Source organism: Telopea speciosissima, chromosome 4 (genome assembly GCF_018873765.1).
Source record: "Telopea speciosissima isolate NSW1024214 ecotype Mountain lineage chromosome 4, Tspe_v1, whole genome shotgun sequence".
Lineage (NCBI taxonomy): Eukaryota > Viridiplantae > Streptophyta > Magnoliopsida > Proteales > Proteaceae > Telopea > Telopea speciosissima.
The window spans coordinates 1,376,380-1,520,067 of NC_057919.1; the positions used below are offsets into that span (position 1 = coordinate 1,376,380).

At 39.4% G+C, this 143,688-nt stretch overlaps 11 protein-coding genes, 2 long non-coding RNA genes and 1 pseudogene across 14 annotated transcripts; 4 read left to right on the plus strand and 10 right to left on the minus strand.

Moving 5' to 3' along the window:
• Nucleotides 1-206: 206 nt before the first annotated feature.
• LOC122658141 (serine carboxypeptidase-like 18) lies at nt 207-6,911 on the minus strand. The gene is made up of 15 exons (XM_043853048.1): nt 6,881-6,911; nt 6,395-6,581; nt 6,142-6,296; nt 5,846-5,922; nt 4,095-4,217; nt 2,436-2,538; nt 2,295-2,332; nt 2,037-2,138; nt 1,736-1,822; nt 1,401-1,568; nt 1,189-1,260; nt 940-1,058; nt 705-818; nt 496-541; nt 207-309 (listed from the first exon to the last, which is right to left on the minus strand). The coding sequence occupies exons 1-15, from the start codon at nt 6,909-6,911 to the stop codon at nt 226-228; spliced, it is 1,506 nt and encodes a 501-aa protein (XP_043708983.1). The 3' UTR covers nt 207-225.
• A 6,258-nt stretch (nt 6,912-13,169) lies between these two features.
• LOC122658142 lies at nt 13,170-13,616 on the minus strand. Its single transcript, XM_043853049.1, has one exon. The coding sequence runs from the start codon at nt 13,614-13,616 to the stop codon at nt 13,170-13,172; it is 447 nt and encodes a 148-aa protein (XP_043708984.1).
• Nucleotides 13,617-26,610: 12,994 nt separating this feature from the next.
• On the minus strand, nt 26,611-27,491 carry LOC122658143 (annotated as a pseudogene).
• Nucleotides 27,492-30,575: 3,084 nt separating this feature from the next.
• Nucleotides 30,576-32,650, plus strand: LOC122658327 (U-box domain-containing protein 30-like). The gene has a single exon (XM_043853248.1). It carries the CDS (start codon nt 31,022-31,024, stop codon nt 32,369-32,371), a length of 1,350 nt encoding a protein of 449 aa, XP_043709183.1. The 5' UTR covers nt 30,576-31,021; the 3' UTR covers nt 32,372-32,650.
• A 4,504-nt stretch (nt 32,651-37,154) lies between these two features.
• On the minus strand, nt 37,155-47,908 carry LOC122658328 (GTP-binding protein At2g22870). The gene is made up of 4 exons (XM_043853249.1): nt 47,347-47,908; nt 47,144-47,213; nt 37,563-37,725; nt 37,155-37,420 (listed from the first exon to the last, which is right to left on the minus strand). The coding sequence occupies exons 1-4, from the start codon at nt 47,855-47,857 to the stop codon at nt 37,211-37,213; spliced, it is 954 nt and encodes a 317-aa protein (XP_043709184.1). The 5' UTR covers nt 47,858-47,908; the 3' UTR covers nt 37,155-37,210.
• A 262-nt stretch (nt 47,909-48,170) lies between these two features.
• Nucleotides 48,171-56,509, plus strand: LOC122658911. Its single transcript, XM_043854063.1, has 3 exons — nt 48,171-48,962; nt 52,523-52,710; nt 55,704-56,509. The coding sequence occupies exons 1-3, from the start codon at nt 48,251-48,253 to the stop codon at nt 56,397-56,399; spliced, it is 1,596 nt and encodes a 531-aa protein (XP_043709998.1). The 5' UTR covers nt 48,171-48,250; the 3' UTR covers nt 56,400-56,509.
• A 2,306-nt stretch (nt 56,510-58,815) lies between these two features.
• LOC122658144 (GDSL esterase/lipase At5g03610-like) lies at nt 58,816-59,269 on the minus strand. Its single transcript, XM_043853050.1, has 2 exons — nt 59,033-59,269; nt 58,816-58,943 (listed from the first exon to the last, which is right to left on the minus strand). Exons 1-2 carry the CDS (start codon nt 59,267-59,269, stop codon nt 58,821-58,823), a joined length of 360 nt encoding a protein of 119 aa, XP_043708985.1. The 3' UTR covers nt 58,816-58,820.
• A 3,855-nt stretch (nt 59,270-63,124) lies between these two features.
• Nucleotides 63,125-63,361, minus strand: LOC122660487. The gene has a single exon (XM_043855812.1). The coding sequence runs from the start codon at nt 63,325-63,327 to the stop codon at nt 63,133-63,135; it is 195 nt and encodes a 64-aa protein (XP_043711747.1). The 5' UTR covers nt 63,328-63,361; the 3' UTR covers nt 63,125-63,132.
• Nucleotides 63,362-68,579: 5,218 nt separating this feature from the next.
• LOC122657374 (ribosomal RNA small subunit methyltransferase E) lies at nt 68,580-75,843 on the minus strand. Of its 2 annotated transcripts, none has more exons than XM_043852060.1 (8): nt 75,605-75,843; nt 71,874-71,947; nt 70,672-70,814; nt 70,529-70,575; nt 70,331-70,439; nt 70,086-70,147; nt 69,459-69,573; nt 68,580-68,826 (listed from the first exon to the last, which is right to left on the minus strand). In XM_043852060.1, the coding sequence occupies exons 1-8, from the start codon at nt 75,752-75,754 to the stop codon at nt 68,675-68,677; spliced, it is 852 nt and encodes a 283-aa protein (XP_043707995.1). In that variant the 5' UTR covers nt 75,755-75,843; the 3' UTR covers nt 68,580-68,674. The 2 variants fall into 2 exon arrangements, with proteins under 2 accessions (XP_043707995.1, XP_043707996.1); XM_043852061.1 differs by having other exon boundaries at nt 70,672-70,809; nt 75,605-75,679.
• Nucleotides 75,844-78,787: 2,944 nt separating this feature from the next.
• Nucleotides 78,788-80,510, plus strand: LOC122658647 (protein PHLOEM PROTEIN 2-LIKE A10). The gene has a single exon (XM_043853690.1). It carries the CDS (start codon nt 78,992-78,994, stop codon nt 80,267-80,269), a length of 1,278 nt encoding a protein of 425 aa, XP_043709625.1. The 5' UTR covers nt 78,788-78,991; the 3' UTR covers nt 80,270-80,510.
• A 4,389-nt stretch (nt 80,511-84,899) lies between these two features.
• Nucleotides 84,900-120,886, minus strand: LOC122658649. The gene is made up of 2 exons (XR_006332473.1): nt 120,719-120,886; nt 84,900-85,212 (listed from the first exon to the last, which is right to left on the minus strand). It is a non-coding gene; the product is annotated as an uncharacterized LOC122658649 (long non-coding RNA).
• On the plus strand, nt 115,373-128,159 carry LOC122658650. Its single transcript, XR_006332474.1, has 4 exons — nt 115,373-115,383; nt 117,777-117,784; nt 118,098-118,100; nt 127,754-128,159. It is a non-coding gene; the product is annotated as an uncharacterized LOC122658650 (long non-coding RNA).
• On the minus strand, nt 125,483-126,104 carry LOC122658648 (thymocyte nuclear protein 1). Its single transcript, XM_043853691.1, has one exon. The coding sequence runs from the start codon at nt 126,055-126,057 to the stop codon at nt 125,557-125,559; it is 501 nt and encodes a 166-aa protein (XP_043709626.1). The 5' UTR covers nt 126,058-126,104; the 3' UTR covers nt 125,483-125,556.
• A 10,631-nt stretch (nt 128,160-138,790) lies between the features above and the next one.
• On the minus strand, nt 138,791-139,290 carry LOC122658145 (phytosulfokines-like). Its single transcript, XM_043853051.1, has 2 exons — nt 139,162-139,290; nt 138,791-138,920 (listed from the first exon to the last, which is right to left on the minus strand). Exons 1-2 carry the CDS (start codon nt 139,288-139,290, stop codon nt 138,810-138,812), a joined length of 240 nt encoding a protein of 79 aa, XP_043708986.1. The 3' UTR covers nt 138,791-138,809.
• Nucleotides 139,291-143,688: the final 4,398 nt, after the last annotated feature.

A 143,688-nucleotide genomic window follows, 5' to 3' on the forward strand; every position in this document is an offset into this window, starting at 1 on the left:
TAAAACTTAATTGGTTGTTCTATAGTATCAAAATTAAGCACTTAATTAATTAATGGGTATACAACAGAACAGACATGAAGTGAGAGGGATGCCCCGGCCTGGCCTCTCTCTCTCTCTCTCCCAGCTTTAATTATTTGGGTAATTAGCAGCAGCAGATGGAGCTGTACGTGTACGTACGTACGTAGTAGATTAATTAATTTGTTGGAGCTCTGAGAGTTAATGCAGTTACAGAGGTTCCTCGGAAATCCACCGCTTGAACATAGCAAAGCATTCCTTGGGCTTGTACTCTGGAGCTGTGTGCCCTCCTCCCTGATCGAAATAGATAAACAACAACACGTACTAAATTTTAAGATTAGCGTATCCTATCTTTTGTCATTCTCAAAGTATTTAATTTCCTAATTCATTTCTACAATATTGATCGAATAACTAATACTGTCTCAATTGAGTTGGATAAAAGAAGATAGATAGGTATATATATATATATATATATCTTGCCTTTACTGTCGCAAATGTCATTCTGTTGGAATAGGTCCTCGTATATCTAAAACCAAGAAAATGCAAATAAATGCTGTGTTAGGGTTAGCCTAGAAATTATTAACTTGTCAAAATTAATCAAAGTAAGTAAAATTAAGTAGGGAAATGAAAGTAAATAATGCAAGAATTAATAAAGAAAGATAGAGACGACGGACGGACGAGCCACGTACCCGGCTATTTCAGCATCAACAATCCATGACCTCCATTCATCAAGGATAGAGTAGTTGAGAGATTTGATCCATGCTTCAGTGCCCAAGAATGGGACTATCATGTCATGATCACCACTAGTACGTGTTCATGTCAATTTTTGAAAGAAATTAAAGATCATCATCATCAATAATAACAAGTCGTACTACTTAATTGGGATGTTACTTTGGATATGTAAATTAAATTAAAACAATATACCTGTATATTAAAGATCGGAAACCTTTCTCACTGAGATTTGCATGATATTGAATGCTGCTTTGGATGTCAACTGAATAACGTAGGCCATAGCTACACCTTTCCCATTTCCCAATAGATCCCTGTACAAGTACAACAACAACCGTATATACAACCAACATCTTCAATATAATATTCATTAATTAATTAATTAAAATTCACAGAATTAATGAAATAAATATATATATATATATATATATATATATGGAATACCTTTCTGATGTGGAGAGCATTACGGACTCTATTGTCATTCACCCAGTTCGGTGCTAAAGAGTAAGCATAAGACTATATATAATAAAAATGATACAATTAGATCCAAATTAATTAATAAACAAACATTTAAAATTACCTTGTACGTACGTGTGAGTAAGTAGTAGTAGTAGTAATAATACATAAATTAATTAAGAAATGGACAGACGACTTACCCTACACTCAACTAGAGGAATAGGGAGTAGTGGAGTGAAGAAATCGCTAGATTTCTGTCTAATAAGAGATCTTCTTCCATCCGCTCCAACCACCATCTCTTTGGGTTTTGGGGATGCAAAAAAACATAAAGGTTCCAAAATTTGTCCAGGGTTTAATCCCAAAGTACACTGCGCGCAATAATTGCAAAAGAATTCGATCATCATCGATTTAATTAATTAATTTCCTTCTTTATATATGAAAATTAAAGATAGGAGGAGATTTAGAAAGCTAGCTCTGAATCTGATCGAGTATTATTAATCTAACTACGTACTAATTAATTAGTCTCAAAACCCACCTTATAAAATGACAGCATATCCATCCAGCAATGTACGTTGGTGGGATCTATTTGTACATAGTTCCCTCCACAACTTTTCTTCACAGACTGCAGCCAGCATGTGATCAAAACAAAATGCAATTAAGTGAGCAGGGAATTAATTAAGAAGAAGGGAAAATTATCGCCCCCAGTGTGCATCATGCTGCACCACACGATGCGCACAGGACCGCCCCCCACTACTAGGGGCGATAAAGATCCAAAGAAGAAGACCGAGCTAGCAGCTTGCGAGGAATTCATATGGATGGATCGATCAGTTTATCACCTCATAAAGTTCATCTGGTATAAGACCCATCCCATGAGCATATTGCACTTGCTTGTTGTTGTCAAAAACTTGATCTGTTACTGGGTTCCCCAGTATATATCCCTGAAATATATTTATATCTTTTAATAATTTTATGAACCAACCAACCAACAATTAATTACTACTACTCATGCATACTCCACATCTATCAACTATGAACACAACAACAATATAATTAATGCCAAACAGCTTTAAAAAAAAAAAAAAAAAACAACTTACTTTAATATTGATAAATGGTTCATTACCAGCTTCATTACCTGCAAGCAACCCCCCCCCCCCCCCCAACCAAAAAACAAAAAGCTCAATAACAATAAACAAGGGGAGGGGGCCGGTGGCCGAGGGGAGAAAAAAGAGAATTACCATCTGCTATTCCTTTAATAACAAGTGGCACGATCTTGCCAGAATATGAATCTCCAGCGACATATAATGGATTATTGAGAAACTCTGGGTGGTTAATCATCCACTGCAAATGTATAAAATGTAATGAACCCTTGATCGATCGATCCAAGAGGAGACACAATTAAGTTACATTAAAGGAGAAAATTTTTAAAATTAATTAGGCTATTCTATTAATGGCACTACTGTTATCTCATATTAGGAAAACAACGTTGTCTGGTTACGTAGATCCTACTCCCAAACACAAGAGCGAGTAAAATTAATTACTACCCATTCCCCTGCGAATTGAAAATTCTTATCCATATTAATGACCCAAAAAAAATATGCCCAAGTGCTCTCATTGACCCCCCCCCCCCCCTCCCCTTCCACCCCTTTCACATACACACATTGCTGCAAGAGCCACGCAACGATCACTTTTTCAGGCTTTTGACAAGTCAAAAATATAAATATAATAAATGAAGAAAAAAATGTTGCCAGGCTGCGTAGCATGTTCTAATGTCTCCCTATGTCTATCTCTTTTTTCTCTCTTATGAAATGACATATTTGCCCATTTATTGTTCAAGTAGAGAGATAAAACACATAGAAGTGCTAGCAAACTTAGTCACATAATACATTAGGGAAGAAGAACGTTGCCCAATCGCATGGCCCCTACCTGCACAAACGCAGGGGCCAACAAGGGGACGCAGGGCAACATTGATCAGAGGGGATTTTCATTTTGTAAGGGGTCAAGCAAACATTTCTAAGGGTTGTGCTTGGGTGTAGAGTCCAGGCGACCAGACAACGTTCTTTTCCCATAAATTTATGAATGATAGTTTGGAACCCAAGTCCCGCTTTCTTAAAGAGATGAACTTTCTTTTAATCGCCCCATGGCTTATCTCTAAAGGATGCGTCTGTTTGTAACCAAACAAATGTTGTAACCGGAATTTTTTTGCCCTCCATATGACAACATGGCAACATAATAAGAAAGGTAATGATATAATTTCACTGCATGTTCCTTTCTTTCGAATTTTTTTCCTCTCAATTACATTGCCCGTACTTGACGTCAAGTATATCTAATAGAGGGAGGTGGACCCCACGGACCCCACCTTGGGCAGTGTATTCGGGCAGGGGGTAGGATAGTCATTTCTGCCTCTTCCATTAGATGTACTTGACGTCTTGAGAGGATAAAGATCCCTTCTTTTTCCTCTCGTCTGGATTCTCTCTTTTTTTATAAACATGGAAACCCCTAATCTGTCCAATTTTACGGTTCAAGCCAGAGGTAAACCCCGGTTACACGAATCCACCCCCAAAAACTCATGTAACAGGAGATCGCCATGGTTCGATCTGGGGACCTCATGACATTGCATTCCGTCCTTTACCAGCCGAGCTAACCCCATGGGTTCTCGTCCGTATTCTCCCCTCCCCCTCCCCAACAACCCTTCTCAACGCCTCCTCCCACCTGCAACTCGCAGCTCTGCCCCCATCCCTGCTCTCTGCACCTCATGACATTGCACTGCGTCTCTCTCTCTCTCTCTCTCTAAAGCGAGAACATGCATATTCGATCTTCTTGCTTGTTCACTCAGCCTACATTTTTGTTTTTAGTTTAGGTAAGAAGGGGGTATTAATTCTATTCTTTTGACATACCTTTGTAAGGAATTGGTATAGATGTTCCGATGATTTGAGGTCGCCTGTCTCATAACCTTGGGAGGTTGTAGAGTAGGAGAATCCAGTTCCAACAGGCGAGTCTATAAAGATTATGCTTGCCACCTGAAATTAATAACAATAATTAATTAGGGTTAATTATTGGAATCAGTGCCAATCGATTCAGAGTTGAAATGTTCAGAAAAGTAAATAAATTTTACAAGCAGCTCAAGTTTCTGGTGGTCGATGTATCCATGGAAATCTCCATATATGCGCTCATCACCTAATTAATGTGTTACATGGAAGGATGATTTGATAAATCCAATTGATTGTGAATAGGAAGCGTATGGCCTAGATTAGTCTCTTATCAATTTTTACAATATAACCCAAATCATTTACCCTCATGTATTGATATTTTCTATTGTATTTTTAATCATATATTCGTTTATTTTTTAAAATATAATAAATTTTCAAAGCTTTATACTGTCACATGACCAACTCTGATTAAATTCAAATTTGACAACTAATCAACGTACCATGAGACCTAATTGTACATAAAGTTTCAGCCCTATGCGATCTACCATGTGTCAAATTATGGGTAACAATTAACATTCTATTGTCAAACCGACCACTAGACCAGCTCTCAAGAAAGAATTAAAAGATATTTCATAGAGGAAAAAATAATGAGAAATAAGTACACACTATCGGCAAGAATTGAATAGGTGAAAATTGCTACTATTTAGAAGAAAATTATCTCTTCCATTTCCTGCCTAGTCTAGTTCCCAAGTCCCTCTAATAGATGGGACCACCCCACCCTTGCCCATGTGAGGTCCACCCCCTATTAGAGTGACTGGAGGAATTAGACCGGACAGAAAAATGGAGCAAATAATGATCCTTGTTCAGAAGGCTCGATCTACTCCTAGCCATCTATCATGGCATAAAAAACCTCTACATTGAGAGTGATAACCTTATGAGGATCTCGAGCTACTTGTTAGTCTGACTTTGTTTGTGGAGACTCTTCTCTGAATTTTATTTCTCATGAGCTGTATTAATTATGGCTTTTGCAATGTTCCTTTTCCTAGAGATTTTCATGAATAAATTTTGAATTTACCCAAAATAAACACACTCACTCTCTTTCTCTCTTTTCATTAAATATGTGAATCTCGTTTCTTTCATCAATAAATATATTGTTTCCTTCTTTTCTCTCTCTCTCTCTCTCTCTCTCCATTAAATATGTAGAGCCCTTTTCTTTCATTAATGAATATATTGTTTGGATATGTGGATCTCTTTTTCATTCATTAATAAATATATTGTTTGGATATGTGGAGTCCTTTTTCTTTCATCAATAAATATATTGTTCAATTGTTTGCTATTGACTTGGTACATAAGATGTCAATGTTCTTTTACAAACAAAAAAAATGCCAATATGAACTAACAATATGTATAAAAAAAAATTAATAATAATAATAAATTAAGCATGAAATTAATATGAAAAACAATGCTGCCCTATTGTGTGGCCTCTATGCCCAGACACAAGAGCATGTGACATTATCACCCCATCCTTGTGAAATAAAAAAATCTCATCCATATTGATATCCATGAGATGTGGTCTCAATTTGCTTTGTGGTGGTGTAGGGGCCACACGACTAGAAAGTGATCTGTTGGTGTGTAAAGAAATATGAGTTGTACAAGTTGGTTGGTCAGTTCCGCCTGTGTGGTGAGTGGTAGAGGTAGGATAGTGTTTACGAACGAACCTGGGTCCATGAGTGTGGTTTCAGAACGAGTTTGGGTAGGGTTCCATTGTACTCCTCAACCACGAAAAAAAATGGACCTACAACAACATTCCATGCATTCTCAATTTATCATTAACATACATACATACAATTATGCGTCTATCTATTTATCTATCTATAATAGAGGAGGAGATCGATTTTGATTTTAGGAAAAGAAATGAATAACTAATTAATTAATTAAAGAGATGGATGGAGTAATTAATTGAGGATGGATTGAGTAAAGGTTAGAAGAATTAAGAATGAATTGAAGTAGTAACCAATCTCAAATAGAAGGCCAGACAAAGCGGAGCAACCAGGGCCACCCGTGAGCCAAAGCATAAGAGGGTCCTTCTCTGGATTCTTCTCCGACTTAATGAAATAGTAAAACAGCTGCACATCCTCCGACGACTCCCCGCCGCCCACACCCACGTACCTGAAAAATATATATGATGGATATAGCTAGAATTCAAAAGCCAAACAATAAATCCCTAATATATAGTAGACTAGCTAGCTATAAATGTATAAGAATACCCAGTTTCCAAGTGAAAGGGAAGAGGCCCTGGAAAGCCAGGAAGATGTGTGACGATTGCAGCTGAGTAGGAGATGGGTAGCAATGATGACCAAATTAGATGTAGCTCTAAAACCAACGTCATCATCACATTAATAATGAAATACAACCAATTACACTGCTTATTCCCTGCTCCTCCTCCTCCTCCTCCTCCTCCCATTCTTTAATTTCTTCGATCGAGAGAGAGAGAGAGAGAGAGAGAGAGAGAGACAAAGACGACAGAGAAAGAAAAGTGTTTTTAAGATTGACGACGGAGGAACTGGGTTTCCATAGACTGATCGATGATGCAACGACGAACACACGGATTGAAAATAGTAGATCAATATTGTAAATTGTTCAGTACGTACTACTGCAGCTATCTAGCTAGGCATTTTATGCAACTGGAGAACTGTGGTTGCTGAGAGAAGAGGGAGAGAGAGAGCGAGAGAATCATTTATATCAATTTGTACGTGTGGTGTTTGTTGTGTTCAGGAGGTCCATCCCTGATCTCAGGAGGAGGGAGTGATGATTGATTATAACCTAAATTGTTTCCATTCCAAGCCCCCAGCTGGGACCATTACTATTAATATTCGATCTGAAGCAAGAAGACCCCTATCTCCATACGTTTCTCTACCAAACTTCCTGAATTCCTTCTTCTGGCTAGCTAATAAGACTTTTATATATATATATATCTTTGTCTTTCTGTGGATTATTAATATGAGAAGGAGAATGATCCAATTTCAACACTAAGGAAGGAGCCTTCCATTCATTTCTTTCCATTCCTTTGGCGTCATTCTCTTAATTACAGCTTCTTTTTTGTTCCAAGGGAATAACGAATAAGAAGTAACCACATTCCATTCCATTAGTGGTACAATACAATACGTCCTATTTCATGGGACCCACCAAAGGAAAAAAAACACGAAACGGAGACCCACTCATCTGTTCTTTTTCATTTGGCTTGGGCCTTACTGGGGGATTGATCATTCATCATCTCCACCCCCCCCCCCCCTGCATATTGAGTAATACCCCTCCCCTCCCCTCGATTATGCCCGAATGACAAGCCCCACCCCTACATATATATTGAGTAATACCTCTCTCCTCCCTGAAATCAAAAGATTCTATCAACCTTATCTATTCCGTTATAAAACGTTGTTAAGTGATGTCATATTAGTCTTAATATATTCATTTAAATTTCAAAATGCCCTTATGTAATTTGATATTCGTCCAATATTTTTTTTACAGTAGTAATGTGATATTTTAATATTACCCTTAATAACAAGAGATTAAAATAAAATAAAATAAACAATAATACCCTCTTCTCTAACTTCATACCCTTCTTTCCTCTTTCTTCCTTCCTTTCTTTCTTTCTTTCTTCATCTTCTTCCTCCAGTAATCCCACCCAACCACCCCCGCCCTCTGCACCTCTTAATAAGACTAGAAATCACTTGCAATGGCGGTAGCAAAATGTACCCCTTTCGAACAGATAATTAACTAAGTAGTTTGGCACTTGTACTTCCATACTAAACTCATTGGCTAGAGTTTGAATGTTTACAAACCGATTCAAGGGGGTTTTGCTACCGCCATTGCAAGTGATTTCATGGTCTGGTTAAGAGGGGTGGGGGTGGGGGTGGGGGTGGGGGTGGGGTTGCAGGAGGAAGAAGAAAAAAAGAAAGAAAGAAACAGGGGTATGAAATAAGAGATGAGGGTATTATTGATTTTTTCATTTTAGTCTTTTGTTATTAGGGGATAATATTGGAATATCACATTATATAAAGGCATTTTGGGGTTTAAACGAATATATTAAGGTGTGTTTTAACGAAATGGATACGTTTGATAAAATCTTTTGATTTCAAAGGAGGAAAAAGTTATTACTCAACATACAGGGGTGGGGCTTATCATTCGGGCATAATTGGAGGAGGGGGGTGGAGTAATTTATTCAACGTTAATTAATAATGTAAAAAGTATGTAACGTTTTGGCTTGGAAGAGGATTCACATGTGTGGGAGGGGGGAGGGGCTTCTACAATTCTACTACTGCCCAATTATCTATCTTCAATTCCCATGTCTAATATATACTTAAATAGGATTGGAGGATACACCTGTAGGCTGTAGCTGCTCTCAATTCGAAATCAGAAGAAGATAACGTGATATCAACGATACATACGTACCCAACAGTGGAAGCTTAATTAATAAGGCATAGGAGGAACTCAAAACTCACCACGTACAACCAAAAGCTTAAAAGTGAAAAAGGTTCCTTTCTAACCCACCCCCTAAACGAAAAAAGGAGTTTGATCCCGTTCCCATGTGGGTGCAGATGGGGACAGATCTTACACTTTCCATGGGGTGTGGGATCCAACCCCCGTGAAGGATGTAAGATCTATACATCCTTGATGGTCACATCGCCTTCACATAGGGATGTAAATGAATAGTTAAAATTCATTTTCGTATCTGTTTAGCATTATTTGAATTCGTTCAAAAGCATCCGTTATTTGAATTCGTTCAAAAACTAAACAGATGAAGATATAGATACGGATAGATTATAACTATCCAAAAAACTATATGTACGTGTAAACGGATAAAATATCCGTTCCGTATCCATTTAGCACTATCCAAGCCGAATCCAATCCGTTTACATCCCTACCTCCATACCCCCATTGATCACCGCCTCCACTCCACCATCACCACCATCCTCATACTCTACCAAAATTGGTTATAACGTGTGTATGTTGAAACAAAAATACAACAAAGGTGTCAATAAAAACATTTTCAATTTTTCTTCTTGGAAACTCCCACCTAGCTCCTTCTTATTTAGCCAAATCCTCTCATTTAGATCATTTCTTTCTCTATGACTAAAACCTTTCAAATCAGAAAAAATAAAAAAATAAATAAACTCCTTGTATTCGAATAATTTACATTAAAAAATGAGAAGGGTTCTTTGAACCAACATCGGTTCTTACGTTATCTCACATGAGTTTTTTATTCATAAGAGGAAAGGTGGAACTTGTATTTATTGGGGGAATCTAATATGTGTAAGGATAATCTAAAAAATAAAAAATAAAGAAAGAAAGAGAGAGAATAAGATACGAGAAAAAAATTTGTTGCTACATTTATAGAAGGAATGTTCCAATTTCAAGGCTAGCAGCTAAGGAGATCGAATAATTCACTTTCCGGTTTCATAAATACACTCTTAGGTTTTAGTATTTTTTAAAATACCTTTTAAGATTCCATTTTCTTAACTGCCAACTTTCCTACTATAACTGTTGTAGCAAAATTTTGTATCCATCAATTTCTATTAAATAGGATAACAATTAGTTACATTCACCCTCTCCTCCACGACTCTATCACACTTCCCTTACTCTACTTAACTTTTATTAACTTCTACTCTTACATCATTCATAATTATATAAGCAAACTCAAACGAAAATACTCGGGCGTATGACAGATAACGAAATCAAGGGGGAAAAATTAAAAATAGGAGACTTTAGTAAATACTGATTGAGTATCCCTAAAACAAATGTTGAGAGAGAGATAATGACGTGGATGAATAAGGACTGGCCGTGATCATAGACTTAAAGATTGGAAAATATTGATTTCATAATAACAAAGAAGATAAGAATAGAAGAACGAATCTTTTTTTTTTTGGTAAAATAGAAGAACGAATCTATTACTTCGACTTTGATCGGAATATTGACTCTGACCTTGGCAGAGAGCCACCATCACAAGAGATTGACGCAACCTCGAGGAAGCTTGAATTAGGACCTATTTTGTCTTCACCCACGGTGAACAGAGAATTTTTACAGCGTGGATGGATGGATGGATGGATGGATGGATGGCGAGAGATGAAGCAGGTTATTCCAATTCAAACTGAAAATCCTAGATATATTTTTCCCATTTCATCTACTCTCTTTTTTTGTGCCATAGAAGGATTTCACCTAAATTTAATCCAGTGCCATAAAGATTCTGTCTCATACATTATAGTTTTTGTCCCTTTTGAAATTTGGATCTCTAGAAGGTAAAAACGTTCACGAAGCAGGCTCCGAGCTATTGCTTTAATATAGCATCTTTCTAAATTTTTTATTTATTTATTTTTTGGTTTCAGACCCATAATGGGCAATGCAAGGAACCCAAAAGGGGCCAGAAGGGGTCTAATAGACCCATTTATTATTATATTACTATTATTACCAACAACTATTACTTTGAGAAGTATCCTCTTAATTGGTCATATGTCAAAATTTATCATCATATTTAATCATATGACTCATTATATATTAGACTACTTCTATATATTTTGACCCAATTAAATTATTATATTATCATTTTGGCTATTATTTTGACTTTTCAGTTCAAATTTTTTTAGCCCATGTAAGGAATTCATTTGATCTTCAATCTTATACATGGATAAGGACTGATGGCGCTATCTAAGTTAAAATATGATTGCCACATGATAGTTATAACCTGCCCTTATTGTCTATCCGATAGGTCTACTATTCCGCAATCACACAAAAAAACTATTATTTTGATTTATTGAAAGAAAAAGGGGAAAAAACATTTTTTTTTTTAAATGTGATTTTCAATTAGAGATCAATATTTATTTTTTTAAATTCAAAAGGAAAAATACCAAAAAAAAAAAATTCTGTTTGAGAATTGAAGATGAAAAACTTGTGTGAAGCATCGCTTTCGTTTTAATAGAGTAATAGATTTCTCAATCTAATTTATTCAAGAGAACCATGCAGTTTAAGTTGTTTTTTTTTTTTTTTTGTGTGTCGGGGGGTAGGGTGAGGTGGGTGATAGGAATTACAAATTAGAAGTGACAAAATCTGGAGACCTATTGGCACATCTCAACAAATTAAGAATAGACGAAGACATAAAACAAAATATCTCTTATTTGTAGATTCTATACCACACGATTTCCCACTACATATATTCTTTAATCTTTACCCCAAAAAAAATGCATAAAAGGGCAAACTCCCAAAAGATATGGTTTTTTTCTACATCTAGAAATAAAAATGTGGTTTGCTCTTTCTCTTTCTTTTATGAATAAAGAAATATGTACCCTCTTAATTGATCCTATGTCAATTTTTTTACGATCATATTCAATCATATGGCTTATCATTTATTAGACTATTTCTATATATTTTGATCCAATTGAACTATTATATTATCAATTTTATTATTACTTTGACTTTTCAGCTCAAAAATTTGTATCCCACATAAGAATTTCATTTCAACTTCAATCTTACACATTGGTTGGGACTGATGGTGCTATCTAAATTTAAAATTGAGGACCAAGTATGATGACACATGATAGTTATAACCTTCCCTTATTGTTTATCCGACAGATCTACCATTCTGCAATCACACACAAAAAAAACTATTATTTTGATCTATTGAAAGGAAAAGGACAAAATCATTTTTTTTTAAAAAAATTGTGATTAGCAATTAAAGATCAATATTTATTTTTTTATATTCAAAAGAAAAAACACATATATATATAAATATGTTTTTTTGTTAGAAGTTAGAAGTGACATAATCTGTAGACCCATTCGCACATCTCAACAAATTAAGAATAGACAAGACCGGACAATAAAAATCTCTTATTTGTAGAATCTATACCACCGTTTCCCATCACATCCCTATATTCTTTACCAAATAAAAATGCGCAAAAGAGAGAATCCCCAAAAGATATGGATTTTTTTTATACATCTAGAAGTAAAAAATTCGTTTGCTTTTTTCTTTATCTTTTATGGGTAAAATTTTTCACAATGGTTGTCTTGATAAGCTTATCAACACAATTCCAAATATCTATCACATGATAGGGTCAGATGGAACCCAAAAACAAATATATTCCATGGTGTCGATCCTACTCATATGTAAAATTTAAGCCAAAATAAAAAAATTTCAATCAACACAATTCCAAATATCTATCGCATGATAGGATCAGATGGAACCCAAAAACAAATATATTCCATGGTGTCGATCCTACTCATATGTAAAATTTAAGTCAAAATAAAAAAATTTCAATCAACACAATTCCAAATATCTATCGCATGATAGGATCAGATGGAACCCAAAAACAAATATATTCCATGGTGTCGATCCTACTCATATGTAAAATTTAAGCCAAAATAAAAAAATTTCAAATGACAATATAGAGATCTAAATTTTGGAAGCATGGGAGAGTGCATAATAGTAGCCCGGTGTAAACGTAACCACAAACCTGATTTTCCAACTTTCCTAGTGATCGAAAAGGATTAGCAACCTAGGATGTGGACCCTCATTCACATCATACAAGCCCTAATATTCATTAATTTCCATTATTTCAGAAAACTTTCTCTGAAAAATGAGCAAATATACATTCATTACGATATAGCTAGGAACGTAGTTCGTCTCGATCTGTTGATTTACATTTGAACATATTCTCAGCAACTTTCAGAAGAAGATGATGATGATGATGATACTTGAAAAGCAGGACATTAATCCAATTAACAATCAAAACCAACCTTGACAGTACTCATTCAATGTCAAAAAAAAAATTCAAAAGAAACCATTTGTCACGTCTCTTTACAGAGCAAGGCTTGCAGATTTTGGAAGAAAAGTAAAAAAAAAAAAAGCACAAAAAACAGGAAAAGGGCGCCGATCGATAGGATGGATCAAATATATGAACAGTTATTTGCTCTGAGCTGATCGAGCTTAGTCGAAGCTGGGCGGGCTTTTTCTCAACATTCCAAATTTATTTTAAGTAATAATGGGGTTCAATCGATCTAGTAGTGGCGGGAGAGAACAGGTCTCTTTGTGACAGTAGCGCAGCTTCTGCTTCTTGGGTAGAAGAGATTGGTAGTAGTGTTGAGGCTGTTGTTATCTTCGGCGAAGTCGCAAGGCTTGTCCTCGTCAATCCTGGCGATGCCGACGGTATGAGACCGACTCCTCGGTACCATTCCCATTCCGTTGGACGGCGCTGCTCCGACCATGCCGGCGGGAGAGAACCGCTGCTGTGGTGACTCTATCCCAAAATTATCCTCGAGGGTCCTTTTAGAGGCAGCTCGCATCAGCTCCCGGAAGTCGTCGTTGGTGATCATCATGGAGGACCTTGAGGAGGAGGAGGAGGTGGAGCTAAAGTTCCTAGGCAAGGTGGAGTTGAGTGGCATGGGCAGACCCGTGGCGTCGGTGTAACCTCCTCCGTAGCTCATATTCCCGGCGCACGACGTCATTCTTTGGACGTACAAGTCCCTCGCCCTGCACAGAAATCTAATGGGTGCCCTGACATACCTGCTCAGCCTGCTTTCGCTGCTGTTTCTCTTGCTTTTGCTCATCTTATCTACAATTTTTGTATTAGTATTACTCTGATCACCACTTAACATATAAGAGTTGAATGGCTTATCGGAAAATTAATCCAAATTAAAGAAGAAGAAGAAGATTAGGATTAAGTTAGAGCAGGAAGAAATGGCCGGATAAGTCAGCCAAGCAGGAATTGATGATGATGATGATGATGATGAATAGCAGAGATGGAAAGAAATTAAGAAAGAGCTGGCAAAAAGCTTTGAAAATTGGGAATTGGTTGATTTGGCTTCCTGGGGTTCCTATAAATGTGTGTGTGTGTGTCTGTGAAAGGGCGAGGAATTAAAGAATATAATAATATGAGAGGGTAGGCTGAAATGTGAAAATATGCAAGAAATTATTTGTTGTGGGTGGCGTAATAAACCAGGCGGGGGGCGGTTGGGGCTGTTTTAAAAGGAGGTGAGACCGTGAGCCCGTGAGGGTATGGGATGTTCAAATTTGCAGACTTAGTCAGATCGAGGCCTCTGGTCTTGGGGTTTTTTTTTTTTTTTTTTTTTTTTTCATTTTTTTTGGAATATATTGCCTTAAAATTTTTGAACATTCTCTCGACCAACAAAATAATTTTGAACATCCTAGAAACAAAGAAAGAAAGAAAGATAAATAAAAGGAAGGTCGAAGGCAGAAGCAAAGTAGGCCAAAATTGAAATGCAATATTGTAAGAGGCGACCGCCTGAAATTCCGCACTGAGTTTTTAAAATCGTTAAGTCTTTGGTCATTTGACTGTGACGGCTGTCATCATTGATAGGATGGCCATTTCAGACTCCTCAGTCTCCCTTGCTTTAGTTGCTTGTTCTTTGTCCCATTTTTATACTATCAGTCAAGGTCAATCCATTGCTGTATTACTATTCTACAGTTGATTCTTAGACTTACGAAAAAGTGTTTGATTCTTGATTAATTGGGGTTTTAGGAGAAAAAAGAAAGGCTGTTAGGCTGTGTGCAGCCCATGGTTTGAGAAATCGGTATTAGATCGGTTAGACGATTTTTGATCGATCCCGTATCAGTGAATTGGTACGGATAAGGGTAATATATGTAAACCTGACTGATCCAAATCAATACGAACCATTTGACGTAGGAAGAGAGATACCAATACCAAAAACTATACCTTTGTGCAACCTGCACCCAGACGTACTGAGAGCGAAATGACCACCCCTCCCATATGAAATTAAAATTTTTACCCTTATTAAAGAATCTATGCACTTTCTTATTGATAACCCTAAAGTGAGAAGAGAATGAGGTTCTCTTTTCTACATAGAGATTTTATGCTCTCAACTTCACTAAATCTGTCTCTGTATAAGTGTGAAACAAAATGACAATCAAGGTTCGTAATCTTGAATTGGATCAGTATTGGTATCGATTAAGGTCGATTCCGAGATTAGATCGATACGGCAAGGTTTGATTGTATTATTGATTGGATCGATCGATCCGATCCGATTCTTCACCTATTTGATTGGATTTTTTGGATTTTTTGCAAAGTTTTTAAGTTTTTTTTAAAAAAAATTTATATTATTTTAATCGATACTGACCGATACCAATCAATATTGATTGATCTGATCTGGATAATATCGATTGATTCGATCTCGAGATCATAATACCCATCAACTCTGACTAATACATGATCCGATCCATAAAAAAAATGATTTAAGGGTTTTTTAACCGATCCAAATAGGTTTCCACTATGACCGATACCGAGTACCTGGATTTTGAACCTTGATGACAATATTTAGGGAAAAGAACAACACGTATGTAATACGTGTTAAAATAAATGTTCTCTCACATCTGTCATCATTAATATCATGACTCCCGTCTCCCGCCCTCGGTACGTTTGGGATCCATTGAAAATGCTTTTACTAGCCTCAAGCCAACCGGGTTAGAAACTGTCAACCACAAGGTTGAAAATGATCTCTCTCTCTCTGAAACGTTTACGAAGTCAATAGATACGAGATTAGGTAACTAGCTAGGATGTTATAAAAAAAAAAAAACAAAACTAGGTAACTAGGTAGGGTATAGATTCCTCTCCCAAAAATTCAGAATGCAAGACTTCTCTACTAATTACAACAAACCTTTGATTGATTTGAAATTTTTTGGGTTTTTGTCAAATGTTTCTTTCAAAATGTCCATTTGTCCAAATGCCTCTTTACAATTTTTCTAATTATAAACTTTTCCTTATTTTCAATAAATTATAGCATTTTGATCCTGTCCATTAATTTGAAATGTTAAACGTTAGTTTTAGAAGATTTAATGATTAAAATGTCCTTGTAACAAAAATTAAAATAAAAAATGACCAAATTACCCTCATTTTCTCGAAATGGTTTAGGATTTAAAACTGAAAATCAAACCCTAAACCATTTGAAAAAGATGAACCCTAAAATCAAACTTTCAAAATTAAATTCTATTTACATTCTTAGGATTGTGAAATGACATGGGTTTGTCTTCTCCATATCAGATGGACTCAGAAACCTGTTGTTCAGGAACTATAAGAAAAATACCCATTTCTCAGCTCTTAGATCCTGTTCTTTGATTCTCCGCCATCTGAGAAAACGCTTTGGTCGCAAGCAAGTTATCATCATCGAAGTAACGAGCATATCGGTGCTCCTTTGGGACGAGTCGTCGATTCTTCTGGAACTGTTTCTCGGCCTCATCTTTCTTCTGCAGCAAAGTGTAGATTATCCCCTGACAGAGATACGGCCGGAAGTTCTGTTGAAAGATTACGTTGTTAGGATTCCGAACGAAACGGATATGGTTTTGAGCACTGGAATCATCAAGTTGAAGGCTCCAAAGGGTTCGGAAGCAGTTGTAGTGAAGAATCTTTACTTTTCTTGCGATCCATACATGAGATCCATACATGAGATCCTTATTGAAGAAGCACGATAGGTTCAGATTTTTTCCTTCCTTCTTATACGCCTGGCTCTGTAAGATTCAAAATCTGCCTTTCTTGGCTCTTTTGATGTATTGTGCCTTTGAATACTGTTTTGTGGAATTTTTTGGTTCTGAGTTCTGCTAATATAAAATTAAATAATTGACTCTGTTATTTGTTTACTTAATTCACGAGGGGAAAAGGGCAAGTGTGGGGTTCTTGATCCAATCCTGCAAGGACAAAAAAACACAGAAATTTAAAGCAGATCCTTTGAATTTGGGTAAAACTTCTCTACTTAGTTGCTGTAATTTCATGCCGTAGAACAATTCACGGAGTCAACTCAGCCACGGAATCGATATTTATGGATTTGGATTTCGATTCAGCCGGAATCAACCTGAACCCTAAAAATTCATTACAAATTGATCAATTTCAAACTTAAACTATTTGAGGAAGATGAGGACAATTTGGTCACTTTATTTTTTATTTTTTTTATTGGTTTTAACAGAAGGGCATTTTGATCATTAAATCCTCTAAAACTAATCTCTAACTTCTCAAACTAACCGCTTAGACCAAAGTCCTACACTATTTTGAAAGTAAAGGAGATTTTACAATTAGAAAAATTGTAAGGGGGCATTTTGAGGGTGGCATTTGACAAAAACCCAAATTTTTTTATAGAAAATACATGGCCAATTGACCTGGTTGAATAAAAGGTACTTTTGGTTGGGGCTCTTTCGAGTTTCTACTTTCTTCACTCTGTTTTTTTTGTGGGTAAAGTACTCTCTTCACTCTTCATGTTACGGTTTAGGAGGTAAAAGTAAATAAGACATTATAATTCAGATAGGCTCATACATTAATGGAAAAGGATTTTGCCCAGCCGTGGCGGGACTTAGAGCATTCAGCCCCGCTAAACGATAGCAAAATCAAGGGTAGGGTGGTCATTTCACAGGTGGACCCCTACATGTGAAATGACCATCCCCCTGTTTTTGGAGTGGTTTCCAAACATTGGATCATTCAATTCCCATCATGATTGGACAAGACGTACCCAGGTCCTTCATTAATCGCTTGGTATATAGTCTTTATCAAAAATATATTATATAGATATACATAGTACGACATTTACCCCTTACGAAATACCTAACAGAGGAAGCCAGAGTTTACCAAAAAAATAAAAAAAACCTTTTGGATCTGATTTTTTAAATTAATTAATTCAGGGCATAAGACACAACTTGGTCGCATGGTTTCTACACCAACATGTGGGTCAATGGGTAGGGGCATCATTTCATGGCACCTTGTGAGAGAATGTAGGGGGTATCACCAAGTAAAGATCTTTTTTCCATTAATTAATATGAATCCATTTTCAAGTATTTATTCATACATTCTTACATGATGTCATTCTAAGTGGACTATAGCAACAAGCATAAACTTAGAAAATAATTTTAGGAGTTAAAGAACTATTAAAATATTAGGAGAATGAAAGACTCTTATGTCCCTCATAATACTCTTTCAATTTTAATAGTTCGTAATAGGTAATCCCACACGCCACCAAGGACTATATTGGCTATAAAAAATAAGAAGAGAGGGAATGGAATTCCATAAATAAGCTTTATACAAAGTTGGATTTGTATTGGTCAACATAAAAAATTGCGTATATGGTATGGCAACTAATGTATATGTGGTTACTATTAGGATTATTGTGCACATATAGTAGTAGTCTCCGTCCACCCTTAAACCTGTTCCTACCAAAAAGAAAAAAAGGAAGTCCCACCTTAGATGTGAACCCTTTTTCTTTTTCCTATTTAAAACTTAATACCACTTAATACTGATTATTATTGAATGGTAATCGGATAACCTAAAAATCCAATGAATGTTTTTTCTCCACTCAAGACTCTAATTGGCTAGGAGGAAAAGTCACAGTATTACTGTATTAGGCTTCCTTCTTATTTTCTTTGTTCATCCGATTGGAAAATTTGATGCCCTTAGAAGATCATAGTGTGAGTTCATTATCTTTCGTTTTTTGGACAATCTAGTTTAAATTCTCCATTAATACTGATACGTCATAAAATCGACACCCAATAGGGTTCTGATACGTGAAACTCCATGTGGGCGAGGACGGTGCATGTTCGCGATCAGGTCATCCCAACGAGGACGAGGCAAGGTAGAACCGACATGGAGTATATAGCGACCCGACCCTGAGAGGGGCCGACCTCACCCGACGCCAAATCTAGATAGGACAATGGAATCATACCTCGAAAATAGCGCAGAATGGTCCTAACGGCCCTAAATCACCGCACTAGTCTAGCCTGACGTGGTGTGATGGGCCGGAAAGCTTATCCTCAGCCCTGAAAAGGCTCCAAACTACCTAAACTCACGCTAGGAGGATTTCCTTTCCTATTAAGTCATGTCATTTCTTGTAGGACTCTCTCAACCACCTGCTGTAATAAATGGGTAACCTCCTCTTATGATCATCTGATTTCAATTACTATCTTTTGGTACTAGAGAGTTCTGATTTAGGCATCGGAGCGACCAAACCGGCTCAGCCCGGTCCTCTATTGCTATCTTCTTCTTTACAGGAACGGCATGCTCCCCCCAATTCTTGACGCAACAAATACTATACTTGGGGGTTTTTTTATTCTTAATGTTTTCTCTATGTTTGTTCAGGACCCAGTGCCTCTTAGTGGCACCTTTGCATTGTTATTTTTTTTATTTTTTTTATTTTTTTTTGGTCTCTTTGAAGTTTAATATATTTATTTACTATCCCAAAAAAAATTTGGGGAGGAGAGATCATCCTAAAATGTCTGTTTTGAAAACCCTTCTTAAATAGCCCTAAGAATTTGCCACATGATTTGTAAGTTGGATCTCAAAATTTGCAGCCATATTTTTCACATGACTTTTTAACTCATGTGGTAAGTTTCAGCTGGAATGAATTACATCTCATGTCTCAATCGACAAGTCAATCTTAGCCAATAATTGGACGTTGGGAAAAAGATCCATTACATGATGCACTCTATGCGTGGTACACCACCATATGATTGATTTGAATCTTGAAACTTGATAGATGGACAAGCTGGATGGTCCTATCAGTCCATCTACCCGATGGATCAGATAAATTAACCACATCAGCGATGTATTGTATTGATTTAATCCTGAATGATTGTCATGGCGCTTATAACGCATGAAAGATGACAAAACTAGATTGTCATCTTAATGTATTGATACTTGGAATCTATCTTAATGTATTGATGATTTAATCCGATTGAAGGAGGTGAGGATGGAGGCCCCGAGAAGCGAAGGACACACAATTATTGAAAAACTGGAATGAGTACGTTCACACTTCGTAGTGACAGCTAACAGAGGTGTTGCCTTTATAGATGCTTTTTTTTTTTTTTTTTTTGTGGTAAATAACCTTTTTAGATGCCGCAAGGGAACTTGATCCACTGACCAAGTCCTGACCAATCTGCCAATCTATCTCTCTCTCTAAGGGAGCAGTACGTGCCAACCATGGATTGACCTGTCAGTCATATTATTGTAGGGAGTGCCCAAATAGGAAAGAAAATATAAGAATTGCCCATACAAATTAAACAAATTGCGGAAGACTCCATTCAAATATATATTATTTTTTATTTTTATAATGAAAAACATATTTTTTAATTAATTAGTTTCATCTAGGTAGTTGTAGTTGTTGGCAGTTTGCTATGACTTATGAATGGAGTTGTGTAATGATATATTATCGATGACAGGATCGGAGGATCACAGCTGGGGCATGTATTGTAAATTTGTAAGGGGATCGATATATCGATGATGAGCGCGCGTCCATTATATTGTCCCCCCGCGGCCCCTTTAATTAAATTTTGTCAATACCTACATTCATCCCGGATCCACATCCTCTACTTCTATAGATGGTACTTGTATCCTACTTCCATGATTTCTCAGCATGCTATGCGACGTGTTTTTTTGACCATCTAACAGCCTGTATTGAATTCAAAATTTTGTTGAAAAAATCTAATGAGACCTGTTTGAACCACTTTAAACCCCAAAACAAATCCACCTGATCGGTTTAAACACATCCTTAACCCAATCCCTACCCTAATCTAACCCATTCTCTCTCCTCTATCACTCCTCCCCATCCCTCCCTGCCTGTTTTCTCTTTCTTTCTTTTTCTCTGTAGAACACGTCACACCTGCAACTCCGGAAAGACTCTTCGTCTTCAACCTTGGGAACCCTCTTGGCCGAAAACTCAAAATTAATTTCGAGAGAAGAAATCACTTGATTTTATCTCCTACGGATTCGAACCTTCAGGATAAGGCTTTTGACCCATAGCCCTATGGATTCCAGCAAGAAATCAATTGATTCAATAGCTTGAAGACTAATAGAACTTTTATGAAACATGAACCAACGGGAGTTGCAGGTTCAGATATGGATCTAGATGGATATCTCACAGCAGGGATGAAACTAAGGGAAGGAAACCTAAGGTTCAGATCGCCCTAGGATGTGGATCTTATGCCCAAAATAGGAGGGAGAATGAATAAGATGCGAGGGAGAACAACCACCAAATTGAGAGTGCAAGTACCACAAGACCCACCATCATTTTTCAAGGTTCACATTCTATGAGATTATCTGTGATTTTGTCTTATGTCTTATGTCATCATTTTTCCTTCTCATAATATGTGATATACAAGCTATGTATAGAAGTATAAAAGAGAGATATTCAACTACTCTGAAATCAATTAAAAAAATGGAAAAGGAAAACTAATACAAATCTCCCTCTTCGTCTCCCCCTGTCAAAACATAAATCCAGAACATGAGACAAATTCTTTCTAGTTTCTACTCCTCTCAAATTCTTTCTTTTCCCTTTTTAAACATTCTCATTTTTTTGGTCTTTTTTTACAACTCTGAGTGGTTACTGACTTAGCCATGGTTTTCGTAGCTTTAAACTTAGATTTAAGACAATTTTGGTAATTGGTTCTCGTTTGTTTGTTTTGTGTGTTTCAACTCTATCTTTGCCGTTGGAGTAGAACACCACCGTCACACCTTCAACTCCGGGTGGAATACCAAATGAATTTTTCTTTATCTAAGCCATCAGTTGACATCTAACCAAACACCTTATGCCCATCCTAAAACCCGACAGTGCTGCTCTGAGTTTCTGGAAGAAAAGAAGAAGAGAGTAGCAGAGCAGATGGCGTTAGATCGCCATGGCCTTGAACGATTGTAAGAAGGCTCTAAGTTTTTCAGAGGAAGAGGAGATCTTCATTCGATGGAGTTGCTTTGAGTTTTTCGAAAGAAGAAGAGGATAAATTCTGATTTGAGGGAAGATGGGTTTGGGGTTTGGGGTTTGGTTTGGGTGAGTTTGAGCCGGTTGGGTTGGGTTGTTTAGGGGTTTAAGGTTTGATTCAAAGGTCTCATCAGGTTTTGAAAAGCATTTTGAATTTTTTTGAATTGTTTCACTTCTAGACGTTGGATGGCTGTCAGGCCACGTGGCGTGATGTGAAGGCTTGGAAGTAGGATGGAAGTAGAGGATGTGGATCACATCCATCCCTTGATCCAGGTTGTGTGTGACTGTGAGACACGTACATGTTATTATCTAACTATACGTGACACATACATATATGTATGGGACTATGGATAGGTGATCATCATATGTAAGTATCATTAATCCGGCCCCATCACTCAAAAAGTCCCACCTGGCCGGCCAATCCAAACCACGAGCAGCCTCCTTAGAATTAATTAATGAATCCTCCTCTCTAAGTACTAATCCCTTCTAGCTAGCTCTCGATCATAATGATGCTTAATTATCCTACCACCACCGTATAAATATTTATATGTATATATATATTATATTAATCCAAAATTTTGTATTATGGAAATTTATTTAAGATACTTATTATTATCTGAGTACGTACATGTAGTAGATAATTCATAGAGGCTGTACGTACATACAGAAACATGAATATCACGAACCTATGGAGTACGTATTGCTAATAGCTAGCTAGCTGCCTGCATGCAGCAGGACCAACAACAATAATAATTCATTTTGACACAGTAAGAGTAAGAGTAAGAGATAACTACAGTCACTTTCACCAACTTTTACAGAAACTATGAATTATTAATTATACATGCACAAGAGATCTTACCAAAAAAAATTTATACACAAGAGATAACATGATCTCGAGTTTGGGAAAGAAAAAAAAAAAAAAAAAATCTCTTAATATTGGGCGTGCCTCGTGGATCATGAAATTTGATATTTGGATAATCCCATGCATGAGGTCACCTAAATCTACTCGATCAATGCTCATAATTCTTACATCACTGCACCTCCTTTATTGATCAGATCAAGGGCCCATGTAACTACATCATCCTTCATTTAAAAACTGGATTCTTTTCTTATTGACATCTCTCAAATGTGTCAATAAGAAAATCCCCTCATTTAGACACTCTCTTTAAATATTTATTTATTTGTAGTTACATACATCCATTTTCTCACCATAGAGAGAGAGAGAGAGAGAGAGAAAGAGAGGGTCTAATGACTTTTTATTTTGGGGTAAAAGGTCTAATGACTGTTCATCATATATATATAAGGTAAACATAAAGACTATTAAGCATAAATAAATATCCAAGCCCAGCAAATCAATATGTGGGTTCATATTTATGATCCATATTCTAAAATATCCACAACATGGAGAGCCCAGTAAACGTCCGACGAACTTGCTGCTACTACACTTGTTGGCTTGAATGGCAGCCAAACAGCCTCTTAGACTGGCCTAGGCTCAGGCCCAGGCCCACATCTAGGTTACCTAGCCTTGAAATCCTTTTGGACCATGGACTGGACTGACCCAAGCTGAAAATGCTCATACCCTAGCCCATTGAGTGCTCTACCTCGGGCCATCGACATCATAAGCTCTACTGAAATAGATTTCGTGAAAAAAAACCAGCTATATCCGATCTTGGTTGGCCTTTCACCCCTTGCCACAAGTCATCCCTGTATTTTGCCATGTATGTGGGTTTGGTCCTCCAAGGCCTATTACAGGCATCTTCAACCAGCTCATGGCAGGATTCGGGTCAAATTGGAAGAACAAAAAGATTCCATCTCTGGAAAGAGGCTATCAAAAAAAGAAACTGATACGACGATCTTTGTCAATCATATAATTATCACCAACATACACACTTAATCATTCTTGCATGCCCTTCCTCAATAACTATCATGTCACAATTCAATAGTCACTAGTTCAAAAGTAGATCCATCAGAAGCATCCCATAAGTAGACTGTGTTCCCAAGGGCAATCGCTAGACCATTGCCACTACCCCAGTCAACCAAATTCAAGTAGTAATCTTCTACAAGTTCAGGGGCATTTCATGTTCTCTCTGAAGACTGTAATCAGAAAACAAACCAGAACTGTAACATCGAAGGAAAGGCAACATGAGAACTGAACAAAGAAGATAAATGAGAACTCACTTGGGGAATATGTCTTCTCGTCTTTAGAGGTTTCAATTGTTGAACACATGAGATGGATTCTGATGGAGAGAGAGAGCGAGAGCTTTCACCTTCACTAACGCGAGAGAAAGACACATGTTTGAGAGGTTAAAATTCCCGATAAACTTAAAAATCAAAATTAATGATTTGTGGTGACAAATTATAAATAGCTCTCGAGCTATTTGTGATTTTTAATTTTTTCTAATTTGTCATAAATAGAAATAAGCATTATAATTATACTAAATATCTACAAAAATAAAAATTAATCAGATAAATACAAATACAAATCATACCAAAGAGACCCTAAGTAAACATGTGTACATTATCATCTATATATGGGTTCCATACAGAACAGGTTCCACGATACTTCATTTGATGTTGCATTATGGGTACAACTCTACCCCCCCCCCCCCCCCACCCTCCCTCCCAACCTTCGAAAACCAAAAATATAAAAAAAGAAATCCTCTAGGCCAGTAAAATGAGGTGGGCTCAATGAAATGGGCTTGCACTAGGAATAATGGGTTTGGTAAAAATAGTGGGTGGCCCACATCTCTAGATTTTGGCATGGTTGGGCCTCATATGGAATCCATGCATCTCCTATATACTGACATTTATTGACTAAAGGAGAATCCTCAGTATATATATATTATTAAAGGAATTGGATTGTTGGTCACATTATAAATAGGTATAAATTCCTTTAAAAAAAGTGAAACATTGAATAACACTGCTTCATAGTCTACACAGTCAATGGCTTACAACCCTGGCAAACATCTCATGCTTAATAATGGAGATCGACACCCCATGGATGGTGGGAGATCGACTCCAGAGGTTAAATGTCATTAGAGAAGATCTGGATTCAAAATCCTATATGGTGTGCATGTTTGCATTTAGAGATGGTATTGACGCAGGGTAAAAGCCGGAACCCACCTTGGCTCATCCTAAATGGGTCAGCAATGGTATGGTCGTTTTCGCAAGGTTATAGGTATAAGTTTGGCACCATACCCTGTACGTGCTCTCATTGGCCGATCTCGTGTTGATGCAGAGGTTATGCGATTAGGCAGCAATCTCTTACCCATAAAAAAAAATTAGCCATTAACCGAGTCATAAAGTTTACTCAAGGAGCATGGGGTTTCTTCATCGATCCTTTCCAAGGGATATCTTCCAGCTGCAAAAGCTCTGGTTGCAGCCTTTTAGGTTGGTTGGCGTAGCAGTCCACAACAGGAGAAGAGACCGTACCCGTCAATTCAGACTAGATAAGCCTTAAAAATAATACCATGTGGCATGTCCAATATTGGGGCCCAGAGATTATGTAGCTAGATAGGTAGACCACGTACATGATCAAGTTTTTTCACCCAATTGGAATTGATCAAATGGCAAAATAAAAACTCTTAAAATCTAAGTATATATGAGGACTACGAGAGGGTGTTACGCCAATACATAGATGAGTAAAGACCAACCCAGATATTATTGCCCATTGCCATATCATCAAACTACATGCCGGCTTCATTATATAGGGCCAACTAAATAAGTTATGAAGTGAAGTGCTTTTTGGGATTGGTGTGTGATTTGTATAATTACATTTTCATCAAAAAATTATGAAGTGAAGTCGCAATTTTTTTATTACAAAAAAAAAAAAAAATTAATAGAAGTAATTCACACATTTGGGATCATGCTATACATGTGAATTATTAAGTTCATTCAAACTTCCAAAAAGAGATGGCCTCACCTATATATGTCAAATGACAAATCTACCATCCCAATCTGAGCATCCATCCATTTATTTATTTATTTTAATAACTCTAGATATTCCGGATTAGGATGATGCAAGCCATTTGAAAGTCAAATAAGTAATTCAAACAAAATAGGGGAGAAAAAAAATCCCGAGGGGGGTTTGATTTTTGAATCCATGGGATACTGTGGTCCCAAGTCATAAAGGCAATCTAAAAAAATGGAGTTTTTTTAGGGTTTTTTATCTTCCCTTTATTACTAATTTGTATTTAATTATGAGATTGCTTAGTTGTTAGACTTAGACCACGAGACACATAAAAAGATCAACTAACCTACCTGTATTGGTACGCCCTGCATCATAGATTCATATCATGGTTTTGAAAAAAATGATATCGGACTCGCGTGTATATCGTTCGAATTGTACCGATATCAGAATTGTCTCATATTGATACCTACTCAATCCTGTATCAATGGAATGATTCCAACTAAAAGTAAATCTATCAAACAAATAATTTGTAATTGAAATTGAGGTAAATCCATCTAATACGACCTAATAAGGCCAGGGGTTTCGATATCTAGATATCGGTATCGGCCAAGACCCACCATCATAATCCGGATAGCCTTTTTTAAAAGGGTAATTTCTACGGACCTCCCCTGAAGAATGGCCAAATGCCAGACACCTCCCCTGGCGCTTGAATTTGGACTCCCGCACCCCCTGCTGTTAACGGTGTCAAACGTCTAATACCACTCTGTTATTATAATGATATTAAATGGTGACATATGCAATTTAATAGACGAAACTACCCTTAAACAAAGTGTTTTAATAGATCACCGAAGCAGAAACCTGCAACTGTATATGCCGACGACGGACGAGCTCATTCACCATCACCGAAGTAGAAACCTGCAACTGTGCACGCACAGAAACTTGCAATTGTGCACGTCGACGACGGACGAGCTCATTCACTGGATATAGAGTTTGTAAAAAAGAACAGAAATCAAAGCCCACCGTATTCGCCAGTGAGTGAAATTAAACTTGTAACTAGACTGGATTATTCTATTTGGGTCTCAGTGTTCAAAGAAAATTATTCTTTTTAACGTGTGAAGCATTGTGTCCTTCAATTTGGGACTAATTGATGGAAACAGAAGTTATAATTTAAATTCAAACCGGTAAAGTTCTTCCCATTGACTTACCAAGACCTGGAACGATTGCGAGAACTCGAGCCAAAGGAAGGACATGCAGAAGAGAATGGATTGGTTGAAGAGCTGAAAGAATGTGAGCTTACGGCGACGGAGGATCGTGAAGAAGGTGTGAAGCAAGTGGAGGAAGCGTGAGAGGTAGAAGACGTAAGACCAGAAGAAGACACGGCCGCTGGGGCGAGTCCCAAGAGGAAGCAGAGGAGCCACTGGAAAGGGGTTTTGGAACGCTGCCAGAACCAATGGGTGTCGTGTATCTCAGAGGATCCCGACGAAGATGACGACGGAGAAAAGGGGCATGGCGAGGCTGTGGATTGCAAGGATGGGGCCAAGAGGCACCGGACGGTGGCTGCGGCGGAAGAGAGCCAAGATGAGGTGGAGGAAGATGGAGAGGGTGATGTAGGCGGCTATGGAGGAGAATAGGAAGGACCATGTGGAACCCCACGCTTGGGAGTGACTCCATCGAAACCCCACGGTCGACGGGTGGTTCGACAGCCAATAAGAGAGTGGTTTTCATTGAATTGTGGTGGTTTGCATCTTCAAATTGGGAACAAATCGACCACGTTAAGGATTTGCGGAAATCTCAGGCGAAGGAAAAGAAATGCTTTGATTAGCTTTGATTTTTTGATTCCGGTTTTTCACATAAACAAACCAGGGTCTTTGTTTATTTGGAAAAGAAATGCTTTGATTAGCTTGAAACATTTTACCAGTTAGATTTTTGGATTTTTACTCTAGAGTTTCTTCACTTGAGCTCTCTCTGCTAACAGGTTTTTTTCGTTAGCAAAAGAGAATGTATTTTCTTTTATTTTATATACGAGGGTAATATGATCATTTTATTTTTTTATTTGACATTGTTAACAGTAGGGGGTGTGGAAGTCCAAATTCAAAGGCCAAAGGAGGTGCCTAGTATTTGACCATTCTTCAGGGGAGGTCCATGGAAATTATCCTTTTTAAAACAATGCCCTTGTTTCTTTTTTTTGGGTAATAAAAAACCATGCCTTGCATTAGAGAATATAATACTTAAAAAGTTATCAAAGTCTCTAACTCTATCAAAAAAAAAAAAAACTCTCTCTCTCTCTCACAGAGTCTATCTTCGTCAGTTTCCACCATTTATTAATTTTCTGTCAAACAATCTTTAAGAATTCCGTTTTATTTTACTAATTTTAGTGGACAGAAAGAGAGAGAGAGAGAGAGAGACGCACATTAAAATGACACAACTGTACTTTTAATTAATTTAAAAAAATTAAAAAACAGAATTAAAGGAAAGAGAAAAGACTAAAAAAGAGGGGTCCCCCAGTACTAGGAATAGGAATAGGAATGGCACGGTTACGAGCGCCATGTGTCATCGTCTTATTAGTTGGAGTCGGGGAACTACGAAGAAACAAAGCATTGCAGCTGCAGCCGAGCAGAGGGAACTCACTCGGGAGACGGGATTGGAATCCCAATTTCATTTCCCCCTCCTCTCCAGTCTCCAGTCTCCCCCCACCCCCCAATGCGCCCCCAATGCCCCATGCAATGCAAAAAAGCAGTCAAACACGAGGACCGGATAAGGCCCCCCGAGGGCCGAGGCGTACAGTCAAATCAAAAACCGTGACGGTCAAATGCTCGAGCTGGCACTTTAACAAAGGCCCCCCGGTTGTGTGGGTCCCATTCTCTTCTAGTTTTTTTTTTTTTTAAATAAGAATCCTCCTCCAGTCAATCCTCTCCGTTGGTCTTTCCTCCTCTTTCCCGGTTCCCAACCCTCCCTTTCCCGGTTCCACCATATCTTATTAATCCTTTTCTATTTGTCTCCTTCCTACCTCTTTTTCTTTGGCCTTTTCTTTATTCCACTTTTGGCCTTCCCTCCCTCTCTCTCTCGATGAGAGATGGTAGACCGCAAACCCGGTGGTCCACCAACACACCAGCCGGTCCGCCTTTTCGAAGGGCATGACTCGACTGGAAAATGGACCGGCTTTATGCATCGTGCGGAGTCTTTCACCCTTTATCAGTTTATCTATCAAAATATATTTACTAGGTATTGTGAAAGACTGATTTAACCTTCTCTCGTTTGCCTTTTTTTTATGTGACAACTGAACAAGGGTGATTACAATCCAAAAAACAAAGAAAAAACTGAACAAGGATGAATTGTTTGATACTTTAGTCTTTGGTCCCCCCTTAATTTCCCTTCCGTTCAACTTATTTATCAGCTCAACTGCCCTAGTATATAAAGATTATTAACTGATTCGATTGATAATCCTCTTCAGCCACCGACCAACTTGATGGCTTTAGCAAGGAAGCACTGCAACATTTGTATGCAGTTTCGAACGAAGGAGGGAGCTGGAAAAGATTATACTATCCAATAGCCTAGGACAATTCCTAAGGGGCAAGCTACATCATTTTGTGTGGTTCTATGTTTAGGCGTAAGAGTCGTGTGCTGCACACAACCAAATAGTTTTCTTTCCTCCATAATTATATATATTGGATAAAAGATCGTTGCTTGTTCGAATAGCTCTTGCACCAGTGCATGAACCAATGCGAGCGCATATAGGTGTCTCAAGTATCAATATGGCTTTTTTTTATTATTTCACAAATTTGTGTACTCATGTGCCTAGATATAGAAACCACTCAACCAAGCAACATTCATTTTCCCTTATATCTATCTATCTCTCTCTATATATATAGGGAATCAGTTTTCTGTACGGGAGTGTGGCCTACGCTAGTACTCTCATATGTCTATCTCTCTCCTCTTTAAAACAAGGGGGTAAAGGTGTCTTTTCACATAGAGAGGAGAGAGATAGACTCATGGGAGTGTTGACGTAGGCCACACTCCCGAACAGATAACTTTTTCCCATATATATCTATCTCGTATATTTATATACATAGTGTTAGGTTAGATTCTACCTGAAGCCTTAGCCTTAGCCTATGCATGCCCTGACCCTATCCCGAGTTTGGAAATCTCAACCCTAGTTCAGCGGACAAGACATAAAAGCCCAGTCCATGCCTTAATAGCGCTCAAATCAGGCTGGGCTTGGACTCACCGGGTCAAATTTTTACTTTTTTAACTTCAGGTCTTTAGCCTTTAACATTTTGTATAATGAGGTTAAAAATGTCATGTGAGGACAAAATAGTCATTGTGGATTTTTTATTTGTTGGTATTTTAAATTCCTTGATATTGTAAATAAGGGAAACCGGGAGACTATGGCAACAGCCGACAGGTGATATGACTGCACGTGTGGTTCGCGGGTCGAGGGAGTCAATGACCGGATGTAACCCTTTTGCCCCGGTAATCGTAATTTCCTCTCTCTTCCTCTCGTGGGGTTTGCCCTTCTTTTTTGTTTTAATTTATTTCTTATCATTATTTTTTGAAGGGTTTTCAGCAATTGTCCTAAAAGAAAAGAACAGAAGGGGAACGTTGCAGGCGTAACTTTTTTCTGCCCTAGTGCCCTCTTCTCCTCCTCTACTCCAGTCTCGTCTTTTTTGTCGAATCTTCTCCTTCTCTTCCCTCCCATACCTGCTCCTTCTCTTCTCTCCATTGGGAAGTTTAGGTTTTGATCTACTCGGTTCTCATTTTTATTTTTGAGGACATTTGAGTTCTGGTTACTGTTGGGTCTGGAGAAGCCTCCTCGCTTCCACGGTCTTTGGGCTTTGATGATTTCACCCTTTTTGAGCTTGAAGAGGAAGGGAACTTTGTTTTTAGGGAAGACGATTATATGTTGATGATGTGTGTGATGATGGTGATGAGTCTTTTGACTGGAGAAAGCGATCCAGTAAAGCAAAAAGAGAAAGAAGAAAAGATGTCACCATTAGGGGCCGTTGTTGCTTGCGATTGTCAATGAGAGAAAAAACTTGGGTTTTTATGCTTCTTCCCTTCTTTTCTTTTGTTTTCTCTCTTTTCACGCATCTCATGAGCAGGGGATTTGATTTGCCTTGAGGACTGGTTGTTGTCTTAGTGGTTACAGAATTTTTAAGGAAGGGGGTGGGGAGGTCTAAGGTTTTTGTTTTTTCATAAACATCTTCTTCTTCTTCTTTTTCCTTCCTTCTTGAAAAGGTCTGCAATAATGCCAATGTTACAACTTCCTGCTTGGATAAGAGATGGGGATGTGACATTGGAGGTGGGTGGCGGTGTTCATGTTCTAGATCTGGACACTGCAGTCAAAGATGGGATTTTGGGTGGGGGAGGTGGGGTTTGTGGTGGTGGTGGTGAGAAATTGGATTTGAAGAAGATGATTGAAGAGCTGGATTTGTCCGACGTCCCCTCGGTCTTCATCTGCCCCATCTCTCTTGAGCCTATGCAGGACCCTGTGACCCTTTGCACCGGTCAGACTTATGAGAGATCCAACATTCTCAAATGGTTCTCCTTGGGACACTTCACCTGTCCCACTACGATGCAAGAGCTTTGGGACGACTCTGTCACTCCCAACAAGACACTCCACCATCTTATCTATTGCTGGTTCTCTCAGAAGTACTTGCTTATGAAGAAGAGATCTGAGGATGTTCAGGGCCGGGCGTCGGAGCTCTTGGAGACTCTGAAGAAGGTGAAGGGTCAGGCCAGGGTTCAAGCCCTTAGGGAGCTCCAACAGGTTGTGTCAGCCCATGCCTCCGCCAAGAAGACTGTGGTGGACAAAGGTGGTGTCAACCTGATCTCCTCTCTGCTTGGTCCTTTCACTTCCCACGCCGTTGGGTCTGAAGCCATTGGGATTCTGGTGAACTTGAATCTGGATTCTGAGTCGAAGACGAATCTGATGCAACCGGCGAAGATCTCCTTGATGGTGGACATGTTGAATGAGGGTTCCATTGAGACCAAGATAAATTGTACCAGGCTGATTGGGATGTTGATGGACGACAAGGATTTCCGATCCGAAATTGTCTCCAGCTTTAGCCTCTTGGTTGGATTGTTAAGGCTGGTCAGGGACAAGAGATACCCAAATGGGATCTCAGCTGGGCTTAGCCTCCTCAGAACGATATGTTCGCATAAACAAGTCAGGCACTTGGTAGTGAGTGTTGGGTCAGTTCCTCAATTGGTTGAGCTATTACCCGCATTAAATCCCGATTGCCTGGAATCAGCCCTTTCCATCTTGGATGTTCTAGCCACTCTACCAGAGGGAAAGTTGGCCTTGAAGGATTGCCCATGTACAATCCCGAATGTGGTGAAGCTCTTGATGAGGGTCTCTGAGAGTTGTACGCAGTATGCATTATCAATCTTGTGGACAGTCTGCAAGCTTGCCCCCGAGGAGTGTGGTTCACTTGCTGTGGAGGCTGGTCTGGCGGCAAAGCTTCTTCTGGTCATCCAAAGTGGTTGCAATCCTGCCCTGAAGCAACGTTCAGCAGAGCTATTGAAGCTGTGTAGTCTAAATTACACAGCTACCGTCTTCATTTCCAAGTGCAAACTTACCAGGACGATACATTGAAGAAAAAATGTTACTGGGTTACATACATTCGGTGGTCTCCTGTGCTTTTGGGCTGTTAAGAAGGTGGAGAACTTGTCTGATTTGAGGGGAGTGATAGCCCAGAAAGGAAACGAGATAACCCGAACTTGGCAGTGGTCAATGATCAAGGAGGGGAGGCTCCGAGCCTGAGGTACTTCACTTTGGCTTTGCTCCCTGTGTATAGTAAAGATCCTGTAAATTGTAATTCTCTCAAGTTGATTTCACATATGTGAAGAAACATCATAATGCGGTTTACGGGCCCAACTTGCTTGCTGTAGTGGATTCTAATCCACCGCCCAATAGAGCTAGCTTCTGGCTTCCACCCAAGTTTCTCTAATAAACCCCAGCAAGGTCCTGTTTCAGATTGGGCCATTTTTGATCTTTAGGAGTCTTATGGGTTTGTGGTTTGTAAAATCTTCCCTGCGTTATGTAGTTGGGAAGGGGTTGAATGGATGTGAAAATAGGGGATGGGAGTGGAGGTTTATTGATGGAGCAAGAGCTATCAGTTATGGGTGAGGGAAGTGGTTTGTTGCTTGCATTTTCTGCTCGCAATGTTTATACGTTTAACCCCTTAATTTTTCCTTCAATTCTGTTTTTGAGTTCAGGGGAGACCCTGTTTCTTTTTCTTTTGGGGGTGGGGGGGGTTTGTGTTCCATGGATGGGAGACGCTTGGTTTTCACTCCCTGCATTGTAGAGATTGTCAGAGCTTTTGACCTCAGAATATGGATTCCAAGTGCAATTAAATTTTCCTCATTCCTTTCTTCCATTTTGCTCAAACAATGAAAGATTTCTCAGCCTTTATGAATGTGGTATTGAAATTTTTGTTCATCATTACGATGATGTCTATATTCAAATGAAAAATTGGTTTGCTTTCGTTAATTTATTGAGTTCCTTTCTGTTTTTGGTCCGAAAGGGGGGGGGGGGTGGTGGCCTGAGGGTTGGGTTGTGAACTGAAGCATGTGGAATGTAGAGATCTCTACAGGCTACTGGCAGAGTGGTGTGGGGCTGGAGGTGCAAGTCACTGAGGTGGTTCCATTTTGGGAATGAACAGTGAAAAAAATAAAAAATAGGGGCCATGGTGGTTATCCATTACGGAGGAAGGAGCTCTGAGTCAACAAGAGCTCGCGTCGTCTTCCTTCTCTCATTTGAGTGGATACTGCGGTGAAAGCTGAGGAGACATTCACAGAACAGTAGGAGCATTTTGAATCGAAATGATCGATTCTTGACTCCTCTCTTCATGGAAATACACTACAAGCATGGTAATTTGCCTTCTTCCATCGAGAGTCGAGACCTGGTAGATATTCAGGTTCAGGGAAGCTTTTCCATCGACCCAAAACAATTAGACAAAGCACTTGGCTGGACCTTCAGGCAAATGCGAAATTTTAGCTTAATTAATGGGCGTGTCATGAACCCCGAACATATATACACGTTCATAAGGCTATGAAAGTTAATGTGCAGTTTCGTTGGCTCGTGAGTATTGGATGTCCATTTAATACTAACCAAAGGTAAGGCTTTCTTCATTAAAAGAAAACCAACTGAAGACGCGCTTTCACAGAGTTAAGTAAGGCTTTCTTCATGAAAATGTATATCTGGAGATGCGCATTCATGCACAGTTACTGTTTTAAGTCACAACAAAGATTAAAAGAAAGTGGCCACGCTAATGAAACTGACAAATAAAGGGAAAACCACTGGATATATCCAAACATATCCATTTAAAGCATTAGAAGATAATCGAAATCTAAGGCTGAAAATCTATCTAGGAAGCTCAAACCCTCTCGGTCAAGGTTTTATGTTGTTTTTTGAAGGACCGTGTTTTCCTTTAGCCATGGTGAATGAGAATTCATTCACTGAGACAGATTCGAGTGGGGGGTTATCAAGAGGGTATTGTCAAAACCCAATAGGGGTTTGTGAACCCTAGGATGAGGAGTGTCTAACTCTTTCTTTCCTTTTCTTTCGACCTCTTACTTGAACTAAGTATGAACAAGATTCATAGTTAGAAAACAGGGAAAGGTTGATTGGGTGCTAGGGGTGCTCATCCCGCTGGTCTAGTTTCCCCCATTCTAGACTTTGCACAATTGTTTGTACACACAATCTTAAAGTCGGACAATACTTCCCCTCCCTTTTTTTGAATTCCAATGTTTTCCTCTCTCAATCGAACCATAACTTTTTTTGTTCCCCTATGGTTAATGCACTTCTTATAACCCCACTCACCCTGGCACCCAAAAGAAATGCTATTCCTGAGATAGTTTCACAATAATTGGTTTCAAGCACATAGTGTTGAGTAGGAGGAAAAACCCCACCTCCCATGGTTCATTATGCATTGCTTGATTTATTATTTCTATGTACTTGACATTCACCCCTACACACGGTTTATAATTTCTTAATTTTTGGAATCACAATGTACTCATTTTGTAAAAAGGGTTCAAATATTTCCTTAGTTTCTGTTTTATGTTGCTCATCCAACTAGATTACTAGAACATCAATAGGCTCCATATATGGAGCAAGAGAGAGATTTTAAATTGTGGAAGTTTTCTTAAGAGAAACAATTCATTAAGTCAAATTTAAATTCTGTCCCAACATATTGGATGTCTTGTTTCTTGTTCCTTAGGAAGGTAGGCAGTACTTTGAATTCTATGTTGTCAACCACGGAGTTGGCGGCGATTTAAGTTTTAGAAATGCTATGGTCAATATAAAGCATTATAATTGGTTAAATTTGGATGGAGATTGTTTACTTCACCATCAGCATTGTGCGCACAAGTTCTTAAGACTAATTAGTATTTTGGAAACAGATTTATTGAACCTTTATGTTTGGCGGAAGAGAGGATCAATGAATATGTAAGAGTGTTGTTATTGAACACAAGTTCTTAAAGAAGTTATTGTGTTGACGTGTTCGTGTTAAGGGTGGTGGGGTTCGTTAATAATTCCATCTGGTTAGATCCTTGGATTCCAAAATATTGAAAGTTATACTTTGCCACATGGATTAGTTCATCATCTTGCTTATTTTAGAGTGAGTGAGTTAACCATACATGATGGTACATAGAATTGTTAATTTAGTTAATTTTCTTTTCCCATCCTATAATGCTCAAGCGATTTGTCAGATTCCTTTATCGCAGAATTTTTCCCAAGATATTTGGATATGCCCTCAGGTTAGGAATGGAGTTCTCTTTACTAAGATTGTTGCTCAATATTTAGTGAGGTCAACTCGTGGTGCTACATGCCTACATATACTTTTAGCAAAGCTTGGAGTTATTTATTGTCTATCTCTATTCACCCAAAGTTTAAAAATTAAAAGATTGAGTCAAATTGGCTTTTTTTTTGTTTTGTTTTTTGTCTTGTGATTTTAGTAAACATATTTGGGCATTTGATCCATTGGACCTTCGAACAGAGCATCTTCATGCTTCATGTTTGCTTCACTTTATTTCTATACCACAGTTCTCCAAACCTGAGAATAAAACACTTTTCTTTCGGTAGTAGCTATTATGTGCTATTTTTATGGTATTTAGGAATGAGATGATCCTTCGACAATTTGGATCCTCTACTACTGAGCTGCCCGGCAGGACCATGCTGCCCAAACACAGTACTGCACGCAATGACCGCCTTACCCCCATTTGGGCAAGGAATTTGGGCAGGGGTAAGGGCGGACATTGCATGCCCAAGTGGGAGTAAGGCGGTCATTGCGTGCAGCACTGTGTCTGGGCAGCACGGTCCTACCGGGCAGCTCGACAGTAGAGGATTTCGATCCATCTTTCGATCTAAGAAGCAAAATCCCTATCATTTGATTTAGTTAATCTCACAATATGTCCATGAGTCAAATGTTTTCTTGTCTCTACCTATCCCATCTATCCCCTATCATTTGTGATTACCTATTCCATCTATCCCCTTATCATTTGTGATGACAGCTATGATCAACGGACTACGGAGTCAAGTTGGGCTTCAATGTTTCTGTCTAACACTCTTAACTCCTGTTTGCGTGTGGCTTTTATTATGAATCATAGACTTTTTAAGGTGCGCTTAGGACGCGAAAATCAAAAGACTCCTTCAAAGCCTACTAGCAGCACAGAAACAGGGATGGAATGAAAGAAGACAAATATTTGGACAGATTGCCAAAAAAGTGGAGTGGCTTTCACGGAGGACCAAGGAAGGATATGCAAGCTTTAACTTCCTTTTAAGCCTGTGAACTTTTTCATGAAGTAAAACAGATCTGTAGTGGTTGTTCTTGCTAGGAGGGCTTAATTTACAAAAAATTGAAATGTTATGTACTTTTTGGCTATTTTAATGGTTAATGGTTATTCTTTTTGGTTCTTTTTGTCATTAAAAAAAAATATATACTAGGAAGAGTTGTGAGAAATTGTCAAGTCTGTTTAAGAATTTGGTTGTAGTTATGATAAAAAGTACTTCTCAGAGGAGTATCAATATAGACAGGTAGACTAGAAGGGAGATATAGTCACTTGGTCTCCTGTTTAAATGGTAGATCGGGACAGTTTATTTAGGTCAGGTTAGGGTTTGACACCATACCCGAAAATAAGATTGTGGAGCTGTTACCATCTAAAATATGGAGGCTGGCCTTGGTAAATCCTTCTGTGTGTTTCTGGATATCAAGTTCTTTAACTTCTTATCATAGATGTGACTAGCTTTATTTGTTCCTATGTACTCTCTACTCAACTCAGCCTTATCTCTACTGAATGGAGTCGGCCTTTGTTCCTTTGTACTCTCAACTTCTTAACTTCCTCTGTTCCTTTGTACACCCCCACCCAATAAAATGTAAAGTGTTGATTCAAACCCACATTTTTAATTATACATTTAACTGTCGAAGACCACACCTTAATTATCCCAGTAGTTCCTTAGTTGTGACATATGAAGAAGAAGGTCATCCCTCCCCAGGCCTGTGACACTGCTCGTCATGATCCATGGTGGTGGTTCCGGATAATTTTTTACAATAAGCTCCTGGAAATCCTTGATGTTCTCATCAGGCCGCTTTCCCTTGCCCCCCTTCATTTTATCACACTTGGTGAATACAAAGGTCAGTGGTATCTGAAATGTCAAAATGAAGCAAACAAATCATCAGGAAAAAGGACTTTGGCTGCATCTTTTGCCCCATTGCAGCCAGCATACTAAATTGAAAGCTTCATATATGCAACCAGAGAATCAAATAGGAAATGGGAGAGAACAGTACATTATTGCGGCCAAGCCAATTAGCACAGTCTAGGTCAATCTTCTGAGTTGGAATACTGGCATCTATGAGAAGTAAGACAGCAACGAGAGTTTCTCTGTTCAAAAAGTACCCTTTTGTGAAAGAAGACCAATCCGTTCGTGCAGATTCGGGAGCTTTAGCAAACCTGCAACCAAGAAAGTGAGATCAATGATGTACCTATGCTGCATCCTCCAAGCTCACTGGGAAAAATCAAATGCCAACTGGAAAACATAAAAATATCTGCAAGCATTAAACAGTCTCTAATATAACCTACTTCTAACTGAAAAGAGATGTTTTCTACACTTCATACCCTTAATTAATGTCAGGCCAACTAAATAAAGATGAAAATTACTATCACATCATAGGCAATTCACCGGACTTCGCTTTCCCACCTTGCCTTTATTGATGACCTTATGCTTTTCTCCAAGGCTGACCCTCTTTCAGTTGAGTCTTCTATGTCCTGTTTGAGGCAGTTTGAGCGTATGTCAGGGCTTTGCATAAACCTCTCTAAGTCCCTCCTGTTCTTATCTGGAGTTTTTGAAGAGGTTAAGACATGTCTAAAGGATTTGACTGGATTCTCTCTTGGTTTTCTTCTGGTTAAATATCTTGGGCTGCCATTGATTCCCTCCAGATTGACCGCTCATCACCATACCCCCATGCTTGACCTTATGCGTAAGAGACTCCAGCTTTGGAAGGTTAAGTTACTATCCTATGTGGGCCATCTTGAGCTGATCAGATCGGTCCTTCAGTCCACCTATATTTCTTGGTCTGACATCTTTGGTCTTCCTCAGGCAGTTATTATGAAGTTTGAAGCTCTTATGCGCTCATGTCTCTAGAAAATATCATATTGCTCTAGATTCCTTCATCTAATCCCTCGGGCCTCTGTTTGTCCCCCTAAAGGCTTGGGGTTAAGGCACATTAAAGATATCAACTCGGCTAGTATCCTCAAGTTGATTTGGAAGTTAGCAGCTAAGAAGAAAAGCATTTGGCTTGACTGGGTCTACTCTAAACATCTCCGTAAAGACTCTATTTGGACGGCTCTCCTTATCTCAGATGCTTCTTAAGTCTGGAGAAAGATCTTGAAGCTTAGGCCCCTTGCTAATGGTATTATCACCTCTTTGATTGATGGCGGTGCTTCTACTAGGCTTTGGCTGGACTACTGGCACCCTCTTGCATCCTCCTTCATTTGATGGGCGACAAAGCCATCTATAGTTGGGATAAGACACTAGCCATGGTCTCTGACATTATTCAGGATGATGATTGGGCTCCTATCTCCACCACCCAATTGGGTTCTATATGGTCTACCCTCTCGGTCTCGGGTATGCCTAGGAGGCCTGTTGGAAGGGGAGATCTGGTTACTTGGACTGCCTCTCCTTCGGGTATATTCAGCTTGAAGTCGGCTGGGGATCTTCTTAGAACTCATGGCTCGGTCGTTCCTCGGCTCAATTTGGTTTGGTCAAATCCCATATTCTGCACCACAGCTTCACAGTTTGGCAGGGCCTTACCTATTACCTTCCAACGCAGTCCTTCCTTATTCAGAGGCACATCATTGTCCCTCCTTGCAACCTTTGTTGATATGCCTAAAAAGATGTTGATTACATCTTCAGTTTCCCTTTCTCCTCAAGGATCTGATCTTGGCTTCTTGCTCGATGTTGGCCCTGTAGAAGATGAATCTTGCCTTTTCAACGTGAGTAGATATGACCTTTGGAGGCTTCTCAGTTTGTGACCGAGTGGGTAAACTAGCTCTTGGCACTGCCATTCATCATATTTGGTTGTAATGTCAAAAGATGGTCTCCCAACTCTAGATCATTTCAGCAGATTTGGGACTCCATCTTTTCTGATGTCGTAAGCAAATTGTCTGTGGCCCCCTTTAGATGTGCTGACTCTCCCAAAAATAGGCTAATTGTCGCCTCTTGGAATCTCCCCCGCTCTTTCTAGTGTGGGTGTGATTTTGTATTTTGTTTTCTCCAGTCTCGTTCCTTGTATATTCTCTTCCCCTTTGAGGGCCCCTGTTTCTCCTCTGCTTTGGTAATGAATTTTTATTCACCCAAAAAAAATTCACCGGACTTGCTAGACAAACCATCGAACCACATGCACGTCTTATAACTGATTCTCCATGATCAATATTGCATGGTTTGAGGGGAAGTTTTGGAACTCAGTATATGTCCTAGTTATGATATAAAATGCCCTTGCTTACATACTTACTTGTAAGCACTAGTTATGGTATGTAAGAACTATATACAGTTGATATCCTTCTTACTTGAATGAGGCTACTCAGTAACATGAATATCTTTCTAAACCACCAGTACTATTAATGAGGCTACTCAGTAACATGAATATCTTTTTTCAATGAACAAATAAATACAACCACTGAATACCATTCCTAATAAGTAACATCAAAATTACCAATACTCACAGGAAAATAAAACAAAACAAATGACAAACCTTAAATAAACAAATGAAAAGAACTCAAAAAAGCTGTTGAATCATGGTTGATACTGGTGAAGGATAAATTGGATTTAAAAAAGTTTGTAAATGTCAAATCACTACTTCTAATTGACAGTCAACTGAGGAGGGGGTATATGATGTAAATAAGTCACTTAGAGGGTTTATTTTATTGAAAATAAGCTTTGGGTTGGGTTATATTTGTGTTGGGTTTTTTATCCCAAGGGTTTATTTTTGTAATTGGCCAATTTAATGGGTCTAAAATATGGGTAGAAATTAGGAAAACGGGATTTACTTCCTTAGTTTAGTTAGAGTCCTATTTTGAGTCTGTTTTCTTTATTATTTCACTTTCTTAGTCAATTTAGGTTACCTTATTCGTTAAGGATATGGTTAGGCCTTTCTTTTTTAGTGTCTAAGTCTATTTTTGAGTCTTCTGTATAAGTTTGTAAGGGAGGCCAGCATTGAACACGAATTTGATTAATGAAATATTGGCTTTAACCTTTCCAAAAATCCTGAGATAGGTTGGGTGAGATGCCCATGCTGAGATAGCCATTCCCTTCCCCCATCCCCTTCCATCGGTTCTTGATTCCAAATTCTAATTGAGTTTAAAAGTGCTACAAGCTGCTGGGATTTCTTTCAACTGATTGTCACATCAATTTCTTGAAGATTAATACATCAAGATCATTGTTGCTTCAACAGGTTACAAATTTGTGGTTTTTTTTTTTATTTGTTACTTTAACCAAGGAAATTGTTCCCTCATTTATGTTTCCATTGTTCTCTTGTTTCCCTTATTCTTACTTCCCATTGTCCTCTTGGTTCCCTCATATGTTTTTTGTTTCCATTGCTCTCTTTCTTGTTCTTTGGAGATTTTCTTTTTGATCCTGCCTGGGATTAGACATGTTCTGGTCTAGTCTTACATTAGTATATATTACTAAACTAGGGAGTTGGATGTGACCACGTCAAATAAGAGGGAGTGCATGTCATTTTAAAAAAAAAAAAAAAACTAGGGGGCTTAAGTGTAATTTACCCTTAACCGAATACTTAAGTGGGGACCCTCAGAGGCCCCCTATTGTGCTAGGATTTCTTAAAATAACTTTACAGAAGAAATTTGGGTATTTATTGTTCCACATCATGGCGTGCAAGGATCTGTTGATTTCCAAACATGCTCTGGGGGCCAAACTAATGGCACGTCGTATGCTTGTCCTGGGAGGCGACCCAAGAGAATTCATCAAGAATACATCCCACTATGCTTCCTATTACTTCAGCAACAGCACACACCACCTCAAATTCCTTACTGCATTCTCCATATTGATGCGTAGAAAGAAGAATGTAGTCTACCACCCTTCAAAGAATTTGTAGCTTATTCCTCCAAAAGGGAGCATGACAAAGGAACAAGAAAGATAGATAAATCTTTGTTTAACCATGTGAGACCCCCACAGTTTTACACTCACTAAAAGAAATCGAGTTCAGTCTTTTTCTTTTTTGAGCCACTTTAATGTTTATGATGTAGCTTTCATTTGGGTTCGTAGGACTGCAGTTACTTATAAAAGTTCAGTGGAATAGCATTTATTCAATTTTGTTTTTCATGCTGATAAGAATTTTTGTTCCATTCAAAGTCTAATTATTCAAGGCTGGGTAACACCCCTCTTTGGTGTCTTGGATTGGACATACGATAGATATTTTTGTTAGTGATGTTAAACTCCTTTGATTTAGGGTAGGATCCAGGATCTAAATTCCTGTGCACATCCTTCTCTGATATAATTCATCCATTATCTTTTGGATCTTAGAATCCAAGTTATGAGTCTTATGAGTTCACTAGAAACTTGCATTCAGTGTGAGTTGATTATATTTTAGTTTTGTACCATACAAGATGCATTTTTTCTTGGGAAATTTACACGTACCTCCCCTTTACAGATCCACCTGTGAGTTTTGGATATTTACACATACCTCCCCTGCTTTCCAAAATAATTAATAAGTAAACCCACTCCGTTAACCTGGGACTGAAAATGTCAGAATTGTTCATTTGTTGACCAAATTGCCCTTCATGCTAAAATAAACCTATTTCTTCCATTACGGACCTCCCTGGTTCTCACTCTCCTCTTCTGATCCAGCACTGCCATCATGGGATCTGTTAGAACTCTTGGTGGTGCTGTGGCGGTGTGTTCTGATTGGTTCTTATCACCCCACCTCCACCTCTGCCCAGCAGCCTTTGGTTTCACTAACTGCCACAGCACCACCGCCTCCACCTGAATGAATGAGTTCTTCTGTCATACGGTCATACCCTGTGCTGTTCTAGACTCACTGGTTAGATCTAATACTTTGTTACATTAAAAAAGTTTTTAATGTGATAAAATTTCCTGAATCTGCATTTAGATGGAGGGGAAGAAGAAAAAGAAAGAAAACCAAAAAATACTACCACACAGATGAATTACGAGAAGTGGGTTCTTGAGAGTCTTCTTGAACTTAACCCGGAAATCGTGATTTTTGTCACGGATTGAAGAATTATCAGTTTGATTCATATCTGTGTTTTATGATATGGAAAATGTGGAAATGGATGAAAAGATGGAAGGCAGAGATCTTTTGATTGGATTTTTGAGAATTTCTTGGTGTCAATAACGAGAGATTTTGAGGAAATTGTGATTTTGGTCGTGGAGAGAAGATAAGAATCACGAGGTTATAGAAATTGTGATTTAGTGTCACGAACTGCTCTTGCTTGGACTGCTTACAGATTTTGCTAAGGTTTAAGCCTTTCTTAAAGTGAATTCTTAATTGATCGCTTGTGGTAAGACTAGTATAACAGATGATGATGTGAGAATTCTCTGTGATTCAACCAAATTGCTTGGGTTTTTGGTGGATTACTGGATTTCTGAGATGGTTTGATCTGAAACTTCATTTTACGGAATGACAGAACCAGTGACGTGAGCTCTCCTTCTTGCTATCAATGGATCTTGGGTCAGGGATTGGATGATGCTCTTCCTTATCATCAATCTTCTGGGCAGTAGAGTATCTCAATTTAGGCGGTGATATGTTCTGGTTGACCTGAAAATGCTTCTATAAGCATGATTTTATGGGACGATTCTATCACTCCCAACAAGACACTGATTGAGCATGAATCATTCAACCAAACAGGATGAGAGTGTAGAGATAGAATTTCAAGAGAAGATAAGAAGAAGAATCTCAAAAGAGAACAACATATGAGCAACCAAAATCGTCAGAATTGGCAATGGAATGACGGGGCCACAATTCTCTGAGAAGCTTGAGCAGCAACTGTGCCTTGTGCTTGGTTCGCCCTGTGCAATCGCTCTGCACCAGCAGCAAGAGCTGCGTCACCATCCCGCACACCACTGCATCCCTCTGCAACTGCTCTGACAACGAGCACAGCAACAGCAGAGCACCCACCGCGTACTCCGTCGCTCTATCTGATATCTTCAGTATGACATTCAAGGTTTGGATTCATCTTTACCCCAGTTCCTTCTATTCTTCTTCTTCTTCTTCTTCCCCTCCTCTCATTTTTTCTTCTTTATTTTCTTTTCTATCTGAAATTACCGACCAAACCCTTTTCTCCTTTTGATTATTTTCTTCCAAAACCCCAAACAAAAACCCACTTCTACATTCATCTCTCCCTCTTCCCCATTTACCCTAATCGAATCTACCCAACCTTGAAACGCACCATCCATCCTCCCCTTCTCATCTCTCCATTTCTGAAACCCATCAACAATCCCACTATCATCGGTCTCAAAACCCCTTTTGCTCCCATCGTTTCCATTCTCTAATACCTAAAATCCACAACCCTCCTGCTGATATACAATCAAACCCTTTTCCCCTCCATTTCCTTCCATCTCCCTTTTCTGTGACCGCGCTCCCTTCCATTTCCTTCCATCATCACTCCTCCAGGAACGGGTTTGCATTCGAAGAGGGTAAATCAGTGTACAATCTTACCGCAAGCGCGAGAGGATGCTTATCTTCTCAAGGACAAGCTCACTGCGAGGTCATCGTTGGCGGGGAAGATGAGTTGCAGGTGTTCTTGCACAGGGAAGATGAATGGCAGGTGTTCTTGCGCAAAGATTTTTAGGGTCTTCAAACCCTAAACGATGGATTGTGGGTGAAGGACATAGATCATTGGGTTAAGGGCATATCTTTACCCTATTAAGGGTATATTGGTCATAAAATGATTAAAACACTCTTTCCATTCGCTACTAACTGGGACAACTAACAGAGTGGGTTTACTTATTAATTAGTTTGGAAAGCAGGGGAGGTATGCGGAAATATCCAAAACTCACGGTGGATCTGTAATTAGGCCTTACCTCAGGGGAGGAACGTGTAAATTTCCCTTTTTCTTTTAAAATTCCCTTAAAGGGATCTATTTTGTTTTGTTTTTATTAATCCCTTTATATAATGTTCCTCACTAACCTAGACATATTTGGGTTCTGTAAGCATGATTTCGAGCGATTGAAGGGATTTTAAGTTTTGAAGACCAAAAGTCTTTCTTCCAGAAACTCACAATATGTTCTCTACTCTTTAATGGAGATTCAGAATATAGGGGATGTTGAATAGATAAAAAATATCAAGCTTGCCTATGTTTTTGCACCTCTAGTCCCCACCCACTTCCCCCAATCCTCTCCCCCCTCCCGCCAAAAGAAAAAAGAAAGAAAGAATTGGAGCTTTCTTTTTTTAAAGAAAATTTAAAAGTTTCCATCCTTCCAATGACAAGTGTATTTGTAAATTAAGGTTAGAGCAAAAGTATGAATATTGGATTACACTGATAACTTTCATCCCCCAACCCCCACCCTCAAAAAAAAAATTCCATACCTCAGCAGCTCAAGCTAGAGTTAAGGGAAGGAAAAGGTAGAGTTAGCATGCAGCTTACCTTTTACTAATTAGTAAAGATTCAGTCAGTCAACTTGTGGGTCAGCTTGAGTCAGATTCCCCACCACCCTCTTTATGTTTGGAGCTGCTTGTGTCAAGTCCAAGTGTAAAAAGGAATTTCTAGTTGTTTTCAAGGCTATGAATCCATGTCGTTAGGAATTGCCAATTGTCGTGGCGTCAAGTCTGTTTTTGAGTTTTCTTAGTTGCTTTTGGTTTTCCAAGTTGGAGTAGGCTAAGATTTTATGCAATACAAGTTTCGGTTTCTTCAATTCTTTGCTGTGTGGACTCTCAAGTTTCCTTATTGGACTCCAAGGGGCAATCTAGCCGGTGGTCTCCTGTTCTTCTATCCTGTTTTTCTTTTTAGTTTCAGCTAATTTTTTAACTTCAGGTCATTTTTCTAATTCTTCAAGCAACCTGCAGCTCCCCCGCTTCTAGTTGGTTTTCAGAGTTCTTATTCTGTTCATATCTGTTAAAGCAGGGATCCGTTTGCTACCAACCTTTACATCTGAACATCTGAAATCATTATTTCTTCTTTTTAGTTTCAGCTAATTTTTCTATCTTCAGGTCAGTTTTCTAATTCTTCAAGCAACCTGTCCCCCCCCCCCCCCGGGGGATTTCAAGTTGGTTTTCTGAGTTCTTATTCTGTTAATATCTGTTAGGGAGAAAGTTCTCTGTCCAGGAGGGTGGCCTACGCCAGCACTTCCATGAGTCTATCTCTCTCCTCCCCGTATAAAAAGACACCTCTGCCCCCTTGTTTTGAGGAGGAGAGAGATAGACACATGGGAGTGCTGGCGTAGGCCACACTCCCGAACAGAAAACTACTTCCCTATCTGTTAAAGCAGTGATCAGTTTGCTACCAACCCTTACATCTGAAATCATTATTTCAAAAGTCTTATAACTTAAGCCTTCTGCTAGAGTGTATTATTTTATAGGGAAAGAGAACGCTACATGGGTGCGTGCAGTGCGCTGCCCCTGCGTCCAGACACTGGCATGCGAAATGACGGCCGCGCCCTCAGGAAATTCAGCCTTTTCATGGGTGTGTGGCAATCATTCTGCATGCCGCTGTGTCTGGGTGCAGGGGGCAGCGCACCATACACACCAGGTAGCATTCTTTCTCCCTAATTTATTACCCTGCCCAGTTCTTGCTAATTTTCTCTAATTGTCCAATCGCATTCCTTCATTCGTTGTAGAATTCCTAGTTTTTATGCTTAGCTGATAGATCTTAGATAGCAGAACTGTCAGCCTGAATTTTGTGAATATCTGATCATTCTTTTTAGACTTATTCAATTTCTCCTACTCTCATTCCATTATGTCCATTCGATGTTCCTGTTTTATTTCTAATTTCCAGTGTATATCTTTATTATCTAGATCTGTCTCAACAGTCTAAAATTCATATCTTATTTCCGTCCTTTAATTGCATACAATTACTCTTCCAAGTTCTTGTTCCTTTGCTCCTGGAAGTCCACCTTGCAGATTGAGTCTTTAAAATCCTATTTCTAGGGCGTTAAGGTTGCTGATTTGCTTTAACCTCAAAAGAAAAAGGGAAAAAATAAAAATGCTGTGGAGAATAGTACGTTTGAATCACATGTCAACTGAAGGTGACAGCTAGTGCAGCCAGTAAGGCCTCAGCTGTTTGTAGCAAGGTCTTGGAATCAAATTAAACCCCCCCCTCCCTTCAACTGGGGAGGAGAGATGGAGGGCTAAGAGCCTAAGATATAACATATCTTTCCTATCCACCCCATCCCCCCAAAAAAAGAATTGCATGTCAACCATTGAAAAGGACCTATGTGATCGTAACAAATCCCATATAGCAACCACTGCCATGGTAAAGCAGGATGGTAACCAAAAGGCTCAATTTCAGAACCCAGAACTGCATCATCAAGATAGATTTACAAGGTATACGAGACCCTACACAAATCCAGTAGAACTACATACATTTCAAAGTAGCTACTCATTCAAAAGTTGGAGTTTAGGAACTTCTAAAATTCATCACATTCAGGAAAAATGCATATACAAATAATGCCTGTGAGTCATCACAAATGCCAGAAGCCTTAGATACTTGAGAGTATCTTCTTTGCTTAAACACTAAATAATGAAAGCATGGATGCACCCCACAAGCTTTACAACGGGCAGTTTCACTCGTGTTAAACAACACTGAGTTTGACAACAGTATATGGGATAGTTTCGTCTAGCTCAATTTAATGAGAAAAAATAAATGGCATGCTTTACTCAGGGAAGGTGATAAGGCTTACCCGTAACCAGGTAAATCCACAATATACCAACTTCGGTTGACTAGGAAATGATTAATAAGTTGAGTCTTCCCTGCAAAATTCACAAACGGATGCGAAAAACACAATGAAATCCGGCAAAAGAAAACACACTTCTTGTCAGCTCAAACTAGTGTTCGACAAAAGAAACATAAAGAATCAGAAGCAGAGTTCCTAGGAAACCAGACCCGGTTTCTTAGAGGTGAGGGCGACTTCTTTCTTACGAACAAGAGCGTTAATGAGCGAAGATTTCCCAACATTGGATCGACCAAGGATCGCAAACTCGGGACGATCATCTTTGGGACAATCCTTGGGCTTACTGCTGCTCTTCACGAATTCCACTTGCTTAATTTGGGCGTGGCCGGCGTAGGGCCCCAGAACAATGTTGGAACCGGGAAGAATCATGTCTTCTCTCACCTCTTCCGGTTCGACACCGGGAGCAACAAAGAGGGCTCTCTTGACGAACTTGACGGTTTCCGGGACCGGTGCTTTGGCGCACTTTGGTGCAGTGACGACATGAATACTGGGGTCTTGCTCGACTGAACTCGATGAACACGACAAAGGTCTCCGGCGAGAGAGGTTAAAGAAATATGGAGGCTTTCGATGGAGAGTCAGAGAAGAGGAATAGGAGGAAGAAGATGATGAGAAGAGAGACGCAGTTGCTTGGACACCAAAGACGCGAATCCGCAGTGCCAGCATTTCTTTGATTCTCTCTTTTGTATGTTCGTTCACTGTCGGAGCTTTGAGGCCCGGGGGAGAGCTCCGCTCACCGATAGGCTCTGTATTTTGGCAGCATTTTCTGGTGGAATAAAAACTAAAAACCCTCGAAGCGTTGGCTGTTTGACCTCATAGCAGTAGCTACCATCGGATTAGAATCTTTCTCCCACCCTTATAGTGTCCATGCTCTATACCTTCTTCCTGGATTATAGTCCTTTTTTTTATTATGTCGCAGTAGGGGTATTTTAGTAAATTCCTGTCTGTGCTAAAACTGTAATTAACGTTCTTCCTGCTTTTTATAGCCAAACTTTTATTTTCTCTCCCGCGATCTCTCTCTCGCTCGCTGGCTCAGGGGTCAGAAAAATCGAAATCGAAATGTCATGGTTGGCGAGATCTTTCGTGAACTCACTGAAAGTCGACGATCATAGTGACGATGACAAAAACGGCGTCGAGGGTAGGAAAAGTGATTCACCACCGAATCCAAAACAGGGAGCAGGAGAAGGGGAAGAAGTAGAAGAATATGACGAGCAGCAATACCACCAGGCCCAACTCGACTCGTCAGAAGGTCAGGGAAGAGGCGTCAAGGATGACATCTCGGAGCTTACCAAAACCCTAACTCGCCAGCTATGGGGCGTGGCCTCATTCCTCGCTCCCCCACCTTCGTCGGATCTCTCACCACGTTCTCCTTCATCTCGGCCACGTCAAGTGTCGTCGGCCGACGCCACGATCTCCGACTGGAATCGCTGGGGATCATCGGATCAGTCCATCTCGGCTGAAGATTCCGATATGGAGAATCCAGATGCGGCCAGGATTGCAGGACTACGCAGCGATTTTGCCGAAATCGGGGGAAAGTTCAGGACCGGAATCACTAAATTGTCCAGTAATAAGGCAGTTTCTGAGATTTCGAAGATCGCTTCTACCTTCCTCCCTCCGTTTGGATTGGAGGATGAATCCGGATCAGACGAAAAGCGTCTGTCAGGTGGTGCTGTTGGTGTTACCGAAGAGGTGTTGACTTTCGCTAGGAATATCGCCATGCATCCGGAGACGTGGTTGGATTTCCCTCTAGCTGACGATGAAGATGCAGATGGTATGTCGTCTTCTCCAAATTTTCTTTCACATGTTAATGTTGCCCTTTGCAATCCTTCTTTTGGTTTATTTATTGGTTTCTTTTCGTATAGAAAGTAAATTACACCTTCCTATATACATGAAAAAATATTCGCATTACGCTGATTAAAATTTTACCACTGCGTACAAGCAGAGCGGACCAAAGTGTGGTAGTCTGGAGACCAGTCGATCCTTGTGCCACTTCGTATCCTTATGGTTAATGGAATTTTTGTATGTCCTGATTCAGTTTTATTTCTGGAATCACACAGTTCTCTATGGACATAGAATGCAGCTAGGAATCCTCCTCCCCCCGGCTGAGAAATGCAGTTCTATAGGAACTCATTTGTGACTTCTATCTTCACCGAAACATCTGTGATTTCTATTATATGTAATTCTAAACGATATTATATGTGATTCCACCTTTTACCATCACGAGTACTCAGGACTGGAAATTTGTGGGAGGCCATAGTTTGTTTCGGAACTCTTGCACTGCCGTTGCCCGGCTTCAGCTAGACATCTGGGACAAACAGGACAAAGGCGTTTCATTGTTTACCTTTTCTCATTCATGGATAAGTGGAACAGACGACTTGCCAATTGCTGTGAATCCTCTGAAACTGTATTTGCTTCTTGATGCTTATGGGGAGCAAACAGGCATCAGCTTAATCCCTCTTTCTTGCATCTTCTTACTCTTCGTGGAACTTTGCCTTTTGTCTCTCTTCTTTATTGGATCCAGGATTCACAGCTTCTTTTTGGTGCATAAGCTTGGATGATTTTGTAAGTGCATGGCTTCAAGTCAGTGTATTCACCATCATAAATTGTTAAATTTGCTTATATTGTCATTTCTAGACATCTATACATTGCAATTAACAATAACTTAAATTCTCCTCCACTTTCTTACTAATGCCATCATCTTCTTTTGAATTTTTCTTGTATTTCATGATAGCATTTATTTCGTTATTTCTTCGAGAAATAAATGCAGTTGTACTCAATCTGGTGTATTTAATAGGATGCTCATGGAGTTAATTCTTTGTTGGGGACCATTACCTAATCCCAGCCAATGCTAGGGGGTTAGTTAATTCTTTGTTGGGGACCATTACCTAATCCCAGCCAATGCTAGGGGGTTTGATTTGGTGTCATACGTTTATTTGATCTTGTGGTGGACTCCCCTCCTAGGGTGCAATTGGCAACTAAGTCGTAGATACAATGTCCCCAACTTCCTAGATACTAGGTTGACTTCTGTGGAAATTGTCGTTGTAGTGGATCTGCTCTGCTGTAGCATGAACACACCACCCAACCTCAGACCAGTCTGGTGTGTTTAAAAGTTGATTTCTTCCATTCATATACATCCTTATTCTGCTGAACCCAAATCATGCTCTTTGCAGCCACACCCCTACAACTTTAAACATATCCCAGAGGGGGTTTAGAATTTCTTTATGTTCTTATCAAATTATCATGTCCTCTGGAGTCCGGATTCATGCCAACAAGTCAAATGAATTAAACTAAGCTTTGTCCCAAGTAATTGGCCGACACTGTCCAATGTCATAAACTGTTAACTCATGAGCACTTATGTCCTTTCACACCATTTCAACTCTTGTCATCTTTGGCTACACCTCAGCTCTAACTTGTGTCATACAACTTCTTACTTGTGCATATGTTGTTCTTCATTGGGTATAGTCAAACCATGTAATCAACCTTCCTTCATCTTGTCTAATGTTAATTCAACCCTTCTTACTCTTGACTCTTGCCATTCATCCATTTCTCAACTTAGCTTCAAAGAAGAATATGGCAACTCAACTAAGATGTATCCTAACTATTTCTAGTATGGACTACATGAATCTTTTTCAACCATTCCTCCTAAGGCTGTCTGGTCTTCTCTTCAACCCTGGACTTCATAATGCCCCCTTGTCCTTTTACAGCCTCTTGTTTGCATAAAGCTGCGGCATTTCACTCCTCACAAGCTCTCACAATGCATTAAATATTGATCTGGTTCCAGGGCCACATAGAAACTAATAGGGCTTCTAGGCTGTCACACAATGTTACTGCAGGCAATAACTGAACAGAGAGTCAATGTTGAATCAGATCACCCCAGATAGTGTTTGAAATATGATAGACAGGCTACGGCTTACATTTGGAATGTAACAAGTGCTGAAAATGTTGTTTCTCATATATCTGATATGAACTTATCTGATTCATGAATAGCATGAGTAAATGTTTAAGTTGTCATTGAATGTTGGTTCTGTATCCCTCTCAGTTGAGCATTTTCGGTTTCTGGGAGGAAGCAAGTCTGAGAAGCAGATTTATTTCATAGTGGGAAAGAAAAGGTAATAAAAAACCAATGAGAAATAATCTCTAGGAAGTTCTGACTATTCTTTCCAAAAGAACTAGTGGTCTATAAAAGCAATTTGTGAACTCATTGCACTTCAGTTCTGGTTATGGAATAAAATTACTGGTTGCCTGCACTATACCTTGGGTTGGCCGCAGTAGTTATCTTTTATATTAGTTGTAGTAAATAGGGTTGTTGCTGATATTTTGTTTCCATTTTATTGCTACTATTTACACTTCTTTGGAAATTTTGGTTTTTTTTTTTTATCATTTCTGTAGGTAAAAGTCAGTTTATGGGATCTGGTTGGGTTTCTTTACCTCATGTATTATTCCATTATTTCTTTATCAGATTCTTGAAATTGGAGAAGAAATTATTTAATCATGTTACTTTCAGGATTTCCAATTATTTCTGTATATTATACAACTGATTGGGTCAATGGGATTGGGTTGTTTGCTGGATGGTTTTATTAAATCTTGAGAAATCCTACTCCATCTGGCCCTCTCACTTTATGAGAGGAATCAAACTCTCACAACCGGCCTGTATTTTTCGTCATAATATTCTTTATGTTTTTAGTATTGATTGGATTTGATTTGATTCTGTTGTTTGACTTCTCCCTTTCAACCACACAGTCACACATCCACTTTCTCAGTCCTAGACTTCTTAATTTGAAGGGTTCAAAGTTTGCTAACCTCTCCCTAGATCAATTATTACTTCTTTTCCAGACTTCTGGTTATCTTTTTGGTTCCCATTCTTTTTTTTTTTTCTTCATCCCTTTGCATTGATCTTGGTGTCGATTAATGTTTACCCATTTTATATCCTGCACACAAAGGTAATTACAAATTCACCTCAATTGTTATGTTATTCTTTGTCATCCATATGTGATCATCTTCCTAATTGAGCATTGTAGAAAGCTCATTATGGTTTTACAGGTTTATGTATTCTTCATGTATTAGTAGCTCGGTTGAGGTTTTCCCCTAGAATGACATATATCTCTATAATCTAGAATTAAGAATTCCCTAATATTGTTATGGGAATGAGAATTTATGCCAGTGGGATGATATAATGTGACATTATGGAGAATACATTTGGTGTAAATTTGGATATAAATTTTCTTTTTTGGTTAATTCTGCTTGTTTTGATAAACATGCCTGTTATTTGTGACTACTCTACATAGTTGCTGTGGACATTGTACAACTTATAATCATTTTCCTTTCTTCCAGATTATGATATGTCTGATGCACAACAGGAGCATGCTTTGGCAGTTGAGCGTCTTGTTCCTAGATTAGCAGCTCTAAGGATTGAACTCTGCCCAGGTTATATGAGTGAGGGATGCTTTTGGAAGATTTATTTTGTTCTTCTGCATTCCAGACTCAGTAAACATGATGCTGAACTTTTGTCATCACCACAGGTAATATAGTAACAATTAGTTCAACTATCATTTGGCTAATTATGCAATCTGATTTCTAAGATTACTCCGCATAAACAGATTGCTGAAGTTTCTAACCATATTATGAAGTGAATTGATGTTAATACCCACTTTGTTCTAGAGTTTTCTACATTTTCCTAGGAAGATGTTTAATAAACATTAGTGGAATTGTGTAGGCTTTTTAGATAAATTAGTTTCGGATGCAATTAAAGTTTTGTTGGTGCAAATAGTGGTCCAGAAGAACGAAATTCTAGAAATATATTATTTGTCCTTGTTCTAACCAAGGTTCAAGGTCTCGGTATCTCAGCTGGTTTCAGTCAGCCAAAAAACCGAGTTGTCTCGGTAACTCATCGAGATCTTGGCCGAGTTGGTGCATTTTTTATGTTAAATCTAGGCCCTTGGTTTCGGTGGCCATACAACCTAATTAGGTCATGAAACTTGCAGGACAACCTATTTTAGGCCCTATAAACATGGTGGAACCCTTAGTTTTTACTAATATGACCTATTCCTCACAATCTTTAGTAGTAGAACATATATAATTCAAGCAGAAGTGTAGAACAACTTCAATAAGCAATAAGAATGAAAAGACATTAAATTATGAACCATTTCATAAATCATACATCTAACATTGTTTGTTATATATTTTGAGTCAACATTTAACAATACAAGCCAACAACTACCAAGTACCAAGTCACCCCTATCCCTATATGCTCATTCTAATATTGAACAAGTGCCAGGCCTTCAAGTTCAAATCTCCTCTAAGGAAGGTTGTTGGACTGCAAATCTCCTCCAAATGTTGTTCTTGAGCATCAAATCCTAGTGTTCCAAGCTTTTTTTGGTAAGATTTGGAGCTGTTTTCTTCACAAACTGGCGAAACCAGTCGAGTTTACTGAGAATAGGTCAAAATTTTGACGGAGAAAAGTCGAAACATGGTATTTATATAACTGACTTTGTGACATTTCAACGAGATACCAAAATTTCAGCCGAGAAAATGTATTCTTCTTATTTTGCACCTTATCTCGACTCGACCCGAGTTGAAACCAAGAAAATTGCTGAGATCTCACTGAGACCTTGAACACTGGTTCTAACTCATAAAGTAATTGCTTATTCCATTTTCTAATACAGCCTTACAGATTGGCTAGTGATTCTCCTTAGCTGATGCATCTTATGTGATGACTATTTTCTTTAGTTGATTCCCCCTAGGAGGTGCTCTCAACAGATTGGGGTAAGAATTTGTTGCACTACTGGTAAGGATAAAAGAAATGTGCAGGTGATCATGTCATAATGTCTTACACAAGACAGTTTGTATAAGCCGTGAAGTCAAGTGCTTTCTGAAACACTGTTTCTGAACTTCCATTTATCACCCCCTCCCCCACCCCCACCCCCTGATGCAGATAAAAGAGCACCCCACTGCACGAGGCTCCCACTACCGCAGGGTCTGGGAGGGGCAAATGTACGCAGCCTTACCCTCTGCTTCACAGGAGAAGCTGTTTTCAAGTTTTGAACCCACAACCAACAGGTTGCAATAGTGCAACTTAACTGTTGCAACTCACCCCCTGATGCAGATAAATCACCTAGATGGGTTTATTTTATTTAAAATAAGCTTTGGTTGGCTTTTGATCCCATGTGTTTTCATTGTAATGGGCCTATAATATATGCAGAGGCTAGGCGTATGGGATTAGTTAGTTAAGTGTCTTTATTTCTTTATTTTTATTGTTATTAACTGTTTTAGTTAGGTTGGATTAGGATTCTTTAAGTCTAGCCATGTTTTGTGTGTGTGTGTGTGTGAACCACCTTAAACGACTCTCTCGGAGCTTGTCATTGATCGGGGCGACTCCAAAGTCCGCTCTAATGTGTTTGTGTTTAAACCACCATAAACAACTCTTTCGGAGCTTGTCATTGATCGAGGCAACTCCGAAGTCCGCTCTAATATGTTTATTCCGTACTTTATTCTTGTTTTTCCACACATCCATCTTAACATCCTCATCTTTGCTACACTGTAAACCACTTTAAACGACTTTCTCGGAGCTTGTCATTGATCGGGGCGACTCCGAAGTCCATTCTAATACGTTCATTCCGTACTTTATTCTTGTTTTTCCACGCATCCATCTTAACATCCTCATCTCTGCTACACATAGGTTATCAATATGACATTTCTTAACTGCCCAGCATTCTGCCCCATACATCATAGCCGGTCGTACAATAATCCTATAGAACTTTCTTTTAAACTTTAAAGGAATACGACAGTCACACAGCACTCCGTACGCACCTCTCCACTTCATCCATCCAACTTTAATTCTCTGTGAGACATTGAGACATCATCCTCTATGTCACATTCTTTACTTATGATCAACCCCAGATATCTAAAATGGTCACTTTGCGGGGTCTCTCTTCCCTCAATTCGCACCATATCAATATCCGTTATAGTGTGATTGAAATTACACATCATACAGCCTCTTGATTCCAAGGTAGATCTCCATAGCTCTAACTTATCAATCTGAACTTTGTTTCTCTGAGAAAATATTATGTTTGTACTGTTTTGATTCTTTAATTACAGAACTACATCCCCCCCCCCCCCCAACAAAAAAAAAAACTGGGTGAGCACCAAAATGTAAGAATAATTGAAGCAAATGGATAAGAGAGATGAATTTACAAACTTGTGCGCTTTAAAATGGATCAATGATTCAATAAATTCACTGTGAAGTTACAGAAATACAGATCAGTGGGCCAAACAGCTGCATTATCTGCTCTCTTTGTGTATCTATCTGCAAGATTTGACAAAATTTCAACCATTGCTGGATTTCTTTTTTCCTGTAATAAAATTATGTTCAGGAGTTACTTTTGGAACTCAGCAATATAGTTTCGGCAATTATTTTGATTCTTAGTGCACACTCGGGTATATTTTAATCATGATATACTGTGTTTATCGTCTGGAATTTCCTAGTTGATGACTGAAGTCGTCTTTGCTAACACAGATTGTAGAAGCCAGAGCTATGTGGATGCAGGAGTTGCAGAACCGGACAAAGCCTGAACCGAACTGGTCCGGAAGAGGTACATCTTATATAAGAGACACAACTAATTCACTGCACAAAGACCGTCAACCTGCATCACCTAATACTTTCTCTGAAAATCAACCAGTCCAAACGTTTGCTTTTGAACACACGGCTGTGCCAGTGACAGAGTTTGAGACTGAGAAGCGCCCTGTCGTAAGCACTGAGATGCGGATCATTGATAAGTCCGTTGATGAAGAAGTGCCAGCAGTCCAGACTAAGAATAAGGATTTAGTGGTTACTACTAAGATATTGGATCAGAAGTTCGAAGAGGATGGAGATGAGTGGTTGGAGGAAGAGAATTCAGAATTAGGTGGCTTCAGTGGAACCACCTTTCCTCTGGGGCATGAGGAGGATGTATCATTCAGTGATCTTGAGGAGGAGGAGGATGGTGTACCCACAGGTTCAGAAACAGTCTCATGTGTCCCCAAGTCGTCAGCAAAAGATTCACAAGGTTGGGTCCAGCTTAGCAGAAGTTCCCCTGAATCATCAGCAAAGGAAGGCCAATCCCTTGATAAGGAGCTTGGATCTGAGCAGTTATGTGCTAATACTAATCCGGAAACCAAGGACTCTCGAGTCTCTAGTGACTGGCTCAATGTTGATAAGGTTGATGTGGTGTAAGAGGCAGAAATCCTATTGGGATTATGGGTTAAAGGTGTGATTCCTGTTGTTTACTGCATCAACGTTTGAATGGTTCCCATCATCTGGTGTTAAGTTGTTTTGTACATAAAAGAGTTTATGAAGTATTTTATTATAATGTTTGTCTTGTAGAGGAGGTGGGAGGAGGAAGGAGGAAGGAATTTACAATATTACAGCCCTATCCACATTTTATTTATCATACGTTTGATTCTACCTACAGGGCTATGATTACTCAGCTTGATGCCACTAGAGGTATCAAGTTCATTCCAATTTTTTTTTCGATGAAAGAAAAAACACTAACCGTTAACCTTTCAACAGAAATGAAGAAGTCGTTAACATCCAGACAATTATATTTCCATCCACAAATCCAAATACACTTTATATCTCTACCCCTTATCAGTAGCCTCCTTCAGTTGGCAACAAGCCCCATTATCCCAATTGCAAAGTTATCAAAACGAAATTATGAATAAAATACACCCCAAGTGCTGTATTAAATATTATATTTCCTATTTTCCCATAAATAAATAAAAAAATACACCCCAAGGGGTCAGCTCAGTTGGCAAAAGATCAACTCCTCAAATAAGAGGTCAGTTCAAACCACCTTGGGGCCTATCTCCATCCCCTATCTCCCCCCCTTATTAAAGTTCTCCAATTCCAAAAAGAATTATGAATAAATATGGATTCTGAATCCTCCATGGCCAGTCCTAGGGGTGCAAGGGCCACGAAGCCTCGCACTCTAATAGTTGTAATGACGCAAGGATAAGTCAATTATAAATTATTATGAGGGAAAAAGAACATGGCTTAGTTGCGAGGCTCTTGCACCTAAGCACGCAAAATTACCATCCAATCCCTCCTAAAATTAAAATTCTCATCCATGTTGATGACCTTATGCGTACTCTCATTAACCCCGCGATGGTTTAGGGGTTTCATGTACAAGCAATGATATCTTGCCCTTATTATGAAAGATCTTTTTATATCCTAATCTTAAATAGTTTTTGGGAATAAGAGGAGGAGCAATCAAAAGAAGGTTACAACTTATTAATTCACTATTTTGATGACAAGAAGAAGAATGCATCCTTCTTAATATTCTCCTATTCTTAGCAATCTATATATCAGTCCCTATGGTTTTTTAAAATTGTAGATATACTAAAATGCCCTGATCCAATTATTCAAAGATGGTTTGTTTTTTTTCTCTTGACAATAATAAGCCTCTATAATTAATGAATGACAAAAGATTCAATGCACATTCGTGCAATTGGACAACCGGCTTCATGGACATCTGATGGGTAAAGTGCCCAGTCAAAATGATCAAAAGCCCCCTCTATTTGACACATCATCGATGTCCCCTCCTTGCCGAGCATGAATCCATTGCCAGCTGTCACTATAAAACATGGTTTGAGGAATTGATATTGGATCGGTCAATTCATATCGGTATTTGGAGACTGATACTGATTCCTGAACGATATGGACAAGGGTACAGGTATAAAAACAAAATAAAATTTTCAAAGGAAACAAGGGTAAATCTGTCAGATCCGATACCAACCAATCCTGATCAGTATCAGATCGGTATCGACTGATATCGATAACGATTCTAATTACTAAAAACCCTGCTCCAAAGGGTAGTATTCATTTCATGCTTATAGAATGTGATTGCATTTTAGTAAATTTTTTTGGGTTTTTGTGAAATGCCCCGCTCAAAGTGTTCATTTGTACAAATGCTCCCTTACAATTTTACAATTTTCACGTGTCCCTTACTTTCAAAACATTATAACACTTTAGTTTGGGAAATTAGAAGTAAGTTTTAGGTAATCTAATGACCAAAATACCCTTGTGACAAAAATCCACCAAAATTAAAGAGTGAAGTGATCAAATTGCCCTCATCTTTTCCAAATCGTTTAGGATTTGAAACTGAAAATTAAAAAACCCTAAAATCATCTAGCAAACCATCCTTTAATCCAAAAAACTTGAAGAGATACCCTCCCCATATCTCTTTGAGTTTGTAATATTTTATTCATAAAATAATTTCAAAAAGAAAAAGTTATGCAACTCAAAATTTCATTTATTTCTCTTTGATACATCGATACCCTTGAACAGACAAGATCAGTGAAGAGCAATTAATCTTTTTCCAACTGTTCAGAGGAGCTTCTCGATCCTAGGGCATCGCCATCTTCAGCGATTTATGGAATCAATCACCAGCAAAGAGAAGTTTCAGTTTTTCTTCCAAAATCCTTCCAATCAACAGATAACACAAGCGTTGGGGTTTTCTTCTGCGTCCCAATTGAATTGCAAGGGATGACCCTTTCCAATGACCGATAGAGGTTGGACAGATTCCTGTTACCAGAAGGAGGAGATAATAAGGGATTCACTTTAGACATAGTAGTGTGTAGTCAAGTAAGGATGCTTTTAGGCAAGACATCCCAGGGGTTCCAAAGCAATAACCGCTATTTTCTTCACTCCCATATCATGAATACGTTTTAGGTTCAAGGCCAATTGATTAACCACAGAAGCAATGAAAGCCCGCAAACCCTATCATCATTTGTTACACAAATTAAGTGTGGTCAATGATTTGAGCCAGAAATTGGGACGACGAACGCGGCATTCAATCAGACATGTGCCTGGGCAGAGCCATTGCGAGCATTGTAAGCACCGTAGTCGTTGCCAGCGAGGGAGACGAGAGCGACGGAGGAGGCGATACAGCCTGTGTATAGAGACGGTCGTGGTGAATCAAACGTTGCAAGAGGCGGATCTGGGTGGTCATGTTTGGCTCGGAGACCAGCGTTTTGAAAACGCCTGTTCCTCCACAGGTGAAGTTCACTCCGTATCTCATTGATTTCCTCTCCATCTTTCTCCATTCTTAAACGATTTGAAAAAGATGAAGGTAATTTGGTCATTTTATTCTTTAATTTTGATGAAATTTTATGATATTTTGATTATTAGACTCTTGAAATTAACATCTAACTTCCCAGACTAACGAACTAAACTAAAATATTACAATGTTTTGAGAGTAAAGGGACTGAAAATTGTAAAATTGCAGGAGTGCATTTCTACAAATGGGCATTTTGAGGGAGGCATTTGACAAAAACCCAATTTTTTTTGTTACCTTCAGATTCACTTTTGTGGAACTTTCACTAGTTTGGAGCTGAAACTCAACCAAAGGGATAGGGGTGACTTCGTCAGAATGCATCAATGTTTATCACGTGGCAAGAAATTTTGAATTGGTATGACTATACGGAGTTCAGTATTAATATTGATACATTCTGACGAAGTCAGCCCTATTAAAAAATCAGAGGGGTCCACCTTTGAGGCTTTGACCGTATTTTCATTCTTAATTAGAAATTTTGAATTGGTATCACTGTATGAGTTCAGTATTAATATTGATGCATTCTGACGAAGTCACCCCTATTAAAAAATTAGAGGGGGTCCACCTTTGAGGCTTTGACCGTATTTTCATTCTTAATTAAAATTGAAAAAAACATAAACCAATAAACCCCGGGGAAAAAAAAAAAAAAAAAGGGTCATGCTCTACTCATCAAGGTTCAAAATCCAGGTATCGGACCCGATATCGGTCATTGTCAAAATCTTTTCGGATCGAGATTGGATCGGTACAAATCGGTCAAGATCGGTTAGAAAACTCCCAAAATCATTTTTTATGGATCAAGTCATGTATCGGCCAAAGTTGGTGAGTATTTTAATCTTGAGATCAAATCGGCTGATATTATCCGGATCGAATCGATCAATGTCAGTTAGGATTAGTCAGTATCGATCAATATCGGTCAAGATAATATAAGAAATTAAAAAAATTAAAAATTTTGAAAAAATAAAAAAAAATTAAGTCAAATCGGATTGGATCAACCAATCCGATTGAGTTGGCCGATCCAGTCAAACCTTGTTGTATCAGTCTAATCTTGGGATCGGCCTTGACCGATCCGATCCGAGATTCAGAACTAGGAATGTAAACGAAACGAATCCAGTCGGATAGTGGCATTATCATATTTGTATCTTATTATATTCGGACGGATTCGGATAATTTCTGAATAGTATTTTTTGAATATAGATTCTCCTAAATGGATATGAACATGGATCGAATACAAATTTTCAACTATCCGTTGACATCTTTACCGTTTTTATGATGAGGGTTAGGGTTGAGACTTGAGAGTTTAGCAACTAACCTTTCTTCTACTCTTCTTAGTCTTTGATTTTCTTACGTTTTTTACTTTTGATTTTATCTTGTATTTATTTTAATAAATATGTGATTCCATGTATCACATTGCATAAAACAATATATATAAACCAATAGCAAATCTAGAAAAAGAATCACATTATCTTAACTTATAAATTTATAAAAATAAGTTAACAAAATCCAATAAGGTAACTTAAAAGGATAGATGAACACAGAGATATATTTCCGATATTTTATTACCGTCGGATTGCTAAACGAATCGGATAATAATCGATCGGATAGGGGGATTATCATATTCGTAACCGATTAGTTTCGAACGGATTCAGATTCTCCCAAACTGATACCAACACAGATCGAATACGGATTTTCGAATATCCGTTTACATCCCTATTCAGAACCATGCTACTCATGGATCAAGGCGTTCTAAGGGTTCAGCTCCCCCCTTCCAAAAAAAAAAAGGCCACACATGAGCAGAGCACATGAAAAATAAATAATAATAAAAGAAAAGAGAATCCTATCTGAGCACGTGCCGTTGCCCTTGCACTCAGGAGCGGGCTAAGTGATATATATATATATATATATAAGTCCGATTCCAAATCAAAATATTATTTTCTCATATAAAATAATCATATTCGTACCACATCAGCCAATCTAAAGCATCGATATTGATCACAATCAATACCAATAATAGAAGAAAAACTCGATCGAAACCTGTCGAAACCACCGAGTTAACTCAGTTTCCTAGGTTTCCGAGATAAGTTGAAGGGGGATTTTATAAAATCCCTGGATTCGACCAGGTTTTGACTGGTTTCGACTGTATTTCAGTGGTTTTAACACATATAACCATCGAAACTAGGGAAAACTTGGCTCGAAACCAGGACAGACAGGTATTTATGCCAGAAACCAGGACTAAATGTTTTTGTACTTGTATTTCATTTGCTTAAGATATTATTCATAAATAAGCAAATACCCCCTATTTGAATCCAATAAAAATAGTTAAAAAATTAAATTTCAAAAGGAAAAAAAGTCAACCCCCCAATTCAAGAACAAAAATTGAATTTTCGACGATATGTGCAATTTTCAACTTTCTAATGCTGGGGTTTTTCTCAAATCTAAAAATTCCATAAATCTTAATATGGTAAAACATTGCTAAAAATCAAAAGTGCGGTAAAATATTTATTTGTTTGATGTCCAAAAAAATATTTTCATTCAGAGTAATTTTGACAGTATTTGCGCACACCAAATTAAATTTGACCGGTACATAACTTCTTCAATATAAATCAGATTTAAACAGTCTTGGACTTATTGGAAAGCTATCAAAACAAAGCTTTCTAACAAATCCAAGGTTACTTAAATCTCATTTATATTGAAGGGGTTATGTTCCCGTCAAACCTTATTCGATACCATGTCCAAGAACAATATACAGTATCAAACTTGGATCAAAACCACAAGTAATATTTTTAGTGTTTTCTATGTGAAACTAATGTATGGATTGAGTTTATAATGTAAAAAATAGGCAACACAATAAGAACCAGAGCAAAAAAAACAACTTCTGGGCCTCAAAACCAAGGTTCGAGTTAGCCTGGAGAAAGTCCCAAATTTTGATCGAGATATGATCAAAACCGAGATAAACTCGTCTTCTAGCTAATCGAAACCCGAATTTTAAAACCTTGATACCAATACGACCAATTCCTAAAACCATCATGCTCAGAAAAATCTGCTGGATTCATTTGGAATGCAATTTCATGAAACTTGATGCCATTTGTGGATTCATGATAGCATTTTTCAATTAAGAAGGTCAATTGCAAATGCATTGAGAAATCAGAAATTGTGGAAAAGTCAACATTGAACTCCTTGACAAGGACAAGGCAGTTACCGGTTAGTGCGACATATAATATTGATAAAATAAGATCATCATAATTTCATATTATCATATCTGCAAGGAAAAATAAAAAATAAAAAAAACTGCTCTTCTAGGGAATTGGACCGGATTTTAACCCTAGTGCTGCAGGATGAATACAAATTCTAGAGTAGTTGTTGACTTTTACCTTAGGAGATGGACAATCAGGAACTCAACATGAAAGCATAAAAAACTATTTCGGTTAAGAGATAAAGCATAAAGACTTGGAAGAATCAATATTACTGTAGTTCTTATCTTCTCTAACAAATCTCAACTGAAATCAGTAGATAACAAGACTAGAGATACATATTCTTCAATTCCTAATTACAATTCTTTCTTTTTGCCTCTATTGTTTTAAAAAAAAAATTAAAAAAAAAATGACTCTGGCAGAGATCCGACATTCAGAAGAAGAAGTTGCCAATAAGAAATACTGAGAGATTGGTATAGAGATAGAGAGAAGATTAAGAAGGCATAGAGACGAGGGACGATAAGAAGAAGAAGAAGAAGACCTTTTTTCTGTTACTGCAACGAAACAAACGACACCCCTAGACATATTAGTTCTTGATCTCATGTATGTCCCAGAGAGGAGGAGGAGGAGGAGTCAGGATAACTGGTGGTGATGGAAGGCTGAAGATTCAAGAGATGCTTCTCTTTCCGGGACGATCGGCGACTTTCAAATTTTTGTCGATAAGCTTTCTGGCCAGCTTGCTTCGGATCTCAACCTTAACGCTGGAGCTCTTCTCCATCTTTATGAAAGGTTTCTTGGATTTCTTCAGAGATCTCACCTTCGACTTGATCGATTCTACCAAGTTCCCCAACTGAATCGCCATATGTGTTACTGTATCACCCTCTGGCTTCTCTACTCTCTCTCTCTCTCTCTCTCACTATCTCTGTCTGTGTCTCTGGTTCTCGATCACGCACCGCCTCACCCGGCCCCACAACGATGAAAATCAATTAACCCCACGAAGATCAAATTAAGATTCAAACACAGAAGAATGAAGGTATTGTATCGATCGATTCGAATGTCCTCTCCACAAAGTCCGACCTCTGACCTGTCTCTTCTCGCTCTCTCTCTCTCTCTCTCGTCTGTTTAACTCGAGAGCTCTTTCGCGTCCTCTGCCCTTGTGATTCCACTTGTTTAATTGTACTACTCGTCTGTCTTAAGTAGCTTTTCAAATGTATGTTTCTCCGCATGCAACCACTTCGTTTCGCTCTCTTCCAAATAGAAATCCTAACGTTCTCCTATAAATTCGCTACGACCCTGCTTTCTCTGCCAAGTGGCAACGATGAACACACATCTCTTTATTTAATTGCACTTTACATCTGACCATTTGCACTTTACAACCTTGAGCCCTCCGTAACAAATGTGATATGATAGAATCACAGATTCGGCCGACCGACTAAATAGGATCAGAACGAAATCAACTATAATTTGCTTGGAAAACCCTAGAATTGGCATGTACATCCCTAACCCTGCTAATTCAGTTGGAATCAATCCCATCCAAGATGGCCGAAATCAGGATCAACATCGACTGATTCTAATCCAATGTGATCTCTGATCTTGGTGTAGTCTGCTTACAATGAAATGTTATTAGATATATAAGATCATTATTAGATGGATAAAACTGTTACCCTATATTGCCTTTACTTTACCCTTAAACATGGTCCCATGCAAAAATATTTGGAAAATTTATGAAACACCCCTTGAAAATGGATCGATACTTAGACCACCCCTTCATATTTGAAAATACTCTAAGTCACCCCTTCTACACTAATAGTGTTAGTCTGCTGTTAGTTATTGGTGTAAAATGACTATTTACCCTTATACTAAATCATTAGAATTAAATTTACAATACTACTCTTTCCTATTCTTCTCATCTTGTGTTTCTTCGAACCTTAGCCGACGCCCGACAGTGATACCCCTACCCCATTGCTCAACGCCATCTCTGTCTCCGTTCACAATGGTGGCCACCGGGTGGCCAGGGGGTGATTGCAGGTCCAAACCCTCGCCCTTCACTGCTTCACCCCTACCCTAACTGCTGCGTCTGCGGCCCCTTCTTCTTCTCTGCCTCCACTCTCCACCTCCACTCTCCACTCTCCACTCTCTATTCTTCTTCTCTGTTGCGGTTTAAAGGCGGCCGACGACTTTGTTATTATCTCTCTTCAAACAAGAAATGTGGCAAACGGAGCTGGGAGCATGGATCTGATAATTCGTGCCAGAGAACAAGTGACAATACTATTTTAAAAAATAAAAAAGAAGAAAAAATTCGTTTATGCTATGATTTGCAACTGTTGTCGTGTACCCTTCACCAGACCCTACTGCAAAGTGCAAACCAGTAAACTGCCTTGAGCCAAAAGGGTTGAAGAATTGGAAAACTGTCATTTTCCTAACTTTAGGTTTCAGAATTACAAGATTCTCTGTAAAAGCTTTTGGAACCCCAATATTGGTATTAAAGGCTTCTTTGGATAATTTATAGTAGAGAGTGGAGAGTGGCGAATCTCGTTTCTTCTCTCACTACAAGGAGCATCTGCAACTCCCTGGCCAGCGTGAACGGCGAACCCTAACTCCATTCGATTTAGCAATTTAAGGAACAAGGAGAGGGAATATTCCCTCTTCGACTCCTTATTTTAATTAAGAGGATAAAAAAAGAAGAGAACATATTGGGTTTTTAGATTTAAGGGTAAAATAATAATTATACTTTTCTCAATGGTAGTTTAGGGTTTTCAAAAAATTTAACTAGTTGACTTCATCAGTTAACTAACGGTAGGGTCTAATTTAAGTATAGGGTTCTAATGCAGGGGATGATCTGAGTAGTTTCAAATTAGAGGGGGTGATCTGAGTATCGTTCCATTTTTAGAGGGTGTTTATAAATTTCCCAAAATATTTTGGTGAGAGGAGTTTTGTCCTTTAGGTTCTGCCAAAAGCTTTAATAGAGGGGGCTTATAACTTTTTTTTTTTTTTTTTTTTTTTTTTTTTTCTCTTTCTTTCTTTCCTTCTTTGTTATGTATAAAATAACAAAAGGTTCATGTTGTCATTCCAATTCCAAGTGATGGATATCTAGGTCTTGCTTTAAAAAGAAAAACTATTTTAAATCTGATTATTAATAATTACAAAATATGATAAGAATTTTAAATTGAATACACAACATGGTTATAAAACATTTCTTCTATTTTTCTAAATCAACTTTTTATCGCTTAGCAACATGTTAAATTTAAGACTCAAATTCTATCAATAGTAACCCTTTCATTTTACCCAAAAAAAAGAACATAGTAACCCTTTCATAAACATGTCCATGCAACCCTTTTGATAGCCTTAAATTTTTCAATGCTTTGTTGGATCACTCAGCTAAACTCGGACCTTTATCTGCTCTATTTCCTAGGCAGGTTTATTTTCTCAAATTCTTCTAATAGAGGAGGTAAAAGCCTAAAAGGATTACCCTACCCCTGCCCGGGTGAGGTCCAATCCGAAAAAATATCACCTCAATTTGCCTGCCCGTCAATTTCCTCAATTCCCTCTAATAGAGGGAGATGGGCCCCACCTTGGGCAGTGTGTTCGGACATTGGATAGGGTGATCATTTCTACCCTCCTATTAGATAGAATTGAGGAAATTGGGGGGGCAAGCAAACTGAAGGGATAAAGATCCAGTCCAACCCTCTCTATTAGAGGAACTTGGGAAGGGAGAGGAGCTATCGAAATGGAGATAGAAGAAGAAGGAGAGGATCAGAGAGGGGATTGGGGAGCGGAGCTTGCTTTCTTAGAAGAGAAGAGCTCTCTTAAATAGAGGGAGGTCAAGGTCGGATTCCAAATTTTGTTTTAAAATCCGAACAGTAACTACTGACGTAAGTGCTGATGTAGGACGACTGCCACTATTTAACACTGTTCATGGATCCATTCATGACGTACATACACGTATACCAAGCTTTCCAATGATCCATAATTTCTTTCAAATAAATGAAATCATCCGTGGGAGGAGGACTTTCAGTTAAAGTGCTAATAACTAAGAAGGTATCCCAAGGAGGGATAACAGGGGGGGTGTCCGGTTGATGGTCAACTAGATCGGACAGGAGAGTGACTTGTATCCATTTTTTTGTTGATTTTTTCTTGGTGATCTATGGTTAAATCTATTAAATAATACGGCGGGCAGACAATGGAGCAGATACAAATACGCCAAACACTATTTAGGATGGGAAACTTCACATGTGAACGAGACTTTATTTAGGATAGAACTTCAGATGTGAACGTTCATCATGATCCATAGGTTCCATATGGGTGATATGCATGCATGCAAGCCCTCGCCTATGAATAAGAAAAGCCAGAACGGAATGAGGAATTGAGGAATGTGGATATACATTCAGCCATGATGTTTTGTACTGCAACCGACTTTACGGTGAAAAAGAAAAAGGAACAGTGCTTTAATTAAGAAGAATGAAATTAAATTTATGTGTGGTGTGGCTTCCTTGGAAGATGCATTAGTTTCCAAAAACACATGCTGACTTTACATGATAAGGTTTCCTTAATTAAAAATACTTAAGAGAAGACAAAACTGTGGCCGCCAGCTCCTATCTTCAAAATAATAATAATAATATTAAATGAATAACTATCCATTTAAAAGATGAAGGTAATTTTTTCAAAAAATCACAAGATAAATTTAGATTATTCAGTTTTACAATTTTCTTAATCACCAAAATTTGTTCCAATGAGGGTTGCGAGAGATCACAGTTGGTATTCAATTGAATTAAACTATGAAATTTGACATATGACTAAACTAGACCATATCTTCTCTATCCAACTGTTAGAACAGACGTCTACTGACATTTGAAAAAATAACAAATCTTTATGATAATAATAAATAAATCACTTTATTATTACTAGAGCCGACAAAAACTACTTTCACCAAAAAAAAAAAAAAAAAAAAAAAGACAAAAACTACTTTTATTATGAAGGATTGAATATAGCTTCACACATGAAAAGATTCCCTGGCATCCTTACCATTAGATAGGACTTTAGGTACATACGTGGACTTCGTACAATAAGGGAGAGAACAATGACAAAGTATTGGAATTCCAAATTCACACTTTCAAAAAAACCTCTCAAAAACTATATATGTTATCAAAGTATTGGAATTCCAAATTCACACTTTCAAATAAAGGAGCCTCTCTCAAAAACTACATACGTTGTCAAAGTATTGGAATCCCAAATTTCTCTCTCTCTCTCTCTCTCTCACAATAAGAACATAAGATTCTCAATGAAAACTTTTTAAACCTTGAACTCCAGGGCCCTCCAGCACTTCAGAGTTTAATTAATTCAGAATCTTCGTGAAAACCGAAATGCAGTCCAGCCCCCATCTATATGCCCCCACGTAGGGGTGTCAACGGGCCGGTTCGGGTTGATTTCGATTCGGACTTTCAGTGTGACTTTTATAGAAATCGAAACCAAACCATTAAGAAATGTTCGATTTTGGTGCGGTTTGATTTCGTATCGATTTTGGTTTATGATAATGGGTTGATATCGATTTGGATTCGGTTTGATACCGATTTTATATAACTAGTAAGGTCCAGTTAGTGCTAATTTGTCTTCTCTTTCTCTTTTAAGTACATAAAATATTTCAAATACAATGCATCTTTGTATCCTATGTCCTATGGCCTATGGATACATTTGGTTGGGTAATCACTAACAAAGGATATGAGATAAAGTGAGAAACTATCACAACACATTTTGGGGGCAATGGGACATTAAGCATTTACTGATTTACTCATTTATCGGGTTAAGTCGGTTCGGTTTGGGTTCGGGCCTAACAGTTCGAGCTACCGGTGCACCGTCAGGCTATCCCAAACCAAACCAAACCAAACCGTTTGCCCCTCTGGATCCACAAACCGAACCCGAGCCATTAAGAGTTCAGCCCGGTGTGGTTCGGGCCGGTTTCATCGGTCCAGATTGGGTATTGACACCCCTACCCCCCACGATACAAAATTTTCGATTCTAGCCAGGTTTTATCAATCATTTCATTTCATCCAGAATTTCTTCTTTCTTTCTTTCTTTTCTTTTTTTTTGGGGGGGGGGGGGGTGGGTGGGGCCGTGGGGTGGGGGGGAGATGAATAGAATTCCTGGATTTTTCAAGGGCTCCAAGCCTCCAAAAGACCAAATGAGACTTACAAGGATTTTACCCGGAAACTTTTTTAAGGATCTTGTGACTGCTGAGCATCCGACCATAACATCAGAGTTGACAAAAGTGCTATTGCTGCAGTCTCAACTCGTAAACGATGTGGTCCAAGCCCTACAGCAGTAGCACCTGCCTCGATCATCATCTTCACCTCCTCCTCAGTAAAGTCTGAAGCATTGAAATCGTACATAGAGACCAGGTTAGTCATAAGTTTTTCTTTTCGGGAGGTGAAGATTTAAATTGGATCCTGAATGTGTAAAGCAAAAAATATTGCCAAAACATATTGAAGGTGATTTTTTTTTAAAAAATTTTGGCCCAAGCTCTAATGCATGAACCCACCAATGGTGAATCCTTATCTGCTAAAAACGAAACATATGACGATAAATCACACAGTTAACCGTGTATCCTTGTAACTCTCTCTCTCTCTCTCTCTCTCTCTCACACACACACACAGGATCCAATCAATGTGTGCATGCCTGATTTAAGCCGGAGATTTATAAAAAAGTAGAACAGCAAGGAGATACTCCCCCCTCCCCCCCCCCCCCTCCCCCCCCCCACACACACAAAGAAAAACCTGGGGGCTTCTATGACAAGGGAAAATCCCAGATTTGTTTTCAGAGCTGAAAGGCTGTGTGAGACTGTTTTTGAGGATTTTTCTTTACGGAAGATTAACAGGTCTGTTTCAGATAAGCAACTAAAACAGGCTCTTGATATATGTAAAACCCCAAATACCTACAGATCTTGTGTGTGTGTGTGTGAGAGAGAGAGAGAGAGAGAGTTAAACTAAGATCTGTACTTACCCCCTTCTGGTCCAATTATTATCAACCCATTAGATTCTTTTCTTGAGAAGTTAAGGGCACCAATAAGAGGTGTTGCTTCTGCTACTGCAACAAGTGAAAGCTTTGACTGGCCAACCTATATAGCATGCAACACAACCATAAAAAAAATATTCTCATACATAATGAAAGGAAATGACACCAAAAAAAAAAAGAAAAGGGAAATTTACACATACCAACCCTGAGGTTAGGATATTTTCACCCCCCAGTTTTGGAAAATTCTGCATACCCCCCTGAGGTTTGCAAATAGTAACAAATAAGCCCATTCCGTCAGTTCATGACTAACACTGTTAAAAATTAGACTTGAACTGATGGAATTGCCCTTCCAAGAAGAAACCAAAAACAAAAAAAACAAAACCTGCAACTCATCTTCTTTCCAAAACAGGAGCTGAATTTTTTTTCCAATTTTCTTTTACACCCATTATTGCATTGTACATCAATGTACAACTAAAACAATTGTTTAGCAAATTATTTATTGCTAAGAAATGCAATGACTAAGCCTCAACCAAACAAACCATTAGTTCTTTGATTGTTTGAACATATCAAAACCATCTTGTGGATATGCTAAGCATGCAGGGAAAGATTACTCACAATAGGCAAAAGGCTTCCAACTTTTATTGGGGGATTAAGAGTCAATCGATGCAACCGTTGAGCTGGGAAACAGATAACAAACCAAGTAATTCATAAAACTTATAACTTCAAGGTTGCAAACATGAGGCCAACAAAAACTGTATACCATGTAAAATAAATTTGTCTGTCCAAATCAACAAAGAAACAGAAACAACTTCATCTCAAAACCAAACAATTAAAGAAACTAACTAAAACCAGGAACCAACATTGTTTAACTGAAGCTAGAATCACCCGTTGTAATCTTTCAACTCGATTTTCGGAGACGGACGGAGAACGTGCAGTTAGCAGAGGTGTTACGGTGCTAGCTCCCAGCTCCTGGGAAAAAGGAGGGTGGTAAGAATCAGAAGCTAACATTAAAGACAAGTTTTCAACCAAAAACCCATACATGTACACTTAAAATATACCGTGCATTTCTCAACAAGCCAGTCAGCACGACCGCCCTTCAGAGTACCTACATTAGTGCAATATTAAACATGTTAACACTGATTTTTAGGCCCCAGAAGAACACAAAACCACTTACAAACACAGGAAACAAGCAAGGACTGACCAAAAGCTGCAAACACATGCCACTGAGTACTCTTGGAAATAATTACTTGGGGATCTTCCAAGGCCATGAAATCCAGCCCAGTTCGATCAATCCTTTGTATGCAACCTTTGACTAATCCTCCTGACCCATTGAAGAGCTCTATCCTTACAATAGAAGCATAAATGCTATCAGTTATTCATTGACTAAATGATAGGTTCAATTAACAAACAATCAAAAAGCAGACAGTAAAATAAATCAGAGTCAAAGACAAAGAGCCGGGTAGATTAAAAGGTATCAGGGAAACCTAAAATAACAGTCTGATAATATAAATTTAATAGATTCTAACAAATTCAAATCATTGAAAGGGAAGCAGATGATTATTCCCATTAAGTTGATAAGTAGTTCATTCATTCAGCAAAATAGAACACAGCCCAAGACAAGCCCTGTCCCAACAGTTTCTTCTGTGAGTATATATAGATTTTCATCTATTTGACAGGGACTCTGTAAACCTCCCAAAAAACACATGCATGCACATAAGAAGATTACTTAACAAAGTAATAAACAGTTTGAACAAATTCAGCCTTGGAACAATAACACACAAATTCATACAGAATGGAGAAGGTGAGAGTGAGAATGAGAATTTTTAGCTAAAAGATCAGGCGTAAATAAGGGCTTAAATATCAAATAGAGCATGATATTTGAAAGGAGTAAGCCCTTTGGAACAATTATATGTGAGAAGAACACTATGATTTGATGATCCAAGTGGCAAATAACAGCTCGGTGCAAGATCATCAAGCTTAGACTATAATCCTCACAAAGCATATACCTCAGTTGATTACTTGGTACCATATTAAAAGATTTTCTATATCTTCAACTTCTTGCAGAAAGGCATATCAAGATTGATAATCTTATCACAGCCAGATTGTAAAGTGAGGCAGGCTTTAGGAAAAGTATATCCTTCTATTATAGTATCATTTTTAAACATTTAGGTTCTATTTGGAAAGGAAAGCAAAACATAGTAGATATAAAGTTTGGTAAGTTACAAGACAAATCAATGCTCTCCGCATATGGCACACCTGGTTTCAGGAGCTACTGGTGAATCCCAAATTCGAAAAAAATGAATACTATGGCATAAAGGTCAAACATCAGGTCCTCACATGCTGTAGAATTAAATATAAGGCACTTGTCCAAGTAAATCAGAAGTGACAACAACAGAATTGTACCTATCATTCACACCCATTCTTAAGACCTTCGTTATATGCCAAAACTCATCACCTAGTACTCGAACAACGTTACCCTGCACCAAATTAGATCTCAGTACAGATATTACATATAATCAAGGCCCTGATATGTAAAGCTTACTAGAAATTTTCGAGTGAATGTGTGACCCCTGCTGAACCAAGGGATTCCATAAAATGAGTATATGCAAAAAATTTAGACTGAAGTCATTTTGTATTGGGATCAAGGATCTCCACCCGCAGTTTTTACACGGCATACATATCACTATTTAAATTTAGTGTATCGTATGACATTATATTGCTATCCAATAGGTTTGACAGTGGGAAACCTTAACAAGCTCGTCACTGATGCTCAAACCCTAAACTAACATGTAATTATGTAATTCGTTATATATTGAAGGGGGGGGGGTATGAGGCAGAACTAGATCCCTTATATTATACAGTAACTGGTAGAGTTAATGGGATTGCCATTCCATAATCCTTAACTAGACAGGCAGCCAAATCTACCATGCGCACCCAAATTTGGTGCACAGGCAGACTTTCAGCCTGGATGCATGGTAAATTAAGGCATGACAACATCATAAGAAAGTCAATTGTGGGTGCAACAAAGGAAGCCATGGAGGATCCTGACTCTGAGAATGAGGGAAACTTCCAATACATGCCAGGCCATACGTTTGAGATGCCCACAAAGTTTGACATGCGGGCAATATGTCAGTCCCCTTGCTAGCCAATAGTTTAGAGAGGCCATATCAGTCACATGCATTGCTAAAAGCAAGCAGCTCCTCCTGCTGAACCTAGCAACACATATGTCCTAAAAACCTCATCCCATAAAGAAATAAAATATACATAAGATATGGGTGAAAAAGATGTAGTTATTGCTAGTTATAGGCATTTCTTCAGTTAATCAAATTTCTTTACTTTTCGTGTACTATACAGGTAGTCTATTTTGTTTTTTAGTTTTCTAACCAGCACTCAATGGTGATTACATCTTATTCCAAGTCGTCCAAGTAAAAGTTCTTTTCTTTCTTTCTTTCTTTCCTTTTTTTTTTCCCCCCGGGGGGGAGGGTGATGCAGATCCAAGTTCACGCAGGAAGAAGAAGAGCAGCCTTTGAGCAGCCTTTGATTTTCGTTGGAGCCTTTAATTAGTTTTTTCTTATGTAGGGGTAAAACAGTCTTTTTATTTACTTAAGTGTGCTTAGTATTCCCTCCACGATTTTAGAGGGATAGGTTGTTTTCTTATTTGTTGAAACTTGTAATCCTAGTTAGAGTACAAGTGTGTTAATTGTAATTAGATTTCAGATTAGGCATCATTAGTCCTAGTCTGATTAGGATTGAGTCTAGGATTTGGAACTAGGATTCCTAGTTCAAGTCTACATATGTGTGTAAAGCCTTTGGCCATCTTTTTAACTATAAATAGACAATTCGTGGGACGCTCCCCGACAACTTTTCAGCATTAAAAAAATCTCTGTTTTCAGATCTGAGACTGCTGCAATCGAGCTGCTGCCTCTGCTCCTCTGCGAGCTTGCATCCTTGTGGACTCAAGGTGGTGAAGGGTGGGTTCTCCTGCGACTCCTTGCACTGTGAAGGTCAGGAGGTCTCTTTAATATTCAATCTGCTGCTGCTGCTTCTGCACATCCAGGCCTGCAACCAGTAAGTGACATCTGATTTACTATTTTCCTTTGCTGAACCCTAACCTGCAACTATTTTCCTGCAAAACCCTAGTTCTCCCTTAAACCCTAAAACTCCTAAACTCTGCCCAGCCCTAACCAGCCAACCATATCATCACAAACTTCAACCGAACCCTTTTCCCTACCTCTGTGACACTCGGCCAGAAGCCCTTGACCTTTCTCCCCCTAGAAACCCTAGATCCCTTCATTCCCTTCATTCCTAAAACCCAAAACCCTAACCCTAATAATTCTGAAATCTTATTTCCTATTCAAACCTAAGTAAAACCTATACCAATAGACTCCTAAAAACCTGCATACCATTACCTAATAAAACCCTAACTCAATCTCCAATTCCTAACCCTAATTTTTGCCCTAATCACCCTAATCTGCCCATTCGGCCCACCTATTACACAACCTGGTCCTAAGTGAGACTTATTTCACCTAGGCTACATCAGAGGGGGGTTGGGTGGTTTCTTATAGGGTGGTTTGTTTACAATTGGGAATATCCTTGGAGGTCCAATCTCTAGTGTCATTGAATACCTTGTTACATTGGATGCATAGGTAAGAAAACTCTTCATTAAATAAATTGGTCCAAAAAAATGGGGGTTAGTCAGCACTCTTTCACTTAATGCTTCAAACTAGAATTCTCTCCCATCCTCACTTCATCAACAGGCCAAGGTCATTCCTCTAGACCAACTATCGCTCACATGCATAAGTATTTCTGTTGGGTTTGGTGATAGACATAAATCATCACCCACGATTTTCTACACTAGTTTAAAGGGAATCAGCCAAATTGTTGTGTATGTCTAGTAATTCTAAAACAGGTGTTTAATTATCGAAGTATTCTCAACTAAAGATATTTTTTCTCTCTCAGCGTATTCTACCATCTTCAAGTCTCCTGGAAACTCTTGATGAAATCCATCAGGCTCAAGGTCTATTATGCAGCACCATCACAGAGTCCGTCCAAGCTGTGATAACATATTTACTGCAAGTTTACAAGTAACAACAGCTTTCAGTTTACAAATAATCACAGATTTCAATAGAGTTGCAGAACAGAGGTGCAGTGGATTAACACCAGGTTATGGTAGGTATTATGAATACATATCTATCTTCTAATAACAAGTATCCATATGTATAACAACTAACAGGTCACTTCTTCACAGATTGCTTGTAGAATTAGTCCTGCAATGGGTAATAAATGATGTAACACTCTTGCATTTGTGGTCTTGGGATTTGCACTCGTTGTCCTTCATATTTTCTTGCTTAATTCTACAAGATTCTTCAAGTTTTTGTGTGAGTTTCCAAAACCAATCTCTTAGACTCCATCTGATTCCCAAAAGGTTGAAATGTAAAATATTCTAAGAATAGAATAACAAAATAGTAACATCAAATAGCATAACCTAAAAATAGCAACATCATGGGTAGTACTTTACCACAAAAACTAAGCAGTTCAGTCCACAAGTGAAGTAAAATATCTCCTTTTCCATACTTTTCCATGAAATCTAGATATAATAAAATTTTGTAGTAACCACATTTTGGTTGGTTTAGTACTTCAGTTACACAATCATTTTTGGTATTAGCCGGATTTTTTTTATTTTTTTTATTTTTTTGGGGGGGGGGGGGGGGTGTGGTGGTCACCTCAACTTTACAGTGGTATACCTCCGACGAGATGGAACCTTAGTAGATTGAATGTTTACCGTAAATGGACTGCAATTAAAAAAAATTCAGTTTCCAGATTGGTATCTCCCTGAAAAAGCAGAACGACCTCAAACATAATACCCGATTCTCCCACCACAACATGGTTTTTTCCGAACATGATAAAGGGAACTAACTATACGCTACGCAGTAGCAATTCTATTAATCGATCATCAGCAATTAAGAAGTTCTATGAACTATTAGATGAAAGTACTAAGCCATATACCCTTCGGGGTCCCCAGTAGTAGGGAAACCAGGACAGAGAAAATCGAATATGATTTTTCTTTTTCAGTTAAAAGGAACAAATTACACAGATGAACTCGGTCTTGGAGATGGGTCACATATTCAGCTTGCCTTGCTAGGAGGAAGAACTTCGGAGTAGAAGCGAGGGAGACCACCACGGGACTGGTTGGGGTAATCTGCCATTGAAGATGCTCGAAGACTTGAAACCTTTCGCCATGAAAGGATCTCCATGAAACGTGGTCGGGGAACGAGGTATTGCATTCGGCTTCAGCACTTTGGCCGCTAGGGACATTTACAGAGTTGGGACTTGGGACTGCAGAAATGCCCGCCCACAAGCAAAGAAGCTGAACCCTGGACTTAAAAGGCTGTGATTCAAATGACAAAATGGGTTTCGTGCCCCCAAAAAAAATGATAAAAAGGGTTCACGGCAAGGTCATTCAAATCGGGATCGAGGATCGAATCGGTCCCTCCCGATCCGGAATCGATCCCAAAAAAACCTAAAATCAATCCTCAGATCTGAAAACTCAGCGATCTAATCATCAAAATTCAAAATCCTAAATTCGGGCGGTCGGTCGGAAACTCGGAATAGAGATCTGTCATGGTCAAATTTCGATCCAAATCAGCGTATTCCGTAGATCCGATTCCCATTTTTTTTAAAAGGTGGTTCATGTTGAATTCTACAAACCTCTCTCTTTTTCTTTGCTTTTTTTTTTTTTATTGATAATTCTTTGGTTTTTTTTATGATGGGAAAACAGGGATTGAGATGCCGATACAGATCTAATGCTGATCTGGATCGGTCGGTATCGGCCAGGACTGATCAAATACTGACACTATGGTTTGAGGTATCGGTGATACATATCAATTTTGCGAGTCAATGATCCCGATACCGTATTGGGGACATAATACAAACAAGGGGTAAAACAGTAAAAAAATCATTTTTTAAAATAATTTAGATGCAAATTTGTCCAATACGGTTGATCTGTGCTATTACTGTATCGGTATCTTATCGGTTTTGCAAGTGATTGATACCCGATCCGATACTATGCACTAAAACCATGACTGAAAACACTCTCTTTCTCTCTCTATCCTAAACTGAACAAAACCGTTTAAATTGTTGATAAATCGTTTAAACCAAAACACATATTAGTAATATGTAATGGCAATAATTAACTATTAGTATCGTCATACAATAGGTTACTATTAAATTTGAAAACAATGAAAGTTAAACATGGACTGATAGAAATGTATATGTGAAATTTATAATAAAATAATTGGGTTGGATTCATTCAAATACATTAGTATAATAGTTTTCAATGTTTCTATGAATATTTTGATTTCTGTTTTTATAACATGTGATTTTTCTATGCATTAGAATTAGGTCCTTTTCAATGTGGTTTGTTGAGTACATCTAGCAAGCATTAAATTTGGTGTAAAATAGGCAAACCATTTAGAAATCAAGTACCTAAAATCATGATCGAAACCATTTAAGACCGATAAATCAAAATCGTTTTAAAACTGAGAAATTGAAACTATTTATTAAATGGTTTTGGTTTCAAAAATTGGTAATGAACGATTTGATTATGGTTTTACCTAAAAAACCGTACACCGAATCGAACCAAACCGATTACATTGAAAACAAAGCCTATCTTTTTTTTGCCAACTTAAAATGTATAAAAAAAAAATTGATTAAATGATGAATCATATCGTTCAGATAAGCCACCAAATCTCACACTTGGGCTACCCATGTTTTTTATCTCTATCTAAGTAGTTGAGTAAAAAAAAGTTAGTTATCACAGTGGCTCAGAAATGATGGACCAAATGTGGGACTAATTTTGATTTAAAGCTTCTACTACGTCAATTTGGGAATTCATTGTTAAAGAATGCACAAAACATAGAGAAATAAGGAGATGCCATTGAGAAATATGATTAACCTACATGCGACACGGTGACACCATGGAACATCAAACCACAAGTTATAAAATTTTTTGGGGAAGGTATTCATACACGGGAGATTCTCCCATCAAGTCCATCAAATAGGGGGTCTAAGGGTTTTTATGACATTTTAGAAGGGCATAAATGTCAATCTGACTGCATTTGATGTAGGTCGTGTACATACACGATCGTGCATAAAAACTTTTGCTAAATTTTAAATCTAAAACATATTTGGAAACTATGTTCGGATATTTTTTCCATCATTTTTCAAAAAAAAAATAATTTGGCATATTTAAAAAAAAAATCATTACTGAAAATCATTTTGATCAAAAAATAAAAACTGTTTGATAATTACTAAACACAATAGATTATAGAATGATAAATAAATTTGGTAACTAACTGTGTAAATAAATTTTGGGCAAGAGATCTCTATTTGGTCTCATGGTCTCTACACAAGTGTCTAGGCCAATAGCATGTCTAGATATCTACCCAGGGGGCAGAGGCGTTATTTCACGGTGCCTTGTGAGTGGGCATAGGAAACACCTCAAGTATAGCAAATGAGTTTAGAAAACTCAGCATTAAAATTAGACTTTTTTAATGGAAAATAATATATAACTACATGTTTATCAAAAAAATAAAAAAAAGTATTACATACCTAAATTGAAAAAGTCTAAGGCCATTCATGCTTTCACATATAAAAAACAAGAGATAAACCAACAGTTGTCATGGTCCTCCTAATAGCTTAAATTTTTGGATTAGATAGTTTAACGCTCAACCAGTCAATCCTTCCTACAATGGAGAAATAAATATTTTTTCATTTCTTAGTAAAAAAAGAGAAGAGAAACAAGAGAACGCTACTTGATTGCATAGGGGCATGAAATGGCGACACGGATTTGAATCCAACCAACACCTGTGTTGGAGAGGATCCAACTTGGAGATACACATGTTTTATCCTAATAACCTTCTTCAAATCTATCCCAGTTTCTCAATTCAATTCCCACACTGGAGAGTCACCTCTGGATCCTCTATCGGAAGTAGAGCTTGAAGAAGAGGATTGAGATGACCCTCTTCAGCGGGAACTGAATTGGGGACAGAGTTTAAGAGGGTTATTGGGATAAAACACGTGTAAAGGATCTGGTAGCCTTATATATGAAGGCGTTAGAACCACGCGACCAGGTAGCCTTATTTCCCCGAAGAGGAAACAATTGTGAAGACAATAAAAGCCCTTGTCTTTAAAACTCCAGCTCGTGCAAGGCAGTTTTTAACGGATTCTTCGTTTTCTTCGATGGCCGTACGTAGCTTCTTCCGTAGTTTCTCCCCGTTTTCGACCCAAAGATGTTAATCGCCTTGCTGTAACATTCTAACCTGCTCCGCCTCAGAAGCAAAACCCCCTTGCTTTCCGGCGGTCGAAAACCCTAAGACACCAATTTTAGTAGTTTAATTCCATCCCCGTTCCTGATCAGAATCTTACCCTACAGGTCTAGGAATTATAATTAAGTAAAACAAACTTTTCTGGCGATGGAGGAAATTCGGTTTTTAGAGGCATAGGGGTATTCACTCTTCTCCATGGAGTTGCAGCTGGGGCAGAAAGGATTGGATTTCTCTTGGAGGAGGAAGAAATGGCTTCTGCTATTCGCAGCGCTCGGGTTCTCTGGTTATGGTGCTTATAAGGTCTATAATTTGCCCTCCGTGGTGAAGAAGAGGAAGAGGTTTCTAAAGCTTCTTGGGGCCTTAATTTCCGTGGCCGAAGCGGTATCCGATTCCGCGGAGACGATCTCAGTCGTTTCCAAGGACTTGGTGGAATTTCTTCAGTCCGATTCGGATCAAATTCCCACCAGTCTGAAGCAGATATCCAAAATCGCGAGGTCGGAGGAGTTCTCTGAGTCTCTGGTTCGGGTAACTCAAGCTTTAACACTCGGGATTTTGCGAGGTTATCGTTCCGATACCAATACCGAAGATGAAGCAGGTAGCACTTCTGGCTTTACTGACCGACTCATGGACAGGCTTTTCTCCACGGCTGGCTCTGGTTTTGCTTCTGTGGTTGTTGGTAGCTTTGCCAGGAGCTTGGTCATTGCTTTTTACTCAGACGGCCAATCTTCCGGAGGGTCGAACCCCAACAACCACCAGATTAGTGCCTCCTGTCTTGGCCCTGATTCGTCTTCTCCACCTAGATGGGTAAATGTGGTATGTAACGACAAGTGTAGAGAGCTCATCGCTGACTGCATCCAGCTATTCGTAAGCACCGCAGTTGCAGTTTTTCTTGAGAAGACAATGGATATCAATCCTTATGATGAAATCTTTTCTGGGTTGACCAACCCGAAGCATGAAAGAAAAGTGAGAGACATATTGGTTTCTCTCTGTAATGGCGCTGTGGAAACTCTTGTGAAAACATCTCACCAAGTGTTGACAAATTCAAATTCGAATCCAAGTAAAAATTCCTCTTCCTCAGCGGTTGATCAAGGGGAAGGTACAAGGACTGCTAGAGATGAGGTGAATGAAGCATTGTCAATGGAACCGAAAGACACGAGCTCGTTAGATGGAATCAAGGAGAGTGGTTGGGTTGGAAAGGTGTCTTCTACATTGGCTGTTCCAAGTAATAGGAGGTTTGTTCTTGATTTGACTGGGAGAGTGACATTCGAAACAGTAAGATCTTTTCTGGACTTTTTCATATGGAAACTATTGGATGGATTGAAGAAGAGTTTCAGTATCGTTCATGAGGAGGTTGTTGAGAGGGGCATGGAAGTTGTAAGATATATTAGTGTGAAGTCTTCTGTTATTATTACTGTATGCCTTGCTTTATGCTTGCACGTTACAGGTGGTGTTAGGGTCTTGACGCCAGCTTAAACTGTGGTAGCCTACCACCCTTTCTGCCTCACTGAACAATTTCATGGCCAGATTTCGAAGAATATGTGCTGCTTGGAAGGTTTATGTCTCTCTTCAATGGTTAGAAGGAATTAGGATTGAAACATTCCAAATGATTAAGTAATGAATTCCTCTCTTTTATACTGTATTACATAAGAACTTTCATTGCATAAACATCTGCATGTATTCAAGTGTCCATTGAATGAAAAGTGAAATTTGTTCATTTGATGATCTGACCCAAAAAAAAAAAAAGTTTGATGGGTGATAAGACGTTGCAACTTTGGCAGCAGAGTGCGTTGACACTTGACAGTCTAGTTGGAGGAAAGATGAATGGAAAGAAACCTCTGGTCTGGTTAACTCAAGCATTTTATAAGGCTTGATCAAGTTAGGAGTTTAGCAAAAAGTGGAGGGATTATCTAGATGCTCTATATACATCAGCTTTTTGACTTGTCACTTTTGTCATGATAATTTGTTGGTGCTGCTACTTCCAATCTTGCTTTTATTCATGCAGCAAAGATCATAATGGCATGTGGTTTACCAAACAGTGAGTTTTCTTATGTATTTGTTTTCAACTGTATAGTAAGGGACATTGACAGGGTAAAAATGTAGATATGAAAGATTATTATTAATCACCTGTAATACTTTTTATTATGTCCATGCTGTTGTTATCCAACATGCTTTCTTTGTTCTGTACTTATTTTTAAATGCTTCTGAAGTGTCGAGTAGTTTGTCTACTTAGCTAGCCTCCAATGTTTTATATATGCAAGCTTTCAGATGATTCCTCTATTAAGGTATTTGGTATGTTGTTTTAAAATTTAGTGGAAGAACAGATCTGTAACCAATTTCTTAGGTAATGAAACTATTACACTTTGATTTGAAGATTATAAATGCAAATTAGAGCTACCAGAAGAGATGGTAACCACTCTTTGTGTTTGCATATCATGGACATTCTGAATACCCACGGAGGTGTGAAATTTTTTAGCTGTATTCTTGATAGTTATCTTTCTTGCACGTATATTTGTGAGAACATTGGTAACTCTTCTATTTAATTTTCTTACTTGTGAAGTTAGTTGTTCTGTATAAAGATTTTTAAGTGTTGGCAGTCATTGCCAAGAGTCCTCTCTCTCTGAGAGCAAGGGGTGAATTCATTCTCTGCAAATTGGGTGTTTTTAGAGTGATTGGCTGGACTCCCCCTCCCCCCCCCCCCCCCCACCTTCCACTGTTTTTGTATTTCTAAACTACCATATTTGTCTTGAGATTCTAGAAGTTTGCTACCCCTTGTTTGCTCCTCTTAACTCTTTTCAGTGAAAAATACAGTTTTCTGCTGTTTGAGATTGCACCCAAGCCCTAATGTGTGTCTTTAACGCTTTATTTTTTCTTCTGCATATTATTTATTGTTATTTTATTTATGAAATTCTGTGGAGAATCATTGAAACCATGACTGGACCTATTTTTCAAACTTCTCAAACCTTAGTTGCATCTTTCCACAAACTGTTCCTAATGAACCCTAAACCCTCTGCCGTTTTAAACCTAGCTAATCATTTTATTTATTGTTGAATCTTTAGTTTTCTCTACCAATCAAGCAGATACCCCAACTGGAATAATGGTAGCAAAGATGCTGATGATGCTATGAAGACCATGGCTCATGAATTATTGATAAATTTCATTTCATTTGAGGAACATCATTTAATTATATCTATATGTAATTGGTCAAGATAAGACAACAATCTAGGTCAAAGGTTGATCTAACAAGATGATTCCAAGACAAAGCTGAATCACTGAGTAGGTTTTATGACCCAAAAAATAAAAAAAACTCGCCATGGTTATTGCAATGTAACTGGACCTGTACAAATATGAATGCAAGTAGGCTCTCCTTTGTCATACATTGATGAGGAGTTAAATTAGTGGTAAGATTCTAGACATGCTCACCGATTTCTGGTGCAAGCAGGGGATGCATCTTGATAAAACTGAATCAGTTTCTGTAGCTAAGTTTTATGGTATCTGAGTTTGATTATAGAAAGGCTGTGCCATCCCTTGAAATCAGAAGTGAAGATAGTCACCTAAAACTTATAGGTTGGGAGAGAGATTAGCAAGATCTTAGGTCAATCCACTTATTAAATTACTTTTTGTACTTTGACAACATAAGAGTTATGTCGCTCATGATATCCAAGTAATCTCTTAAAACCTTATTGGAAACAGCCTCTCTGCGAAAGCAAGGGTAAGCTGCGTACATTATGATCCTCCTTAGACCCCGCAGTGGTGGGAGCCTAGTGCACTGGGTACGCCTTTTAATCTCTTAAGCCTTAGTAACTGGCGAAAGAATCCAATTAATCTCTTTAGAGATTGTATCCTTTATAACAGAGCTTCCCCTTGATAATACTTCCCCATTTATAGTATATTGTTGTATACAAAGTGATTATTCCCCTAATTGGCAAGCAAATTTTTTTTAATTTATAATTATTAAACTAAATTCTAATTGTAGCATTTATCCAATAGGAAGAAAAATTGTAATCTGCATCATTTAGTGTGTGTTGTTGTGTTGGTAGGTTGTGAATGTTGACTGAGTGTGTTGAAATTGTTCATCCTTGCTTCGTCTTTTCATTCTTCTATTTTGAGAACTCCTAGTAGTGGGGACTGATAACAAAGATTATATGGTGCATCAAGTCTAGTGTATCTCTACACAAATAGCATTGCATAGAAATATTTACCTGCATTTTATAGTTAGTATAAATGATCCTGGTGTACTATTTGGTCTAATTTATTGATTCTTAAGAAGAAAAAAAAAATTCCAAAACATTGTCATTTTGGCTTGGGTCCTTGGATTTGGGTTTGTAATTGGAATTGGTATTTTCCATCACTTGCTTAATACAGTCATGTCAACTGTTTGTAAACTATTGTTCATTTCTCTTCTCGTATCAGCCAGTTAGTCTTCCAATTTCATTGTCTCAGTCCATCCTAATGCAGATTACAGACTAAACCTCCTGATAGAGAGTGGGGGAAATGGCCGTCTTTGGTTTGTACAAAATGAAAGCATCTTATTTTTTATTTATTTTTGGTTGTTCACTTCTGTCGTACACAATCCATGGTCAGATGCCATGATTCATGGCGAACTAAAATAAAAAGATATTCGTTCCAAAGTGACAATAAAGCTCAATTGTGCATAACAGTAGAGGTATTGTTTTCTTTTTCTCAATGGTGCACTACTGCACTCTGGAGCCTGATTGAAGGAATTCCTAGGTCAATTAAATCCAGAAAATTGGGAAATGTGATCGGAGAAAATCTCCGCCACTGTTTTCTAAACAAGGTTTAAATTTCATGTGTGTAAAGTTACTCCATATTTCCACTCCATATGGTTACAAATAAAGAGATATGAAGGCTAGTGGAATTAATTAGAACATGAAAGAGGGAACATTTTTAATCATGTTTCATGATTCACTTAAGATGTTACCAAATATTGGTAATTGAACTCAATCCTATAGTTTTGTTCTTATTCGAAACCTAAGTAATTTGGTTGAAAAACTAGGAAAAGTACAATCACTATATAATAATTATTTTTTTAAAGTTTATTACACATTCATTGTTGAAAGTGATAGGAAATTTTTTATTTTTTATTTTTGTTTTAAATTCATTTCCTTGACCTTTACTTCCAACCAAGTAGTGCTTCATTTCTAGGTTATTCCATGTGACACAATGAGGATGGGTCACTTTGATACGCTTATAAAAACTCAAAAGATTTGTTTCCCTCCCTTTGAAGAACTCCCTTTGAAGAAAAATGCTTAAATTTTCAATGACCTCAAATTCTATCTATGGTATTAATCAGTTATAAATGGACTAATTATTAACAAACATGGTCTCTTTGGATGGATGCACTTTGTTCCATGTAGAAGAGTGATGTAGCACTTTTGACTGTTGAATATACAGGGAATAATACATCTCTTGCTAGTCGTGGATATTTAGATGTATTATTCTCCAACTCTTATGGCCAATCCCAATTGGGCTGAGTCTTCACATGTTAGCAAGAGGGACCTTGGCATCTACTTATCCACAAGATCTCGGCCCCATCTGAGGCCCGAACTACCAAATGGAAAAGCAAGGTACCATACAATGACCTGATTAATAGCCTTTCGTGCTTCTTCATATGCAAACCTGCACTTCGCATACCAATGGAATAATTCCCATCGTGTTCCATTGCCTCCAACGAGTCGCACTCTGCGGGAACCTTTATTGGGTCAAGACTCACATATATGCGCAAGCACGCATGCACAACGCTTCACCATCTGTTGCCAGTAACCTTTTGTGCTTGTTCGTAAGCAAACATGCATTTCGTAGGTATCCTTGTGGGTTTACTTTAGCCAAGCACCTCAGAAGCAAACCCCTATTGAGCTTTCACAGTAGAATCCAACATGCATTCATATTTCCGCTTGCATGAAGGCCCCTTGGATTCATACTGATTTTTTGATAGCTATACCATAAGGTCCCCATGGCAAAATTTTCTTAAAACTTCGTAATCGAAGAAAAATCAAGGTGGTGAGGATTCTTCTAAATGTGTCCATTGTTCGACTAGAGAGTTTGAAATTTTCATACCAATTGGGAAGTTGAAGCAAGCGGAATAAATCGAAGAAACAGAACTCATTAAAACCCTATGTGAATCAACAACATCTTCATCTTCTATCTGTTATTATAGTTCAGTTGAGACAGTCAATAATGCAGCAATTATATCATTAAAAGTAATCCCAAATATGATACAAAACATTCCTGCATCTTCACCTTTTACGTACGACCATAAAACATGGGGACCCCATTCAAAATGGGTTTAACTTGAGCCTGAATCTGTTTCCTTTGTGGCTGCCTGTTCCTGAAGTTTCTTTGTCCAGTATTCATCAAGTGGAGGTCCAAATATAGCTTTACCAGAAACAACTCCAATCCTGCACGAGAAAGAGTCCCTCAGAATGATAGCAGGTTAAGTATTAGACAGTCTCCTTTGCAAAATTTTGAGGTGCAAAAAGTTTGATGCAAGGCGTACTAATAGAATGCCAAGGCTCCCGAAGATCTCCTGCACTGTGAAAACTGAGTATACATCTGTCCATTAAGATCCTGTTTCTACTTATTAATTATTTTTAAAACAGAAGGGAGGGGGGGGGGGGGGGGAAGAACCTTGGGAAGATACCCCAGTTAATAAGTAGGGTTTCAAAATGTCTAATGACCATTTGTGCTACCAGTTTAGCAGCACGTTACTTTCGTAGGCGTTAGGCCACACAGTGGGGTTTTATGTGAGGGGGGGGGGGGTTAAATGGTGCAATTTCACATTAAAATTCAATTTCCTGTCAAACAGGTCCAATCGTCGGAATCCATGGATAAAAGTGAAACTTCATTTGGGGGGGGGGTGTTTCTTTAGAATAGCATGTACTGTTTGCTTATTGATTCTCCTTTGGTTTCTTCATCCCCTTCTTTGACTGCTACATATACCTCTAATCTGCACCATAGTGCATAGTTGTCACCTAGAAAATTGTCACCTTAGTGCAGGGCGCTTTACACTAGTTTAATTGGTATCAGACCAGGTTCTGGTACTTATTTCTGTCAAATATCAGTTAAGTAATGTTTTTATATTAAGATATTATTCATTAATAAGCAAATACCCCCTATTTGAATCCAATAAAAATAGTTAAAAAATTAAATTCCAAAAGGATAAAAAGTCAACCCCCTAATTCAAGAACAAAAATTGGATTTTTGGTGGTTGGTGAAATTTTCAACTTTCTAATGTTGGGTTTTTCTTAAATCTAAAAATTCCATAACTCTTAATATGGGAAAACATTGCTAAAAATCCAAAGTGTGGCAAAATATTCATTTGTTTTGATATCTAAAAAATATTTTCATTCAGAGCGATTTTGACAGCATTCGCGCACACCAAATAAGGTTTGACCGGAACATAACTCCTTCAATATAAATCGGATTTAAGCAATCTTGGAATTGTTGTAAAGCTGGTTTTGTGTTCTACCTAGTACAAAAAGTCTCATGTAAAAACAAAATCATTTGATCAGTTAAACTTTTAGAGAACAAGAACATTTCTCTAAATCGAGAGCAGTTTAATACTTATTGATACGATCATATTTTCTAAGAACAGTATAAACCAAATGTATGTTTTGATTGTTTCAAACTTCCAACAGCTTGCTTCTTCAGTTCTACTGTCTTCTAGTTCTATGTTGATTTTTAATGACTTTATGTGTCTTAATATTGATTTTTGATGTGCTTAATGTTGATCTTTGATGACTTTTTTTTTGGATGAATAAAAATATATTACGAAGAAAAAAGAAGGAATATACAAGCCCAAGGGCAAAAAAGTCGAAACTAGGGACTAGTTAGGGCGCAAAATGGAAGAAGGGAGACCCCAGGAAACAACAATGAGCCTGTTCCTTGGGGAATCCTTAACATCCTTGAGGGGGAGGGATCTAACTTTAGATGAAACATAAAAAAAGATGGCCTTCCAAATCATGTCTAAGGAGTGGGAGTTGGATGTCCATCTTCTGAGGTTTCGTTCCATCCAAATGTGGGAGATAGTGGCACAGAAGGCGATCTTGCCAGCCGAGTCGCAAATCGACTTCCCTCCGTATGTCATGTCGATCCAAATCCATTCTCTGCTGAGAGGAAGAGGAGTGCGCCGACCAGGCCAGCAATGGCAAAGAACTCGGGTCCATATAGAGGAGGCAAAAGGGCAAGTGAAAAATAGGTGATTGACGTCTTCAGTCCCGTTCCAACAGAGACAGCAGCTGGAGGGGACCTGAATATGCCAAGGAAGAAGAAAGGCTTGGGTGGGAAGACAGCTTGCAAGGGCGCGCCAAGCAGTGAGGCTATGCCGAGGAATGTGGCCACGAAACCAAACAACTCTGTACCAAGGACAAGGGGTCCCTCTATGTCTAACCAAATCCCAAGCGGAGTGAGAGCTGAATCTGCCCGATGGGGAAGGAAGCCATAAGATGGTGCCGCCTCTGCCTCTATGCCCAGGGGGGATGGGGGGAAGGGAGCTCCAGAGGTCGGCAAGGGGAGGAGGGAAGAGGGGAGGGGACCACGAGCCATTGGAGATGATAGCGGCAACAGAGGCAGATCTGTCCAATCCGGAGGAGTAAATATCTCTAGGGCTGACAATGGAAGAGAGAACACCAGAAGGGTGCCACTTGTCAAGCCAAAGCAAGGTAGTCGAACCATCGTCAATCCTGCTCGAAATGGCATCTCTGGCTAGCTGCCTCACCTGAAGAATTCTGTGCCAAACCCAAGAAGAATCAGCCCGAGGGCTAACGGACCAAATAGAGTCACTGCATAGGGGTCCGGTATACACCCAAGAAGTCCAGATGGAGGATTTGTTGGTGAGGATCTTCCATATGAGCTTGATGGAACCAGCAATGTTGACATCTTTTATCCTCCTGAGCCCGAGGCCTCCTTCAGATTTGGGGACACAAAGGGAAGCCCAGCTCATAGGGTGGAGGAACCTGGCAGAGTCAACACCTTTCCACAGGAAGGCACACATAATAGATTCCGCTGCCTTGATGGTAGCCTTTGGAAGACCAAAAATACCGCTCCAATAAATATAGCAAGACTGAAGCACCGATCTGATCAGCTCGAGACGACCAGCGTAGGATAAGAGTTTGGCTTTCCAAAGCTGCAACCTCTTGCGAAGAAGGTCTAAGATGGGGGAGCAGTGGTGGGCAGACAGTCTGGCAGGGATAAGGGGAAGGCCAAGGTAGCGGACTGGGAGGGTGCTGATGGTAAAACCTGTGAGGGAGGAAAGGGCAGCTTTGGTGGCATCAGGAACTCCGGCAAGGAAGATTTTGGACTTAGCCAGGTTGATGCGAAGCCCTGAAAGGCCTTGGAAAAGGTGGAGGGAAGACATGATGGACTCAATGGAGAGAGGGTCGGCCTTGGAGAAGATCATAAGATCATCAGCAAAGGCAAGGTGAGTCAGGTTTGTGGGATCTTTGATGACTTGATGGTGCTTAATATTGATTTTGTATCACTTGATGTGGCTTAATGTTGATTTTTGATGATATAAGGTACATATTGTAGTATACTAAATAGTGTTAAAAAAGAGGGGAAATAAAAAAAACACGGGCGCCTAGGCAGGCGCCTTGCCGCCTAAGCGCTTAGGCACCCCTCCACCGCCTTGACAACTATGCTATAGTGGTACTCAATGAAGCTCAATCCTTTTCTCTAATGGTACTGAAGTACATGCAATTTGGGGATTTTTCTAATCGAAAGATGAGCAAGGGAAGAGAGTGACAGTAATCAGCATGGATCAGTAGATGGCAAGGAGCCACTGGGTCTCCAAACCTTTTGGGACTCATTTGTAGTGTTTGGAGGGGAAGCAATGGAGAGAGGAAGAGGGATCTCAAGAAAATGCCAAAGACATGAGCACTATATCCTCGATAGCAGATTGGAGTTGCTGCTGCTTAATGGGGCCTACCTTGTAAAGATGTGTGGTCCCCTGTATCTTAGCCATCCAAATTCTTTTGACTGGCATGAGCTCATATCACAAGCATTCCCCAGGATCTCACAGCGTCTTGAGAGAGGATTCAAATCGGAGGATGGAACAATGAGGACCCAAAGCCAATGCTACAGTGCAAAACCTATTTATTAACTGATGCGGAACCCGGGTCACAATACCCTATTGGGTTCACTATGGGCCCACCCAATCTCTAAATAGGTCAATATGTTACTGGGATGACAATCTTGTAATAAACCAGAATTTTTAAGGGTTCACTAGGTAAGCAAAAAGTAGAGGATATAACAGGGATTAGTATTTATTGTTCAGGGAGAGACTTGGAAGAAAAGTTAAAAGTAAAGGCTAGGGGGTAATAATGGAGAGGAGGGGTATTTTGGAAAGTTGAAGGATAAAATAAATTCACAATATGAGGTTGTCTTCAACCTCTCAATGGGAGAAAATTCAGTCCAGCGGTAACCCATCTCCACTCTGATTGAAAGAACTCCTTCAAAACTTATCTGTTTGGACCGAAATTTCAGGGATGAGTTCATAACTCAGGAGCCTCACGCCCACACCCAATAGAAGGCTGACTCGCCAACATAAAATGGAGTAAACAGTTCTGAAATCAAACCCGGCGGTAGAAGCAAGGCCAGACTGATTTCAGTCAAGTGGGTCTCATCGGGAAGGTGTGAATGAAGGTGAATCTCCTAGGGCTTGAATCACCCTGGACCAGCGAGTGATATTCCAGGAATAGGGGCTGAACAACAAGATATCGAGAGAGATCAACTCTCTTTCGCTAACCAGTTGCAGCGCAAAAACAGAGCATGCCAAGGAGAGAGAATGGAATAGGGAAACAGGCAAGAGAGAAGAAGAAGAATGGAGAAGAGAAAGGAGGTCACATGACCTTGCTGCCGTACCACACCGGTAACAATAAACAAAACCCAAATTTTCTCATTCAAAACTGAAACTTTTGTTGGTTACAACCTTGTATTTAAAAAGGGAAATAAAGACTCTCAGCTAAACTCTAAACCTGAAACAAACTAAAATTAATAGAAAGGAACTCTAACCTAAGTAAAAAATTACAAGATAAAGATAAACCCAAATAGTACAACAGCAACAAATTCAGCCTTATCCCAACTTAATGGGGTCGGCTACATGGATCCAAACAAAACAAAGTAAGGAAAACTGAGTTCTAACCAAAAAAGGGAAAGAAAAGAGGGATGGGGAAAGAGAAGAAAAATGAAAAATGGAAAATAACAAATGAAAGATGAAAGATAGTAAGAGGAAAGAGGCACAACCCAACACGTCAGGAGAAACTCAACTAAATGGGGTTTGCACATGGATCCTTGCCCTCCAATAGACTCTATTTGAGTTCATACTTGGTACAAGGCCTAGACTATGCATGTCTTTCCTCACCACTTCTCCTATGGTCATTTTAGGCCTGCCCCTAGCTCTTATAGCTTCTTCAATTGGAATCATATCACTCCTCCCTACTGGGGCATCTCTAGGCCTCCGTTGAATATGACCATACCACCTTAAACGACTCTCTCGGAGCTTTAATTGATCGGGGCAACTCCCAAGTCCGCTCTAATACATTCATTTCGTACTTTATCTTTCCTTATTTTTCCATACATCCATCTTAGCGTCCTCATCTCTGATGCACATAGCTTATCAATATGACACTTCTTAACTGTCCAATAATCTACCCCATACATCATAGTCGGTCGTACAACAGTCCTATAGAACTTTCCTTTAAGATTTAAAGGAATATGTCAGTCACCTAACACTCTGGACGCACCTCTCCACTTCATACATTTTACTTTAATTCTCTGTGAAACATCATCTTCTATGTCACCTTCTTTATTTATGATTGACCCTAGATATCTAAAATAGTCACTTTGTCGTATCTCTCTTTCCTCAATTCGCACCATATTAGTATCCATCATAGTGTCACTAAAATTACACATCATATACTCCATCTTCGTTCTACTAATCTTAAAGCCTCCTGTTTCCAAGGTTGACCTCCAAAGCTCTAACTTAGAGTTAATCCCTTCTTTTGTCTCATCCACCAAAACGATATCATCAACGAAGATACACCACAGGACCTTGTCTTGAATGTACTTGGTTAGATCGTCCATGATCAGCGTAAATAGATAAGGGATTAAGACTGATCCCTGGTGTAACCCAATCGTAATTGGGAATTTCTTGCCTTGACCTCCCACAGATCTCACATTAGTCACCACGCCCTCATACATATCTTTAATTACATCCACATATTTACTCGATACTTCTCTTCCCACTATAACATGCCGGCTTAAGTCTCTAGGCACTCGATCATAAACTTTTTCCAGGTTAATAAAGACCATATGGAGATCCTTCTTACTCTCTATATCTTTCCATGAGCCTCCTCAATAAGTAGATAGCTTCTGTCATGGATCTACCTGACATAAAGCCAAATTGGTTTTTACCGAGATATGAGTCTCTCTTCTCAAACAGGCTTCAATAACCTTCTCCCAAAGTTTCATAACATAACTCATAAGCTTTATGCTTCTACAATTATTGTAGCTTTGGATATCACCTTTATTTTTGTAGATTGTGACTACAATGCTTCTCCTACATTCATCTAGCATCTTCCTTATGTTCATAACCCTGTTAAACTACTTGGTTGACCAATAAACCCCACAACCTCCAAGGGTTTTCCACACTTATATTGGAATCTCATCCAGTCCTAGAGTCTTGCTTGCTTTCATCTTTCTTAAGGCTTTTTGAACTTTTGCCAGACTAACCTTTCTTACATATCTATGACGTGTGGTGTCACACCCCGGAACCACCCCCTGGGAGGATCCGATGGCTGACCCGAATACCCGAGGTATCCAGACACCTCCAGGATCCAGATGCAGTAAGTACAAGTCACAAGCAGCCAAAAGATTAAAATATTTACAAACTTACTTAGTCAGAGTGCGCACAAGTTGTACTATTTACATAAAGATCCAGTCCTCTAGTCTACTTACTATTCCCTATATTCGGTTACTTTCTATGTACATTTTCCAAAAGGAAGAGTAACCTTCCTAGTATTTATAATGGATTCTCATCCATCAAAAGAATGTAGGGAAAGAACAAAAAGAAAAACAGAAAAGTCCGTCTACATCACTAGTCTCTATTCCCTAAACCAACTCGGATTGTCCAGGTAATAGGGGTCACACCCCTCTCTGTCCATATCAGCATCTACACCACCAACATAATCCTCTGACTCGAAATCACCCTCCACGCCATCGAAATATTCACTTGTAGGATCATCTAAAAGAGAAAAGTTCCACAGGGGTGAGCTCCACTGAGCCCAACAAGTAAAGATAGACCACACACGTAGAAGTATAAATCCTAAATGCATGGATAAATTTTAAACCAAATTTACATTTAACAAGCAATGCCAACGTCACTAGGTCAATGCCACGCCAACAACTCGGGTAACGATCCCAGTTCCTTCCCATTTCCCTGAGACGTACCTCAATTGTTTTATGGGGCCCACATCGATCGTCGGTACGGTATACCTTCCCGTGGGTAGACCCCTGATAATCATAACCTGGACTCCACCCCGGCATGTACTCCTCGGGACAAGGGGCTATGATCACCAACACCTGAACCCCTGTTGGTAAGGGTTGTAGCATTAAGGAATTTACATTCTTAGCCATGTGCATCTAAATGGCATCGTACGAGGTGTACAATGCTCCCACATCCCATACTACAGCACACCATACCACTCGTTTCCAAGCCGACTGCGGCGTCTATTCTAACACAAATATGCACAAAGCATATTTCACAGTACATTATTCATGTTCATAAATTACAAATAACAGAACAATAATTATCACATGTAAAACTAGAATTTAAAGACGCAAATAAATATAGACAATTGTATTCAAGAATGAAATTAAACATTTCTAAAACAATCAAAGCCTATCCCCACTTACTTTGTTATAATCGTGATGTTGGGTTTCCTTCGGTGTCGGTAGTCGGCGCAACTTGTCAAGCGAACGGTAACGTCCTACGAATGTTTAACTATATCTGGTATTAAAAGCGTTAAAATCCCGTGTGGAGCCCTAGGGTTACCCCATGGTACAATTGGTACAATTGGACAGGGTCTAGGGTGTGTTCACAAGTGAAACAACATCTCAGGTTGATGAGGTAGTCAACTGGGACACCAACCTGAGATAGCAGTGTTCCAAAAGTTGATATAGTTATTCTCTGGTTGATGAACCAGTCAACTGGGACATCGACCTGAGATGACAGTGTTCTAAAAATTAAATTTTGCATTCTCTGGTTGATGACCCAGTCGACTAGGACCTCGACCAAAGATGCACAACAGTCCCAAAAATGCAGAAACAGAATTTCTAATGGGGTTTTGGGCTGAATCCACATTCAATTGATCATGGATGTTGTTGCGTGATCATTACTATAAATGGGACCATCTAAAGCCAAGGTCAGGCTTACCTTGAAGTTAGAACCAAGAGATGGGTTTACTCAATTCCCTCTCAAGAAAGAAATTAAAAGAACCCATAGGTATAGGAGCAGATTAGGCAAGAGAGGGATTTAGGGGGAACAATTTGATGAGGAAGGAAGATGGGTTTCATAGAATCTAACATAATTAGGTTGAAGAGAAGATGAGGGGGTGAAGATATTACCTTAGGTTTGTAACCCCTCCTTCTTCCTTTCTTCTTCTTCTCTTCTTTTCTTTTGTTTTGATTCAAAAGATTAGAATCGTGTAAGTGGATAGGTGAGGTTTTGATTATTTAAATTTTAATGTAAGTCGGTTTCTTAAGTTTGATAAGGTTTGATTATTTAAACCTTAATAAGAGTCGGTTAGATTGGAAGGGATTAGATTGAAGATATGTTTAAAATTTTAAATAAACTCTAACATGTGTTAGTTTTAGGTTGAGACATATAGTTTAGTGTTGAATTAGGATATATGTGTTACTTGAGTTTTGATTGTTTTACTAATTAAATGAGTATATCTCATCTGACCGACTTAACATTTATTTGTTTGTCTCTTAGTGTTAAGTTTTGTTTTATTTATGTAATAAGCCGACACCTAATCATTATTAGCCAATCTAGTGGGCCCCATGGGTCCAAAAATGTGGGGGAAACATTCCAAACCAGTATTCGGGGTGCGGCGGTGAGATCCCCGACCCAAAGCACTGGGCCCCGCGCCTCTAGGAGAAAAATCCGCGATGGTACGATTCTTTGGTTGGTGCAGCAATCAACTAGTACATCAACCTAAGAATCCAGTTTTTGTTTTCTCCGTGTCGGAACATCCAAAAGTCAAAGCGTTCCGCAAGCAGACCTACACGGACATATTTATAAAACAAAAAACACTTAATACGTGGTTGGGGTTCCTTACCACGAGTTGTACATCTGCACGTGGATCTCACAACAGCACGGGGGAGGTATCTGTCGTTTCATTGGCAGACGTCGAATTGACGCAAGAATTCCATCTTCCTCTTCTATCTGCTCGAAAACCCAGTTGACATTCCAAAACGTACACGGTGCTACGACCTCGGGTTCCGGACCTACATTTGGATTCGGGTTAGGGTCGAAAATATGCCAAGCTGTAACAGCTTATGATCTTCCCACTGTGAACTTTTTTGAAAAAAGAGAGGAGCACTTAGTTATCTATAAAAGTGGGAACCATACTAGCCAAATAGACTTCTTCCTTACAACAAGGGTAGGCAGAACGGTGTGTAAGGACTATAAGGTTATCCCTGGGTAGAGCCTAACCATCCAACATAGACTGGTGGTCCTAGATATGTACCTCAGTGCACAGAAGCGTAGGAGGAGGGTACCTATGTACCCTAAGATAAGGTGGCGGAGATTAAAAGGTCTCCCTAGGGGCTTGACGACTACCCTTCGCTTCCCCTAGCACATCTTTGGCAGCCCTCTTAATACAGGTCATTATCTTGTCCCACATCACATTGGTGTCTCCCTTAAAGTTCCACTTTCCTTGTTTGACCATAATATTAGTAAACGTTCTTAAGACTCCCCTTTTAATCTCCGCCACCTTATCTTAGGGTACATAGGTACCCTCCTCCTACGCTTCTGTGCACTGAGGTACATATCTAGGACCACCAGTCTATGTTGGATGGTTAGGCTCTCCCCAGGGATAACCTTATAGTCCTTACACACCGTTCTATCTGCCCTTATTGTAAGGAAGAAGTCTATTTGGCTAGTATGGTTCCCACTTTTATAGGTAACTAAGTGCTCCTCTCTTTTTCAAAAAAGGTGTTCACAATGGGAAGATCATAAGCTGTTACAGCTTGGCATATTTTCGACCCGAACCCTAACCCAAATCCGAATGTAGGTCCGGAACCCGAGGTCGTAGCACCGTGTACGTTATGGAATGTCGGTTGGGTTTTCGAGCAGATAGAAGAGGAAGATGGAATTCTTGTGTCAATTCGATGTTTGCCGATGAAATGACAGATACCTCCCCCATGCGGTTGTGAGATCCACGCGCAGATGTACAGCTCGTGGTAAGGAACCCCAACCTCGTATTAGGTGTTTTTGGTTTTATAAATATGTCCGTGTGGGTCCGCTTGCAGAACGCTTTGACTTTTGGATGTTCCGACACGGAGAAAACAAAAACTGGATTCTCAAGTTGATGTACTAGTTGATTGCTGCATCAACCAGAGAGTCATACCATAGCGGATTTTGCTCCTAGAGGCGCGGGGCCTAGTGCTTTGGGTCGGGGATCTCACCGCCGCACCCCGAATACTGGTTTGGAATGTTTCCCCCACATTTTTGGATCCATGGGGCCCACTAGATTGGCTAATAATGATTAGGTGTTGGCTTATTACATAAATAAAACAAAACTTAACACTAAGAGACAAACAAATAATTGTTAAGTCGGTTAGATGAGATAAAACTAACACATGTTAGAGTTTATTTAAAAACTTAAAATATATCTTCAATCTAATCCCTTCCAATCTAACCGACTCTTATTAAGGTTTAAATAATCAAACCTTATCAAACTTAAGAAACCGACTTACATTAAAATTTAAATAATCAAAACCTCACCTACCCACTTACACGATTCTAATCTTTTGAATCAAAACAAAAGAAAAGAAGAGAAGGAGAAGAAGGAGAAGAAGGAGAAGAAGAAGAAAGGAAGAAGGAGGGGTTGCTAACCTAAGGTAATATCTTCACCCCCTCATCTTCTCTTCAACCTAATTATGTTAGATTTTATGAAACCCATCTTCCTTCCTCATCAAATTGTTCCCCCTAAACCCCTCTCTTGCCTAATTTGCTCCTAAACCTATGGGTTCTTTTAATTTCTTTTTGAGAGGGAATTCAGTAAACCCATCTCTTGGTTCCAACTTCAAGGTAAGCCTGACCTTGGCTTTAGATGGTCCCATTTATAGTAATGATCACGCAACAACATCCATGATCAATTGAATGTGGATTCAGCCTAAAACCCCATTAGAAATTCTGTTTCTGCATTTTTGGGACTGCTGTGCATCTCTAGTCGATGTCCTAGTCGACTGGGTCATCTACCAGAGAATGCAAAATTTAATTTTTAGAACACTGTCATCTCAGGTCGATGTCCCAGTTGACTGGTTCATCAACCAGAGAATAACTATATCAATTTTTGGAACACTGCCATCTCAGGTTGGTGTCCCAGTTGACTGCCTCATCAATCTGAGATGTTGTTTCACTTGTGAACACACCCTAGACCCTATCCAACTGTACCATGGGGTAACCCTAGGGCTCCACACTGGATTTTGACGCTTTTAACACCAGACATGGTTAAACATTCGTAGGACATTACCGTTCGCTTGACAAGTCGCGCCGACTACTGACACTGAAGGAAACCCAACATCACGATTATAACAAAGTGGGAATAGGCTTTGATTGTTTTAGAAATGTTTAATTTCATTCTTGAATACAATTGTCTATATTTATTTGCATCTTTAAATTCCAATTTTACATGTGATAATTATTGTTCTGTTATTTGTAATTTGTGAACATGAACAATGTACTGTGAAATATGCTTTGTGAATATTTGTGTTAGAATAGACGCCGTAGTCGGCTTGGACACGAGTGGTATGGAGTGCTGTAGTATGGGATGCGGGAGTACTATACACCTCGTACGATGCCATTTAGATGCACATGGCTATGAATGTAAATTCCTTAATGCTACAACCCTTACCAACAGGGGTTCAGGTGTTGGTGATCATAGCCCCTTGTCCCAAGGAGTACATGCCGGGGTGGGGTCCAGGCTATGATTATCAGAGGTCTACCCACGGGAAGGTATACCATACCGACGACCAATGTGGGCCCCATACAACAATTGAGGTACGTCTCAGGGAAATGGGAAGGAACTAGGATCGTTACCCGAGTTGTTGGCATGGCATTGACCTAGTGACTTAGGCATTGCTTGTTAAATGTAAATTAGGTTTAAAATTTATCCATGCATTTAGGATTTATACTTCTATGTGTGTGGACTATCTTTACTTGCTGGGCTCAGTGGAGCTCACCCCTGTGGAACTTTTCTCTTTTAGATGATCCTACAGGTGAATATTTTGATGGCGTGGAGGGTGATTTCGAGTCAGAGGATTATGCTGGTGGTGCAAATGCTGATATGGACAGAGAGGGGTGTGACCCCTATTACCTGGACAATCCGAGTAGGTCTGGGGAATAGAGACTAGTGATGTAGACGGACTTTTCTGTTTTCCTTTTTGTTCTTTCCCTAAATTCTTTTGATGGATGAGAATCCATTGTAAATACTAGGTAGGTTACTTTTCCTTTTGGAAAATGTACATAGAAAGTAACCGAATGTAGGGAATAGTAAGTAGACTAGAGGGCTGGATCTTTATGTAAATAGTACAACTTGTGCGCACTCTGACTAAGTAAGTTTGTAAATATTTTAATCTTTTGGCTGTTTGTGACTTGTACTTACTGCATCTGGATCCTGAAAGTGTCTGGATACCTCGGGTATTCGGGTCAGCCATCGGATCCTCCCAAGGGGCGGTTCCGGGGTGTGACATAAGCTACCGCAAAGTCTAGGATTGAGGCTCCTCGTTCCTCTCCCCAACCCCTAAACTGCCATGGACACCTTCATATCCTCTACGTCACTCCCAAAATGTCCGTTCAAGCCACCTCCAATAATAATCGATTCATCTTGGCCAAACCCTTGCATTAAATCATCCATGAGTTTTCAAAAATGACACTTACTACTTTCATCCAATCCTACTTAGGGTGCATAAGCGCAAACAATATTGACAACCTCTTTCTCCAATACCAGTCTGATGGATATAATCTTGTCTCCCAGTCTTTTGACCTCTACTACATCATTCTTTAGATCTTTGTCCACTATTATGCCCACACCGCTTCTATTACTGCACTCACTCGAATACCAAAGTTTGAAGTCATCCAATACCTTAGCTTTGTTACCCTTCCATCTTGTCTCTTGGATACATGCAATATTAATCCTTCACCTTCTCATGACATCTCCCAAATACTATATATAAATATATAAGTAAACTATAATATTCTACTGGACAAAATTAAATTTGGACCTGGTTCATCTCCATTTGGGCTCCCCAATGGGTTTGAGCCGGTCCATGGAAGCACTCCTACATCATTAACCCTTGTGGCTTTGGTATGAAACATTTTTAAAAAAAATCACTTTTCTATTAACTTCTGTGCGTTAACTGTTTTTTGCCATCCATCAAAATATCAACTTATTTGGAGGGGCAAAACTGATCTTGCGCTAGTTTGTTATGTCACAAAGAGGTCATTATTTGCCACTAGTATTCTACCTTATTAACAAGGAAACAACAAAGATCATCATTACCCAAAAATGGTGGTCAATAGCATACAGAACCTGTTGAAATAGGCTGCTTACTGCTTACCTGATTGGGGTAAGCAGTCCTAGTTCCACTAGGATTGGTCCTACCTGTCCTAGCTTACTAGGATTAGTCCTAGTCGAGTTAGGGTGGTTAGTCCCACTTTATTTATGTTTCTTTTTCTTTATTTTTTATTCCTTTTATTGTTTTTCCCCAGCCGAGTCCTAGTTTGGGATTCCTAGTTGAATTAGGAATTCCTAGTAGGACTAGGACTGAGTTAAGTTTCTATTTTCAGTTGTAATTCTGTTCTTTATATAAACAGGGCCTGAATGATCGATTTATTCATTCAAGCATTCTCTACATCTCTCTTTTAACATGGTATCAGAGCTACTATCTCAGATCTAGCCTGGTTCCTAGCCCCCCACCCTCCTGCCATTATCACTCGATCTCCGTCTTCCCCCCCCCCCCCCCCAACTCAACTCTCTTCACTTTTTCTGGTTTTTTCTCCACTTAGGGCAGATCTAATGAGGTGATTTGTAGATGCTGCCCTAATTTTTCACCTCAACAATTGATGATTTAAGAAGTTCTTTGATCGATAGCTGCTGCCCACACTTCTGCAAATTTTTTTTGGAGTTCTCCCTTAATGAAGATCAGATTCTCTTACAATTACAGGCTGGTTTTCTTGGGATCCAACACTGCAGGTTTTTCTAGACAGTTGCTGTCTCTGTTTCTCTTCCTACCATTGAAGCATATATCCATATCACTCTCCAGGTTTTTTTGAACAAATATTCAAGACCTGCTGCTTCTCGATCTGGTTTATTTCTCCTCTCTGCGCGTGCAGTTTTGTTGCACAGATCTGCATCAACTTTGAAGACAGATTCTGCAATTTTTTTTACGACTTGAAGACCCCTGAATCTTAATCGACTTCTCTTCTAGGGTTTCCTCAAAACCCTACCTATCGATTTTTTATTTAGGGCTGGTTCTTGTTGCTACAGAAGGGACTCATCTTTCAGTTTTTATACTGTTTTGTCTGCAATATGGGGGACTCAGATGTAACCACGGCCAACTCTGGAGTTGATTCTCAGTCGCAGACAGAATTTCTCCCTTATGCTGCAGCTATTAAACTTGAGGGACCAAATTACCTCATCTGGGCCAGATCTATCTCCTTGACTATGGCTGGTAGGGGACTCACTGGCCATCTTACTGGCACCACCACACAGCCTACTGAAGAAGGTGCTGCCCGTACTAAATGGGCTGCCAATGATGCTATGGTGATGTCCTTTTTTATGAATTCTATGACCACTGACCTCTCTAGTCAATATCTACTCCTTGACACTGCTACCCAGATCTGGACTGCTGTCAAGGGAACTTATGGCCGTTCAGGTAATGATGCTCAGGTGTATGACATCAGGAAGACACTCCAACATACCACTCAGCAGGAGCTGTCTGTCACTAAATACTATGCCGCCCTCAAGTGTTTATGGCAGCAATTGGATCACTATGTTAGGTTTTCACCTACTACTACTACTGACATCACTGCCTATCATTCCTATGTTTAAGTTTCGGGTCTATGATTTCCTGGCTGGCCTCAATGATGATTATGATCCTATCCGGGTACAAGTCCTTGGTCGGATTCTTTTCCCCACTTCAGAGGAAACTTTTTCTTATGTTCACAGTGAAGAGACAAGAAGGGCTGCCATGATGATTACTCCCAAAGTTGAGAGATCAGCATTACTGACTGCTGCCTCCACTCCCGTTACTTCTTTTGACAGTGTTGGTGCTACCACCATGGTTGAAAATCTCACAAAATTTCGGCGATATATCGCCAAATTTCGTATATCTCGACATGTCCGAGATACGAAACCAATCTGAAACCAAAAAATACAATATTTCGTCGATATATCGTGAGATATCGATGAAATATCGTGGACCTCACGATATATCGCGAGATATTGAAAAAGTGACAAATAGTGTCACGTGAGGGGCCATTTTATACCATATTTCGCAGCTCCTGATCGATATTTCGACTGAGAGCTGCTGAAACCATAGTTGTCATGGCGTCGCCATGGCGACGCCATGGCGTCCTGGCGCTGGAGAGGGCTGCATGGCGACCTACGCCATGGCGACCCTCTTTGATTTCTTCTTCCTGACTCTCTTTCCCTCTTCGATTTCTTCTTCCTGTCTTCGATTTCTTCTTCCCTCTTCGATTTCTTCTTTCCCTCTTCAATTTCTTTCGATTTCTTCTTCGATTTCTTCTTCCTGTCTTCTTTCCCTCTTCGATTTCTTCTTCCTGTCTTCTTTCCCTCTTCGATTTCTTCTTCGATTTCTGAATTTTCTTCTTAAAACTTGAGAAACAATAGAGAAAAAATAAAACATGGCTTGAGTATACATCTATTAACACATTAAAAATAGAGAAAATAAAAAATAAAACATGGTCGACATGCTCGCCATGGCAACGCCATGGCGGGCGACATGTCGATATATCGACGTGACACCCCTCCACCGACTTGGATCGCCGTGACGCCGTGACAACTATGGCTGAAACTCTATTTTTCTCTCTTCTTCCTCATTTTTTGCTCTTCTTCCTCCCTTCCAAGCATCATCCAAGCATTGTTGAAGCTCCTTGTCGCCGGGAAGACGTCGGAGGGTCATCTAAGCTCATCATCCAAGCCTATTTTCACTATTTAAGGTAAATTCTATTTCTCTAAAACTATTTTTTTTTAAAATACTTTGTACAAATGTTGTTGGATGTTGATGATATCAATATATGTTAGACACCGGAGGCCGATCTACAGCCTCACGGTGTCGAAATTTTTTTCCCAAATGTTTTTTTTTTTTAATTTTCTGATTTTAAAAATTCATTTTCCTACAACTAAAATAGAAAATAATTAGGGGTAATATGACTTAGATGGTAATGAATTAAATATATGTTAGTCACCAATGGCCGATCTATGGCTTCACAGTGTCGGATTTATTTTTCTGCTCTTAAATAATTATTTTAATTTTCGGAAATTAAGAAAAATATATAAAAAATAAAAAAAACAGAAATAAATAGGGAAAAATATGAGTTTTAAGTTTAAAAAATAATGAAAAAATATGAAACTTATTTCTATATGTTTTGAAATGCATTACATGTATATTATGTTTACTAATTTTTGGTTTTGTTGTATTAGGTCAATACTTATATTAACATTATATATAAAAAATTGGTTTTAATTATGTGAAAAATATAAGGGTTAGGGGAAAAATATTAAATAACTATACAAGTGTATTAGTAATCTAAAAGTGTCAATTGAAGTGCATCTACATTAAGTTTTTTAATTATTTGTGTTACTTACATTGCAGTAAACAAGTATCATTATGGCGGATCGTGATAGACAACATGCGAAGGGCAAGCAAAAGGTGGGGGAAAGTAGTCAACAAAGGGGGCGGAGGGAACAAGAGAGACCAGCCAGCCAGCATAGGGGTGACATTGCATGGTTACATGGCAACATGGCACTCCCATTGATGGGGATAAGAGAAAATCTATATGTAACTATTGTCACATGCAATTTATGGGAGGTGGGTCCAGTAGACTTAAACAACATCTGACTGGAGGATCTAAAGATGTTGTAGGTTGTCATATGGTCCCTACTAAAGTAGCCAGGGAGATTGGTGATAGTTTGAGGGGAAAGAAGAAGAGGAAGGCTGACAAGCAAAGGATAAGAGAACAACTTGAGGATACAGTGAGGAGTTCGATGGGAGGAGGAAGACGATACAATGATGATGATGACTCCTCCTCCTCCTCTGATGATGATGATGATGACATTGCAGTACCTGATGACATACAAACAGCAGAGGAGGCTAGGGATTTTAGGCGGACTGTTTCAAGGAGTAGAGTAAGTTTTCAAGATGATCAGCAGAGACAAAGAGTAGGGGGTAGTGGAGGAGCTGGCAGTTCTGGAGGTCCTAGATCTTTGAATCCTTTTAAAAGATCACAAAGTGTGAGGACAGCCCCAACACCTCTACCAGTACCAGTACCACCATCAACATCTGATCCTAAATTGCATAAGAAGAAAGGAAGCAGTCAACCCAGAATCAAAGGAGCATGGAAGGGGATGAAGGGATTGGTTAAAGAATCAATAGCTAAGTGGATGCTATACCATACCATCCCAGCAAACACTGCACAAGGCCCCCATTATGATACCATGATAGATACCATTGCAGAGGCTGGCCCAGGATTCAAGGGCCCCACCCCATATGAGATAATGAATGTTTATCTACCTCAACAAAAGAGTGAGATTGATGAGTACATTAGTAAGATGAGGAATATGTGGGAGACATATGGGGTGACTATAATGGCAGATGGATGGACTGGGCTTACAAGAAAGTCCATCATCAATTTCATGGTTTATTGTGATGGGAGGATAGTGTTCCTCAAATCTGTGGATGCATCCAAAGAGATAAAAGATGCAAAATATATTTACAGATTGTTAAAGGAAGTAGTGGAAAAAGATGTGGGTATTGAGAATGTTGTCCAGATTGTAACGAACAATGGAAGTAACTTCAAGCTGGCCGGTGAGAAGATGATGAACAATAGTAAGTACCAGCTCTTCTGGACTCCTTGTGCAGCCCATTGACTTAATGCTAAAAGATATGAGAAAATTAAAGTTGGTGAAGACTGTGGTTGAAAGTGCAAGACAAGTCACCAACTTTGTATACAACCACTCCTATGCACTCAATCTATTGAGGGAAAAATGTGGGGGTGACTTGGTTAGGCCGGGCATCACAAGATCTGCCACCAACTACATTGCCCTCAAAAGCATTGAGGCAAAGAAGGCCGGGCTGAGAAGCATGTTTGCTTCTGAGGAGTGGTTTGAATGGAAGGGTTCCAAGACTGCAAATGGGAGGGAAGCACAAGCAACGATGTCATCTGAGGACTTCTGGACCAAACTAAGCAAAGTGGTGAAAGTTTTGGAGCTAGTAGTTAAAGTTTTACATGTTGCTGACTCCGCTCTGAAGGGCCCAACCATGCCGTCCTATATGCTGCAATAGACTTGATGAAAGATAGTATCTATAGTGTGGCTCCTTGTAGTAGCAAACACTTCTTAGATATCATAAATGCTCGCTGGGAGAATCAACTTATGCATCCACTGCATAAGGCTGGTGAGTAAATTTGTTTAATTCATAGTATTATTATTTACAAATTACCTATGCATTTGACAATACCTCTATTCTATATGTCATATTTCAGCATATTACTTGAACCCTAAGTATCAATATAACAATAGGCTTGGGTTCGAAATTCAACTTATTGATGCTGTGAAACAAGTAGTGAAGAAGTTGGAGCCAGATGGTGCACTACAAGCAATTTGCAACAATGAGGTGAGTTCATTTGGAAACTCAACTTATTGATGCTTTCAAATAAGTAGTGAAGAAGTACTTACTAATTTTCCACATGGGTGTAGATCAAGGTATTTAGGGATGCATTGGGAAGTTTTGGAACTGAGGCTGCGATACAAGACAGAGCACGTGGTGATGTTGGTAATTCTTTTAAGTTTTAAACTACATATGTATTGAAATTTGAAAGTTGAAACAACATTTGACACATGTCTTTTTTGTTGTAAACTTATAATGCAGCTGAATGGTGGGTGTTGTATCGGGAATCGGCTGAAAACTTAAGAAGAATAGCAATTAAAGTCCTTGCCCAAACATGTTCTGCATCTGGTTGTGAGAGGAACTGGAGTACCTTTGCACTCATCCACTCCAAGAGGCGCAACAGATTGGGGTCTCAACGTTTATCTGACATGGTGTATGTGCACTACAACTTGAGGCTAAAATTGCAACACATACACATGGGACATGAGGGACAAAGGGGCACCATTGATCTAGCTGACATCTTTCAAGTTGACTCAGACGATGAGAACCCTATTGTGGATTGGGTGAGGGATAGAGGTGAGCCAGTGTTGGATGAGGAGGGAGGTAGGCCCGACGCCATGATAGCTTCTGAGATTGGTGCTGATGTGGACGAGTATATGGCTGACGAGGGTCAGATACATGCAAGGGAAGCCTCACCCATACCATTCCAGCCCACTGGTGGCAATGTTGCTGATGATGAAGACTGGTCTAAGTCCTCAAATGATGATGATGGTGATGCTGGTGGTGGTAATGCTGGTAGTGGTGATGTTGGTGGTGGTGATGCTGGTGAAGAATTTGACGGCATGCGAGAGCGTTATGTGGTAGGCCAGGAGGCCCAGGATACGGCACCTGTAGAGCCACTCTGATTCACTGGAGAGACACAGTTTGATCATGCCACACAAGATACGGACCACGGAGCACGTGCCCCGCACCCCCACCCTCAAGAGGCCCCCTACATACATACAACAGGAAGCGTAGGGGTCGACAAACACGATTGCAATGTCGATCACATGGACATTGATAACCTATCTAGCTCTGTTGGTGGTTTAAGTATGGGTGATAGGGAGGGAGGACCGACTGGACATTGGCGTGCCCCATCTTTTGACGCACATACCACTCCATTGGCATCGGATTATGGTGCATCACAACCTTACGGTGGATATGGATATGGATCATCATCATATGGGCGTTTATTGGCGTAGGGGACTATGACTACGTCCCAGTCCCAGGGACATACTGGATCATCTTTTGTAGATAACATCTTTACATACCCTAGCAGACCTAGCTACCAACCTCACCAGCCATACATGCAGCCAATGCCATCGCCTCTTGCGCCGGCGCCAACATCATATCACAGTGGATCATCTTCTTCACGGACGGATCGATTGGTAACCCTAGCTTATATCCTAGGATAGGTTACCTACAGTATGTTGATGATTCCATTTACGTGACACTTGTGGATGACTACACTCGTTTCTTCTCCGATTCTATACCGTGGTCCACATATGTCCTTCAAACAGAGAGCAATGGACGTCGACTCGGCGAGGCATGAGTGGGATTAATCCAGGGAGGCACAAAGAACTCATGTTAGTAGTTTAGCACTTGTAATTTGTAACTTAAGTTGTGATTTCATTGATCTATGAACTTGTGAGTTGTGACTTGCGAGTCTTGTGACTTTGACACTTAGTGTATTACCTTTACGGCTTTAAGCATTTAAGCTATTGAGTTTTGAGTTATTGAATATTATGGAGTTTATGAGAATCATGGTACTCATCAATGTGTATTGGCGTTAACTTGATATGTGATGAAGTTAAATACTATTATTAAATATTAATTGCCTAATCTATGTGTATTTAACTATTTATACATTAGGGTCGGCGACCGTATGTCAATCAAGGGTGCAAGCCCAAAACAACAATTTGAATTCATATTTTTGCAATTTTATGGTTTAAATGTGTTTATTAAGCTTAAATAAGGCTGCCCATGAAGTTTCAGGCCTAGATATGGCCAAATACCCCCGAGATGGACCCCTGAAATATTGCAGAAAAAATGCAATATTTCGGTCATATTTCGCGAGATTTCGGGTATCTCGGATATCTCAGTAGGCCCGAGATATCGAGATATCGCGAAATATTAAACCTTGGCTACCACTACTAAAGAGCCTGTGAAATGTGAGCATTGTCACAAACCATATCACACGAAGGCTCAGTGTTGGAAATTACATGGCAAGCCTGCTGATTTTGAGGCCAAACGAGGACGTGCTAAGTCTAAAAGCAAAGCCAATCACACTGAAAGTGTAGCCCCAACTCCTACTGCTGACATCGGTTTCTCCCAGGAAGAACTCCAGGCTCTCCGTCGTATATTGAACACATCCGCTGCTTCTACTCCGTCTGCTGCCAATTCAGGTTCCTTCTTTACCCGTACAGGTATTTCTTTTGCTGGTCATTGTGCATCGGTACTATCCACTTCATGGATCATAGACTCCGGTGCTACTGATCACAGGATAGGTTCTTCTAGCCTTTTTTATACATATTCTCTTGCTTCTGGTAAGGATAAAGTCAAAATTGCTGATGGGTCCCTCTCCTCCATCTCAGGGAAAGGATCCATTGGTTATTCTCCTTCCCTTACCCTGTCATCTGTGTTGCATATTCCCAAATTTACATCGAACCTTCTTTCCATTAGCAGTATCACTAAATCCCTAAATTGTAAAGTGATTTTTTTTCCAACTCACTGTGTTTTTTAGGAGCTGGACTCGAGGAAGACGATTGGATCGGGCAAAGTGCATGGCGGATTGTACCTGCTTGATGGAGATCCTACACCTACTCAGTCTTTACCTTCGGCATCTTTCTCTTCTGAAATACATAAATGGCACTCTAGACTAGGCCATCCCCCCTTAGGAACTTTATCAAATTTACTTCCAGCATTAGTTAAGGATTGTAATAGGGAAGATTTTTTTTGTGAACCTTGTGTCTTGGCTAAACAGACACGTTCAACTTATCCTATTTCTAATAAGAGATCCTCTTCCTTATTTCATACTGTTCATATTGATGTATGGGGGCCTAGTAGGAAAGCTTCCCTGACTGGCCATCAGTGGTATGTCACTTTCATTGACTGCTATTCTAGGTTCACTTGGGTATACCTTATGCACACAAAAAATGAAGTTTTTTCTTGCTTTCAGCACTTTCATCAATTAATTAAGACCCAATTTACTGCCACTCTTAAAATTTTGAGTGACAATGGGAAAGAGTATACGGAAGGTCAGTTCCAAAAATACCTTGTTGCCCATGGAATCCTCCATCAGACTAGCTGTGTTGACACTCCAGCCCAAAATGGTGTGGCTGAGAGGAAAAATCGCCACCTCTTGGAGGTGGCTAGAGCTCTTATGTTTGCTCGCAATGTCCCTTCCCTTTATTGGGGAGATGCAGTTCTTACTGCAGCCTATTTAATTAATAGGCTGCCCAGTCGGGTTCTTCTTTCCAAGGCCCCAATTGAACTATTACTTGGCTCTTCTTCCTTCATAGTCCCACCTAAGGTGTTTGGCTGCGTTTGTTATGCCAGGGATACAAGGTCCCCTGGTAAACTTGACCCACGTAGTCTCCGCTGCATTTTCTTGGGTTACTCTGCTACCCAAAAGGGGTACAGGTGTTATTACCCTCCTTCCCGCTAGACTTTTGTTAGCATGGATGTTGTTTTTCATGAACATGTTTCATATTATGTGTCTCCACCTCTTCAGGGGGAGAGTGTTAGTGAAGATGTGCTGACTATAGACTCTCCACCTCCACTTTAGTCTGTTTACCACGAGTCTGAACCAGTTCGGCCTGTTCCCAGTACTTCCCTTGACTCAGGGGGAGAGGTTCCTATACAGGGGGAGACTATCTCTATTCAAGAGGAGCAACCTACCCCGGTCCAGACTCCTATCCAGAGGACTATAAGTGAATTTCAGAGGAGGATTGATGACCATACTGTGAAGACCTATGGAAGGAAACATAAGCAGGTTCAATCAACTGTTACTCCAGTACCCATCCAATTACCGAACCTGGATCCAGAACCTGCCTCTCCACCTGGTAATATTCCTTCTCCTGAATTACCTATTGCTCTTCGCAAAGGTGTTAGGACTTGCCCTCAGCATCCCATATCTCATGTTGTTTCTTATAACTCACTTTCCCCATCCTTTCATGCTTTTGTTTCCTCTCTTTCTTCTGTTCGTATTCCTAACCATTGGCAAGAAGCTCTATCAGACGGAAAGTGGAAGGCAGCTATAATGGAAGAAATGGAGGCCTTGAAGAAAAATAACACATGGGAGCTTGTGGTTCTTCCACCTGGGAAGAAAACCGTTGGATGCAAATGGGTGTTTGTGGTGAAACAGAAGGTTGATGGCACTGTGGATAGGTATAGGGCACGGCTCGTGGCCAAGGGGTTTACTCAGCCATACAGCATTGATTACCAGGAAACTTTTGCACCTGTTGCAAAGTTGAATACTATTCGTGTGCTATTATCTTGTGCAGTCAACCTTGGATGGGATTTGCAGCAGCTAGATGTAAAAAATGCCTTCCTAAATGGAGCACTGGATGAAGAGGTGTATATGGACGTCCCACCAGGGTTCTCTTGTGACAGAAACCAAGGAAAAGTGTGTAAACTGAAGCGTGCACTTTATGGGCTGAAGCAGTCACCTCGAGCATGGTTTGGCCGGTTCCACAAAGCTATGATTTCTGTGGGCTATAAGCAAAGTAATGCTGATCACACACTCTTTATAAAGAGGACTGGTGAAAAACTCGTTGGTCTTATAGTCTACGTCGATGATATAGTAGTTACTGGTAATGATGGTGATGAGATCAAACGATTGAAGACTTTCCTTGGACAAGAATTTGAGATTAAAGATCTAGGGAAATTACGATATTTTCTTGGGATTGAAGTGGCCAGATCTTCTAAAGGCATTTTTCTCTCCCAGAGGAAGTATGTCCTAGACTTATTAGCTGAAACCGGGTTGCTCTTCTGCCATCCTTCAAATACTCCTATGGACCCTACTATTCGACTCCAGGAGAAAGAAGGGGAGCCTGTTGATAAAGGCCGGTATCAAAGACTTGTAGGGAAGTTGATTTATCTCTCACACACTCGTCCTGACATTGCTATCGCCGTGAGTACTGTAAGCCAGTTTATGCATGATCCCTATGCTTCTCATATGGAGGTTGTTCTTCGTATCTTACACTATTTGCAGTCAGCTCCTGGAAAAAGAATTTTTTTGTCTACGCATGGTCATCTACGGATAGAAGCATACACTGATTCTGATTGGGCTGGTTCTGCAGATCACAAGTCTATTTCTGGGTATTGCTCCTTTGTAGGTGGAAATCTTGTCACGTGGCGTAGCAAGAAGCAAAATGTTGTTTCCCATTCTAGTGCCGAAGCTGAGTTTCGAGCTATGGCACAGGGTATTTGTGAGTTACTCTGGCTTAAAGGGTTGTTACAAGATCTTGGTGCTCCTATTCGTCTTCCTATGATGTTGTACTGTGACAACAAGACTGCAATCAGTATAGCACACAATCCTATACAGCATGATCGTACCAAGCATGTTGAGGTGGATAGGCATTTCATCAAAGAAAAGTTAGAAGATGGGCTGATTTGTATTCCTTTTGTGACATCTGCGGATCAACTTGCTGATATCTTCACCAAGGGATTGTCTGGAAAATTGTTTCATCCCAATTTAGTCAAGTTGGGCATGATTGACATCTTTGCTCCAACTTGAGGGGGAGTGTTGAAATAGGCTGCTTACTGCTTACCCGATTGGGGTAAGCAGTCCTAGATCCACTAGGATTGGTCCTACCTGTCCTAGCTTACTAGGAGTCGTCCTAGTCGAGTTAGGGTGGTTAGTCCCACTTTATTTAGGTTTCTTTTTCTTTATTTTTTATTCCTTTTATTGTTTTTCCCCAGCCGAGTCCTAGTTTGGGATTCCTAGTTGTATTAGGAATTCCTAGTAGGACTAGGACTAAGTTAAGTTTCTATTTTCAGTTGTAATTCTGTTCTTTATATAAACAAGGCCTGAATGATCGATTTATTCATTCAAGCATTCTCTACATCTCTCTTTTAACAAGAACCTAACAAATAATCCATGTTGTAATATCGTATACAGACATTGGAATTTACTCCATAAACTGAAATACCCCTCTTCCAATGTACCCCCGGGTTCCCCTTCTCTCTCCGTCTTAGGTGCCTGTACTTTGGAAAGAAGGGGGGGGAGGAGGAAGATGGGATGCACAAATCAATTGTGTCCTCAGGTGATTTAAACCAGTGTTCACACCAGCCATGCCATCATACAAAGATACTATTGAAGAAGGTGAATTAAATGATGAATTGTTTCCTCAATCTATGCCAAGCTCGATCAATACGGTGGAGTAGCAATAGATTCTAATCAAGGAGAATCGGATTTGAAGGTATACTAATTTCTGATGCTAATACCTTAAGGGAAAATGAGAGGCCAAAGATGAAGGGTCATCTTATAGATGACTCTATTGATCCGGTTCTACAAGGAATATGGGCCATGATATTGGTGGATATTCGTACAGGGGTTTATGGGGATAATTCTATAGAAGAAAGAAGGGGTATATGGAGAGATATTGTTACTATTTCTCAAAGCATGACTACCACTTGGACTCTTTTGGGTTGGATTTCAATGTTCTAAGGGATTAGAGGGAGAAATATGGAGGTGATCCTATGCAGCAGGGGCTGTTGATGAGTTTAACAGTTGCTTATTTGATGCAAAATTATTAGAGTTAAAATGGAAAGGAGAGCTTTCCACTTGGAGCATGGAAGATAAACTCGACCGAAACCTGTCGAAACCACCGAGTTAACTCGGTTTCGTAGGTTTCCGAGACGAGTTGAAGGGTGACTTTATAAAATCCTTGGATTCGACCAGGTTTCGATGGTTTCGATTGGTTTTGACCATATTTTGGTAGTTTTGACACTTTTATGCCCATCGAAACTTGGGAAAACTTGGCTCGAAACTAGGACAAACAGGTATTTATGCCAGAAACCAAGACAGACACTTAGTTATGTTCATTTACTTAAGATATTATTCATAAATAAGCAAATACCCCCTATTTGAATCCAATAAAAATAGTTAAAAAATCAAATTCCAAAAGGACAAAAGTCAACCTCCCAGTTCAAGAACAAAAACTGGATTTTCACCGGTAGATGCAATTTTCAACTACCAAATGCTAGGGTTTTTCTCAAATTTAAAAATTCCATAAATCTTAATATGGTAAAACATTGCTAAAAACCAAAAGTGCAGTAAAATATTCATTTGTTTTGATGTCCAAAAAAATATTTTCATTCAGAGCGATTTTGACAGCATTCGCGCACACCAAATTAGGTTTGACCGGTACATAAATCCTTCAATATAAATCAGATTTAAGCAATCTTGGACTTCTTGGAAAGCTAGCAAAACAATGCTCTCTAACAAATCCAAGATTGCTTAAATATGATTTATATTGAAGGAGTTATGTTCCGGTCAAACCTTATTCGATACCATGTTCAAGAACAATATACAATATCAAACTTGGATCAAAACCACAAGTAATATTTTTAGTGTTCTCTATGTGAAACTAATGCATGGATTGGGTTAAAAATGTCAAAAATAGGCAGCAACACAACAAGAATCAGGGCAAAAAAACAACTTCTAGGCCTCGAAACCAAGGTTCGAGATAGCCTGGAGAAAGTCCAAGGTTTCAACCAAGATATGGTCGAAACCGAGACGAACTCGGTCTCTGGCTAGTCGAAACCCGAGTTTTAGAACCTTGACTTGGAGTAATGGTCAGGATGGCCAAAATAAGATTTGTTCTAAGCGATAGAGTCTTGGTCAAGTTGGCCCTAGTATTCCTACACAGAATTTTCATTGAGGATGAACACTTTGAATAAGGTCCACAGGCCTTCTAAGGCCTAGCAGTACACTCATTCGAACTAGCCTTAGAAACCTGTGGACTTTGCCACCAGAATATGTTGAGGCTGAAATCTGGTTTTTGGTTTAAGTTGGCAAAAAAAGGTGTACCTAGTGCACGAAGCTCCCGCCACTGAAAGGGTCTAGGGAGGGTCATAATGTACGCAGACTTATCCCTGCTTTCTCAGAGAGGCTGTTTCCAGACTCGAACATGTGACCACTTGGTCACAATGGAGCAACCTTACCGTTGCACCAAGGCCCAACCTCTTTTTTGGTCTAGCTTGGGTCAAATCCAAAGAAATTTTGGCCCTGCATTTCTCATAGAAATTGGGAGAAAAGACTCTCCCTGATTTCAGCCCCACACTAGTTCTTACATGTGTGTTAAAATGAATAATTTGAATTCAACATACCTACTAATTTGACCAGCTTGACCATTACTCCAACTATAAAGTTCTCCTTTCAATTTTAAGTTTGTCAATTCCGCATCAAATAAGAAAGAGAAAATTACTTGGACACCCCCTAAACTATGGCCATTTTGCTTAGACTCCCCAACTTTTCAAACAATTACTTGAACACCCCCTGTATTTTATCATTTCTTTCAAGTAGGTCCTGTCTGTTAATTAAGTGATGATGTCATCGGTTAAATTTTTTGTAATGCCTAAACTACCCTTAAAAGGTAGTGAAGTGACCCTTTTACCCTCTTCCTCATTCTTCTTCTTCTCCTTCTTCCTGCAACCCAACGATTTCAGATTCAAACCCTAATTGATTTCAGAAAAAATTCTCTGTTCTTAAACAAATTTCTAATAAAAATAACCCAAACCCTTAATCGATTTCAGATACAAACCCTAATAAATCTCTCCAGAATCTTCTAACAGAAAAATATTATCTACCGTGGTTTTTGCCTCGGGGAGGGAATAGCTGGGACTGAAACAGAACAAGAATTAGTAGTAGAAAGCTTTACACTGTAGAATTGCGACTGTAATGATCGGGAGAGAATGAAGATGATTTATGAAGTCTGAACCCTCCTTTTCCCTCTCGCTGTTCTACACTTCTAGGGCAAGAGAAGATACACATGCTTCCTTTCTGGGTTTGAAGAAATCAAATTTTGGACTTTGAAATACAACGGTGTTCGCTCGAGGGATTCAAGTTTAGACTGAGGTGAATTTGAAAGATTTCTCCTTTATGTTATTTCCGTTCGATCTGCCATTGATGGAATAAAATAGATCAAAAAGACTAATTTTTGCTGGTTTTTCATGGAATCAATGCTTGCTTGCTTAAATGGAACGACTTGGGATTCCTCTGTTCATAGAGGTAAAAACCTCGATTCTCTCCTTTTGAATCTCAAAATTTGCATCTATTTTGTCATTTCTCCCTCTGGTTCCTATAACTAATATTTTTTGTTACTCTTCTCTTTTTTTGACCACTATAATCTGCCCAGAATTCCATCAAATTGCTTCTCCCTAATTTCAGATATCGAAATCTTTTGTTTTCGGCTGAATTGCTCCCTAATTCAACTCCATAATTTCAGCTTTTTTCCTTACTTCAGTTTCATGTTAATCTGCTAAAAACCAGTCCTTTAATTTTTTTTGTTTTCTACTTAGCTTGGGACTTATCGCTCTGCAACTCCACCCCTACTCCCTCTAGGGTTCCACCAATTGAAAAAAAAAAAAAAAAAAAAAAAGAGAAGAAGAAGAAGAAGAGCAGAGAGGGCGAGAAACCGAGAATCACTCCCATCCTGCTCCTTCAACCTCTACCGGACAGCCCATCGATTTAATATAATTTATTTCAAAAGAATATATATAGGTGTGTGTTAGCACTCTTGCAGGATTGTCTGGATGAGGCGATGAGCCAATAAAGCTTTAAAGATCCATTCTCGTTATGGCAGCAGCTCCTCGAACCCCAGCCACTGAAACTAAAAGAAGGGATTGGGCATTCGCAGAAACCCTAATTTCTTCTCTCTCTTATCTAGGGCTTGCAACTGAAAATTACCCCTTTAAAACAGATCCGATTTTATCTGTTTTTTTTGCTCACTGTGAACTGAAGTCGAAGAAGCTGCTGTTGCTAAAGCTCCCACTGTTGCAAATCTGATGCAACAGTGCGTCAGATTTGCAACTCCATTGTTACCGCCAGGTACAGATTCAGATGTAGGTACTCTGGACTTGCGATTTAGGTGAGTTAATACCTGGACTTCAGAGGCGCTAGATTTGGGCATCGAGTTCTAAAATCCCCTGTTGATTGGGTTCGTATGAGGGGTTAAGAAGAAGAAGAAGAAGGGTACTTTGGTAATTTTAATTTTACTGTTTTCTATTAAATAAGTGATAAGGGTACAATAGACATTTTCATTTAAACACTAACAGCAGACTAACACCATCAGGTTTCGGGGGGTGTCAAGTAATTGTTTCAAACGTTGGTAATCGTAAGCAAAATGGCCATAGTACGGGGGGTGTCCAAGTAATTTTCCCAATAAGAAATTGTTAAACTCATCAACAACCCCCTACTAAATAGGATCAGCTCCATATTTCTCCCTCTGATACCTCACAACATTGAAGTCCCCCAAAAGATTCCAAGGGGTAGTCATGCTTTGAGAAATAGTAACAATATCTCTCCACAAACCCCTTCTTTTCTATAGAGTTACTCTTAAAAACAGCCGTACAACAGAAAACCAGTGAACTTCCAACAACCGAAACCAAAAGATGAGTTATCTGGTTTGTTATCTTAATTAGGTCGACCTCAGAGGCACTCATGTCCCAGCCCATTCAGATTCGAGTGAAAAAGGTTGGCTCACAATTATGCACAAACTTCCAGCCTTGTTTAAAAGGGGTAAAAATGCTGTCAATACTCCCATCCTTCACTTTAGTCTCCACCATAATAAACATTCTATATTTCACATCTCGTAACAATTCTTGACAGCCCTATGCTTTTCAGGAGCATTGAAGCCCCCTTATAATCCAACAAAGCGCGTTTATAACTGACCCACTTTTGAATTTGTTCCACGAGCCTTTCTAGGCCTAACATAATCCTCATTTGAGTTCACCTTACAGGCCCTAATACTAATATCCACCAATACATGTGGATTTGGAATCTAATTTTCAATCTTACTTAGGCCAACTCTAAATATTTATCACGGCCCATATTCCTTGTAGGAACTAGGTTAATAGTCATCTATGGGATGACCCCTCACCATTGGCCTCTCATTTTTACTCAAAGTAGTAGCATCAGAAATCAATATACCTTTAAATCCGCCCCCAAGATTCTCTTTGCATAGAATTTGTTGTTGATCCACCATTATGATTGATTTTAGCACAGATTGGGGAGACAAATCATCATTTAATTCACCCTTCTCTATAGTATCTCCATCTGATGACATGGCTGGTGTGAACACATAATTATTGCTAATCACAAAGTCTTCTCCCCCAGTTCTTAGCCTGTTAAAAACATATTTTTTACTTATTTGATGAGGTGTCAAGTGTGAACATAGAATTGTTATTAACAAAAACATCACCCCTCCTCATACCAGCTCCATAAAAATCTCCTTCTTTCCTGACTTATTAGATGAGGTGACAAGGGAGAACATAGAACCTTTGTTGACAAAATCATCACCTCTCCTTACCTGCTCCTTGAAATTCTACTCCATTCTTGGCTTATTAGATGAGGTAGCAAGTGTGAGCACAATATTGGTATTACCAAAATCATCACCTCCACCAACTTTTTTTTTTTTTTGGATGAATAAAAATTTAATTACGAAGAAAAAGAGGGAATATACAAGCCCAAGGGCAGCAAGCCGAAACTAGGGGCTAGTTAGGGCGCAAAATGGATGTAGTGAGGCCCCAGGAGACAACAATGAGCCTGTTCCTTGGGGAATCCTTCACATCACGGAGGGGGAGGGATCTAGCTTTAGATGAAACATCAAAAAAGATGGCCTTCCAAATCATGTCGAAAGAGCGGGAGTTGGATGTCCATCTTCTAAGGTTGCGCTCCATCCAAATGTGAGAGATAGTGGCACAAAAGGCAATCTTGCCACCGAGTCGCAGATCGACTTCCCTCCGAATGTCATGTCAATCCAAATCCATTCCCTACTGAGAGGAAGAGGAGTGCGACGACTTGGCCAACAATGGCGGAGAACACGGGTCCAAATGGAGGCAGCAAAGGGGCAAGAAAAGAAAAGATGAGCGACATCTTCAGTCCCATTCCAACAGAGACAGCAGTTGGGAGGGACCTGAATATGTTGATAAATAAGGAAGGCTTGTGTAGGAAGGCAGCTAGCAAGGGCGCGCCATGCGGTGAAGCTATGACGAGGTATGTGACCACGGAACCAAACAACTCTATACCAAGGACAAGGGGTCCCTCTGTGTCTAACCAAATCCCAAGCAGAGTGAGAGCTGAATCTGCCCGATTGGGAGGGGAGCCAAAAGATGGTGTCACCTCTACCTCGATGCCCTGGGGGGATGGGGGGAAGGGATCTCCAAAGGTCAGCGAGAGGGGGAGGGGAGGTGGGAGGGGACTAAGAGCCTCTGGTGATGATAGCAGCAACATGGGCAAATCTGTCCAATCCGGAGGAGTAGATATCTCTGGGGCTCACAATAGAAGAGAGTACACCAGAAGGGTGCCACTTATCCAGCCAAAGAAAGGTGGACGTACCATCATCTATTGAGCACGAAATGGCGTCCCTAGCTAAATGTCTCATCTGCAGAATTTTACGCCAAACCCAAGAGGAGTCAGCCCTCGGACTAACGGTCCAGATGGAATCTCTACTACAACCAAGAAGTCCAGATGGAGGTTTTGTTGGTGAGGATCTTCCAAATAAGTTTGATGGACCCAACAATGTTGACATCTTTTATTCTCCTTAGCCCCAGGCCTCCTTCAGATTTGGGAACACAGAGGGAGGCCCAGCTCAAAGGATGAAGGAATCTGGCAGAGTCCACACCTTTCCAAAGGAAGGCACACATAATAGATTCAGCCGCCTTGATGGTAGCCTTTGGGAGGCCAAAAACTCCACTCCAATAAATGTAGCAAGACTGGAGCACCGATCTGATAAGCTCGAGGCGACCTGCATAAGATAAAAGCTTGGCTTTCCAAAGCTGCAACCTCTTGCGAAGAAGATCCAGGATGGGGGAACAATGGTGGCCTGAAAGCCTGGCAGGGATGAGGGGGAGGCCTAGGTAGCGGACAGGGAGGGTGCCAATGGTAAAGCCGGTGAGGGAGGAGAGGGAGGCTTTGGTGGTGTCCGAGACTCCGGCCAGGAAAATCTGGGACTTTAAAAGGTTAATGCGGAGACCTGAGAGGCCCTGAAAAAGGTTAAGGGAGGACATGATGGAAGCAATGGAGAGAGGGTCAGCCTTAGAGAAGATCATGAGATCATCAGCGAAGGCAAGGTGGGTCAGGTTGGTAGGCTTACACTTAGGGATAGGGGAGATGAGGTGGAGGTCAGTTTTGGACTGGATACTTCGAGAGAGAACCTCAAGGGACAGGCAAAAGAGATAAGGAGAGAGGGGGCAACCTTGGCGAATACCAACTGAGGAGGGGAAAAAACCAGCAGGACTGCCATTCAGGAGAACAGAGAAGCGAGGAGTGGATCCAGTTGACAAAAATGGGGGGGAAGGACATCCTGAGGAGGACTTGGGAGATGAAATCCCAACGGATGGAGTCAAAAGCCTTGTAGATGTCAATCTTTAAGAGAGCGGCAGGAGAGTGGGACTTTCGGTCAAAGCCTCGGACAATTTCCTGGTAGAGGATGATGTTGTCGGAGATGCTTCTCCCAGCAATGAAGGCAGATTGGTTGGGGCTGACAAGGGAATCAATGACAAGGCTTAGCCGGTTGGCAAGGATTTTAGCAATGAACTTGTAGAGGAGATTACAAAGGGAGATGGGTCTGAAGTCAGACATGGAAGAAGCTCCAGAGGATTTGGGGATGAGACAGAGGAAGGTATGGTTGATATTTTGGATCTGTTGAGGGTTGAAGAAGAAGCTCTTAATGGCACTGATAAGCTCAACACCGATGATGTCCCAGCAAGTGGTGAAAAATCCCATGCTGAATCCATCGGGACCAGGAGCTTTACTAGCTTTGTGGGAGCGAACAGCGGAGGTGATCTCAGAGTCGGAGGGGATGGAGCTGAGGGAGTTGAGGAGGTGGGGGGGATGAATTTGTTGATAAGGTCTGCAGGGAGGGGGGTATGGGAGGAGGGGGTGCAAAAGATATCAGTGAAGTAGCTCACAGCTTCGGCTTTGATGGCATCCACAGAGGAGAGGACAGTGCCATTAGAGGAAGTAAGAGAGAGGATGGAGTTGGAGTTGGAGCGGGCTTTGAGAGAGCGGTGGAAGAAGGCGGTGTTAGAGTCGCCGAGGTCAAGCCATTTGATTCTGGATTTCTGTTTAAGGAAGCTTTCCTCAAGGGAGAGAGAAGAGGAAAGGTCAGAAGCAACAAGGACCTCCACCAACTTACTCCTGAAAAACCTGCTCTTTTTCCAAAGTCCTCTGCCCAACACCATGAAATGTCCCATCCCCACCACCTCCTTAGCCACCAAATCCTCGACAAGTTCACACCTAGATCCTTCACTAACAACCAGCTATCCCCAACCCCCTCACTTCCTCAGCCATCAAATCCTTAACCTATTCACACCTAGTTCCCTCACTAACATCCCCACGGGCTGTCTCCATCCTTATCACCTCCTTAGCCACCATTCCCTTTTTTTCACACCTAATTCTTTCGATTAGTCCCCCACTAGCTAGTATATGCTCCATCTAATTACAATCAAGGTCTTCCTCAAGAGTACCTTTGAAAAAAAACCCCATCAGCCTCCCTCATATTCTCCAATAGAGCAAACTAGTTGGCAGCTATTAAAATACCCGAATTGTCAGCAACATTTGAATTGTTTCCCTTCCCCAACCCAATAACCATGTAAAAACTCATTATTATCCCTTCCTAATCCGATCTATTCATAATGTACATTAACATCTTCCCAAATTGACTCAATATTCAAATTTCAAGATGTAGAATCAATGTTGCCACCGGCCACCATTTCTATGCCACCTTCTATACCACTGGCTACCACTTCTGGTAGTTCACCATCACTTCTAGTATCACTGGAGCAGTTGCACCCACATAACCTTGCTGCAAAGAGCTAGATGACTTCGGCTTCCATTCCTTCCGAATTAATGGTGGTTTCTCCTTAATACAGTGATTGGAGGAGTGGTCAAAAGCCTTGCAAATAGAGCAACGAGATGGCCTCTAGCGATAAAGAATTTCCTACTCAAAAACAACTCCATCTTCATTAAGGATTGGAATGAAGTCGAGCAATTCATATGCAGTAGACAAATCAACCCAGAGCCTAGCAAAAGAAAGTCTTTCTTTAGTCTTCGTCATCTTATAACTAACGGCCGGCTTGCCAATGACACTTCCAATCCTGCTTAGTGCCTCTAAGACCAATAATGAAAAGGTAAATTGGGGAAGCTAAACCAAACTGGGATAGAACAAAGTTCAATTTCCTTCAAGCTGGATTTAGGACTCCATGGACGCAAAATCAGAGATTTCCTCTGAACATACCAAGGACCCTCTTCCATTACTTTTAGATTGGCTTCCTCCACATTAAAACGACAAATAAACAGGCCACTCTCTAGAAGATTAACATCAACATGGCCTGAAACTTTCCACTGCTTCATCAAAGACTCCTTAGTAAATTGGAAGGTCACCCCCCAATAAAATGGCCAACAAGTGCATTCTGCCACCATTCAACTTCTTTCTTCACTAAATTAGAAGAACACTGTGCAATGCACCTTCCATTCACCATGCTCGGCTCAATAAACTAAAGATTGAATCCTTCATCTCTTGATGGACAGGCCAAGAACAGAGACGACCATGCAACACCATTCTTCTCAAAAGCATCACCAACTTGGAGAGGAGGGAATGACCCACTGGCCATAACAGAATTACCGTTTACACTCTCAGTACCTCACTTTCACCATAGCAGCACCTTCTCCATTCTCAGAAACTCACCATCACCATAGCAGCACCTTCTCCACTCTCAGCACCTCACCTTCACCATAGCAGCTCAATGGTTTCCTTCTAACCAACCAAGGGCCGCTTACAAGAACAAAATACTTCCAAGCTGAAATATGAAGCAGGTAACTTCCAAGCTAACAGAACAAAATACTTGACTGCCTCCCCTTTAATAAGATTAGGGTCCTCCACAATAGACCCATCTTCCCTAGTAATCTCCAGGATATAGTTAAGATTGTCCGCAGTTCACAGACTTGAGAATGATGCAGAGCCTACTTGGTACTTTTATCATTATATTCCTTACCATGAAAAAAATCACAATACGGAAATAATTGCCGTCTGGAGAAGCCACAGAACTAGTATTATCTTAATGCCAGTCTTGACCAATGCAATTATGTTTTAGGTTAAGTTCCACCTACTTGACCTGTATTCTTTGAAGCTTTTATCCATCCCCTGGTTCACATTTTACATCAAATAATTCTCCTACAGTCCTACTCGATAATAATTTGAAAAGTAAACTGTCCTGATCCCAGAAATTAACAAATATTACAATGATACTGCAGTAATGCATTTGAAGTAACACTTATACGTAATTATAGAAATTGAAAAAAATAACTCAGAACATGCAGGTGTAAAATACAAATTCAAATAGATCACTTGAACTATGGATCAGATCTATCCTTCAAAGCATATTGATAAAAGTACTCCTACAAAAAAAAAATTGCAAATACATAGAGAGGAAGCGATAATCCAGAGACCATACCGATCAATTACAGGACATCCAGTTGAAAAGAAAAAGAAAACTTACAGCACTGCTCCGAGCACCATTGGCGCCGATAGAAACCTTCCTCTGTGGAACATTTTCAGTTTTTTCACTGTACGATTCTAGCAATCCCTCTGTGCAAGGGCGAGCTTTTCTTTTAGATACCGCAGATCGTGTCCTCTTTGAGATATCTGATGCCCCCAATATACGTGACAGAATCCCCAAGTGGAAATTGAAACGAGTTGAGTTCGCATCGGTTAACGATAGCCCTACGACATTTGAGGATTTTTAGGCCAGCATTGGACGAGTTCAGATCCTCTGCACGTAGTAACAGATGAGAGCACATGTGAGAGTCAATCACCTGTCCTACTTTTGCCATTTATGAAGGGGAGGGGTATTTATAGAAATAAAATTAATATGTGATTGATTCTCACATGTATGTTGATCACCTGATAGTACGTTTGTATGATCCATTCTCGCATTGGATCTAGGGGTATCAATCGAACTCGATCGGTCTCGGGCTATACTTGGGTACTAGAATCAGGTCTTAATCGGGTTATGGACCTGTTTACCTCTTAACCAGGCTTTAACTAAACAGTGTTATGTAAATGTGTTTTGTTGGAAGCTTTCATTGATCTTTTTCTAGCCCATGGTAAATAGCTAGATAGTCTTTTTTTTTTGGTTGTAAGAATAGCAAGATATAGTTTGGTAAATACTAAATATGTTTTCCCTACATCTGAATGGTTATAATTAATCTTATTCTCTTCCAATTTTATATTCCCAAATCTGTGATCGAGTTTGTAGAAAGACAAGGCTATCCTTGTGTATATGAAACTGATTTAATAGGTAGGAACTAGGAACTAAGTGACTTAGATTTTCTTTCTATTACAATTTACAATTAAGTTCACAGAACTGTAGTTTAATTCTTGAAATTGATGGTTACTTCAATGTTTTACTCTAGATCAATAAGTGTTGATGCCATGGACTTTCTTGGAAATCCATGTCTATTTTGAGGTGTGGGCCTATTTACCATTCTTTAATTTATATTTAATATATATAAAATAAGTCGGGCTTTAACTGGGCGGGCTAAGTTGGGTTTAAACCGGGCGGGTTAGTTCAGACTCATAATCAGTTTGTCCAATTGGAAGCCCGATGGGCTAAGACCCCACACTGGGATCGCCCAATTATTAGAGGTGTCGGGCTTAAGCCCAATACATTTAATAATCAGGTCGGGTCGGGCTTGTCAAACTGCACTTGGAATTGACACCCCTATTTGGATCCCAAATTCAATTCTCATTCAGTTCCACTGGTTGGAGGTGAAGGGGATGGAAAGCAAAAGTAATTAAAATTTGGATGATGGTTCACTGACAGGCTGCGTATCCTACAGCTAGACACAACCAGGGATGGGTAGTCATTTCATAGGGGTGCAGTGGTCATTTTGCCCTAAGTTGTATCTGGGTACAGAAGCCATGCTTGGCAGGGTTCTATTCCCTTAAAAATTGGGAAAAAGATCCCTGCTTAAGGGTGTCAAATTGGAATTGGAACCAAAAACTAAAACTGGATCCTGACCGAATAGTCGGAATCGAACCAAATTGAATAGAATTTGGTTACAATCCCGTATTAAGGAACAAAACCAAGGCGGGACTTGGTTACTTTCCAGATCCAACATAGGAATTGGCGATTAGAATTGAAACCGAACCGAAATTGGGTGCCAATATAGTACAAGAACCGGATCCAAACCTTGTAGGAACCGAATTTCAGAACAGAATAGAACCAGAACCGAATCAGAACCTTACAAGTTCAATATGAGTATCGAATTTCAGAACTGAGACGAGACTTGGTTCGAATTTGGATCATACTAATACTCCTTGGAGCCGAACCAAATACTTGATTTCGGACCGATTTACACCATTATCTTTGCCAGGTTGCGTGAATCTATGCCCAAACACGAGTGTGTGAAAGGACCACCCCACCCCATAAATTCAAAATCCTTTCCATGTTGATGCCTTTGTGTGCGTAGAGAGGATTCTTTGAGCAAGCGGTTCATACATAAAGGGCATTGAGGTCATTTTATGAGAAGAGCTAGACAAGAATGGGTGCTAGCGAATCCACCCTTGGTAGGGATAAAACTTTGGTTAAAGCTGTGCTCGTGATGGTGCACCGGATTGAAGGTTTAATGTGTTGCATAAAATCTGGCTCAAAAAAACAAAGGCCCACAATGGGGGATTGAAATGACCATATGCCCCCTATTTCGTATCATATTCCATCCCCCTTATGCGGCCCTGCATGAAAACCACCCTCTTAGGTTATTATCATCAAAAGTTTTCATTGTTTTTGTACTTTTTTTTATTACATATGTGAAATAACAAGATTTACCTTCATTAAAAAAATACATGCATTATACTACAAGGACAATAAAGTAAAATCATAAATATTTGACACAAGGGTATCAATAAGAAAATCCCATTGTTAAATCTTCTTCTCGTGATGGCACTTTGAAGACTGATTGTAAGGGTGCAAGTGGGGATAAAATTTGGGCTCAACTTGAACCAAAATGGGTCAGCCCAACATTGGCTCGGGCTCAATTTATTTAAGAGTGCATCAAATCTGGGATCTGACTCCTGTCCAGCCGTGGCAGGAGCTGGACTGTGCAGCACCCCCTTAAAATCCTGCCATGTGGACTGACTGACATCCAACGGTCAATAATAAAAAAAACTACTTTAACCCTAAATCCCTGCAGACGAGTCGGGTCACTCCCTAACCCGAAAACTTCCTCCCCTTCTTACTTTCCCTCCGGTGAACAGTACCGTGAAATAGAATAGAAGTTAACCTAACGTCAGACTTCTCTCTCTCTCTGTTTCTAGGCAAACCCTGCAGCCACTCCTCCCTCGTTGTCTTCTTCCCTGCGCCCCATGCCCCGAAGCTTCTGTGATTTGGAGTTTTCTTCAACTTCATGAGCTTCAAAACTGGTTTCTATTGTTGAAGTTGGATCGTGGTGGGGATCAAATCTGATCTGGACTTTTGGTCAGTTGTATTATTGTAAAAAGAAAGATAAAATTCTAATTCAACGATAAATTGGAATCTCTACTTAGCATCTGCCCTGATCCTTCTCTCTCTCTCATGTGCATTATTGTATTTTTTTTTTTAGTAATTCTGATGCAACAATTTGGGAAGAACAACCAAAAAAATCTAGAGGTGTTTTCGTAATGGTTTGCAATGAGTTATTTCTTCATTGGTCTTGGTTAATAATGGGGATTTGACTGTCTTTTTGTAGACCATATTGCAGTATCTCTGTGCACTTCTCAGGCAATTTGGGAACTACCCTGAGAACTACTATAAATGGGTACCCTCCTTGAGAGGGTTAATGGATTCAGGTTTCGTGCTCTGCTATTTGTCCATATGTAGGAAATAAGAACAGGGGAAACAGAACATTTCAGGATTTTACAAGGTAGATGGAGGGGGAGGGAAGAGCACGAGGTGGGAGTGGGGCAATGGATGTCTTACAAGCCAGACTCACAGTTGCAGGTTTCCTAAGAACTGAAACCCCAAAAAGATAAAAAAGAGAGATGGAGAGATGTGGAAGAGGGATATGGGCGGAGATTATAAAAGGAGTGATGACTGGTGACTGGTGACTGGTGACTGGTGAGAGAGTTTGGGTTCCCGAATCACCAGTTTTACAAACCACGGCGGGTTTCTCGTTGGAATAGCTAAATCAGGCGGTGGTGAACCTCATTGGAACACAGAGATCTAGCCCTTCAATCTTCTTCCACTTCCTCTGTACCAAGTTCATAAATCGAGTTAGGTTTGACCTTAAGAACGAAAATGAAAGAGAGAGGGAGTATACCTAGATCTGGCGGTGGCTCTGTTCGTCGGAATCCATTGAAGAAGAAGAGTTTGGCGGTGCGGTACTAAGTCGTCGGTTGTCGCTGCTGCCTGGTTCCCCTTTCTTGTTCGCAAGGTTGGAGGAGGAAGAGTTGTCAGTTTTTCGGGTTAGGGAGTGACCCGACTCATCTGCAGGGATTTAAGGTTAAAGTAGTTTTTTATTATTGACCGTTGGATGTCAGTCAGTCCACATGGCGAGATCTTAAGGGGGTGCTGCACCGTCCAGCTCCCGCCATGGCTGGCTCCCCAGATCCTCAAATTGTACCGGTATGCTTGCATCCCTTGCCCTACCTCGATATTCTGTTTGCTGGTAAAATGTATATACACTCTACCGGTGGAGTGGGAAGAATTCCGCCCCCCACAGATGATGTGATCATGCGATTGTTCCGTCACAAACAACCTCTCACCCCACAGGTCAAAAACAAATTCCCACCCCAGGATTTAAAAACGTGTTATCGACGGAAGCTGTCAATGCGGATTCCGATCGGAAGCAGCTTGAATCGATCTGAAAAAACCCTAGAATTGTCATATTCAAGGAATATTATTCCATCGACTATGGTGTTTTTATCCAGGCATCGACAAACTTGTCAAAATTTGGGATCGGTTACCACCTATTCCGATCTGAATAGGATGATTACCGATGCCCATGATCAAGGATTTCCTCAATCCTCACCCAACTCGGTCCCAAAGGACACCCCCGCCGTGAGAAACCCAATTGAGATTCAATTTCTACTGGGATCGTTGTACGGATAGAATCACATTCCACTCGATCAAGATCCAGGAAAAATGAAGAAGATTAGAAGGATAACCACAAGGTTGTCTGGAGTCTGGACAAAGGGTGATTGCATAGTTGCATTTAGAATTTTAGAACATCAAATGAACAAAATGCACATAAACAAATGATGTCCAAAGGGGAAAAAAGGAGGTTTCTTGTTCTGTTTAGGCATTACTACATACAGCTATGGCGCAAATTACCAATGATTGTGGGCTTTGCTCATTCATCAGTCATCATCAGGACCATCATCTGCAGTTGCAACTGCTGCAGGTTCATAGCCTCCACCAATCTCACAAAGGCGATCCCAAACATGATTGGGGACAGGAACGACCGACAAGCGAGGTTGCTTGAACAAAGCGAAACCCTTCTTCAACCCATCGTCTGCTTTCATCTCCGTCAAATCCACGGGTCGCCTCATCTCCCCCACAGCTCGAACGTCAACAGCTCCAGCTTCTTCGTTCTTGCCGCCCTTCTTGCTGCCTTCGCCTTGGCAACTATACGTATACCACTCCCTGATGACGGAGACAACCCCGACGATGCGACGTGCTTTGGGACCGGAGTGGTAGAAGAAGCAGAGATCACCAACTCTCATGGACTTCATGTTCTTCTGAGCTTGCTTGTTCTTCACTCCGTCCCACATTGATATCCCCCCGTTGGCCGCTTGGTCCTCCCACGACCACTCACCCACCTCCGTCTTCAGCAGCCAGTAGTTCTTTCCACCATCCATTACCCTTTTTTCTGTCTCCCTCTCCTTCTCGCTCTTGGATGATCCCATCAGAATTTCCAACGCTTCTTTAGATAGATTTACTCTCCCGTAGAAGATTCTAAAAGAGACTTTTCCCAAAATTAAAACCAACTCTCTCGAGAGTATCAAACCCCTCCCTGGCGGGAACTATAGGAAGTTTGAGACTTTTGGCGCCATTTTTCAATTTCTCCATTCATATTGTAAAAAAAAAAAGGGCTGATTTTAAAGGGTCGCGTATTAAAGTAATTAAACAGGGGAGGGGAGGGGGGAAGAAAAAAAAAACAGCAAAAACGAAACAAATACCCAAGACCCCAACCATTCTCTGGTTTTTGGAACCTAACCCCCCTTCTTCTTCTCCTTTTGAACTGAAATCTGAACGTCCCAATCGAGTGCAGAGGCTGCCGGCGAGTTCCTATTGGCGTTTCCGTTCCCAGGGTATTGAGTCTATTGACACTAGCCCCCTGCTCCTTATTCTTTTCCATCTGAATATCCCGATCGAGTGCAGCGATGGCCGGAGAGTTCCCAATCGTGTAGACTACCCATAATCGGGAGCCGTGACTGTTGTCTCCATTCCTAAAGGCTATTGACTGCCTCCTTCTCCGTCTCTGTTCCCAGTTGGTAGTTGATATTTCCAGTCTCTTTTTGAAAGTCCCTTGCTCTTACCTTTTTTTTTTTAACTTATTTTTTAAATTGACCTATCAAAGGCAAAAAATAACAAAAACAAGATTATCCTGGAAATTATATATATCTGTCTCAAGTTCACAAATTAAAGTTGTATTTTTAGGCTTTTTGTAGTATTCTTTAATCTGAAAGACCAGCATAGTCGGCTGTGTATCTAAACTCTGATGGGATTTGGGACTTGGAGTAGTAGTTTGTCATGTGGGGTGTCTTGTACATTTTCTGCAGTTGAATAAAGTCAGATTTTACTGCTTAATTGCCATTATGCTTGCGGATTTACTGTTAAGGTGGAGTCTTCAACCATACCTAGACTTCGACTTCTAGGTATCTCTTTTCTTTTATTTTACTTTTCTCCCTTTATTTTTACTGCTACCACTAGACCTAATCGATCAGCACTACCAGCCTTCCAAAAACCCATCGACTCCATCATCATCTGCACAAAGTTTTTAACTTGCATATTAATCCTCAACCCTTGAGAGGAAAAATAGTTTGTAAAAAAATCTGAGTTTGAATTGTTGGGGCATATATTTTGTAGGTGAGCATATTGATAGAGACATGGAGGATGATGCAATGTGTAGTATAACTGCTTATATGTGAGAATTTTTCGGGAAAGTAGGTGTTATTGAGATAAAATTATTATTTCTATGTGATTGCTTATTTGTGTGTCATTGAATGTCATGTTTGATGTTTGACAGAGGATGTTTATGGAAATGAATAATTGTCAGATTTGGAGAAAGCAATTCAAGAAGATGCTGCAGAGTTGGACCCTCAACTAGAAGATATGTCCATTGAGACACAACAATCTGTTGCAGATGAATCCCAACATAGTGATGTTGAGGTTACAGAGGATGTGAATGATTTTTAAGAATCGAATGGCCAGCATCCTAAGGATTCAAATGAAGCACTAACACAGTATATTGGTATGAATTTCTTAAACTAGGAAGAAGCTTGTTCGTTTACAATACTTGTGCTCAGATGAAAGGTTTTAGTTCTCGCATAGTTTGATGATTCAAGTCCTAAGTTTTTTCAAAGAGGTTTGTATGTTACCAAGAAGGTTATTGATGTAATAATGATAAGCTGAGGAAGGGGGAAAAAGTACTTCATCGGTCTGAAGTTAGAGTTGGTTGTCCAATATTTCTTTCTATTAATTAAACCAAATTCCAATGGTTGGGTAGTGCACAAATTTAAGGCATATCACAATCACCCACTGGTTCTTCAAGACCAATCAGTTAGGCTCCGATCACACCAACAATTGGTAGATGGTGTAAAAGTTTTAGTTGATAATCTCCATAGTGTTGGTATAGGTCAAACACAAATAGTTGATGTCGTTGTGGAATTCTATGGTGGTTATTGATAATATTGGTGTGATAGAGGGGACACTTAAAGGTTATACGAAAACAAATGAATGGAAGATGATTGAAGTGGATCTCTAGACAGTTTTAACATATTTTGAGTCTATAAAAGAAAGGGATCCCTGATTCATTTATTCAATTAATCTATTTGACAAACAAACTTTGAGTGGTTTTTTTTGGATTGATGGTCTGATTAAAAAGGGTAAGTTGGGAAACAGCCTCTCCGCAAGGGGGTAAGACCTTTCTTGCCTTGAGAAATACAACTTGCAACCAGAACCATGGTACAAGATCTCGGCCAGATCTCGCTATTATCTCGGTTTCGGTGCACCTCAAGACGAGATCACAGGCATATTACAATATCTCGGCCAAGATCTCGGTATCTCGCGGAGATCTTGCCACATCCTGGTCTCGACCAACTTAAGTCTTATAAAATCCCTCCTCTCGACGAGATTTTGACCCCAAAGTCGAAATCTCGCTTGTCTCACCTCTATTGGTCTGTTGTGAAGGGAAAACTCATACAAAGTGGAAGTTTTGTGATTGTTTTGGGCAAATCTCACCTCCAACTGAAGATTGAAGCTTCAACAACAATGTGGTCATTATGATGATCTGGCCCGACACTCGTTTTAAGACTAGCTTGTATTTGTTTAATCTATGTCTCTTTCCAAGATCCAAAACAATTAGTCAATTATTAGTAAACCGTCGATTGGAGCACCATGTATGATTATGAAATATTAATATGATGGCTAATGCTTAAATGGTTTATGGTTTGATGTTTTTTAATTCCTAATGTTTAATTAAGTTGTTTAACACCTTTACTTTAATTATATGAGTTCTAAATATTGTGTGGCGTAGCCTAGAGTAAACCTCGCATACGCTGTAGACTATCAACCTAGGGTCCAAAGTCAAAGTACCATTTTGGGTTTGAATTTGTAAAAACTAATGATTCTATTGTGTTTAGAAGGCGGCCTAAAATAAGGTGAATGTCAAGTTTCAGTAATGTAGTTCTAGATAGGGTAAAGCCCTACTAGAAGCCAAGTAAAATCAAGTTCTGATCGAGTCTGCTGTTTGGGGCAGATTTGGGGCTATTTAGGGCAAATTTAGGGTTTTGAAAGACAAATAGGGGCAACAGCTTGGGTTGAGTGTAGGGAGTGTTAAGGAGAGGTTGTGGTTTGAATTTGAAGTAATTCTAATGGTTAAATATGGCTGGGCAGCAAGATCTAGGGTTTAATGGAGTTAGAGTTTATGGGATTCAAACAAAAAATAAAGGGGATCGGTTAGGGGAAAGGATTAAAGGGTTAGAAGAAGAAATTGGGTGTCAAACTTACTGGAGATTCCACTGGCAGCAGCTTGAACAGATGTGAAGGATAGAACCACCTTCGAATTGAAGAAGATCCTTCCAGCCATCACGACGTAACGAGTCAACCGGATTCCACCAGTCCGTTTCCACCTTGATAGAACCACAAGGATGCACACTCACAAGGAGCAACACTCAATAGAGCAGGGCAGCAGCAATGGCAGCAAACAAAAGCTTTTCGTGTTCAATGCTGGCCTCCTTTACAAACTTATATAGAAGACTCAAAAATAGACTTAGACACAAAAAAGGAAAGGCCTAATCCTATCCCTAACCTATTAGGTAACTTAAACTGACTAGGAAACTGAAATACTAAAGGAAATAGACTCAAAACATGGCTGAACTTATAGAGTCCTAATCCAGCCCAACTTACATCACATGACCACTTAAGTTGTCACATGACCACTTAACCAAGTCACATGATCACTTAAATTGAACCAATTGGATGCAACCAATTTGAATCGGTTCAATTAAAAACATAAAAATAAACTAAGTATTGGGCTAATCTCGTTTGCAACCTATATACCCCTAGGTTAAGCTCATTAAAGTGGGCTATTACATAGAAAACCCTTGGGATCAAAGGCCCAACATATATATATCCCAACCCTAGACTTATTCCTAATAAAAGAAGCCCAGTTTGGTGATAATTCTGCATCATTCAGGACCTATCTTAGCCATATGGCCACCGAATGGCCCAACCATCGAGTTGAGCAAGAAAAATGCAAGATCTCGCTAAGATCTAGGTTTTTCTCGGTTTCGTGGCCTGACAAAACCAGTGGCGAAACCGATACCTAAAACCTTAACCAGGACAAATCTGAGTTTTCCGCCTTTGGTAATTTCAGGGAGCTTACCTACCTTAGTATCTGATCCTTTGTTCTGCTACCAGTTGTGTTCAACTCGATTTTGTCTTTTGAGTATCGATTCCTCTCCTGAAACCTCAGAACTGTCGAAGGATTATAGAGTGAGTTACCACTCTTCATTTTGGTGGATTTCCACCTACTGGTTCACATCAAGAGGTAGGATACGATGGAAAGTTTTATGCCTTTAATTCTTTAACTTGATTTCTCATATTACCCCACTTTATGTCATTATACTTTCTTATCCTTATTTTGTTTCCCCTTCTATGTTTACCCCTAGTTAATAATTATATTCCCCTTGTGTCCTTTAGTGTTTGTTTATCAAGTGACCCTTCCCTATTAGGATAATTCAGACCCTAATACTCTCCTTTAACCTTGAGATATTAAGTCTGCCATTCCATTATTGATTTGGGTTATTTGGTGATTGGGTGGGTCCATAAGCGACTCAATAAGGGTTATTCTGACCCCAGTCCACATCAACCATTCATGGTTAAATGAGAAGTTTGCTCAAAAGAGGTTTTGAGTGCCTTGTTATTTGAGAGACACCTTTGCTGGAATGAGCTTGCCCCAGCAAAGGGAGCGGATGAACAGTTACTTTTGGGGATATTTCAAGGGCTCTATGACATTGATAAGATTTGTCAAGCAATATGAAAGGGCTGTTGGTAGGTGTAGAGAGAAGGAAGTTGATGCAGAGTTCAATTCACTCTTCAAATTACCTCAATTGGTATCACAAAGTGATGCAGACCGGATTTCACATTCAATCAATTTGAAGTCCAACACGACCACCCTTACATCCTACGGAGGCCTGAGTGTATCAGTGCCCGCAAATAGCAACATGAAGGCTCAAGATTACCCAAACCGAGCAGCTCAGCTCACCAGCTCGGTTCAGGTGTTCCCCCACTGCACCAATGATGATTCAGCCATCCCATATGTGGTTGCCACATCATCAATAGATTTTTTAGAAAATCCTCATTTTCAGTTTCAGCAAGTCTTGAGGAGCAAGGCATCATTATTTGACAAGTAACTGATTAACATCAATATGGAAAGTTCAGCAAGGAGGGACTATGATTTGGGCAGCACCAAAATGGAATCATCCCCCTTCTAGCCGATTTGGATATGTTGAGGAATATCTCAGCTGAATCAATTTTCCATAATTTTGGAAATCCAATATTGATTTAGAGTTGGTTCTTATTATGGAAATATCGGATCAGTTATGAAGATTACAACTGCCCAGTTGGAGAAGGTGACTTGCACTTTGAGAGAATATCTTCCTACCGATTTAGATTTTAGGAGATTTAATTTTCTCCAAATATTAATAGAAAATATATTGTGACAAGGAACCTACCTTAAGAAAAATGTTACTTTCATTAGGTTTATTGTCTCTATGCAATCTCAGGCGTAGATTAGATAGATGGTTGAGATTGATTAGGGTTTGATTATGTTTTTAATTTTCTATAAATTTGAAGAGCTATGCTCATTGTAAGTGGTGAAGAATTTGATATTTTGAACTACTCATATTTGAGGGTTTTTTTTTTAAAAAAAAAATCTAAACCTTGAAGAGTTCAACCCCTTGATACCTAGAAGAGTTTCACTACAATCTCGAAGAGTTGTAGCTTTCCATTGCTTACATTTCTATCTTAGTGTTTGAGTCCATACTCACCTACACATTGAAGAGTGTGTTCGATTCTCCTGATCCGCCGCTTCCACAACGAGGCTGCATTACGAAGTACCCAATGCACGAGGCTCCCGCCATTGCGGGGTTTGGGGAAGGTCATAATGTACGCAGCCTTACCCCTGCTTTTGCAGAGAGGCTATTTCCAGACTTGAATCTCTGACCACTTGGTCTCAATGGAGCAACCTTACCATTGCACCAAGGCTCGCTAGGAGGGTGTTTGTGATTTTTAAGAATAATTTCAGTGTAAGCTTTAGCTTATCTGCCATAGAGGAGTCATTTGAAAGGTCAATTATGAAGTTTAAAGTTGGGCCCTTTAACGTTCCAATTAAGCACAGATGCGTTGTTGAGTACAACTCCATTGCTGAAGAGATACATTGTAGTTGCTTTATATATGTTTGAGTCAGTTGGAATGCCGTGCAAACATTTTGTGAATATTCTACAAATGGTTGATTGTGACAGTATAGCCGCCAAATACATTCTATCTAGGTGGACGAAAGAAGCAAAGTCTGGGCTGTCTAATGCATTATACTCCATAAAATGTTCCCATTATTATAGATGCAGGTTCATTATCCGATGAATGTTGTGAGTTTGCGATTGAATCATTACAAAGATTGAATGAGAAGCTAGTCATCATAAAGCAAAATGTCATTGGAAATAAACGAGGTGATGCCGCTATTGGTACTCAAAACTGAACTGTAGAATCAAATCTTTCTGAAGCGCATAAGCATTTGAAGATGCCAACTGCATCTGTGAATCGTGGCCAGTTGACTCAAACATGTCAGAAACATTCAGTGGAGAAATCCATAGGGAAGAGGAAGAACAAATGTAGTATCTGTCGTGGCACTGGGCACAACGAAGTGCAAAGCTTTAAACAAAGAGGTATTCCATAGTAACCATGAATAACATTGAAGAATACATGTAATGTTTGGCATGATGCAATTGACTAATCTTAATTCTTCTTCTTTTGCAATAATAGACCGTTGTAGATTTGTTGTAGGCATGTTTGCCCATGCTTTTCGTCTCCTTTAAGGTATGACAGGCAACATCATATCTTGTTATTATGTTTCTTACCAATACAAACACTGATAATCTATTTTTGGAAAGCCAGTTGAAATGGCCAATTAGACTGATTCTTCCATGATTGTTCAATTGAATTTCTCAGAACTTTAAAAAAATATATATATATATATTATTTGGAATCAATGTATTGGAAATAATGAAATAGCATAAATTTGTATTTTTGCTTGTAGTCATCTGGTTAACTACAGCTTCTTGTTCTTGAAGCAGCTATACTGGAAGCTGTCTGAATATAATAGGAGACCTCAAATAATTTTGATCCTTTTAACCTCTTCCTTCTAGTAAATCCATATTTTTGAAGATATTGAAAGTTGTGTCTTGACTCTAACAATGCTTATCATTTTCCATGCGTTAACCTGAAAATTTCAAGTGGTGGTTGGTTGCTTGCAGCATATTGGTATTTTTATTTATATCACATTGTGACAGAACAAACCAAAGTTACCTCAAAGACCCAGAATAGTAGGGGGGTGGGGAAAACCAGCGACTTTTCTTGCATTTCATGGCTTATCAGCACACTTAATTTTTTATTTGTAACTGTTTCAGGATATGATCAGAGGATATTCGGCTTGGTAAATCTGTCCATGCATGTAACATTCAAAATAGACTTTCATTGAAATGCTTCAAAAGAAAATTGGTAACAGATCATGTGAGTCTTAACCCTGATCTCTGCTTGTGTTCATTTAAGCTGCTTGGATATTGCACTGTACGATCGGTTACATTATCTGCAAGGGTTTTGAGAATGATTTAGTCATTAACAATGGCCTTAAAGACTTGCATGCCAGATGTGGAAACATAACAAATGCAAGAAAGGTATTTGATTGATTGATTGGAAGGGATTCTGCCTCTTGGAATGTAATAATTAATGGGTATAGGATGTATGGAGATGGTGAGGCAACAGTAAGATCACCTACCAAAAATTTTTTTATTCGTTTCAGCTAACAATAGTAGCTCAAGTCCTCGCCTACATGAACACTGCGGCCTTTTAACTTCTGTCATTTTTTCTGCAGTGATCAAAGAAAAAATTAGTATTCATTTAGACTGTATATAAAATTAAACTAAGAATGTACACTACTGGTGGGAAGTACTTGCTACTAGGTTTTTAGTATCCAGTGTTACAATGTACTGATTCAATTACACCCACAATCTTGAAATTTTCAATGTTCAAGTTAGGATTATGTGTAGGTATCTGTGATCCAAACAGGAAGGAGATTGATGAAAACAATCCCAAAAAATCATGTAAAATTCATGAACTTACGTCCAAGATGAACCCGAGGATCCAACTAAATCATGTAAAAACAAGCATTTAAAGAGCAGATTTAGATTCTGTGCTGAAGGTCACCGCTTTGCCTTCTCTATGTACAACGATTCTTCTAGCAAGGACCAGGGAAACTGTTTACTATTAATTAAAGAAGCCTGGTTGAAATTCTAAGCTGATCTCAATGATTTAAATTCATATTATTGCTAAAAGAATCAAAGCCATCGAGTCTCTTTTATATGTTTGGCAACATCAAATCACATAATCTGAATGGGAAAATAAAATGTTCAAAACTAAGAAACATGAATCTTTTTTTAGTACATTCACTGTTTGTATTTTGTAATTTAAATTAGGTCTATAGTCAATAAGTTATCATCAACAATTTATGTTAGTTTCTTTCATTGTTTTGTAATGAATTTGTGCATATAAAGAAAGACTGCCGGTTCTCAAATCATAGAAAGATATGTAACTCAAGACACTGCGAGAAAACCAAATAAAAGCTATGGAAATGGCTTGAATTCATCCAACAGTTCTTAATCATTCCACCAAAATTTGTTTGTAAAGCTGATGCAGGCAAGGAATCCACCAGCTCTTACATACGATGTAATTAACGCAGAGAAATTTCTGAATATTTGGCAAACTAGGAGCCAGACAGATGAAATGAACAATTTAACTGGTAGATCTTGGATCTAATAAGTAACTATATTGGTGTGTGTATCGGCAAAAAATAACACCCCACGCTAAGCTTGAAGTTCTCGTGTAAACATCACTGAGAAATCTCCAAAAGAATGATTATGGGGGATTTTCATCTCCTCAAGTGTGGCCCAATGCATCACACATAATAATCCATTCGTAAAAACATGGACAATGACGTCTTTTTATCCACTCAAGTGCTGGGTGGACGGTTGAATTCTTAAGTGTTGTGCATTGTATGCACCCCACTTGAGAGGATAAATTTTTTTATTATGGGCTCGTTTTGGGGAGGTACCTAAGTTGTAGACCATGTCAAATCGGATGAATCAGACCAGTTTGGATGTATGGATCTAATTGGCCAATTCACTATAATAGCATATACAAAATTTCATATTGGCTGATTCCCAATTGTGATTAATGGTACACAAGGGGAGCTTATAGGGTTGCCCTTGTGCGGTGAGTTCCATGCATGTCAATGCAAGGCGCAATAATACTAGAAGCTAACTATAGTGGTGCCATGGTGCCACGAATTCATCATTAACTAGATTAAATTTTTTTTGGGTAATTTACACATACCACTCCTAAGGTTTAACGAAAGTATAATTTTTCTCTTAATTTTGGATAATTTTGCATATCTCCCTGAGGTTTACAAACGTTAACAAATACACCCATTCTGTCTGTTCATGACTAAGGTATTAAAAGCATGGGGCGAAATGACAAATTTGCCTTTACAAAAAAAAAAAAACCTGCAACTCATCTTCCCCAAATCAATTGGGGAAGATTAGTTGGAGGTATCCTTATAGGGAACACCATGAAAATTTGCACCGATTTCATGGGAACCCATTTTTGACGATACGATATTCAGGCATGATAAGCATAAATCTAACTAAACAAAACACAGGCATAAGGTCTCAACTGCATTTTTCAGGCATACACAAAACGATACTGATGAATGCTACAAGTAAATAAGCAAAGTTGTAACTTGAGTTAACCACTCTTTTCCGTGCCCATTTCTTCTCTAAATTCCTGCAAGTTGAGTTGGGGATTTTGCTTATGTTTTCTTCTCCTACTCCAACAATTCGGAGACTCTTTCTCTATTTCAACATGGAAGAAATGGAAAGATGGGAATCGACACTTGTCCCTGCATACATGGTGTTAAATCCACATTTTCTCCCCCACTAGACGTCCTATTCCGACATTTCCTTTGATCAATGACCCATATTTTCCCCCAAAAGGTTAATCCCAGCCCTCACTTTCTCCCGTTCTTCAATGGTTCAACCTAAGACTTTTTCTGGAGCTAAACCCTCATTTTCTGATGGATAACAAGGTTTGGAAGACTATTTGAATTGGTTGCAGAAGAGGGTTAACAACACCAAGAACTGGACCAACATCAAGAGTTGCTTGATGGATAGCAAGGTTTGCCAAAGTCTTGCTAACCAGACTGGAATGAGAACGTACAACAGTTCTATAAAACGAACTTGTCTCCAATTCAGGTATAAAATAGTTACTCGTTACCCAATTTGTCTCATTTTGGAGTTCTGACTTCTGAGAGTTTTTGTTTCAGTAATTTCCCCTTTTTCTTTACTTTTCGTTTGGTTTATGCCATATTTTCTCTTATTTTAAGTAAAGCGTATTTTTTGGGGGGTTATAGGTTCTTGATTTCTTCTTTGGTTAGTCTTCTGTCTTTGAGAATGGTTCTGGAAACGCTCACTACTTGGAACTTTTGGAACCGTCAGAGACTGTACAGTGACAAAAACAATTGAATAAATCAGATGAAACAAGAGATTAATTCAAAGTTTTCGTATGGAATCAATCTCCATTCTCCCGTACTCCTACTTCTCTCCAAACTTCTCCGCCAAGTTTCTGCACAATTAGTTGCAGACATAGCAAATGTCGAACGGAAGCAAGTGGAAGAGAGAAAGGAAGGAGAGTGAATCAAGATCGGTTCAATGGTGTTCCCTACAAGGATACCTCATCTTCCCCAAATCCCCAATCGATTTGGGGAAGATGAGTTGCAGGTTTTTTTTTTTTTTCTTTGCAAGGGCAATTTTATCATGTCACCCCATGTTTTTAATACTATTAGTTATAAACTGACGGAATGGGTGTAGTTGGTAACGTTTGTAAACACGCAGAATTATCCAAAACTGAGAGGTAAAATTATATTTTTTTTAAACTTCAAGGATGATATGTGTAAATTACCCATCTTTTTTTTGTTTTTTAAATTCTAATATAAAACAAATAGTCCATATGACTTAGTAGAAATCCGAAAGTTATTTTGTTGTATGGTTGATTGTAACAAAATTGCATCCTATGATGTGAACGTTGCAATTGCTTCGTTAAGTAAGGTAGTGAGGTACAATCATATTTTTTTTAAAGGGGTACTGAAAGATGTTCAAAAATTTTAATCTAAAGTTGGTTTTCAATTTTGTATTTCATTTAAAAAAAATTTTTGAGTCCGTTTATTCTTAATTATATAATTTTCTTTGGTGAAAATTTTCCATCATGCACGGAGAAGGAAGCTACACATGTGATGTGATGTGACCTTGTAGCTCACTACCCTATTATTTATAATCACACTTATCCACCTTAGTTTAATCAAAAAATTTAAATACCTATGGTGAGAGGTCACTTTTAACCCATTGAAACAAATAGAAAACCTTAGTAAAGAATAAAGAGGACCCGATCGAAGTTATACAGAGAATTCTTTTTAAAGGTATATTTTGCGATCATGATTAATATCACATATTAAATTATAGAAGAAAGTTTTCTTCCACCATGAATGACATGAAAATGGTGGATAACGATAGGAATACCTCCTTCACGTACCACTCTACCTACATATCAAGTTTCAAAATAAACAGAATTTGCCTGACGGATGCGTAGATGCAAAACAATTTTAACTCTTGGATAAATATGAGATGGGTTTCTTGGGCCATATGTGTCAAATTTCATACTCATATTCAACCATATATATAAACCTTTGTACACGTTTGCATATATATGCATTCTCATGTATTTCAGCCTAAATTACTAACTCCCTAAGCATATGTACAATACTCCAACCAAGACTATGCACTCCCATAGCTTTTGATGGATTGTTCAAGTAATTAACACATCAAATATGCGAAGTAGGGATGTTTAAGAATCTTTTCTCATCCTTCTAATGTTTATTTTCTTTTCGGTTGTTGATGAAAGCAATAGAAAATGAGATCTATGTATCTCTACTGTCGAGCTGCCCGGCAGGACCGTGCTGCCCAGGCATGGTGTTGCGCGCAATGTCCGTCTTACCCCTACTAGGGCAAGGTGTTTGGGCAGGGGTAAGGCAGACATTGCGCGTAACACCATGTCTGGGCAACACAGTCCTGCCGGGCAGCTCGGCAGTAGAGGATTCAAATTGCTCTGATTACTAGATGACGATTAGAAAATTAAATAGTTTCTAATTAATCCTTTAAAAAGTGTCGTTAACTGATGCAATTTTAAGGGTCGAAAATGTACGAATATCTTAATATTTTCTAATTAAATTATGTATGTGAACAGAAACAATACATGCAATAGACATTGATGATCGATCACAATTCTTCCACACCTGAAAAGCTAATAAGGAATTCAACAAGCTAGAAGAAGAAAAAGCTGAATTACGTAGTAATATATATATATTCCTTAATTATTAACAGTGATAACCGAACTATTTATATAGGCCGGAAAGGAAGGCGGGCGAGTGATCGAAAGATGAAGAGAAGAACATCAATCATCAATCATCATTATCATCATTATCATCATCAATCATCAATCATCATCATGGCTTGATGTCCTGTGTGTAGATATAATCAGTATGAGCGTTAAGGGACCTTCTCATCAAGCATTCCTCCTCCCCAACACCATCACAACTATCAACCTCCTCGCTGCTCTTTGCTTCAGGATCCTGATCAGAGACAGAATTAAAGAACAAATTAAACAAACCCGGCCTGATCGAAAATCAAATTAACTTGCATGATTAATATATTAATTAAGCCCATATATATATCACTCATTTAAATTAGGACAGAGACATTAATTCATATATAGAAAGAAAGAAAAACAAACTGGAATAGAGAGAGAGACGGTTTTTAGTAAAGCAAGCAAGCAATGAATCCATCATATCAACCAACCGCATATTTGGTTTTTACGGGGGAATTGTTGAGAAGAAAAGACTCCGGCCGTGCAGCATATGCTAGCGAGGCGAAGAGGAGAAGAGCTACTACCAAGACAAGGGTGGTGGTCTTAGGCAAGTTAGGCATTCTTTCTTTTTTTGTGCTGCTGAGGGAGGGCTCCTGATACGTTTACTACTTCAATTGATAAGAATGAATGAGTGGTGCACAGAGGAGAGAGTCTATGAGAGTTGAATTTATAGAGATTAAAGGGAGAGAGCAGGGAGAAGAGAGAAATCAGAAAAGCGCGTGTGGAAGTAAAGAAGGGATAAGGAAAACTTTTGAAAGGCGACCACGACCACTGACCACAGGGGTTTTAATTAAAATTCCATATTTGGGTTGAAAACCTTTCTAATCACTGGAGATTCGTTTTACACGCCGATATTTATTGCGAGATAGAGAGAGAAAGTGAATGAGAGAAACGGGACACTTCTCGATCTGTCTTTTGCTGGGACCTGGGGCCGCTGGGCGAGAGCCCGTCAGTCTCGTAGTCCCGCCAGTAGGAATACAAATTAAATTAAGATGGGGAAAAAAGAGTTGGGGGTCATGGGGCCTCATGGGTGTGGGAATGTGGGATATTGCAGAAGATGCAAGTAGGGCTGTACTCATAAACACTTTCTAGAAAACAGAAAATTATGAAGGATGCCCCATTTTTAGATGACGATGATGGTGTGCGTAGTGGGATCAGGCTCTTCTGCAGCCTCCGGTTGTGCGGTTATCGTGCACAATTCCCATGTCACCACCTCAACACATACGTCCATCCAAGGGTTGGGTATCGAGCTCCTTCTAAATTTGAATTTTGAGTCATATTTTTTGAGCAGCTCAATGCCTAACCATTAGATGAGCATTTGTGCTAAGGTGGCAACCTAGGAGTTGCACGTAGCATGATGGCCGCACACCCCCAAACCGCAAAGAATCCAAATCTGTGTGTAGTGGGGCCTTGGAAGTTTTTTCAGTATGTTACTGTGTTTTGATGTCTAACCTTAGTTATGGATTGAATTTGTAGGATAGATCCATCATGTGTATGGGTATAGGTGTTGACGATGTATGGGTTTAGTATTCAGTCATTTTATGGGTATGAATTAGTTGAAGGATGTTGACTGATGTGGTTATTAGTTGGATGGAGACATGGACCCCAATAGTTAAGCCACTTTAAAATGTAAAGTATTATTTTATGCGTAGACTTTATTTCAGTTATGTACTTTAAGTCTATACAATATTAATAAGGGAGAATGGGCGGTGGGCAAAATGTCCGCAATGAAAATGCGGAATATACAAGATCAACAACTAGAGAAAAACTACATTGAATAATTCTTTGTCAAACACCATGTATTTGAGTATGCTTCTCTTTCATGTAGTATTCTTATTTTCTTACATCACCATGGATCGTCTATCAATCCGTTGAGAAATGCAATAAACTAGTATGTATATGACCCTCATTCATCAATTTTATAGGTAGCTTTTGTATATGAACCTCTAGGTGGAGTGTTTGTCGTGAAATACCTATCTTTGTCAAAGTATTATGTACGTATGTAGCTTTCTTTTTTTTGTTAATAAATTAAAGGTTATATTGTGACGAAAAATGAGATTCCCTTGACTGCTTTCCACCCCCACCCCCCCTTCACAGTAAAAAAGCGAGGCTTGCATGTTGACCATAATGACTAATGAAACGATAAAAATCTGCATTTCGGTTGGAAATCCAATCTAGATTTCTCTGAAACCAGCAACCGAAAGTAGTTCAAAAGTGAGACTTTAAGTTGTTTGGGAGAAATTCCAAGACGCTGCAATAACAATGCATCAGCATCTACATCATTCAATATAAATATTAGGGGTGTCAAACGGTCAGTTAGGTCTGATTTAGGTTGGGTTGAATCAATCTTTCGGTTGGACTGGGCCAATTCAAAGCCTGCGGCAATAAAGGAAGGTTCAGTTTCAGTTCAGTTTAGTTTGGATTTATTTTGATTTTTTTTATGGGGTTTTTATTGGTTTGATATCAGTCTCCATCTGATTTGGTTTACCATATATATAAACACTAAGAAGGCAAAATATGGGTTTTTCCGGGTTTGTATTGTTTTTATATCAGTTTTGACCTGATTTTTTATTGGTTTAGTTTTCAACCGTTTCATAATTCCAGCACAACCCGAAGTCGACCCAATAGTAAATCGATTCAAGTTTGTTCAGTTGGTTCGGTCGTTTTGACCCCCAGGTCCCTTTTTTCTTTTTTTTTCTTTTTTTGACACCTCCTAAGTACAATGACGCCCCATGCAGAGAGAGAGAGAGAGATGTGTCGGTAGATACAAAGGCAAATAGTTATTTGATGTGTGAACTGAAGAAGCCAAGTGGAACGGAAAGATGAAAAGGAGATAAGCTTCTTTTGAGCTAGAAAACTTCTCTGTATTATTCATTTCGTCCACACCGTTCTTAATTCCATATAAGTCAAGCAGTAAGATTGTAAGATTGAGTGATTATCAAAATACAAGCAAACAATCTCTAGTTCGGTTGGTTGGAGTTAGGCATTGCAAGTTGAGTCCCTGCCTCCTAAGAGGTCAAGGGATCGATTATCCTGGATTGTATATTGTGCTAGAAAGACATCCCTCTCTCCCTTCTCCTCTTCCATTGGTCAATAGTTGAGGATTGTGGGTTTGTCTTAGATTTTTCCCTTAACTTGTAGTTGATCGATAAGAAAAATAGACCCAAAATAAATAAATAAAAAATCAACACACAAAACAAAAGAAATACAAACGAACGAAACTGGCCCCTATTCACACGCTAAAGACAAATAGAGAAATGCAGAGGAAGGAAACGCTCCAAGCACGACCTTCAGCTAATTAATGGATTGGACTTTGAAAAACATAAAAAAAAGAGCGGGCCGGATCGAGATCATGTATTCATGGAAGCGCCAGAGCTCAGCGTCCAATCGTAATCTTTTAATAACATGGATGGATGATGGAACTATGTAAGCCATTGCCAGCCACCACAATAGTGGGAAAGCTTTTAATTTATCTCGAAAATTGACGGTATATACCCAATCCTGTCCTGATATCGAATATATGTAAAACCAAGCATAAGAAGCAAAATCGCCAAAAGTAAGAGTACGTGATCCTTTCCTTTCAAGCTGCTCTTTATTATTTTTCAAATAATTTTACGGCAACTCTTCTAATTTGTATATGTACTAACATCATCACATGCCGAGAATATAGCCAATTTTTTTTACAGACATATGGAATTTAGAATTTTCTTTCTAAGTCGTCTCAACTTTCAGACGCATGAAACATGTTTGATGCTATCGTGTCCAAAATAGTTGACATCACATCAGCTCGGTTGATGACAAGGGATGGGAGGCACCACTGACCACTCCCCCTCCCCCTCCCCCTCCCCTCCCCGGATCCAAATCCTCTATGGTCTGCTGCCTGTAGCGATTTGTATGGCGCAGACTGAGCTGCACACGCAAAGACCGTCTCAATGCAGATCGTCTACGGCCCAGTTGTCTGTAGCAGCCTGTGCAACGTAGATTGGGCCGTGCGTGCAATGACCACCTTACCCCCGCTCAGGTAAGGCGTTTGGGTAGGGGTAAGGCAGTCTTTGCACTCGTGGCTCAGTCTACGCTGCTCAGGTTGCTATGGGTAGCGCATCGTAGAGGATCAGGATCTAAACCGCCTTACCTCTGCCCAAACGCCTTGTCCGAACGGGGATAAGGTGATCTTTGCTCGTGCGACCTAGTCTGTGCCGCACATACTGCTACGGGCAGCTGAGCCGTAGAAGATCTAAATTGCCCCTCCCCCTCCCCCTCCCCCTGGCTAGTTGTTTTGTCCCTCTTGGATTACCCCAAGACTTTCCTCAATCTAATTACAACCTTTCCAATGGGGGAGGGGGAGCGAAATGACCATCGCACCCCCATAAAAAAACAGAAATTTCCGAAGATGTGATGATCATTTCGCTCATCCTTGTGCTTGGACTCAAGGGCAACACATAGTACATGCCTAAATAACATTCTTTTTTCCACAAAAAAATAAGAATAATAAATGGAATGATTAAAAAAGAAAGGAATTGACAAACGGCAAGAGAGATGGGGGGGAGTCCACAGCGTTTAAAGGCGACAGTTGGGAACCTGATCCGGACTCCCCTACTTGAACCTGGGTTCTCTCAATCTTTTTTTTTTTTTTTTGATAAGACTGCGTTCTCTCAATCCAGTTTTCATCGAATGGTGCAAACTACAAAACTATTCCATGAAACTCCCAATGAAATGATGCTTCTTTGAATGTAAAGGTCACGTATCGATGCAGTTCTTTTGCTTTTTCTACTTTTTTTTTTTTTCTTTTCTCCTGTACGTGTTATTTACTCTTATGCTTCTTTATAATGCAAGTTTCATGCCACAGAGCTAGCCAGCTTGGGTTCACACTAGCAAAACTCCTTTTGTTATGTCGTCGAAGTTTAAGAAATAGCAAATAATACTAGCTAGTTTTTACAAGTTTGTTCTTAGCCTAAGAC

What these genes read in the sequence shown, in the direction of transcription:
- LOC122658141 (XM_043853048.1), bottom strand. Translation starts at nt 6,911, where the DNA reads ATGGACCTCCTGAACACAACAAACACCACAC. An exon ending in GAACACAACAAACACCACAC is followed by an intron (nt 6,582 to 6,880) that starts GTACAAATTGAT and finishes GAATGGGAGGAG; the next exon opens with GAGGAGGAGGAGGAGGAGCA. An exon ending in TGGCCTTCTATTTGAGATTG is followed by an intron (nt 5,923 to 6,141) that starts GTTACTACTTCA and finishes ATGTTGTTGTAG; the next exon opens with GTCCATTTTTTTTCGTGGTT.
- LOC122658142 (XM_043853049.1), bottom strand. Translation starts at nt 13,616, where the DNA reads ATGACGTCGTGCGCCGGGAATATGAGCTACGGAGGAGGTTACACCGAC.
- LOC122658327 (XM_043853248.1), top strand. Translation starts at nt 31,022, where the DNA reads ATGCCAATGTTACAACTTCCTGCTTGGATAAGAGATGGGGATGTGACA.
- LOC122658328 (XM_043853249.1), bottom strand. Translation starts at nt 47,857, where the DNA reads ATGCTGGCACTGCGGATTCGCGTCTTTGGTGTCCAAGCAACTGCGTCT. An exon ending in CCTCACCTCTAAGAAACCGG is followed by an intron (nt 47,214 to 47,346) that starts GTCTGGTTTCCT and finishes TGAATTTTGCAG; the next exon opens with GGAAGACTCAACTTATTAAT. An exon ending in ATTGGCTTGGCCGCAATAAT is followed by an intron (nt 37,421 to 37,562) that starts GTACTGTTCTCT and finishes TTGACATTTCAG; the next exon opens with ATACCACTGACCTTTGTATT.
- LOC122658911 (XM_043854063.1), top strand. Translation starts at nt 48,251, where the DNA reads ATGTCATGGTTGGCGAGATCTTTCGTGAACTCACTGAAAGTCGACGAT. An exon ending in TGACGATGAAGATGCAGATG is followed by an intron (nt 48,963 to 52,522) that starts GTATGTCGTCTT and finishes CCTTTCTTCCAG; the next exon opens with ATTATGATATGTCTGATGCA. An exon ending in AACTTTTGTCATCACCACAG is followed by an intron (nt 52,711 to 55,703) that starts GTAATATAGTAA and finishes TTGCTAACACAG; the next exon opens with ATTGTAGAAGCCAGAGCTAT.
- LOC122658144 (XM_043853050.1), bottom strand. Translation starts at nt 59,269, where the DNA reads ATGGAGAAAGATGGAGAGGAAATCAATGAGATACGGAGTGAACTTCAC. An exon ending in CTCGCAATGGCTCTGCCCAG is followed by an intron (nt 58,944 to 59,032) that starts GCACATGTCTGA and finishes AAATGATGATAG; the next exon opens with GGTTTGCGGGCTTTCATTGC.
- LOC122660487 (XM_043855812.1), bottom strand. Translation starts at nt 63,327, where the DNA reads ATGGCGATTCAGTTGGGGAACTTGGTAGAATCGATCAAGTCGAAGGTG.
- LOC122657374 (XM_043852060.1), bottom strand. Translation starts at nt 75,754, where the DNA reads ATGCAATACCTCGTTCCCCGACCACGTTTCATGGAGATCCTTTCATGG. An exon ending in GGCTTGTTGAGAAATGCACG is followed by an intron (nt 70,440 to 70,528) that starts GTATATTTTAAG and finishes CCTTTTTCCCAG; the next exon opens with GAGCTGGGAGCTAGCACCGT. An exon ending in TCTAGCTTCAGTTAAACAAT is followed by an intron (nt 70,148 to 70,330) that starts GTTGGTTCCTGG and finishes TCTGTTTCCCAG; the next exon opens with CTCAACGGTTGCATCGATTG.
- LOC122658647 (XM_043853690.1), top strand. Translation starts at nt 78,992, where the DNA reads ATGGAGTTGCAGCTGGGGCAGAAAGGATTGGATTTCTCTTGGAGGAGG.
- LOC122658648 (XM_043853691.1), bottom strand. Translation starts at nt 126,057, where the DNA reads ATGGATGGTGGAAAGAACTACTGGCTGCTGAAGACGGAGGTGGGTGAG.
- LOC122658145 (XM_043853051.1), bottom strand. Translation starts at nt 139,290, where the DNA reads ATGCCTAACTTGCCTAAGACCACCACCCTTGTCTTGGTAGTAGCTCTT. An exon ending in CCGTAAAAACCAAATATGCG is followed by an intron (nt 138,921 to 139,161) that starts GTTGGTTGATAT and finishes CCTGAAGCAAAG; the next exon opens with AGCAGCGAGGAGGTTGATAG.